Source organism: Lissotriton vulgaris, chromosome 1_2 (genome assembly GCF_964263255.1).
Source record: "Lissotriton vulgaris chromosome 1_2, aLisVul1.2, whole genome shotgun sequence".
Lineage (NCBI taxonomy): Eukaryota > Metazoa > Chordata > Amphibia > Caudata > Salamandridae > Lissotriton > Lissotriton vulgaris.
This window is the reverse complement of record NC_141686.1, coordinates 309,355,616-309,499,794: the sequence shown is the minus strand read 5'-3', so window position 1 is coordinate 309,499,794 and position 144,179 is coordinate 309,355,616. Positions and strand designations below refer to the sequence as shown.

General features: G+C 46.0%; 1 protein-coding gene across 1 annotated transcript; it reads right to left on the bottom strand.

The window, feature by feature from the left end:
* Positions 1 to 56,619: 56,619 nt before the first annotated feature.
* On the bottom strand, positions 56,620 to 142,573 carry LOC147736580 (transmembrane protein 176B-like). The gene is made up of 7 exons (XM_086953321.1): positions 142,431 to 142,573; positions 82,218 to 82,436; positions 73,511 to 73,621; positions 65,782 to 65,838; positions 63,043 to 63,342; positions 61,885 to 62,004; positions 56,620 to 56,928 (listed from the first exon to the last, which is right to left on the bottom strand). Exons 2-7 carry the CDS (start codon positions 82,425 to 82,427, stop codon positions 56,830 to 56,832), a joined length of 897 nt encoding a protein of 298 aa, XP_086809447.1. The 5' UTR covers positions 82,428 to 82,436; positions 142,431 to 142,573; the 3' UTR covers positions 56,620 to 56,829.
* Positions 142,574 to 144,179: the final 1,606 nt, after the last annotated feature.

Below are 144,179 nucleotides of genomic sequence, written 5' to 3'. Positions count from 1 at the left end.
TTTACTGGTTTTTCAAAACGCCTGACGTCCACGCCATGATTACTCAAACGGTAAAAGACTGCCTTTTCCCTCCCACTCTCTTAAATCACTCCACCCCTACATTCTCAGGAGGGAGAATGTAAGGGTGGAGTGAATACAAGACAATTGAAAATTGGCACCATACCCCAGTTGTTGGTTTTTTGAATAGAATTGAGAATTTATTTTTTAAAAAATGAGTTAAAGCAAAGTTAAAAGTTGGAATATTGAAAACAAAGGACAAATTATTGGCTAGAATCCAGACATCCAGACCCCCATCATGTCACAGGAGCAGACTCCCAAGCCAGACTCAACCACCAACTGCCTTGGCTAGAATCCAGCCACCCAGAACCCCTTCATGTAACAGGAGCAGCAGCCGAAGCCAGGCTCAACCAACAACTGCCTTGGCTAGAATCCAGCCACCCAGAACCCCTTCATGTCACAGGAGCAGCCTCCCAAGCCAGGCTCAACCAACAACTGCCTTGGCTAGAATCCAGCCACCCAGAACCCCTTTATGTCACAGGAGCAGCCTCACAAGCCATGCTCAACCAACAACTGTCTTGGCTATAATCCGGGCACCCAGAACCCCTTCATGTCACAGGAGCAGCCTCCCAAGCCAGGCTCAACCAACAACTGCCTTGGCTAGAATCCAGCCACCCAGAACCCCTTTATGTCACAGGAGCAGCCTCACAAGCCATGCTCAACTAACAACTGTCTTGGCTATAATCCGGGCACCCAGAACCCCTTCATGTCACAGGAACAGCCTCCCACGCCAGGCTCAACCAACAACTGCCTTGGCTAGAATCCAGACACGCAGACCCCCATCATGTCACAGGAGCAGCCTCCCAAGCCAGGCTCAACCACCAACTGCCTTGGCTAGTATCCAGCCGCCCAGAAACCCTTCATGTCACAGGAGCAGCCTCCCAAGCCAGGATCAACTAACAAGTGCCTTGGCTAGAATCCAACCACCCAGAACCCCATCATGTCACAGGAGTAGCCTCCCAAGCCAGGCTCAACCAACAACTGCCTTGGCTAGAATCCAGCCACCCAGAACCCCTTAATGTCACAGGAGCAGCCTCCCAAGCAAGGCTCAACCAACAACTGCCTTGGCTAGAATCCAGCAACCCAGAACCCCATCATGTCACAGGAGCAGCATCCCAAGCAAGGCTCAACCAACTACCTTGGCTAGAATCCAACCACCCAGAGCCCCATCATGTCTCAGGTGCAGCATCCCAAGCCAGGCGCAACCAACAACCTGCTTGGCGAGAATACAACCACCCAGAACCCCATCATGTCACAGGAGCAGCCTCCAAAGCCAGGCTCAACCAACAACTGCCTTGGAAAGAATCCAACCACCCAGAACCCCTTCATGTAAGTGGAGCAGCCTCCCAAGCCAGGCTCAACCAACAACTGCCTTGGAAAGAATCCAGCCACCTAGAACCCCTTCATGTCACAGGAGCAGCCGCACAAGCCATGCTCAACCAAAAACTGCCTTGGCTAGAATACAGCCATCCAGAACCCCTTCATGGCACAGGAGCTGCATCCCAAGCCATGCTCAAGCAACAACTGCCTTGGCTAGATTCCAGTCACCCATAACCCCTTCATGTCACAGGAGCAGCCTCCCAAGCCAGGCTCAACCAACAACTGCCTTGGCTAGAATCCAACCACCTAGAATCCCATCATGTCACAGGAGCAGCCTCCCAAGCCAGGCTCAACCAACAACTGCCTTGGCTAGAATCCAGCTACCTAGAACCCCTTCATGTCACAGGAGCAGCCTCCCAAGCCAGGCTCAACTAACTACTGCCTTGGCTAGAATGCAGCCACCTAGAACCCCTTCATGCCACAGGAGCAGACTCACAAGCCATGCTCAACCAACAACTGCCTTGGCTAGAATCCATCACCCCAGAACCCCTTCATGTCACAGGAGCAGCCTCCCAAGCCAGGCTCAACCAACAACTGCCTTGGCTACAATCCAGCCACCCAGACCCCCATCATGTCACAGGAGCAGCATCCAAAGCCAGGCTCAACCAACAACTGCCTTGGCTAGAATCCAACCACCTAGAACCCCATCATGTCACAGGAGCAGCATCCGAAGCCAGGCTCAACCAACAACTGCCTTGGCTTGAATCCAGCCACCTAGAACCCCTTCATGTCACAGGAGCAGCCTCCCAAGCCAGGCTCAACTAACTACTGCCTTGGCTAGAATCCAGCCACCTAGAACCCCTTCATGTCACAGGAGCAGACTCACAAGCCATGCTCAACCAACAACTGCCTTGGCTAGAATCCATCACCCCAGAACCCCTTCATGTCACAGGAGCAGCCTCCCAAGCCAGGCTCAACCAACAACTGCCTTGGCTAGAATCCAACCACCTAGAACCCCATCATGTCACAGGAGCAGCATCCGAAGCCAGGCTCAACCAACAACTGCCTTGGCTAGAATCCAGCCACCCAGACCCCCATCATGTCACAGGAGCAGCATCCCAAGCCAGGCTCAACCAACAACTGCCTTGGCTAGAATCCAGCCACCTAGAACCCCATCATGTCACAGGAGCAGCATCCGAAGCCAGGCTCAACCAACAACTGCCTTGGCTAGAATCCAGCCACCCAGAACCCCTTAATGTCACAGGAGCAGACTCACAAGCCATGCTCAACCAACAACTGCCTTGGCTAGAATCCATCACCCCAGAACCCCTTCATGTCACAGGAGCAGCCTCACAAGCCATGATCAAGCAACAACTGCCTTGGCTAGAATCCAGGCACCCAGAACCCCTTCATGTCACAGGAGCAGCCTCCAAGCAAGGCTCAACCAACAACTACCTTGGCTAGAATCCAACCACCCAGAGCCCCTTCATGTCTCAGGTGCAGCATCCCAAGCCAGTCGCAACCAACAACCGCCTTGGCGAGAATCCAACCACCCAGAACCCCATCATGCCACAGGACCAGCTTCCCAAGCCAGGCTCAACCAACAACTGCCTTGGAAAGAATCCAACCACCCAGGACCCCTTCATGTAACAGGAGCAGCCTCCCAAGCCAGGCTCAACTAACAACTGCCTTGGCTAGAATCTAGCCACCCAGAACCCCTCATGTCACAGGAGCAGCCTCACAAGCCATGCTCAACCAACAACTGCCTTGGCTAGAATCCAGCCACCCAGAACCCCTTCATGTCTCAGGAGCAGCCTCAAGCCATGCTCAAGCAACAAATTCCTTGGCTAGAATCCAGGCACCCAGAACCCCTTCATGTCAGAGGAGCAGCCTCCCAAGCCAGGCTCAACCAACAACTGCCTTGGCTAGAATCCAGCCACCCAGACCCCCATCATGTCACAGGAGGAGGATCCCAGGCCAGGCTTAACCAACAACTGCCTTGGCTAGAATCCAACCACCCAGAACCCCATCATGTCACAGGAGCAGCATCCCAAGCCAAACTCAACCAACACCTACCTTCACAAGAATCCAACCACCTAGAATGCCATCATGTCATAGGAGCAGCCTTCCATCAGCCAGGTACTGAGGTGCGTAGAGCTCACAATATCAAACAACTACACATTATAACACATCCCCTCTCTTCGCACAATTCTTCAACGCATAACCTATATCCCTTTGTCTTCTCAACATTAAGCTTTGACACCCACCCCCACCCAGAAAGACACAACATAGACTAAACCCAACAATACACTGATGAAAGACATACCAGCACACACCCCTAGAAGTACACAATATAACACACATTGACTTTGGAAGGTCCTGGTAGAGGAGAAATTGACCTATAATTACAGAGAATACGAGGGTCAGCGTTGGACCTTTTATTCCAGGGGGTGATCCATGGCCGGATTCCATAGCATTGAAACAGGCAATCTTGAGGGTATGTTATATAGTTGTGTAAGAGTTGAAGCAAGCGTAGATGGATAAAGCCCAATATAATGTGGAGGACATAGGTCTAAGGGAGACCCATCCTCAATACTGTTAAGTTTGGAGCTAACAAGATCTTCTTTGATGGGGGGTGTCATTATTTAGGATGGATACATCTTCAACACATTAGAGGGAATAGATATTGATTCACCTAATGGGCACCTTCTAGCATAAGATAGTGTTGAAGGACTGAAGGATTTCATGACCCTACCTTGGAAGTAAATAGATAGTGCCTCACAGAAAGTCTGGAAGAATTCCCAACAGGGTTGTTGAGCTTCTTGATTATGTCTCTTTAGGTTTATTCTGTGCCGCCACACTCTGTAGAATGCAATGTTAATCCAGTAAACATTTTGTTTATATTCACAAAGAGCAGAAATACAGGAGGTTTAATCCTGAGGAGAGTAAGAAGTTCTCCATTTCCATTCCAGGCATTTACAAGACTATTTTCCTTCTCTAAGTGACTGGGTGAACCAGGAGGAGGAAGGTTTGATACAAGTATGGATTTCTTCTGGGGAATTGAGGCATTGCGTGCTTTCTGGATCCAAGTACTAAAAGGGGTGTTGTTACCTCCAAGTCCTTAGTCAGGGAGGACAAAAAAAGAAGCAACAGAAGAAAATCATACAAGACCAAAGTCGAACTAATAATTCAGAAAACATCAGGAGCAGCTACAAGGAAAGCCAAAATCACATGGATCAGCTACAGAATGTACAATAAAGAGCATTTGATCCTATGTCACACTCTTGGATACTGTAATGTCTACAATCGTACAACATTTACACAACTGTGGAGCAGTTCTTGAAAAGCAGGGATCCCACAGCTCTCCGTTCTCCAACGAGAAGGGGGTGAATAGCACCTGCAAGTGAAGATTTAACGAGGTATATTCTAGGGCAGAGGTCTTCAAACTTTTTTAGGTTGAGCCCCCCAGCTGAATTTTTTAGATGTTGGCCCCCCCCACCACCTGACAGACATTTCTGGAATCTGGTACACTACATGATCGACTGCCACGCGCATATTACGGGCCATATCCGGCAAATAATGTTCAACACAATAAGAGTGTTTATTAAACTGCAGGTTTGTGAGTGGGTGTGGTGAAATGACAGAGGCGTATTACACAGCTCAAAACATAATTTTCCAAGATAAAAAGTGCGCAAATTCTTTTTACTAGGATGCTTTGTTTTACACAGGACATAGATTAATAGTAACACCACCAACATGAATGTGACGGGTGTGCCGGTGTTTAGCCACATTTAGACTATCAATCTGTGGGTGGATTTTTGCTACTGTCATCCTCAGGTTGTGCTCCACATCCAGTCTTAAACGGTACTAAGGGCTAGATGTAGGTAAATCAGATTTACTGATTCATAAATACCGAATTTTACCGATTCGGTATTCATAAAACAGTAAATCTTATGTAGGTAATTATTTGGTAACAAATACTGAATCGGTAGGATTCGGTATTTACCGATTCGGTAATTACCGAATCGGGATTTGCCATTGATTCCTATGGGCCTTGAAGCCCATAGGAATCAATGGCAAATACCAATTTGGCAATTACCGAATCGGTAAAAATACCGAATTGCCAAGGGGGACAGGGTGTCACTTTGACACCCTGTTGCACCCCTGTTCCTGGCTTGTGTGCCATGTGACACACATACATGCCCTTAGGGCATGTCTGTGTGCCACATGCAACAGGTGTACATGCACAGATGTGCATGTACACAGGAATTCGTTATTTACCATGCAATAAAATTATATGGTAAATAACAAATTTTTTGTGGCTTGTGGCACTGTTTGCAGTGCCACTTACATATAGATTTACCGATTCAGTATTTTACAGAATCGGTAAATTTACCGAATCGGTAAATTTACTGATTCTGTAAAATTTAGGCACCCTACATCTCAATCACCAAATACCAGTCGGTAACGGCCGAAATCGGCCGTTACCGACTGGTATTTGGTGACCTACATCTGGCCCTTAGTCTTTAATACCGCAAGTGCTGAGAACCCAATCTCACAAACTCCTTAATAAATAAATAAATACATTGTAAGATGTAAAGCACCATGCATAAGTGAACTAAATGGAGGATTGCTGTGATGAACCCACCATAGGGAACACATTATGGGTGTTTCATTAAGTGGAACTTAAAATATGGAACCTGACTTTGCTTATGGGGGCTTTGCATTCAAGTAGCAGTTGGTTGTCACGCAAAATGTCATATGCATGATGTATAGATCCCACACATGAGCACACATAGAATACAGAATAGCAACACATAGGCAAGGGAGTAGCCAGACAATTTAAATATCTCCCACTCTGAACCACAGCTCTTATGTCTCCAAGAAAGCTAAGTAAGTCATCACAACCCTCCCCATTTATCATGTACATGTTGTCATCTATTAATTCTTTCACCATTCATTCTGTCCTTCCATCTGTGTCCCATCCATATCCAAACGGTTCCAACCGTTTGCAAACCTCTCCATCATCTATCCTTCCATCCATCATTTCACTCATCATCTCTCCATCCACCCTTTCACTCATCCATCCATCCTTTCACTCAATGCATCCTTTCAATAATCCATCTACTCTTCCACCCATCCATCCATTCACTCATCCATCCAACCATTTACCCTTTCACCCAAGCTATACTTTCACTCATCCATCCACTCTTCCACCCATCCATCCATTCACTCATCCATCCAACCATTTACCCTTTCACCCATCCAGCCATCCTTTCACTTACTGATCCATCCACCCAGTCACTCATCCGTCCACCCATTCAACTTTTCATTAATCCTCCATCCATCCTTTCTTCCTGCTCTCCACCCTCCCTTTCACTCATGTATGCATTCTTTGACTCATCCATCTTTATGTTCTTCTTTTCACTCATCCATGTACACATTTGCCCATCCATTCTGCCCATCATTCATCCATGTTTTCACTCATCCATCTATCCATCCTCCCCTTCCCTCTCTCCATTCCCCTTTCACTTAGCCACCCATCCTTCTATCCACCCTTCACCCATCCACCCACTCATCCACTCATAAATCCATCCATTGACCACTCATCCACCCTTTCACTCTTCTATCCATCCTTTTGTCCATCTACCCGCCTCACTCACTCATCCATCCTTACATCCACCCTTTCACTCATCCATCCATCTATCTATTCATTCATTCACCCTTTCACTTATCAATACATAAATCCATCCATCATTTCTCTCATCCATCCACCCATTGACTCGTCCACCATCCACCCTTTCATTGATCCATCCACTATTTCACTGATCCATCCACCCTTTTACCCCTCCATCTACCCTTTCACCCATACATACATCTATTTACTCTCATCCATCCTTTCACTCATCCATCCTTTTACCCATACATCTATTTATTTACCCTTTCTCCAATCCATCCTTCCACTCATTCAAATGTCTATAATACACATTAAATATGAATGATAAAAAAACTCTATTTACAACATTGTGTTTAAAAATTACTCAAGGTCATGAGGGCAAGACTCTGTAGAACAGAGCTGGCTCTTTCACCCCCCCCCGCCCCACCTTCACTCCCACCCCCTTTGAAAGGCTGGGGCCCTGGGCCAGAGCCCACTTTGCCCATGCCTTAAAACTTCTCTGGAAACTTTTTCTCCTTTCTGGGAAGAGCTAACTCTCCCAGGAGAGGGTTAATTCACGGAGTTGACAGCTTCAACTGCAATGGGAAGCAAGGGGTCTCCTCTGCTAAAACCGAAAGTGTGTCTGTTTGTTTGCTTTTGTTTTTAGCAGAGGAGAGTCCTTGCCTCGCACTGCAGCTGAAGCTGTCAACTCTGTGAATTAACCCCCTCCTGGGAGAATTACCCAGACAAAAGAACGGGCACGTAGTGCCTCATCGATTTCCCCTTGCACCCCCCCTTCAGCCACACCAGAGTTCTCCAAACAAAGGTAAGATTCGAGTGTAGTGCGCGCGCCCCCCTGGGATGGTGGCGTGCCCCCCTAGGGGGGCTTGCCCCACAAATTGAAGAACTCTGCTCTAGGGAAATTCTTCATCGCCGCTGCTATAGCACCTGGACCGTACCTGGTCGGATAACCTCCTCAATGAACGCGGATATGGTTTTAAGATCTATACAATGCAGAGGGTGAAAATGTGACAAACAGATATATTTATATACTTAGTTAATCACCTCCCCAGTGAAATCGGCACAAACCGTTGGGATTTGGCAAGTGTGCAAAAGCAACAACTGGAAAGAGGAGTCGGAGCCTGAGCCCACATTAAAGAACTTGAACAGGTGGAAGAAGGTGCGGTGAGTACACTTGAGGATCACAAAGCATCCGGTGTACAACAGAAGAAACAAACTGAAGTCTGGAGAGTTCTTTGACAGCATGCAACAACACACAAGCGTTATATCAACTCCCCTTTCTTTCTACATGAACATCAACTATTCATTGTATTGCTGGATTCCACCTCCCAAGAGCAAAGGAAGGCATTGAAAGTGAATATACCCACATGTCCCACAATCAATCAATCAATCAATTAGGGATTTTTAGAGCATACTACTCACCCGAAAGGATCTCAAGGTGCTGGTGGGGGAAGGGGGAGGTTTCAGGAAGCTCCAGTCATCCAAAGAGTCATGTCTTGAGGCTCTTCCTGAACGCTTGCAGTGTGGGGCTTCGTCTGATGCTGAGGGGGAGTTCGTTCCAGGTCTTGTCCGCGATGTAGAAGAAGGATCTGCCTCCCATTCTGGCTCTGTTGATGTGGGGGATTTCGGCCAAGGCTAGTTCAGCGGAGCAGAGTTTTCTCTTGGGGGCGTAGAAGGAGATTCTTTCATTGAGGTATTGGGGTCCGGTGTTATGGAGGGCTTTGTAGGCGTGTGGGTGTAGCTTGAAGTTCAGTATTTATTTCAACAGGGAGCCAGTGGAGGTGCTGGGTGATGTGGTCTTGTCATGGGATTGTGGTAAATAAAGTTTACCTATGCAGAATTTCTATGCGGTAAAGTTCAATAAGAATAACTCAATCAAAAATGAGAGGCAGAGTCCGTGGCATCTGAGTTTATAAGGGTTTTATTCCATAAAATGGAATTGGTTCGAACCAGGCATCATGTTCCATCACCACGAAGGTTCAGGAAGGGATAGACAATGTTTTATTAACAGAGTACAATATATATAGTAAATGCATATAATGGTGATGGATACAGAAGGCGTAACAGCTGAGAGAAAAGAGATAAGAACACATGTACGTAACAGAAGGCGTGCACGAGGGCGTACACGGAGGTGTGTGCTAGAAACGTCACATGAAAGTGTCACAGGTGGGTGGATCCATAGAGGAATCTTGCAGTGTCAGCAGAAATATATGGCAGAGATGCGCGCGCAGCAGCATGACGTGTGATTGACGTGAAACTGGAGGGTGAAGGGGACTTGACATTTAGCACTATACGTGGAGACAGAAGTCTGGCGTGTCAGAACAACCTAAACCCAAATCATATCTAGTATGTTGTGTTTGAGGAACTGTATTATCTAGAAGGAAAGGTCTCTCGGGCAGAGGCTATTCTATACTGACTGCTAGTGCGTGCATATGTGACTACGTGTCTACGTGTAATGCAAGGGGCCATGGGCCTACCATGGTAACAGGAGCAATGAATTACTTGCACGGAGACAGAAAGGCCGGGCCCTTTGCTCTGCAGCTGGGGAGATGTTTTCCTAAATCACTAGACAGGAATGTATTTTCGAGGAGCGGAGCAGATAACTTGAAGGCTGAATTGTCTTGGCAGGCAAGCAGGTCGAGCCGGGCACCGCTCGCCGCACAGGGAGTAGGGTAAGGGTCATGGATGCAGATCCAGGCTGCAGCATTCAGAGGCAGAAGGCAGAAAGGGCTCGATGGCAGAAATCAGGGCCTAGCTCGCCAGAGCCAGGAAAACGTGAAAGTGCACCATGTAAAGACGGTGGCACGGCATACTTAGGACCGGAATTTTCGACCCATTCATGGTGGATCTGAAAGAGGACATGTTAACGTTGGACGCAAATGTATTTGCGTCTTCATAGCTGGTCATGGAGGGAAATTACATGTACTTGAAGCACGTACATGGAGCCGTTGGGGTCTACGTTAGGGGACACAATTGACCATAAAAATTCATATTACCTCATTCCCTCCTTGTCCCTTACGGACCCTTCATGATATATCAATCTTCATCAGTCTATCAATCTGTTCATATAACATCATTTGCTCTTCCTTTTTCTGGCGGGATTTAGAACGTGGACTTGGATGGGGAATACATGATGTGGCGCACAAGCCGCATATCGCTGGCCCACACTGTAAACATAGACAACAACTGAATACGATGAGAAGGGCTATTCCGAGGAAGGATAGGACTTTCCATCCCCAGGCTGATAACACGCTCCAGAACCAACCGGACCAAGTCCAGGTGCCTGGATTCTGGTGTATCTGACTTGCAATCTTGTGGAGACGGGTTATGGCTCTATATACTGAGGGTGCGTTTTCTGGAATGAAAACATAGCAACTCGATCCGATGACTCTACAAGCTCCGCCCCTATCGGCCAGGATGACGTCAAGAACGAGACGATTTTGAAGAACAACAATCCGCATAGCAGACTGCTCTTCTGTTAAGTTACCTAGGGCGGAAGTCGTTTCATTCACTACTGCCTCGAGGGTTCTGGTTAATTTACGTATCAGTTTACTATTCGAGACAGTGCCTAAATAGGGAAAGAAACCTTTATTGAAGTCTGTATACTGCTCCCATGCCGTTTCAGTGTAGTCGACAATCGGGAGATCTCTCTTGGGTCTAATGTGTACTAGATGGGAGTCCCTATGATAATCAGGAGGGGCTAGGAAAACAGGTGGCAGAAGGAATGCAATGTAACAAGTACCATCCCAATCTAGAGGTAAGCGTATGTATGCTGTATGACCACAAACAAAATAGGAATGACGGGAAGCTCTGAATGTAGACTTGCCTTTATCACTGAATTCGATCACAGTAGTACATTTACTATGACCTAGGTGTACTGAACCATTCTTTCTGACACATAATTCACCTTTGACTGGTAATACTGACATAGCGGGCAAGACTGGTTCGGCTTCGGACTGGACATTCAGAATCATGAGGTTGAGTGTAAAATTACCTAATCCATATACTTCGTTTTCTAGATCGGTCCCTGTCCTTTGGGGAAGACCCTCCTTGTCAGGGAAACATACTTTATGCAAAACTGTGTTCAGATCTCCCCATACCCAATTGCCCTGGTAAACTACGGAATCAGAATCTAAAGAATTCATTAAACTAAACCATGCGCCACAGGAACCATTATGTGTGAACGGGTACGGAAAGAGGGGCAGAACTCCCTTGTACTTCTGATAGGGAGGGAGTCGGCCACATATCCAACAATTGGTAGCATTGCTGGTCTGATGGGAATGATGTAACATACTGATGAATGTATTGTTGCGCAGCGCAAGTCGGTAAGATAACTCGTGCGGGGGCAATTCACTGAAAGTATGCTCGGCAGTGTCATTTGAAGAAGAATGTGCACGTGTGAAAATAGGAAAGTACATGTGTAGCAATATGCTTGCAGCAATAATCATAAGACTCAGAAAAAACATAATCAATAATGTCACAATACAGTGACTGCGGAGAGATTTACAATATTCATGTTTCTTGATCTGTTTCTGTCTATCTCTCTCTCTATTGGGGTCTAGCGGGTACATGTCAGGAACTTGTCTAACCGATTCACCTAGGGGAGGACTTAAACAATTAAACTGTCTGACTTGCTAGACCTCAACTTCATACGAAATTCTTGGGAAGGAGTTTTCTCTACCCAAGGGAGTTTAGTATCAGTCTCTAGAAGGGGGCAGGGCTGGGAGTCTGGTTTTGGCGGCAGTCCATAGTGTCTTTTTACATGACTCGAGTGGAGCCAGCCCTTGCGGCCCTCCACCTTTACTGCCGTCCTTGTTGTTAATAACACAAGCTTCGGCTCCTGCCAACGGGGCTCCAGCGGACTTCTCCTGTCGAAATTCCGTACAAGGACCAGATCTCCAGGGACGATCTCGTGTGGCTTCACCTCGGTGTTGTCGGGAAAGGCTGCAGCTACCTGTGAATGACATGATTGTAGTGCAGACATCAAGGAGGCAAGGTAATCTGTCAGCATATTACAGTCAACATATGTGATCTTACGAGGCAGAGGCGTCCCCCACATATTCGGTGGCCTGCCAAAGACCACCTCATACGGGGATAGCCCTGTTCTTGAATGTGCTATCATTCTCATGTAAAAGAGTGCAACTGGTAATGCGATAATCCAATCTACGCCCTTCTCTCTACATATTTTTGCAAGACGTATTTTCAGGGTCTGATTATGTCGCTCCACAAGACCTGCTGCCTCGGGATGTCGGACACAGTGGAACTTCCACTGATAACCTAGCAGGAGTGATACCTGCTTCATAAGCTCGGACGAGAATGGCTGACCATTATCTGAGTATACGACACGGGGCAAACCATACCTGGGGAAAAATTCACGTACCAGCTGCTTGGCAGTGGTCGGAGCAGTGTAATCTGGGACTGGATATGCTTCTGTCCAATGGGAAAGTGCACATACAACTACGAGGACATATTTGAATCCTCGACAACGTTCCATCTGGATATAATCCATCTGGAGGACTTCAAAAGGGTGATCGGGAGGATGAAATCCACCTTGCTCTACGGGAATGCCTTTACCCGGGTTGAACTGACAACAGATCATGCAAGTACGCACTTTCTGTTTTGCTGCTGCTCGTAAATGTTTATTGAACCAAAGGTTTTGAATACTGTCTAACATGGCTTTTTCTCCTAAATGTGCAGGACTATGTACTGTGTTAATGATAACTTGAACCATCGAATCGGGGAGAAACCATGTGGCTTTCTCCTTTGTCATCCATCCCTGTTCTGTCTGGATCCCTCCTAGTTCAATCCATTTCTTGATTTCGTCTGGTGTAGCATGTGTCTGTATATCAATTACATCTAGGGCGGGATCCCTAACTGTCATGCAATGTGTCGGTGTCGGAACTATTGTCTTTGTCAGGTCAGTTGCGTAAGTCTGAGTCTGAGCTGTATGTTTGGCTGTTCGATCTGCCAGGTCGTTACCCTGGGAAATGGTATCTGTAACTTTCGTATGTGCCTTGCACTTCATGATGGATATCGCTGTAGGCAGATGTATTGCGTCTAACAGAGCTTGAATGAGGGGACCGTGCTGGATCTTGGCTCCATGAGAGGTCAAGAAACCTCTCTCTCGCCAGAGGACACCGAAGTCGTGTACGACTCCAAATGCATAACGGGAATCTGTGTATATGTTAACCTTTTTATTCCTTGCTTGTATACAGGCTTGAGTCAGAGCGATGAGCTCTGCTGCTTGGGCTGACAGGGTGTCAATGCGATTTGTTTCTATGACTTCAGATTCTGTCGTTACTGCATATGCGGCCACTAACTCTCCTGTACTTGTTCTCATACATAAACCATCCACATAAAGTGTCAGGTCCGGATCTGGTAATGCAGTGTCTGTCAAGTCTTGTCTGGGTTTCGTCGTAATGGTAATGACTTCAACACAATCATGTGCCAAAGGGTCTGTCTCACTTAGTGGCAAAAGTGTAGCTGGATTCAATGTATTGCAACGTCTGATTTCTATGTGTGGCTGAAACAATGTCAATTCATAACCTGTCAGTCGTGCTATAGTCAAGCGTTGAGTCTGTGTCCTGTTTAAAAGAACTTCCACGGAATGTGGAACTTGTACTGTCAATTGGTGTCCTAACACTATGGAATCACTTTGTCTGATTGCTAGAGCTGTTGCTGCTACAGATTTCAAGCACGCAGGCAGAGCCTGGGCTACAGGATCTAATGTACTAGAAAAATAAGCACACGATTTGTGTGAACCTGCTTGATCCTGGGTGAGTACTGACAATGCAGTACCTTCGCGCTCTGTGACAAAAAGTGTAAAAGGTTTACTGTAACATGGTGTCGCTAAAACAGGTGCTTGACATATGGCTTTCTTCAGATCATCAAAAGCATGTGTATGTTCCTGAGTCCAAGGGAGGACAGTCGATGTCGCTGCCTCCTGGGTTGTCAACTGTATGAGTGGCTTTGCTAGAAATACATACTGAGGAATCCATTGTCTACAGTAAGAAGTGAGGCCTATAAAGGCCCGTACCTCCTTTTGTGTCTTGGGCTGTGACATGTTTACAATTAACTGGATACGGTCAGGTGTTAGCTGTCTCCCCCCTTTGGACAGCAAGTGCCCAAGGTATACCACTTGCTGAACACAGAATTGCAGCTTCGAAGAAGACACCTTGTGTCCCTTGTCAGCCAGGAAATACAAAACTGTCAGTGATGCTTGTTCACATTCTGGTTCACTACGGGCGGTGATCAATAGATCATCGACGTACTGAAGTAGGGCAGTGTTGTCAGGCATGTGAATACTGTCAAGTTGTCTTTTCAATGCTTGGCTATAGATGCTGAGGCTTTCTGTGAATCCTTGAGGTGCGCGTGCAAATTTGAAGCTTCTGCCATTTAAACAGAATCCGAAAAGATATTGGCTTTCCGGATCAATAGGTACACTAAAGAAGGCGTTCTTCAGATCAATTACAGTAAAGAACGTCGCCTCTGAATCAATAGCTGTCAATAATGGAGAGATGTCTGGAACCACAGGGTACTGCGGTACAATGCATTTATTCAATTCTCCTAAATCGATCACTAATCGAGAAACTGGAGGTGCATTCGGATCAGTGCGTTTAAGAATCGGAATGATAGGGGAGTTACATAGATTCGAGTCGGTTTCTACAACCACTCCTTGTGCAATGAGCTCGTCAATGATTTTCAGTAAAGCCACTACAGCATCTGGGGGTAACTTGTATTGTCGGATTCGTGGTAAAACAACACCTTGTTTCAGTGTAACTCGGTATGGTGTAATGTGCATACAACCTACATCAGTGGGGCCTTGTGCCCATAAATGTGCAGGAACATTCTGTAATCTGGAATCAATATCTCTCAACACATAGTGACTCTTAAAGTCACGCAAAAACAATCTCACTCCTTCCGGAGAACAACAAATTACAGCTCCTAGAGCTTTCAGTGTCTTGATACCTAATAAGTTTTCTGGACATGATTTCGTGAGCAATAAATCTGTAGTGTGAGACAACGGACCAACTGAAAGAGGAACTGGTTTCGATACTTCATTTACAATAGGCTTTCCTGAAAATCCAAGGGAAACATTCTGTGAGCCTGAGAGGGGTGCCCCTGGAACCTCGTCGTGACTGATTGTTGTCCTGCTTGCCCCTGTGTCAATCAAAAACTTTCTATCCTTTCCTAGTACCTGACTATGTACATAAGGACCCTACAGGAACCTCAATAAGAGGAAAGCCAACCTCCCTCTCTAGGCTGTTTCATGTGTATCGCTGGTAATCGGGATAATCAGTTTGAGCATACTGGTACATCTTCTGTGTTGCATGTTGGGTTGCGGCAATCGGTTGTGGCTGTGGTACCGCTACGGTCTGTACTGTCTGTTGTGGAGCATGCATAGGCTGTACATTCTGTGTAACGTGTTGTTGGGCCTGATCCTGTCTAGGAGGACGTGGTCTCTCTTTAGTTTTACCTGTAGATATATTGTGTTTCAGAACTGCACAATCGTTTACATAGTGACCTGGCTGTTTACAATAGTTGCATGTCCCTTTAACAGGAGCTGCCGAATTATTGGACTGTGTCATGCCCTTTTTCTGACCGTCAGCTGGAACTGACTGAGCAACGAGCATTTTCATTTTCGTGTCTTTCATACGTCTTTGTTCGTGATCATGTTCTTCCCTTATTCTGTTCTGGTGGTACTGTAACATCTGTAACATTTGGGAAGGCGTGTTTGCTTGCCATGTGCTCTCGACTTTCAATACGCGATTCTTAACGTGGGGCAGTGAATTCTCGACTAATTTGGATACAAAAAGGTGTGGGTATGACTCGCTACTTGCTTTCAGGCCACTATTAATAATGAAACATTTCTCAAATCGGGAATAAAAATCACTAGTATCCTCGTCGGGTTTCTGTTTGCAGGCTGAGATTGCATCCCAGTCCTCCATTTTAGTTGCCAACAAACGTGGCAGAACCTGTACTAACAATCCTGGTAATGCTTTAGTTTTATCCCCAAGACCCAGACCTGGGGTTCGACCTGTCTCTTCAGTTTCTAATGCAGCCCAATCGATCTTTTGGTCTCCCACCTCCCATTCTTTTTCTTTGAGTTTCTCGTAAATACCGGCAGGCAATAGTACTTTCAATATCTTCATAATGTCGGGATAGGTGTAATCACCCATGAGTAACATGTCTTTTATTTCACAGTGAAAACCTGCAGGGTCTTTATCATGACTAGGCACTATTTTCTTCATTTCTAACAATTCCATTTTAGTTATAGGCGTGTATACATACACACGTGTAAGGGTATCATCAGCATTCCTGACTGGATGTACTTCTCGTAAGGGATTTTGTCTGTCTATGTAAAACATTTTTCTTTCTGGGGGTGGAGCTGAAACAAACTGTGGATTCAGGAAGGCACTATATCTGTGTCGATGTTCTAGAATTACTTTAATTAAATCGGTACCTAGGCCTCTCCATTTATTCATGAGTAACTCTATTAATACATCAGGTAGGGGACCTGGATCAGAATGTTGGCTCTTATACAACGTAAGGAGGTGCTGTATCATGTACATACCAGCTAGTCGCTGTTCGTCTGGGGAAAGATTCAAAAATGTTTGCGCTAATGCGTCATCATTATACCTATCGGAATTGTCAGCCCATTGTACTGCTGACCTGGCTAATTCTTGTTCATCCATGGAATTGAGTACATGGTACCCCATTCGTTCTTGAAGTATTTAATCGGTAGCCTGAAATAGATGTTCAGGAGTCTTCGGATTCGACATAGCAGAGTGAAAAAGTCTCTTGCTTTCTGGACGTAACGTTTTATTAAAAGGTTTACCCTTTCCTACATATGCTATTGTTTCTGTATGTTCTGGCTCCTCCTCCTCTGAGGATTCATTCTTGTCATTATCTGCTTCATTTTCAGCTTTCTGTCTTTCATGAAATACTGTTATTTCTTTACGGATTTTTCTGTACATGGCCTCTATACTTTTCTGTCTATCATGTTTTCCGTCTGCAATATTCTGACCCCATGTAGTTAGTACCTCCATCTCATCTTTATTTACACCAGGCTGGTCTCGTTCTCTTATGAAACAGTTTATGAGGAATCTTAATATTAAACCTTGAGTGTCTACTTTCTGGTGTGCCATGGCCTCGTGAATACATTCCTGACCCTCCCCAGTCTGAACAAAATGATATATCCTGTCTAGATAATCTGCCATTCCTGGAAATAGAACTAAAAAGTTTGCAGCACGTCTTATACGTATTGAGGCTAATATCATGCAACCGTCTTGGCCTGGTATTGGATCATATCTACAGTCTGTAAGATATTCTTTAAGCTTTTCAATTGTGGCTGGTTTCGGAGTACGTTGCATTGCTAGTTCTCTGACAGTTAATCGCTGTACTGGTGGCGGGGTACGGTAACCTCCTGTAGCACCTCCTGTAGCGGAGGTGTGAGCATGAACTGGCTGTAGGGTCGGTACCTGCTGTAACTGGGTTGGGACCTGGACCGTGCCAGGCCCAAAAGGATTACCGGGAATAACAGGTAAGGGTGGAGGAAGCAGACCGGGAGGGGTAAGCTGTTGCGGACCTGGGGGCAGATGATCAGCGGGTGGTACAGATATATGTGGAACGTTGGTATATTCGGGAGCTACATCGTCTAAATAGGAAGAAAGAAAAATATCTGCTGCGGTCTTGTGACGTAATTTAGTCGGAACCAATGGAGGGGGCAGATCTTTCGGTATTTCCAGGGTCGCTTTAGGCAGGCCCTTGGCCAGGACTGGATACAATCCTGTCATAATGGCATTACTCCGTCTATCGTGTTGCTCTATTCTAACTCATTCCCCTTCTTCTAGTAGTTCTTTTTCTTTGGCTTTTTCAGAATCCTCTCTACTTTTCTCTGCTTTTCTAAGTGCTTTCTCTGTCCGTCTGTGTGATTCTTTACGCCATAGTTCAATGGCATCTTTCTGTGACTGTCTGGCTTTCTTTTTCCATAACGCTTCTTCTACTCTCATGATGCACTCGGCATCCCATGTCCCTGTAACGGGCCATTTCTGATTCTCTGCTAAATCCTTAGTGTAGTCCACCCACAAGTCGAGATATAATACGGCATCTAAGCCGTGCTTGTGGTACATAAAATATCCGGGAGTGTCCCTGGATGGGATGGGAACAGCTTCCTCTAGTATCCCTTTCCTAGTTCCTATCTGACGTAGCTTAGAAAACAGTGGCATTCTGAACCTCGATACTTAATACTTGATACTTACTCGGATTTGGACACAACTAATACAATAAACACAGTAATGAAGATCAAACAATCACTCATACCACGACATTAAAACACATTAAAACATTTCGGAACGAACAATAGCTTGATAACTTGATACTTGATATACTGCTAAACAGTACAGATACACTGCTAAAACAGTGCAGACCGGGTCTGTGTACCCAAACCCGTCTTGAACGGACACAAATTAATGCACCCGTCTAGATGCGTCCCCAGCAACGGTACTCACCGGGAAGCACGGAACGGAAGGCCTCGGAAACTCGACACTGGACTGGACCGGACTGGACTGGACTCGACTCGTGACGTAGGTACTTCGGAACTGGTGGGCCTCTGAACACCTCGGACCTTGCTCTCTCGGCTGGGCTCTGGTCGGGATCCTCCGCACTCCTCACCGCCTCGTCTGGGTGTCGATCGCAGCCTCAGTCACCTCCGTTGGCCTGAGGGAGATACAGGAAATCCTGCGGGTACGCATAGTTGTCCGTCACGGCTGTGGCAGGGGACTAGGCCTGCAACGCACCGCCGGCGCGTAAGGTGGGGGAGGGGTCCCTGTTCGGGCGCCAAATTATGTGGTATATATAAAGTTTACCTATGCGGAATTTCTATGCGGTAAAGTTCAATAAGAATAACTCAATCAAAAATGAGAGGCAGAGTCCGTGGCATCTGAGTTTATAAGGGTTTTATTTCATAAAATGGAATTGGTTCGAACCAGGCATCATGTTCCATCACCACGAAGGTTCAGGAAGGGATAGACAATGCTTTATTAACAGAGTACAATATATATAGTAAATGCATATAATGGTGATGGATACAGAAGGCGTAACAGCTGAGAGAAAAGAGATAAGAACACATGTACGTAACAGAAGGCGTGCATGAGGGCGTACACGGAGGTGTGTGCTAGAAACGTCACATGAAAGTGTCACAGGTGGGTGGATCCATAGAGGAATCTTGCAGTGTCAGCAGAAATATATGGCAGAGATGCGCGCGCAGCAGCATGACGTGTGATTGACGTGAAACTGGAGGGTGAAGGGGACTTGACATTTAGCACTATACGTGGAGACAGAAGTCTGGCGTGTCAGAACAACCTAAACCCAAATCATATCTAGTATCTTGTGTTTGAGGAACTGTATTATCTAGAAGGAAAGGTCTCTCGGGCAGAGGCTATTCTATACTGACTGCTAGTGCGTGCATATGTGACTACGTGTCTACGTGTAATGCAAGGGGCCATGGGCCTTCCATGGTAACAGGAGCAATGAATTACTTGCACGGATACAGAAAGGCCAGGCCCTTTGCTCTGCAGCTGGGGAGATGTTTTCCTAAATCACTAGACAGGAATGTATTTTCGAGGAGCGGAGCAGATAACTTGAAGGCTGAATTGTCTTGGCAGGCAAGCAGGCCGAGCCGGGCACCGCTCGCCGCACAGGGAGTAGGGTAAGGGTCATGGATGCAGATCCAGGCTGCAGCATTCAGAGGCAGAAGGCAGAAAGGGCTCGATGGCAGAAATCAGGGCCTAGCTCGCCAGAGCCAGGAAAACGTGAAAGTGCACCATGTAAAGACGGTGGCACGGCATACTTAGGACCGGAATTTTCGACCCATTCATGGTGGATCTGAAAGAGGACATGTTAACGTTGGACGCAAATGTATTTGCGTCTTCATAGCTGGTCATGGAGGGAAATTACATGTACTTGAAGCACGTACATGGAGCCGTTGGGGTCTACGTTAGGGGACACAATTGACCATAAAAAAATTCATATTACCTCAGGATGCTGAGGACAAGTCTGGCTGCGGCGTTCTGAATGGTCTGGAGTTTGTGAAGTATAGCTGTGTTGATTCTGGTGTAGAGGGTGTTCCCATAGTCCAGCCTGCTAGTCATGAGTGCGTGGGCGACCAGCTTCCTTGATTCGGGGGGATCTATTTGAATGTCTTGCGGAGTATGCGGAGGGTGTTGACGCATGTGGAAGATACAGCATTGATCTCTTGGTTCATGGTGAGGGAGGACACAGGAGTTAAGTATGATGCATAGGTTGTGGGCATGGTCTGTTGGCGTGGGAGGGTTTCTGTGGGCCAGGTATCGTCCCACATGGAGGGGGTGGATCTGAGTTTGAGGACTTCCGTTTTCTCTGAGTTGAGCTTCAGGCAGCTGCTGCTCCTCCAGGATGTGATGTCCTTCATTCCTTCCTCGAAATTTTGCCTGATGATGTCTGGTCCTTGATGAGGGAGAGGTTGAGCTTGGTGTCGTTGGCGTAGGATAATATACTGAGTCCGTATTTTCTGACGATGGTTGCGAGGGGGGCCATGTAGACATTGAAGAGTGAGGGGCTGAGTGAGGATTCTTGGGGTACTCAGCCTCTGATCTCAGTGGGTTCGGAGAGGAAGGGCAGAAGTCTTATTCTTTGAACTCGGCCAGCGAGGAAGAAGCGGATCCAGTATAAGTCAGTTCCCTGTATGCCGGCGTAGTGGAGTCTGGAGGCTATTGTGCGATGGAAGACGGTGTCGAAGGGTGCTGAGAAGTCAAGTAGGATGAGGGCTGAAGTATGGCCAATAATACATATAGCTGATGACACATCTCTTTAAAGACTACTTCTTCATGATGCAGTAGTCCGCTTCCGCTCCTATCCATGTATCATGTACATGTTCTGCTGCACTCTGACTAGGTTTGCACTGTACAAACACCACACATGTAGACATCCCTCAAATAATAAACCCTCAGACATTCCCAATAAAGAGAAAAGGTCCAAATCCACACAATACATTGTAATATACATACCACGCTGAACTCCATTTCCATCACCAAACCTGCAGACATTCTTCAAAGTGTGGCAGAAGGAAGTCAGTGAGGAAAGGGTGAACTCTGGCAGAAAGGCTGACAGAGAAACAGTGGCAAACCAGAAAACAAACATCAAATGGAGTACATACAATTCAAGTGAAAAATGCAAGAACTATTCAGAGCAAGCTGTGCAAACCAGCAACTGAAGGATGATTGACAAGGCTAAGGAAAACTGCAGCCCTCCATGGAGAGACCAATAATGGCTGCCATGAACAGTGCCTTGTTCAGAAATAGTTAATTGCCCTTTTAAACTAACAGGTACATCTGCTGCATGCGGGCTTCGCCATACAGGATCAGAGACAGACCCACCACTGGTTTCTGAATAACCCTGGGTTCTTGATGTCAAGTGTTTATGGCAGAAGATTATTATACAAGAAGACACCACCTGCTGACCCTGGCATTATGGGCAAAACTAGTGGATTCAGGTTAAAGTCACATGAGACATTCCAACCAAATAAATGTGTGTTCCAAAACAAAAAGATGTAGTGAAACAAACTCCCTCACAGAGCTCTGATTATAGAGGTTTAAGCTTGAAGTAACTACTCTGTCCTGTGCATATAAACTTACAAGACGATGGAATGCCTGCTGTTGAATGCAACAGACGTGGGTAAAAATGCAGCAGACGTAGGTGAAAAGAGATTATCCAGAAAAACCTGCATGACACCTTGGATGGTCTGATGATCAATTTCAGAGCCTTCCAATGTCAGAGGAAACTATATTTAGCACAGAACAAACATGAAGACTATTTGCTTTCTATTTGTATCAGGAAACAGTTAAAAAAAAACACCTGTTGAGGTAGTTTCTGGTATAAACAGGCTCTTGAACTGAAGTAGCACCCACCCACCTCATACCTGTCTAACTACAAGTGCTCAGCTATTCGCCACACCTATCCTTGACACACACATGCAAGATATATGCACCTGCCTCCCAGCTCTCCTCGTCTGTTTGACAGGCCCCAAGGGCCACAGCAGGGAGCATTAGTTTTGGGGCCATGGCTCCCAAAATTCCCATCAACAGAAGGTTCAGGCTATGGGAGCCTCTGTATTCACTTAGAATTATTTTGAAAATCCTGCAATATTAATGCGTTTTTGAAGCTGACTGTTAGAAACTGGGTCTCCAGTTAGCAGAGGTTTGCACCCAGTCCAAACAGAGACCAGAATCCTAATAAGGGTAAGCTAGATACACACTTTAAATTAACCTGTGCTCACCCTCTGGTAGCTTGGCGCACATGATGCAGGCTTAACTTAAGAGGCAATGTGTAAAGTATTTGTGCAACACACACACACTGCTCCACAGTCATCATGCCCTGTGCACCCCCTTTTTTTGTTTTTGCTGACTGGTACTGGTGGTAACTGAATTTGACTGACCCTGGGCTGTGCCTAATCAGGCCCAGGGACAGTGCTATGGTGAAAACACAGTGAAAACACGCACACACATTAGGGTACATGGTGTGTTAGGGTACACCTATGATTGGCATCACCTAACCTATAAGTCCCTATTGCATAATAGGACAGTGGGATTAAAACTACCTTTAACCCCTTGCGTGCTGATGAAGGTTCCCGTCCGTCATGTGTCACGGTGGGCGTGTGCTGATGACGGCCGGGAGCCCTCATGACCACGCCCGTGATCGGAATGTCCAGCACCGCAGCCGAATTCCGGCCGCGGGCAAGGGGTTAAGTCCCGAGTACATAATAGGGCTTGGCAATTTAGAGGCCAGCAGCCCTTTCTGTGCGTGCATGTGTGCACTTCTGAAGCCTGAAGTTATTTTAAGAGCAGCCCTGTGATGCCAAACTACTTTTAAATGTAAATTGTGCCCAAACAACTTTATGTATTTATTTGAAAAGTTTTATATAGCGCTTATTAGATCTGGAGGTCTCAGAGCGCTTTATATGAGGAAGAACATTGTTTCAAAACATAGTTACACAGTTAGTTGCTGGAGCGTAGTTACGTGAGTTACATGAGTTGCAAAAGCATAGCATAGGCATAAGGATAAACAAAGCAGGCAGGGGGAGAGAAATTCAGAGGAGAGAGGAAAGGAATAGGGGAGGTAGACAAAGGATGACGGAGGGAAGAGGTGTGGGAGGGGGTAGGAGACACAGCGTGGAGACGAAGAAGTAAAAGTGTCTGACATCCGGCTGGGTAGGGGATAGCTCCCAGCGGAAAAGGGATGTGTTATAACCTGTACCTTTAAGTAGTGATTCCATCAATAGAATGTCAACCATGTCACCACTCGGAACGCGTTAACTTTCAGTGTAATGAGTCGGATGAAGCGTCCAGCAGTGAACGTGGATTATCTGATAGGTGTACATTAAAGTTAACGTGAAGTTCCATGCAGTTTCCTCATTTTATTACTGGCGACAAGGCCATTTCAGGTTTTAGCTATGGGGTTTACCCTTTCTGGTCCGCACTGATCATGTAAAGCTCTTGGTACATATGTTTGCGTGCAGGAATGGCAACAGCAGTACTCCCAGAAATAAAAGGTGGATTGAAGGTCTCTGGGAGTATAATTTTACAATACAATATTTGCCTGGGCTCAGGAATGTTCCTGCAGATTTACTTTCCAGGATGCCACTTGAAAAAGACACACCATTTTTTCCTGACCATGCTGTGTCATGGGTAGGGGTGGGTGGAATTTGCATAATCGAGTTACGCAAATCTCTGCGAAATGGTAAAAAATCTCCACGAACACTCAGAAATTCTGCGAACACGTGGAATTGCTTGTACGCGTGCTTTTTTCCTGTCCGTAATTGCTGTTTGCATGCTCGGGGGGAAATATCTTGCGAACACGCATTTTGAGAACGCAAACAAGCAAATAATTTTGCGAAGTTGAGGAATGCAGAATTTGGGGCAATTTCACATTCTCCGCAGAACGCAAAATTACCCAAATTCCGCAAATTCCGTGAGCGGAACGGAATTTACCGGCCAGGCCTAGTCATGGTTTAGGGAATGTGCTCTCAACAGACAGGAATGGGAGGTTGGATTTGCTAGTGATGCCTCCAGGGAGGCACTTATGGAGTTAGTCGTTAAAGGTTGGCCTTCTCTTTCTGAAGTTCCAGTATTTCCAAACTTTTTTGGAATGTTTGTGAGGAACTTAACATTATTGATGGTGAGCTTTTCAGAGGTGACAGATTACTTTCTCCCAGCTCTCTCAGGGAAAAAAATCATTATTCTTGCACATGAGGGCTATTTGGGACATAGTTTGACTAAAAATACGGCCAGAGAATCCTACTGGTGGCCTGAAGTTGACAGGCAGGTTGAAGAGGTTGTTAGAGAGTGTACCATTTGTGCCGCTAATGATAAGACTAGAAAGTATAGCGCTTCCCCGCTTTCTCCAGTGACCATTCCTGAACGGCCTTGGTCTAAATTTGCCATTGACATTGTTGGACCCTTTGAGGTGCTTGCCCCCTCTGAAAGATTTGTTGTGGTCCTTGTTGACTATACCTCCAAGTGGACTTCTGCTGCTTGTTTGAGTTCTGTTGTTAGCAGAAACATTATTGAATTTTTGAAGGATAGTCTCACTTCTGAAGGTATACCTGATATTTTGATTTCTGACAACGTCTACATGGCTCCACTTGCCCCCATCATCAGAACCTACGGACTCAACATCGTGTCATACGCAGACGACACCCAGCTCATTCTCTCCCTATCCAACGAGCCCAACACCGCCAGACGCAACTTTCGAGAAGGCATGGAAGCCGTCCCCAAATGGATGAAAAACAGCTGCCTCCAACTAAACACCAACAAAACAGAAGTACTCATCATGGGCCCAAACCCCGACGCCTGGAGCGACACCTGGTGGCCCACCGCCCTCCGAAACCCGCCAACCCCCACAGACCACGCACGCAACCTGGGAATCATCCTGGACTCTGAGCTCAAAATGGACGCCAGATCAACTCTGTCTCATCTTCCTGCTTCCACACCCTCCACCTCCTTCGTAAGACCTTCAAATGGATCCCCCTCGAACACCGAAAGACAGTCACTCACGCCCTGGTCACCAGCAGACTCGACTACGGCAACGCACTCTACGCCGGAATAAACAAAAACCTCATTCGCAAGCTACAGAACATCCAGAACGCCGCCGCAAGACTGGTCCTCAACCTGCCAAAACACTGCCACATCTCCCAGCACCTGCGCACACTCCACTGGCTCCCCGTCGAGGCGAGAATCACCTTTAAGATGCTCACCCACGCACACAAGGCCCTCCATGGCACCGGACCAGCATACCTGAACAGCCGACTCAAATTCCACGCACCCCAAAGGACCCTACGATCAGCCCAGCTTTCCTACGCCGTGGTCCCTCGCACCAGAAAGACCAGATCGGGAGGCTGCTCCTTCTCCTTCCTCGCGGCCAAAGCATGGAACGCCCTTCCGCTCCACCTCAGACAGACAACATCGCTCCCCATCTTCGCAAGAAACCTCAAAACCTGGCTCTTCGACAGACCCCCTCCTTGATGGAATGGCGTAGCTGAGTCTGAAGAGTGTTGCCGCAGTCACTCCGCAGGTACGGGGGATCGTTGGGGAGTTGTAAGCAGAGAGGGCCACTTGCAGCTGGTCAGGCATCCCCGACTGGGTATGCCTACAGCAGAGGTCCAGTGGGGGAGGGCCCGCAGCCCGGAGCCTGAGCCTTCGCTGTTCCGACTCGCTTCCTTGTAGTTGCTGTTATCTCCAAAGGGTTCATATTGTTCGCAGTACACCCGGGGGTGTCCAGCAATGATTTTGTGGGACACTGGCAGTTTTTCGGCAGCCAGATGCAGGATATTTGACGGTCGTGGCGGAGCGCTCTGGAGATGCGTCCGCTCACGCCGCCATCTTGCGCAAAAAAAAAGATGTAAGGGGCACATGATAAACTACAATATTGTTGCATATTAGTTACCCCCAAGGACTCCCTCTATGTGTCCCAGGGGTCGGGGTCAGGTACTTATAAGGAAAACCCTAATAAAAAGGAGTTTTACATGCCCTGGGGATAGAAACATTGCACATTTCACTTCCCATGTTGTAGTAAAGTGCTTCTCACAATCGACCTTTGTGCTAGGAGCACTGTGGAGTGAGAATCTACATTATTTTTATATATTCAGTACCCCTAAAGTTTCCCTGAGGTGTTCCAGGGGTGGGGGTCCTGTAGATATAAGCAGGTGTTTAGAAAAGTAGTTTTATATGCCCTGGCGCTGGATAAATTAGATGTTTCATTTTCCCCATTTTAGATCCTAAGCCATATAGGTTAACAGTTCAGTAGTTTGTCAATCCATAACTACTACTTGGGACAAAAATATAATTCAAGTAGTTCCGAGAATGGTATTGATAAATCCAAATATATGATGCTGTTGAGTTATAAAACGTTCTTGTCTCTAAGCTGAAATTCAGCTTTCTAGTGGCCTTCCCTAATTGGTCAGAGTTGAGTGGATTAGCCAGGCTGCTTTGATGAAGGGATAAGTGGCACAGAGGGAGAAATGGCTATCTCTTGTAAGAGGACCCTGCTCCACAGGAATGCCAGTGCAGGGGGGAAGGGACGTAAAGCTTCAGCTTCAAAGGTAGAAGGGGACAGGCAGAGACAGCTAGGTTCATCTACCCCCTTTCCACTCTGGACACAGCCAGATGCCAGGCTTAAGGGAGGAATTTGCAGATGAAGGAGGGAGGAGAGTTAATGAAATGAGCCATCCTGGAGGTTGGTTTAGCTATTTTGAATGTTGGAGAAATAGTGCTGTCTGGGAGACCATTGCGCCACACTTTGGATGAGGTGGTCATGCTCTGGGGTGTTGACCTGCATCTCATTGGTCAGGAGTGCCCCCGTGACTGAACCCAGAGAACACTGAATATGTGTCTGAGAGAGGCAGAGCCTCTCAGCTCTGATGCTTGAAGCTGAGAGAAGAAGAAGGATTGCCGAGCTGGAAACTTGATTTGCACCATCAGACCCTGCATTCTAACTGACTGCGCCTGCTGCAGTAACTACAGCCCTTTGGATGTACCTTCTTTCAAGAGGAATGAAGAGTGGGCTTCCTGCAAGCTACAGGATAACAGAGCTCACCTGCTTCAACTTCACCAAGAGTCCCCTGCCTGCAGAGCATCCAGTGGACTTTTAAGGGTGTTTGCAGGTGCATTATGGGAAATGTGGTCCCAAACTTTCCAGGACAATCTTGGAGCTTCCAGACCCTTGGGTTGTGTTTTGAACCCTTTCGACCCTCAAGAAGAAGTTCCAGAAGCTTGATAAAGTTTAGAGCAACTTTGGGGGAAAAAACTCAATTAGGTGACTAAGGGCCAGATGTAGCTAAATGGCATTTACCGATTTGTAAATACCGAATTTTACAGATTCGCATTCACAAATCGGTAAATGCTATGTAGGTATTTTTACCGATTAATTTACTGAATCTGTAGAATTCGGTAATAACCGAATCGGTATTTACCGATTCGGTAATTGCCATTGATTCCTTGAGGCCCATAGGAACCAATGGCAATTACCGAACGGTAAATACCGATTCGGTAAAATTACCGAATTGACCAGGGGGACAGGGTGTCACTTTGACACCCTGTTGCACCCCTGATTCAGGCTTGTGTGCCATGTGACACACAGGGCATGTCTGTGTGTCACATGGCACAGGTGTACATGCACAGATGTGCATGTACACAGGAATTCGTTATTTACCATGCAATAGTATTACATGGTAAATAACGAATTCTTAGGGGCCTGTGGCACTGTTTGCAGTGCCACCTACATATAGATTTACCAATTCGGTAAATTTACTGAATCGGTATTTTACAGAAACTGTAAAATTTAGGCCCCCTACATCTCAATCACCAAATACCGGTCGGTAACGGCCAAAATCGGCCGTTACGACCGGTATTTGTTGACCTACATCTGGCCCTAAGTGCTAGAAAGTGGTTATTCTGTTAAAATTAATTTCTCAGGTTCCCTACATTGGATTTGTTTTTTGTTTTGGTGTCATTTTAAAGATAAAGATATTTTTATGTTTATAAATTGGTGCTGGATTTTTATAGTGTGTTGTGTCTTAATTATTTACTGAATTGTTTTTTTAAATGCCAAGCTACCCAGGGTTGAGCATAAGAATAATTTACTGAGACCTATTCTGAGCCCTAGACTGTGTTAGGGTCCTTATCGCAAGTGGTAGATTTATATTTCCACTACTAATAACCCACTTTTCAACACACCCATACACACATGTGCAAACACACACATAGTAACACAGCGAATACACCACAAAAAGACACCAAACAGGTTTAGAAAAATAGGGAATATTTATCTGAGTAACACAATACCAAACCAACAAACATGCAATCAGTAGATGTTGAGATATGAATATTTAAAGAATAAATGCAAAAACTGTGCTTAGAAGTCAATATCGCTAAAAGGTTACTGCGATCAAGGGCAGTCCGGCTACGAGACTCACGCAAGTCCCGCTGAAACAGTACCTTGGATAGAGCCAAGTGTCAACGCTAAGGGCATGATGCGTCAATCTTTTCCACGCAGTCGGGTCACTGTGTCATCATCGAGCTCCACTCAAATGCATGCAATGTGCTGCCGTTGAGCTGTGCAGAGCACCATCGTCAGTCTGCACAGGCTGTAGAACGGCTGTCAAACAGTGGAGGCATCAGAGGAAAATTAGTTACAGAACACACTCCTGATGCCCAGGACTGGATGGGTACCCCAGGCGAGGGTGGAACTCACAGATGTCAGAGCTCCGAGTCCAACAGCACCAGAAGAATTGTAGGTAGTGTGTTGTAGTGTAGTGAGGTCATGGGATTAACTGCTTAGCATTAGTTAGTATATGCTTGGCAGCCATTTTGCCGCTTTTACACGCATTACTACATGGCTTTATTCTCGTGGATAGTCTGCTGGTGCACTTTTGCATGAGAACGGTCTGCCTTTTACACATTTAGCTGTACACTGTGCTCCTCGTCCAATCAGCGTGTTCAAGGGAAAAAAACAATGTATGCTGCTGATTCACTTTGGTCAGTCCCACGCCCATAGACACAACATAGAACACAGCTGCACTACTGAAAGTCGGGTGCTTTTAATATGGCATTGCATGCATGAAAAGGCACTTGAAGAAATTCATTCCAACGAAGAAGAACTGTGCATGTCCTGAGATGTAATTCCTTGCATCTAAACTTGGAGGTATGGGGTGCCCTGGACAAAGCCCAGAGGTCTTCTATCATTATAATAAACTAGCCTATAGCACAGGAGGGTGGTAAGGCGCTGTAGTCCTGTTTACACTGTCATTATAATATGGTTTCCCCTTTTGTGTTTCATGGAATTGTAACCATGCTGATTATATATTATATATGCTGATTATATTGTTCTTGTATTTTGCTGCTAGTATTTGCACGTGTACTGCATTAGAGAGCACGTTAGTTAAAATAAACATTTTAAACTATACCGTGTCTCTGCTTACTCACATTGTGGACAAGTATGAGTGTTTGAACGAAAGAGTGTTCTAGCTTCCGCGATTCCTGAGAGGGACAGAGTGAAATGTTCTAGGATGTCTAATCATTGGTAGCCTCGCTGTAGTATGGAGAACGAATGGGAAACTATAGCTAGTCGGATTGGGGTTCTGGGCACCGAGGTGGGTTTTCTGGTACACCACTACACACCGAGGTCCTGGTTTCCTACGATAGTTCTGTGTATGTGCAGAATCCATGCAACATGGCGCACCTAACGTTTGGTCTGGTTCTTATTTACGAGGCACTCGAGTAGTACTGGTACTTGTCCACAATACCCTTGCTTCTGTTTTCCGGTAAACGGTTGTGATGTTTTTATAGGTTTTTTCAAGCTTGATATAATTAAAAGGTTTTCTTTTGGATTACTACCTTATATTGTGCTGCCACACATTAAGTTGTAGTCCTTATGGCTGTTGTCAATATTACGGCACATAGCCACGCACCGCTCCGTTGTCATAAGCACGCGTATGGAGTGCCAAAAGCATGTATCAAACCTATTTTTGTGGTTGGAGCTGATCCACCTTTCTACTTTGAGGTGTTTTATTCTTGGGTAACCTTTCCAGCAGTGAATGGAGATGATAACTTGTTCCATGTCTACACTCCCACTGCAACACCTAATGTATATCGGCCTTATAGAACTCTTGAACTTCCGATTTCAGTATGGCAACACCGTATTTGGTTTAATGGTGCCCTACCCCACACAGTGACTCCGGTCCATTTAGGCCCTTTATCAATTCCTGGGGCCACTTGGCCAGTTTTGGCTGGGTACACCCCACATACACGTTATTTGGCAGTAACAGTAGCAGAACTGCGTGTCTTGCATGCCTCCTTAATTGAGGTGCACAGGGCTCCAGTACAATACGTCTCGCGTAATCTCCAGGTGGGAGCACCTGGGATTGCTGTGCAACCAGCTGGACCTTGCCGACTGACTATTAGTCCTGTCATGGTTAATTCAGTTGTGGGCAAGCGTCCACAGATTAAGGATGATTTACCTTACTGGCTTGCTGAGAAATTTGACCAGCTGGAAGCTGTATTTCCGAATACCACCCCTGTGGCAAAACAAAGGATTTTAACTATTAGTTTACAGAAAGAATTAATACCCGAAGTAACTGATTGTGAAAATTGGGATAACGTGTTCGTGGCGATGTGTGCGAAATGTTTTGGCTCACCTTCTATGACAGTGATTAAGCGTGTTCAAGATGAGCCCAGACCGGAGGTGGCTGTGGAGTTGGGGATGAAGTTGGTTGTAGTGTTCGACGTATATGCTGATCTGATCCTTGCTAATGTCAAGGGGGATGCAGTTAACTTTCAAGTGTCTAATGCCTTGCACCTTGTCCCGGAAGATGAGAAACCCCGCGAATTACCAAAAATCATTGCATTTATAAGAACATTGGCCGCAATAGTTTGGGTGTTGAACCTTTTGCTAGAATACCAGCACAACAGTAAACACAGACGGCGCAGTCTGCTAAAGACGACCGTCCAATCTTTCCTGAGAAGAATTTGAAAAATAAAAAGCTGGGGAAGCAACAACAGAAAGAAGGGTCGCGTGCATCGTCACCAGTACCCGAGCCTTCTGAGTTCACTTATGATTTGCGCGACCGCGCGAGAATTAGGTCTCCTGACAGATTTCAAGTTCCTGATCAGCATTCTCCTCGTTCTTCACAGGAAACATCAGGCTCACAGGCTGGTGCCAGGGAATGCCAGGAGCGCAGAAGGGGTCGCGGTGCCCCGCAAGGACGTGAGCAACCTCATCAGACTGACGAAAAGGGGAAACAGGACGATTTTCCTCGTCAGTGCTCACAGTTTCAGAAAAAGAAAGTTGCTGCTTTAACAGCGATATATGCCACAGACGGTGAGGACACGGCCCTGGAACCTAACACGGACAGCAATGCTGCTAGACAGTGCAGCGGAGGTTACCATAGTGCAGCAAGCACTGCGTCCATTTCTGGAGGCGACAGCAACTGAAACGTTCCTCGCAGTTGAAATGGCTAACACCCGAGTGGCTCTTCCTGAAAGATTATATGATATAGTCCTTATGATTGAAGGTGACATACAGCGTGTAATTAAAGGGATTTTTTGGGAAAATCTGACTTCTTCTTATGACATTTTGTTGGCAGAGGCATATTGACCCCTGCCTTTTGTTCTTGCTGCTCCAAGGGGGAGGAAGTAATACTCCAGAGTTTTTCACATAGCGTCTCCAAGGAACATGCAAAGGCTTTTGAAGAACAGTGGGCTTTGGTGCTTGCATCAGCACTGTACAGTACTCAGGTTGGCTGGGATAAATATTTCATTACAAGACCGGAGGCTACCATTATGCAAATACTTTTATTTGCTGCCCAAACATGCAGCCCTTTAAAGAATACTATTACATCACAATAAATAGAACTTTAACACATAACATCTAGGAGGAGCAGGCTCCTATCTTCCTCTTTTGTTCGCTGCTCTGACACAGATAAGTACTACCTTCTAGCATACCATTTTAACTTATTTATTAATATTTTGATATATTTTAAATGTATTTTATGACTCTATGACTACTAAATATCTCTTTACCTATTTATTAACAATTACTCACAGAATCTACATTAATATTGTTTATTTAAAAGGTTTTTCTTATTAGATGTTAACATTAATATTTCCCAGTCCAATTTATGGTCGGGATTAGCCTTCTTTATTCCAGTTAACTAGGATCTCTAGAGATTAGTTCATGGTAAGTGTTCGACTATTCTGTGTCAATGTCGGAATATCTATAATATTCCCTTAAACTCTGTATGCCACAAATGAGGACCCCTAAATGATTTTCAAAGCGTACCTTCTGTTTTTAACAAAAAAAAAAAGAAATTGAGAAGAAACGCAAACGCCGACATTTATTTTTAATCCCCCGTGTCTCTTGGCAACGTAGAGACACGGGTACGCGGTACCTTAAAGTCCTGCGCATGCCCATTATGCTTCTTGAATGCCTCACGCGTCTCCTAGCAACTAGCTGGGAGACGCGGAGACGCGGTAACGAAGATCAGCCTTGCGCTTCAATGCGCGGCTGAGATTTGTTGATTGTCCTCCTGGTCTCCATGGCTACATCCCTCTAGCGAGACTGTAATGGAGACGGAGGACACGGAGCCTTTACAAAGTGCAATTTGAACGATAATAATATCTACAAAATGAATGCAACAAAAGATTTACTTCTGACAAAGGATCGCCATCTACTGGCCTTTATTAGAATCGACGCAAGAGTTTCTTTAAGATAAGTGATTAACTCACACTTATAAAGAGTCTTTTCCTGATTATTCCGAGCATACCAAGCATACTACCTTATAATTAACCCTTGAGGGGATTAGTGCGACCTTATAATTAACCCTTAAAGGGATTATTTAGACCTATAAGGGGATTATTTAGACCTATAACCTATCTGGTGTACCTTTTATTACAATAATCGTCATGGAAGACAACACCAGTGATGTTAATGTGTCCCCTAAAGAACCTTTGCCTGACAACATTAAAGACCTCTTTAGAGAAGAATTTAGATCTTCTATTAAAGAGGCTGTTGAGGCTGCTCTCGCAAAGAGAAAGAGAGTTTCGCCTACGGAGGAGAATTATTTCTCCCTATCAGATGGGGAATCCCCTTCTATATCTGCAAGGCAAAAAAAGGGAAAAGTACTCCAAAAGAAGAATCATTCTATTGAAGCATCCAAAAATGCATGCGAGTTTGGTGGCCCTCGCGCCACAAGAGTCATTGGTGCTCCTTGCAGCACAATAGATAGACCTCAATTACTTGAGGCAACGAGAAGAGGTGTCCCTAGCAGCACAATCGAAGGTGGTACCCTCTACGGGACAAATGATTTTAACGACTGTTTGGAAAGTCAATCAACAGACTATGATAACTGTGACAAATTTATTTTTGACCCTCAAGACTCTTTTGAAGATATTGACGAGGATTTAGAACAACCTTCTCTTCTACCTCAGTCAAAGGCCCATTTGGTGGGGAAATGTTTAACCCCACTACAATCCATCATACTCGTAGCACTGAATGGTGGCCTATGAATCATGTTGGGAAATACCTATCACAATGGGTTAGAAAACCCCTTGATATCAATACCCGTAATCTTTTAAGGAATGAATGCCCTCGTCCCTCTTTCGAGGACAAGATTTGTAATACACCTAAGCTTGATCCTGACCTAATCACCTTCCTGTTCAAATCTGGAAGGGATCCTAGAAAAGGAATCGCAAGATGCCTTAAACAAGCTCAGGATAAACTGCTTGATGTAATGGGACCACTTTCCAAAATTCTGGATATGACGGAAGAAGCTAAAGCTAATGACTCACCTATAGACATCGAAGTACTTCGAGGATGGTCACAACGCGCTGTTTGCCTTATCGGCAATGCTAACGCGAATCTAATTACCGAACGTAGAAAAGCTTTCTCTTGAGGATGAACCCGAAACTAGCTGATCTCTCAGCTAGTGAAGATATGTCCAACACCAAAGGGCTCTTATTTGGAGACAACTTTGTTAAAACACTCGGGAAGTATGTCTCCACCTTCAACTCTTTTGGTAGGGCACAATCAAATATGCGTAGAGTCTTTGGCACTCGACCACTTTTTGGAAGGGCTGACAGAAGTGGACAACCTGTCAGCCGCACCTCATCCCGGTCCCAGTTTTATCAAGACAACAGAGGCTATCGTCCCTATAGAGGTTTCCGTGGAAGCTCAAACTTCTATTCACCAAGAGGAAGGCGCCCAAGATCCCGTGGTGGCAGACCTCGATCATCCAATCAAGGAAACTATGGTAAGGATAACCCTTTCTATCCCCTTAAAGGTGGCAGGAAGATTGAGACAATTCGAAAAGAATTGGCTTCGAGTTACCCAAGATCCATGGGTTTTGGAAACTGTTGTGGGATTCAAAATAGAATTTTGGGAAGAACCCTTTCAGGAAAGAGCTCCCAGAGAACTCATTTTAGATGAGGAAAATTCGAAATTAATAGAGACAGAGATCTCCCAAATGTTAGAGAAAGGGGCTATTATAAAAATTCCACTTTCAGAGTTAACGAAAAGAGTTCTATCTTTCTAGTCAAAAAGAAAGAGAAGGGTTGGCGACCTGTTATAAATTTAAAAAATCTGAACAATTTTCTAATCTACAGACATTTCAAGATGGAGGGTATCCATCTTTTGAGGGACATCCTTCAGACCAAAGACGGGCTAGTGAAATTGGATCTGAAAGATGCCTATTTCACTATTCCCATGCACAAGGATTCTCACAAATATCTCCGATTTACTTGGAAAGGAACTCTCTATCTGTTCCAATGTCTTCCCTTCGGTTTATCTTCAGCCCCATGGTGCTTCACCAAGGTTCTTCGTCCGGTGGTCAGTTACCTAAGGGAAAGGGGGATTCGTCTTATAATTTATTTAGACGATATCCTCATCATGTCTCAGGACAAGACAGAAATTCTGGAACACTTAGATATCACTATGAATCTCCTTCGAGACTTGGGTTTTATCATAAATTTGGAAAAATCTATTTCAACCCCAACTCAAGAAATAGAATTCTTGGCTTTCAAAGTCAATACTATTCTATCCAACCTGATTCTTCCCACCAAAAGGTTGTCAAGATCAGGAAGCACGTCTCCTATGTCCTTTCAAAAGATATTATCCGTCTGAAAGACCTAGACAGGGTTTTGGGTCTCCTTTCATCTTCAATTCAAGCATCTCTCCGGGCCCACTTCATTACAGGGGCGTGCAGAAATTGAGAGCTCTAGGCCTGAGGAAAGGTCTCTGGTACGAAGATTCTCTTCCCCTTTCAGAAGACGCTCAAGAAGACCTGACTTGGTGGTTAAACAACCTCCAAGCTTGGAATGGAAAAGCTATATTTGGAAATGTACCAGATTTTATCCTAGAATCAGATGCGAGCAACCGTGGTTGGGGTGCTCGTCTGAACGACCTAGAAACCGGTGGGAGATGGTCCTTTTCAGAACAATCCCTGCACATAAACTCTTTAGAAATGTTGGCAGCCTTAAATGCCCTTATGAGTTTCAAAGAAGTTCTGAAGAACTCAAACACTTTAATCCGTTTGGACAATTTTTCAGCCGTCTCTTACATAAATCGTTTGGGTGGCGCGAAATCCAAAAGTCTCTCGGTTATCGCAAAGAAAATATGGTATTTCTGTTGGGAACACAAAATCACCCTCAGAGCAGATTACATTCCCGGTTCGTTAAATCTGAGAGCAGACTGGAATTCACGTTTTCTCCACGATTCCAGCGATTGGATGCTGAATCCAAGATTTTTTCATCTAATTCAGGAAGTTTGGGGCCCAATCCTGTTAGATCTATTTGCCAGCCGATTGACGAATCAAGTTCAGAAATACTTCAGCTGGAGACCAGACCTAAACGCGTCGGGAGTAGATGCCTTTCTCCAACCTTGGGAAGGGATGAAGGGCTGCTACGCCTTCCCTCCTTTCTCAATGATTCAGAGATTGTTGTGGAAAGTGAGACTCGAATCATGCAACAGAATTCTGGTGACTCCTTTTTGGAAATCCCAAGTATGGTTCCCCGGTGTAATGGAATTGGCGGTAGACTTCCTATGGTTAATCCCTTCTTGTCTGGGTCTTCTAATAGGCCCAGACGGAGAAGAATATCCTTTAGTCTTGGAGGAGAAAATGAACCTTCTTGTTTGGAGGATATCAGGGATTCAGGGAGATATTCTGAACTTTCGGGAGAAGCTAAAAGCTTACTGGAAGATTCATGGGCCCCTGGGACCAGAAAGAGATAAAGAGGAATTTGGAACAAATGGTCTGGTTGGTGCCTTGAAAGGGATTTGGATCCCGTTCAATGTCCTTTACAATATGTAGCTAATTACCTCGCTCATCTTTTTGAGTCAGGTCTTTCTTTTAGAACCATCAACTGTTACAGGTCAGCCATCTCTTCAGGTCATTGTTTGATTAATAACCTTGCTATCGGAAGTAATCCACTAATCAAAAGGGTCATGAAGAGTATTAGACTTAGGAGACCTCCTAGAGCTCGCTATGAATCTCTTTGGGATGTTAATCTTATTTTTAACATTTTCATGTCCTAGCCTGTTAATCAGTTACTTTCCCTTAAAAGAATTTCAATGAAATTAGCAACCCTATTGTGTTTAATATCCTTCAGGAGGGTGTCTGATATTAAAGCTCTTGATCTTTCCTACAGATTTTATTCTTCTGAAGGTGTTCATTTCGATATTTGGAAAAGAACGAAAACGATGTCAGAATCTATCTTCTATCCCTTCTTTCATGAATGTGAAAAATGATGTGTTGTTAATTGCATGAAGTGTTATGAAAATAAGATTTCAGTTTCTAGACCTCCTGGATGTGATCAACTCCTTTTATCTTCTGTTATACCTTTTAAGCCAGTGTCATCAGCAACTTTAGCGAGATGGATACGCCTGATTATGCATGAAGCAGGTGTAGATCTATCTAGGTTTGGTGCTTATTCTTCTAGAGGTGCAATGGCTACCAAAGTCTTTTGGGCTGGAGGTTCTCTACCCGAAATACTTAAAGCTGCAGATTGGTCTAATGCAAGTACCTTCTTGAAGTTCTACTTGAGACCGATAGAACATGTTAGCGGTGCAGCTTTGCATGGCTTTAAACATGCATAATGGTAGCCTCCGGTCTTGTAATGAAATGTCGATTCTCCAATTAACATGAAGAGAGAATCTTGATTTCATTAAAGACATACGGAGGCTAACATTATCCCACCCTCCTCTCCCTGAGAGGTTTGGGTTGATTGATGTCAAATGTTTTCTTATTATATCTGAAAATATAATTATTGTCTCTTGCCTTTTTCACTATATGGTATTTTTTTATTCCTTCTCAGATAACAATCTTAAGGAATAGTTATTTCGATGAAATTTCTTCACTGTACTCCTGTGTCATCGCAGCCCACGAGGAAGATAGGAGCCTGCTCATCCTAGTTGTTATGTGTTAAAGTTCTATTTATTGTGATGTAATAGTATACTTTAAAGGGCTGCATGTTTGGGCAGCAAATAAAAGTATTTGCATAATGTTAGCCTCCGTATGTCTTTAATGAAATCAAGATTCTCTCTTCATGTTAATTGGAGAATCGACATTCTCCCCCACATGAAATACCATTACGGTCTATGCCACAGCCACAATCCCATTATCCCCTCAGGCGGGAAGTAAAATCTCCAGTTTCTGAGATTCTAGATCAATTAGAGTATCAAGGAGTAATTGAGACATTTGTGTCACCGATGAATAACCCTCTGTTTACCGTAACCAAAAACCCGATGGGTCGTACCGCTTAGTTTTGTATTACTGACATTTGAATTCTCAATGTAGCACCTGTGCAGTTCGAATACCCATAGTTTTGCTTTACTGGACAGTATTGTTCATAAAAAATATAAAACTACCCTTGACATTTCCAATGGCTTTTTCAGTCAAAACCTGTCACCTGAAAGCAGTCAATGGACTGCTTTTACCGCCCGCGGAAAACAGAAACAATCTCGGCGTTTGGCCATGGGCTATAAGACCACCCCAGGTGTATTCGCCGCTCATGTTGTCTCTTTGTTAGATGGCATAGACCCTGATGTGTACTCGTACGTTGATGATATTTATCTCACAGACGACGAATTATGGCTGCATCTTTGTCGAGTTGACCGCAACATCATTTTGTTTGCAGACTACGGCTATAAGTTAAACTTTGCAAAATCACACATTGCAGAGTACACAGTGTTGTTCTTGGGATATGAGCTCAATAATAAAGGAGGAGGCTTGGCGCCTCACTTCTAGGAGAAATGCTCACATTTATGACCTCCTACATCCCTTAAAAACCTACAGTCTTTGCTGGGATTTTTTTTGTATTAAAGTCATTTTTATTGAGAAAACACAAGAATAAAGGAAAATACATACATAAAATAAAGGAAGATAGGAAAGAAAAGAAATTAAATACAATAATAATCGAACTGAATCAAATAATACAGACATCTTAATCATAGCATAAGTGCGAACATGCTCAAGTGCCTATTGATTGCAGCCAACAGCATTCACCGCATATAAATACCATGAGTGACCATATAAATAAGCAGTGTGGTGTCATACAAAAGAATCAGATAAACATTATAGCCTATACCTTCATATTGATGGGAGTACAGAGTAGTTACAAATATTATACAATATGTTAAATTCATGGAGGATCGAATGAGAATGATGAGGCATCTAGGGATTTCCAGAGTTTCCAGTGAGACTTGCGCCATGGAGAGGTATGAAGCGCCAGATTGTCCGCACCTCTTAGGAAGGACAGCCATTCTTGCCAAATTCTAAAGGACACATCTTTAGCATTTTTTCATTTGCACAATATAACCTTAAATGCTAGGGTGAGCAAGAGGTCCATCAAGTGTGGATCATTAGCATTGACCAGTGCTGGGATTTTAAACTTCGGTCAAAACTATATTCCCAAGTATGCCCAGCGTATCAAACCATTGTATGCTTTGAAACAACCTACACTTTCTAAAGCCTGCTGGCTTCAGGAACATTCAGCTATACTGCAATCTTTACAGTCTGATCTTCTTGAATCTAAATACTTGTTGACACGTGATAACCACACTAACCTGGTGATATGTATTGTGCCAGGCGCAGTGAGTTTCACATACTTGATGTTTAATGAAGGCGACACAGTGCCTATTGCTTACAAGTCACATTTGTACACTTCAGCTGAACTGTGGTTTTCCACTGTTGAGAAGATCTTGACAGCTGTCCAGATGGCGATCCTGAAGCAACTCCCACTGGCACAGGGGAAGCGCATTTTGGTTGTGACACCATATCCTGCTCTAGAAGCAGTGACAAAGGCAATGTCACCTTCATCTTTGACTCATCCCTGCAAACACAGGCGTTTTTACAGTACGAATTTGTTCATCCTTCTCCTCTGTCAATGAGTCCATTGGAGGAGTACTATTGTATTATTTACACTGACAATTCAGCGCAACCGGCAACAAGGTCAAAGCATTCCTATTCAGCAGCAGGAACAATTGTGGCAGGTCTCATATTGAACGGAGAGTTCAAGTCAAGTGTTGTACACAATCAGGCACTAGGAGACTGTAGTGCCCAATTAGCTGAGCTGCGCGCCCTGGTGCTCGCACTGGAGTCTGAGGTCCGATTGTGACTACTCTCATTGTAAGTGGTTCTTACTACGGTGCTCAGTCTTTCAATGACAACTTACTCTTTTGGTCTCAAAATGGCTACAGTTATTCTAAAGGCAGAGCAATTAAGCATAAGATGCTTTGGGTTTGAGTCAGAGATCGTAAAGAACATCTGCATCTCACACATCTAATTCATAATCTTGGCCACCAGCGCGTCGGAGTGCACGCGGTTGGCAATAGATTGGCTGATGAAGCAGCTAAATTGTCAGTAGCCACGTTTTCAGTTGCAGTGGTTACAAGATCCATGAATAAGATTGATAAGGAAATCTTGGCAGCAATTGCTGCTACATAGAAGGCTAGCAATTACTCGCAGGGCTTCCCTTCAAGATACTCTTATCACTTAAGTCCCGATAAAGTTCCTTATGTGAGGATTCATGACATTGGTGACAGGTTGATTCCAAACGCTGACGTCAGACTTTCACTGATAACAGCCGCACACGAAGGCTTGGCTTCCGCCCATGCTGTAGTGTCTGCGACTGTTTCTATCTTACAACAGCGTTATTGGTGGTGTGGTTTATATAAACAAACCTGTAATTATATGCTTTCGTGTGACATTTGCCAACAGATTAAACCATCTATGTTAACACGTCCACCACAATCAACGTTGTGTATACATAATGGACCTTTTGGATGTGTTTATTTGGATCACTGCTGTCCATTGTCTTCAGATACTACCTATAAGTTAATCTCAGTTGCAGTTGATTCATGCACACATTTTTTATGAGTGTGGCCACAACGTAGTGCTGACGCTCGAACTGTTATTTTTGCATGTGGCACTTTCCATTCAGACCAGGGTCCAGCATTCGCCTCTAAGGTGCATAAGGAGGCCATGAGGTTTTGGGAGTGCAGGTCAAATTTTCATCTCCTTACAGGCCTGAGGGTAATTCAGTTGTGGATCAAATGAACCGTGACTTACAGCAACCCTTGACAACTAGGGTCTTAGGCAGGAACTGGTTTGCCCATTTGTATAGCGTACAGCGCGCACTAAATAATCCCCCTAGAAGATCTCTGGGTAGGGGGACCAGTATGAAATGCTCTTTGGCATGAAAATGTTTGTACCACACCTTGATGGTCTAGACATGGCGGCGGCTGTCTCAACCTTTGATGTAGATAATCATTCTGCTATATTACGGAAACTACAAAAGACCGCGGCAGTCTTGCAAAGGAACATTTACCATCTGCCACAGATGCAGCAGTGCAGATTCCGGTAGTTGGCTGGCTACCCAGTCGGAGACCTGGTCTGAGAGAAGGTGAAGAACAAAAAAGAGTTTGGCCCCTCTTATCATGCACCTGTCCCAGTGCTTGGCGTAAAGGGAACTCGTACAGTCATCTTACCACCACTTCCTGGTTGGAAAGACAACAGAAACGTCTCTGTGGACAATGTCAAGTTACAACATCTGGCCGATCCTGAATAGTATAACACCAGCGGCTTCTTGTCCAGCAATTTCCAGGAATCCAGTGTTGGGCGCTTCTGACGCCACTCAGCGTAACACTGCCATAGAGATGGACTTTGTCATTAACCCTTTGCTAAACCTCCCTACTTCCAGTCCTAATGAAGAAACAGAGTATGCTTATCCCACTACCGAGTCATTGCCTGGTTTGCAACCGGATACCCTTATCCAGTCACGTTTCTCTTTTGACTCTAACTCTACATTATCATTGACCCCTACCAAATTCTCTATTTTTTTTGTCCTGGTTTAACCCCTTTAGTGCTGCGTCGGCCGTTGGACATTGCAAGCACTACCTCCGTAGTGCTGCGCACGTCCAACGGCCGAGACGGCCCCACCCGTTTCTTAGAACGTTCAGCGTTCGACGCAAGAAACGGATTAAACAGACTTATTTGGTTCTGCCTTGGACATACATCAGGATGGTCCTCTTTGTAATTTTTCTATTTATGTCAATTGGATTTGTGACATTATTTTTCCTTCTTATTAATGGTCACTCCATACCTGAACGCTCTGCTGTGAAACTGGTCGATGGAACTTTGGCCCCGCATTCGTCTTCTCACATCATGAAAAGGAACCTGACTTTTGTCAACATCTCCGCCTGGCCAGCTGCGGGTGGCATAGTTTGGGATGCAGTGGAGTTCCAAATTCATGGCCCTGCAGTGATAATTAACGTACCAAATGTACTTCGTGTTTCCATGGGTGATGTAGTGAAACACAATATACGGTCTTATGATTGGGATTTACAAGCCATACAATTTTTGTTTTCAGATTTGACATATTATGCTGCATTTGATGCTGAAGATTTGTATTTGAGTACTGCAAATTATGCTGATTTGTTTTGCTACCAGCATTATGGCCATCATTACCTGCATAAAGCACAAGAAATGTTTTTAATTACACACAGAGGGAACATTGCCCGGCTCCATTGGAAGGTAGCTCAAAAATGTTTTTGAACAAATTTACATATTTTACAGATTTTGATAAATCCAAACAGGAATCATTTTATTTTAGATTAACTGTTTTGTCCAATCCTAAAGTGATGCTGACCCACACCAAATTAGTGTATTCCCAATCCTTTATTAATGAATTGTCAGTGGGTGGCTATGATCTGTGGTAGGCCACAGTAGATCTTAAATCTGTGTGGGGTTCTAGGGCCCGATGTAGGTGCCCTAATACCGGTCGGAAACGGCCGAATTCGGCCGTTTCCGACCGGTATTACGGTTTTCAGATGTAGGGCATGCATTTACAGAATCGGTATTTTACCGATTCTGTATTTACCGATTCTGTAAAATTACCGAATCGGTAAATACAGACTCAGTAAAATACCGATTCTGTAAATGCAGATGTAGCTGGCACATGTCAGAGTGCCACAGGGCTTTAAGAATCGGTATTTTACCACCCAATCCAATTGGGTGGTAAAATACTGAATACAGGTGTGCATGCACATCTGTGCATTCTCAACTGTGCAATGTGACACACAGACATGCCCTTAGGGCATGTTTGTGTGCCACATGGCACACAAGTCTGGAATTGGGGTGCAAGAGGGTGTCAAAGTGACACCCCCTGCACCCTTGCAAAAATCGGTATTTACCGAATCGGTAAATACCAATTAGGTAATGACCATTGATTCCTATGGGCTGCAATGCCCATAGGAATCAATGGGCTTTACCGATTTGGTATTTACAGAATCGGTAAATACCGAATCTTAACGATTTGGTATTTACCGAATCTGAAATACCTACATTTCCCCCCTTCTAATTTACCACTTCTTAAATAGCGAATCGGTATGATGCGGTATTTTAGAAGTGGTAAATTAGAATTACCTACATCGGGCCCCTAGATCCTGGCAGATGCGGAGCACTGAAGCTTTACATCGGTCGTGCCTCATCCTGACTCAAATTTTATTTTTGAATGATTTAGTCTATCAGTCTACATGTTTTGCATCGGCTACTTCAAAGCAAATGAATACCCCTGCCATTCCTGCTCTTGCTAGATATCTGAACTGGGCCAATCATACCGAATTTTCCATTGACAACTTGCAATCTTTGTTTCAAAATGTTACTTTTACTATTTCTGCTTTAGACCCCCTAGGTTAGTTGGTTTGATAGACCAGCTCAGTTGCTTGCCAACTCCGTTTCCATGACAAGGCCCCTGCCACTTCTCAACCTTGGAGCAAAAACTGCTAAAACTAGCGTAAGAGACAAGTCTTGCGCCCCTTCACACATATGCACTATGGTTGTGAATATCGTGTTTTAGCCACTCCACCCCCGAACTACAAGTGCGAATCTCACCCTAATGGTACCACCAATACCATTACACTGTAGCCGCCTATAGCCTGTACCCTCTCCGCTATAGTGTCGGCAATCAGATGTATATAATGCAATACATTTAAGTGACTCTCTTCTTCCCTTGTATGTTTTGTCCTTGTCTATATATGTTACATGTACAGGTGTTTTGAGAAGGGAATCCCCCTCTCACACATAGAAAAACACCTTAGGGCGTGTATACACATAGTCTGAATTACACACCCACTAGTTTAATCACATACACATTTTTTAATATGGGTCCTGAAGAAAGCCAGCATATTCATAAGGCACTGGCTGAAACATGTTGCCCCACCACTGGATGTGGGAGGTCGTAACTCACCTCTAACATCCAACAGCCTTATTTTTAACCGCTGACGGTGGCCCAGGTATTAAAGTTTAATTTACCTTTGGGTACTGGGACCCCCGCCAAGCCGTATTAAATCACCTTCATAACACTCTTCACTGCACACTCAGCGACATACCTGTTCCGCTGTAATCAGGCGTCGAAGCACACCCGGGACACGCTAGGTGTCACTGGGTGGGCCCGATGATGAAGCATGCCACCAACTAGGTTGGTGGGTGAGGGCTTCATGAGCACACTTACCAGGTGTTCCGACCCCCTGACGAAAACATACTTGAGTCCTTTACTTTTGTTAACTTTGTAATACATAAGCTAGTCTCCTTTTGATTAAACCAATGTGACACACAGACATGCCCTTAGGGCATGTCTGTGTGCCACATGGCACACAAGTCCGGAATTGGGGTGCAAGAGGGTGTCAAAGTGACACCCCCTGCACCCTTGCAAAATTCGGTATTTACCGAATTGGTAAATACCGATTCGGTAATGACGATTGATTCCTATGGGCTGCAATGCCCATAGGAATCAATGGGCTTTACCGATTCGGTATTTACAGAATCGGTAAATACCGAATCTTAACAATTTGGTATTTACCGAATCTGAAATACCTACATTTCCCCCCTTCTAATTTACCACTTCTTAAATAGCGAATCGGTATGATGCGGTATTTTAGAAGTGGTAAATTAGAATTACCTACATCGGGCCCCTAGATCCTGGCAGATGCGGAGCACTGAAGCTTTACATCGGTCGTGCCTCATTCCGACTCAAATTTTATTTTTGAATGATTTAGTCTATCAGTCTACATGTTTTGCATCGGCTACTTCAAAGCAAATGAATACCCCTGCCATTCCTGCTCTTGCTAGATATCTGAACTGGGCCAATCATACTGATTATTCCATTGACAACTTGCAATCTTTGTTTCAAAATGTTACTTTTACTATTTCTGCTTTAGACCCCCTAGGTTAGTTGGTTTGATAGACCAGCTCAGTTGCTTGCCAACTCCGTTTCCATGACAAGGCCTCTGGATATACACAGGATAGGCCTGACACACTTTTTTCTCACTCCCATTCGGTTACCAACTACTCTGTTGGAAAATGATGTCAAAAATGGTTAAAACACTCAACACTGTTGTCAGTAAAACAATATTTGTCATTATTATCAGGTGGCGTTGATTTGACAGATTTTATAGAAGGGCCTGCTGGTGCTAGATCAAAACAATTTATTTATGCAGCCTAAAATGAAATATGGAAGCTGTCTCAAATTGAGGTTGCTTCCCGTTTAAGGGCGATAGACCTGGCTAATTTAGAAAAAGTCCGTGCTGTCATTGATAATAGTATTAACACACTTTCTTCCCGCATTTACACTTTGAACAGTATTGTTTCATCTGTTGTTGGTATTGTACAAGATGATGTGTCTGTTTTGTATCATGGACAGAATCAATTGCGTTCAGTAATGCAGTTTGCATGGACATTACAAACTCTTAGGATGGGGAAAGTTCCTTGGGATTATTTGAACACGTCATCTTTATTTTTGCCGTTTAACTTAACAGACGAACAGCGTTTTATGTCCATGAAAGATGCTACATACATGCTTTTACATATTGAAAAACTAGAACCTTTGCCTTTTTCTGTGGCCAAAACGGACGTTGCTGTCTGGCTCATCCATGGGGTAATAACCTTACCATTTCCTTTGTTTAAATTTAGCTCCTGCATGAAGCATTACCCCCTAGTTTACCTAACTGGGGAATCATGCGATTCAACCATAGGTCATTCTCTGGTTTACAAAAATATACAGTTGCAAGGAGCCAATAACCTTACAGGCCCGAATCTCGCATGCATACTGAAAGGTATTCCAGTGCCAGTTATTACACCGACTTTCACTCTTCTTGCAAACGGTAGTTATCTGCTGTTGAATGATGAGAAATGCTGCGGTATGCTTACCAGCATCCGTTACATTGTGACAGTCTCGCAACATGTGAAAAAACAACAATGCCCCTGAGTTATACACATGCAGTAATAGATTGGTATCAATGTAAGTATTGGTAGGACAAAAGTGGAAGTAATATAGGACAAATCTAAACAGTTCGTGGTTCTCCGAGAATAAGTATTGAGAAGCGAAAACACATCGATGGATAAACAGTCTGTTCTTAGTGTAGTCACTTCTGTTTATTGTTCCAGATTAACAGCCAACACGTGTTTCATCGCAGGGAACATACTGTGAATCTTCAGGGCTTGATTCGAAAACCTTTCGGATTAAAGACATTCCATCCGGACGTCTAATCCTAAATCCTTTAGTGCTTAGTGAGTTAAGAGGAAAGAGCCGGTCAGTGTGTAGATTCTGTTGCGTCACCTTGTTAAGCAACACGATAGGGGTGAAAATTCAGTGTCGAAGGAAAACCCAGTCCGGGCGTTGTAAGGAATCTTGCGTTCGGTATACCAAAGTTCAATGTTAGGTCTGTACCGGATCTCGATTGAGCACGAGTAGTGTGACAACCGGGAGGGGAAGAAACAGTTCGCTGTTGGCTTGTGCGCCGTGTGGAGCGAAGAGGCAGTTCACCTAGTCTGTGGAGTTCCCCCTCTTGAGTTTTCCCGGCGCCGCGTATCTGTGGCGGCCACAGATGTTGCTTAACAAGGTGACGCAACAGAATCTACACACTGACCGGCTCTTTCCTCTTAACTCACTAAGCACTAAGGGCCAGATGTAGGAGCCTTAATACCGGTCGGAAACGGCCGATTTTGGCCATTTCCGACCGGTATTTGGCTTTTGAGATGTAGGGGGCATTTTATTTACAGAATCGGTATATTTACCGATTCGGTAAATATACAGAATCGGTAAAATACCGAATCGGTAAATTTACCGATTCTGCAAACCAAGATGGAGGTGGCACTGTAATCAGTGCCACAGCCCCTTACCGATTCGTTATTTACCATGGAATACTATTCCATGGTAAATAACGAATTCCAGTGTACATGCACATCTGTGCATGTACACCTGTGCCATGTGGCACACAGACATGCCCTAAGGGCATGTCTGTGTGTCAAATGGCACACAAGCCAGAAACAGGGGTGCAACAGGGTGTCAAAGTGACACCCTGTCACCCTTGCAAAATCTGTAATTTTACCGATTCTGTAATGACAGAATCGGTATTTGCCATTGATTCCTATGGGCTTCAAGGCCCAATGGAATCAATGGCAAATACTGATTCTGTCATTACAGAATCGGTAATTACCGAATCATACAGATTCGGTATTTTTACCGATTATTTTACCTACATAGCAATTACTGAATAGTGAATACCGAATCTGTAAAATTCGGTATTTACCATTCGGTAAATTGCTATTACATACATCTAGGCCTAAAGGATTTAGGATTAGACGTCCGGATGGAATGTCTTTAATCCAAAAGGTTTTCGAATCAAGCCCTGAAGATTCGCAGTATGTTCCCTGCGATGAAACACGTGTTGGCTGTTAATCTGGAACAATAAACAGAAGTGACTACACTAAGAACAGACTGTTTATCCATCGATGTGTTTTCGCTTCTCAATACTTATTCTCGGAGAACCACGAACTGTTTAGATTTGTCCTATATTACTTCCACTTTTGTCTTACCAATACTTACATTGATACCAATCTATTACTGCATGTGTTTAGCGCAGGGGCATTGTTGGTTTTTCTAAAGTGTGTGGACCAGCTTGCTAGTCCACTTTGGAGCGGTTGCGAGGTATTACCGCTCGCCTCATTGCCTACACTGACTACTTTTCTAGATATATCACTTCACGGCCACCCAGGTAGTGCGCCTAGCAATTCTGGAATGCTAAAAGACCTCCCAGTCTCGCAACATGTGGTTTGCTGTAACAATGTACTGTTTCTGCCCCCACATGGGAGACTCGATAACTCGGTCTGGCCTTCCATTCCAACCTTGAGGGCAGACTTCGATAATTTGAGCAGAATTAAAGCATTGTTATCCCAAAAAGAAGTTTCTCTCACATCTGCACGTGAAACATTCATGCTTCATGTGGCCAATACCCGATCAGAGGTGCAAGCCCTTCTTAATAATTACCTCCCACTGTATTTCGGTGCTTTAATTCATACAATTTTCAATGCCGCTCTTACTACCAGCTTGGCCCATTTTTTTTTCAAGTTGTGGGCTCTGGCCTTGTGACTTCTTTCCAAACTATATTTGGTGTGATAGCAGCATTTATTCATTCTATTGTTTCCAGCGTAATTTGCCTGCTGCACAATGGCTGCTCTTCCTATGGCCCTACACACACAGCCAAGACCGGCTGAAGATGCTTTGTAAAAGTATGCTTGAATGCTATGGTACTCTGCCCCTGGCCACACTCAGCGTGGCTTACGGATTGTCCTTTCGTTTTACATACTACACTTGCGTGCAACCTGTCTTGGAATATCAATTTGAATGGGAATTGGAGCTTTCCCTCTTCAATACGGTGTCTCCTGCACTACATTTTGATCTGCTGATGAGCCCCTTAGTGTCCCATGAGCAAGAGTGTTCCGGTGTTGGGATTATGGCCTGCGCAGCTGCGCTTGGAGTTTTGGCACAGTGGGATATCTGTGCAGCGGTACAGGATTTCCTACAACAAAATTACATCAAGTATCACACAAGTTGTCCTCAGATTATGCAGGAGGCACCACTTATTGAGGAACATGTTTGTTCTTTTGTTTTGCTTGAGTGGATGGCGTCTCTTTTCCTGACGATAACAATACCTTTCTCTTGGAGGCTGTTGCATCTTACTGCTCATACGCTTTGATGGATTAACCTGGCTGGCACCGATCATCTGCATGATTTTCTTGTTTCTTTTCTCTCTTTCCTCTTTTGTTGATATTTTGTATATATCAACCTAGTTGAAAGACAGAAGCTTTATTTCTCCCAAAATTGCTATGCTGGATTTTAAATTAACTTTCTCTGCAGGAGTCTCCAATCACTTAAAGATCGATGCTCTAACTTCTTGCTCAAACTTCTTGAACTCTGGGTCCGATTCACAGAATGAATTTAAGATTCAATCCTAAACTTACTACTATTTTGGTATTCACAGAATGCACTTACTACTTTTGGTATTCACAGAATGCACTTACTTCTTTTGGCATTCACAGAATGAACTTACTACTTTTGGTATTCACAGAAGTTAGGATTTTATCTTAAGGTTGTATTAAGTCTGTCTTAAGTTTGTCTTAAGACAAACTTAAGACAAAATCCTAACTTCTGTGAATACCAAAAGTAGTAAGTTCATTCTGTGAATGCCAAAAGTAGTAAGTGCATTCTGTGAATACCAAAATAGTAGTAAGTTTAGGATTGAGTCTTAAATTCATTCTGTGAATAGGGCCCTCTGTGTTCACCATAAACCTCTGTCTGATGGCCTGACCAGGGGAGGGTGTAGTGAGGTCATGGGATTAACTGCAGACTTTTCTAAGTTAGCATTAGTTAGTTAGTTTTGCCGCTTTTGAACGCGTAACTATATGGCTTTATTCTTCTGGATAGTATGCTGGTTCAAATCAAATCAAATCAAAATATCTTTATTCGGGTTCCATATGTGAAAACCATAAAAGTACATAAAAACACAATAAATATTAAAAATCATTATTCATTCATTGTAGAAAAATTATTTAAAACTATTACACATCATTACAGGTTCGTACGGTGCCTAATGCATAATTTTAGATATTGTGCCACAGATTTTGTCATCAAAGAATTTTCCAGAAGTTGCAGGGCTAAATAGGCAGGGCGACATCTACGGATGTTCATAACTTTTAGTAGTGGTAATATCCACCTCCTGCGTAGTTCCATATAAAATTTACAAAAAAATGTGACATGTATTGTAGACTGTGGGGACATAGAGTCACACGGACACACTGCAGTGTTATGAGTCCAAACATTCTGAATGGGAAATAGAACCAAAAAATGATATATGTTAAGCCTGAAACGAGTGAGGAGTAACTTTTCATATTGCGACAAATGGTACTGTAAATAAGGTTGGATAGTTGGGACCAGCTGTATCATTAAGCATTGTTGTACTGAGGGTTTACCTATTTCACACAGCATTCGGAGTTCAGATAAATGTGACAGACAAAGTGTTTTTAGATCTTTTTTTGAAATGTCTGTTACAGATGGTGGGTCTTCAAAGAAACTCGGACGGCCGATGTCAGTGAAAAAAGATTTTACATATGCCAACCATTTTATCTTATTCATATGGTCTAGTTTCATGCAGTCCTCTATTATTGTTCTTGTAAGGTGGCATTCTTCTCTGGCCCAAATTCTACGCCATAGCATGATAGGCTGAATCTTAATGATGTCCGATATATAGTGTACTCCGAGTTCAAGGTGACAACCAAATGTGGTGGTGCTTTTGGGAACAGCCAATAAAAACTTTAGGAAGGAGTTTTCGATTTTTTGGAGTTGCTCTACATTAGTTGTACCCCAGACTCCTGCTCCAAAAGTGGCTGTGCTGATAGATTTTGCATTGTATATCTTAATCATTTTGTTGGGTGGTCTTTTTCCCAAACGAAGTGAAAATGCTTTTAAAGCGCCGACTGTTCTTATGAGAGCTAACTTTCTGGAATTAATTGCCTCTCTCCAATTAAACGCCTCATCAATAGTTATACCAAGATAAGGATAGATGTTAGTTCTTTCAAGAGGCAGGTTGTCCACAAAGATTTTTTTCTCTTTGTTCCCTCTGTTGCCAATGTGCATTACATAAGTTTTCCTTATGTTCACTTTTAGATCGAGACTGGTCATAAAGGTACAGTAATTATTTAGGGCCCTCTGAAGCTGGACAGGTGTTCTTGCCAGTATTACCGCGTCGTCGGCGTATAGTAACGCTGGAATCTGTCGACGACCGGCTTCCGGCAGATCTTTAACGCCCTTAAGCAGTGCAGCCTCTAAACCATTCGTATAAAGTGTAAATAGGAAAGGGGCCAGCACGCACCCTTGTCTGACCCCTTTCTGAATTGGAAAGCTGTTAGTTAGTTGTCCTGCTATTCCATATCTGACCTTTCCCGTAGCGCCAGAGTATAGCTCACGGAGGATATCTACTATAGGTGGTTCTATCCCCATTTGTAGCATTATTGTCCAGAGCTTCGAGTGTCCCACACAGTCGAAGGCTGCTGTAAGATCGACATACACCATGTGTAGGCACGATTTCTTCGCTGTTACATATTTTCCTACAAGTAATGTTAAATTTAGGACTTGATCCACGGTGCTTAGCCCGGCTCTGAAGCCGTATTGGAGGTCTGAGAGTACCCCTTGCTCTTTTGACCACTCCTGAAGTCGATTTAGAAGTATACGCCCTAGCATCTTTCCAGTTGAATCCAAGAGGGATATGGGGCGGTAGCAGGTTGGACTGTCTCTGTTGCCTTTTTTAAAAATGGGGACCAGGATCGAGGTTGACCAAGAGTCAGGAAGGCCAGTGTCTTTTGCTGCGTTTAACACTTTAGTCAGAAGGGGAGCCCATAGTTCAGGTAGAATTTTGTAGAGGTCCATAGGAATAGAGTCTGGTCCCGGTGCTTTGCCATTTTTTGCAGATTTTATAGCATTAGTTGTTTCTTTGAGTGTGAATTGTATCTCTATCGGGTATTGCACCAACGGGAGAGGATCTTGAGAAGTTAAGTCTTCGGGCTCAATCTCCCCAAAAACCCCTGAGAAGTGCTGTACCCAGTCTTCTGCAGTTATAGCAACATCCAAAGAGGGGCCAGCATTATTATCAGTTAAAAAAGGAGTTTTAACTGTTTCCCAGAAGGATGTGCTGTCTTTTAGGGTACTGCTTTTTAGGAGTTGTTTCCAGAGGTTTACTTGTAACTCCTTTTTCCTTTGTTTAATTGCCTGTGCGTAAGTTTTCCTTAATTCGGTTACCTCTGCTCTGTTTCTTGGTTGTTTTGTTAAGGCTTTCTTTAAATTTGAGTATGCTTTTGTGCATTTTGTGTTAAACCACCCATTTTTCGAAGTATTATTTTTTTTGATGGGTCTGGTTAATTCTTGACTTATTGTATTTGCTATTGCATAGTAGCTACTCATGATCTCTGCTGAGTTTGAGGAAGGGTCTAGACATTTGTCAATTTCATTCTTACATGTTTTAATTATTTTCACCTTATTAAGTTCTTGATCTAAATTGCCCCATCTGAGGGTATACCCGTTTTTTCTGTTCAGTGTTAGTACTTCTTGGTGTAGCAAGCCGGGCTGAGTCTTTCCTGAGTTCTTTTGAGAATCTAGTTCTTGAAATATTATTCTGAGTGGAAAATGGTCGCTAAGTGCATTACTCTCCACTTCAAATGATTTTATGCGATTAGCTTTACTGCTAGATATCAGAATATAGTCAATTACCGATTCACAGCCTCTGCCATGAAAGGTAGGAGAAAACCGAGAAATGGGCGTTTTTAACATATTTGCAAACCCTATGTCTAGTTCAGCCATTGTGGCCTGCATATTGGTGCCTTCGGGGGTGTGAGAGAAGTGAGGTGTCGGGTTTTCATATTCGTCTGTAATCCCGCAAATGTGGGCGTCACTATTTTTACATAAGTGAAGATTGAAATCACCTCCCCAAATTATTGTATGTGGAGTTCTGGCATATTTTATCTTTAATTCATTAATCTCCTCTATAATTTCTTTTAAAGCTTTGGACTGCTCGATTATAGTCATGTTGTTATAGAAGTTTATCAGAATATAAACCTCTTGATTAGATCCTTTAATGCTAATAATCTGGTAATTCTGGTGGAGTGTAACAGGAGTTACTTCACGATGGTTGATTTTCGCATGAGAACTGCCTGTCTTTGACACATTTAGCTGAACACTGTGCTCCTCGCTGCACAGGGTGTTCAAGGTTGAAAAACAATGTATGCTGTTGATTGACTTTGGTCAGTTCCACGGCCATAGACACAACTTAGAACACAGCTGCACTACTGAAAGTCGGGTGTTTTTAAAATGGCATTGCATGCATGAAAAGGCACTTGGAGAAATTCATTCCAACGAAGAAGAGCTGTGCTTGTCCTGAGATGTAATTCCTTGCATCTAAACTTGGAGCTAATAGTACGGGGAGGGTGTTAAGGCGCTGTAGTCCTGTTTCCACTGCCATTATAATAAGGTTACCTCTTTTGTGCTTTAAGGAATTGTAACCATGCAGATTATATTGTTTTTATGCATTTTGCTGCTAGTATTGGCACATGTACTGCACTATAGAGCACGTTAGTTAAAATAAACATTTTAAACTACACTGAGTCTTTGCTTACTCATGTTGTGGACAAGTATGAGTGTTAGAACGAAAGAGTGATCTCACTCACGCGATTCCTGATAGGGACGGAGTGACATGTTCTAGGATGTCTAACCCTTGGTAGCTTTGCTGTAGTACAGAGAATGAATGAGACACTATAGCTAGTCGGATTGGGGTTCTGGGCACCGAGGTGGGTTTTCTGGTACACCACTACACACCGAGGTCGTGGTTTCCTGCTCATAGTTCTGTGTATGTGCAAAATCCCTGCAACAGTAGACTGTTGTGTCCCTGAGACTTCAGAATTCAGAATGTAAGCCCTTGGAGTCACTCTGGGTTCATCTGAGATGGATCAATCCTTGTCCTCAGGAGGGCAGCTTAGCAAAGCAGTGAAGCAGTTCCTCAGAACAGTCAGTCCAGGCAAAGGGGCATTCCTTACAGCACTGCAGCCTTTACTTCAGCAGAGCTCCCTCCAGTTCAGTAGTGTACTGATTTGGTAGAGTCTGAGCTCAGTACTTATAGCCAAACGTGCCTTTGAAGTGAGGGGTGACTTCAAACCAGCTGCTTTTAGTCCCCTTTCATCTCAGCCCTGTCTGCTAGGCTATCCGTAGGTGCTAATCAGTCCTTTGTGTGGGGACAGGACACAGCCTGTTCAGATGTAAGTGTGAGCTCATTTTACCCCTTCCTGCCCAAGAAGACTATCAGAATGCAGATGAGTCCTCTGTCACACCCACCAGCCCAGACGTGTATTGGAGACAAGCTGTAGGCACATGGAGCAAAGTTAAAAGCAGAAAAAATGTCCACTTTCTAAGTTGGCAGGGTATGTCCAGACGTGGCTCCATTGCTCACTTACAAACAAAATAGGTGATGGACAGAATGTGGATCTGATTTGCATATCGCCATTGTCTAACCCAGGGTGGTGTGGAGTGCAAAAAAACGATGGATTTGGACCCAGATCTTTGGACTGGGGTGAATGTGTGACATTGATCCACATTCGGTCCATCACCTGTTTTGTTTGCAAATCCCTTGCTCGCTTAGCTACTGGATTCAAGGTAGCCTGGCTGAAAGAGGGGTGTTACCCTGAAACTGGTCCCAGGAAGCTTGGCAGTTCAGGCTGGACTGTTCCCATGAGGCACAGGGTCAAGGCTGATTTACATGTAGCTTTGTCTGAACTGAGGTGGCAAAGTGAGCTAAAGAAGGATGATGGATTCAACCCAGATCTGTGACTGGGGATGAGTGTCTGAAAAGTTTCAGCGCTCCGTCTATTATCTCCTTGTGTTTGCTTTGTTCGCCCTAATTTGGCAGGGTATGGCCATACGTGGGTCCCTTGCTCACTTTGCCACTGGATTCAAAGGAGCCTGGCTGAAGAGGGGTTTTACCCCGAAACTGGTCCCAGGATGTTTATTTCCAGTCCAGGGAAGACATGGCTTGGAAGTTCGAGCTGGACTGAGGCACAGTGTCAAGGGTGGTTTGCATATAGCTTTGTCCGAACTGGGGTGGCGAGTGAGCTAAAGAACGATGATGATTCAACTAAGATCTGTGGGGTGAGTGTCTGAAAAGTTTCAGTGCTCTGTCCATTATCTCCTTGTGTTCACTTTCTAAAAGTGGCATTTCAAACTAAGTAATGTCAAATCTAACTTTTCCACTAAATAGGATTAATCATTACTGTTCCAAAAATAAGAAACATGATTTAGCTACTCCTTTCTAATTAGGAATAAAAGCTTAAAAGTGATGAATGAATTTCCAATGCAAGCTTGAATGCATGATTTTTGCTGTTCGTCACTTCCTGGACATGTAAAATTTAAAAGTACATGTCCTGACTTTTAATTACACAGTACCCTGCTCTTAGGGCTACCTACGGCCTTCCTTAGGGGTGACCTATGTGTAATAATAAATGGAGAGTTTAAGGTTTGCCAAGTGGTTTTAAATGTCAAGTCGAAGTGGCAGTAATTTACACACACAGGTCCTCCAATGGCAGATCTGAGACAGGTTTGAAAGTCTGCTTGTGTTGATAACACAACCAGGGCTGCAGGCTCATTAGCTGCATTTAGATTACAGGCTGTGGGTATATGGTATACCACTTTACAAGGGACTTATATGTAAACTAAATATGCCAATCAGGTATATAGCAATGTCACCATGTTTAGGGGATAAGCACATGCACTTTAGCACTGTTTAGCAGTGGTAAAACTCTCAGAGTCCTAAGGCCAACAAAAAGATGAAACAAAAATTGGAGGTAAGCAGGCAAAAGGAGGAGTGAAGACCACCGTAAGATTGACTGGTCTAAAACAGATAATGTATTTTGATGTGCATTTTCTTATTATAGCCAGGGCCACTGGAGCTTTGCAGTTGGGGAGGACTAAATTATGGAAAAGACTAAATTATACAGCATAGTGGGACACGTTGTGAGACATAATTGCTTCATTATGTTGGGTATTTTACACATAGTAACACTGTCTGGGCAAATGTTTGACCTGATTAGTACCAGTTTAACAACCACATACATAATAAACAATTGAAAGAGGGAAAATCAACCTCTACGAAGGGCCTTCAAATGCACAGGAACACTTGTCACCAAATACACCCTGTGCAACCTAAGATGCACTCAAAGCAACCTAACATGCACCCTATGCAACCTAATACGCTCCAACAGGCACCCTGTGCAACTTAACATACACTCTATGCACCCTAACATACATCTCAAGCAACCTAAGATACACTCTGAGCAACCTAACATACAACCTGAGCAACCTAACATACACCAACATGCACCCTGTGCAGTGTAACATACACCCTGTGCAACTTAAAGTGCTATCTGTGCAACTTAACATAAACCAACATACACCCTGTGCAACTTGACATACACCCTGTGCAACCTAACTTACACCAGCATACACTCTGTTCAATTTAACATATACCCTGCACAACCTAACATAAACCCTGCACAACCTAACATACACCCTGCACAACCTGACACACCGTGCGCGACCTAACATACACCAACATACACCCTGTGCAGTTTAATACACCTTGTGCAACATAACATACACCAACATACAACCTGTGCAGTATAACATGCACCATGGTCTACATAACATACACCAACATACACCCTCTGAAACTTAACATACACCCTGCACAACCTAAAAGACACCCTGTGCAACCTAACAGTCACCCTATGCAACCTAACATACAGCAGCATAGCCTACACCCTGTGATAATTAACATACACCCTGTGTAACTTAACACACACCCTGTGGTGCTTAACACACACCAAAATACACCCTGTGAAACCTAACATACTTCCTGTACAATGTAACATGCACCCTATGCTACCTAACATTCACTGATATACACCTTGTGCAACCTAACATACACCCTGTGCAAACTAACATACACCCTGTGCAACCTAACATGCACAGTGTGCAACCTAACATAGACCATGTGCAACTTAATATACACCCTGTGCAACAAATGACTAACTACAGCATACAAACACAAAACACACATTTGTGGAAGTCATGGTCTTTATTACATGGAAAATATGCAGAATCCTACGTAAAGGTGTATCTATCAGCACCACCATCCTCACCAAATCTATTTTCAATTCTATTTATTATTATTTTTTGCTGCAGGCAAAAAGAAGCACGAAAGAAGAGAACTGAGGAATCTGGTCCATTTGTCTCTTGTATGGACACTTGGTGACCCTGGAGAAGCCTCTACACAGTTTCTACCTTCGGATGGTTCTCAGGACTCTGCAGGGGATTGGAGGCGAGCAACTGTTCCTTGTCGTTGACAACTTTGACCACATCTTCTTCCTAAAACAAGAGGGATTAGAAGAAGACTCCATTAGATAAGTTTTGTAATTGCAGATTTTTGTTAGGCACTGGAGGGACTGAAGTGGAAGCTCAGAAGATGTTGGAGGTCCACAAGACGCATCAATCGATGGCCACAGTGCCCGAACCAAAAGCGATAAGCTCGCCACATATCAGCTTAGGACACAAAGGCTTTAAGAGACCACGTAGAGTTTATAGAAGGCGAGGTTAATAAGATCGTTCGTAGGGCAATACACTACGGATGAGGGTGCCCCTCCGAAGACATATCGTGGGCAGAGTTGAGTAAGAGCATTTGGGAGAAGGGGAAGACACAGGGGATTATTATCAAGAACTGCGTTAAAATTATCGCCGCTGTAGCTGCAGGAAACTGCCGCTAAAGCGGCGATAAGGGACTTAATAATATGCCCTTGTAAATTCCCATAGAAGGCCAGGTTCTGGGGTGAACCTGGGCTTCTATGGGAATTCACAAGGGCATAATATTAAGCCCCTTATCGCCGCTTTAGCGGCAGTTGCCTGCAGCTACAGCAGCGATAATTTTAACACAGTTCTTGATAATATGCCCCCATAGTAACTTGGTGCAGTGTGTTGTGTTGAGTGTGGGGCATCTATGGTGTAAAAAGCCTGAATCATCTATAGGATGAGCTAGTCAAAGCTGCAGCCAGGCTTGGACTCAATGGCTGACTCCGACCCTTGGCACATGTCCCATGAGACTGGTACTCACAAACGGTGCCAAGCCCAAGACTCTAGGAAAGGCACTTCCCTCAGGCGTGCTGGTTCAGAAAGAGAAAAACTGATAAATGAAGGACAGCTGGCAGTTACGTATATACGGCCATGCAGTAACCTGAAAGGCAGCTTTTCTGCTACAGCCTTTTCCATTGAAAGTGGAGTTTGAACATAGAACACGTGAGTGAAACCATGTCTACCACCCGCAGCCCACATGAACTTCTCCTGTGGTCCACTGAAGCCTTGTAACCAGAGAGGAAACTGTGGGGATGCCCATGAGCTCTGTTTCATGGCAAATGTTTCTATGGGTGAAGGCCCATCCTTAAATTGTGAAATCAGGAAAAGCCAATAATTTGAATATAAAAACCACTCTTCCTTTACACTTCACTTTGTAGTAGGAACCAGTGGCGGCTCCTCCGCTAGGGCGGAGGCGTGTCGCCCCACTGCTTTTCAGGAGTGTAAAAAAAGGAAAAATAAAATGATAACACAATGTTATCATCATTTTATTTTTACCTGCCGAGGCAGTTTTGTGGGGCACGGCTGGGCTGGGCTGGGCGGGGCTGGGCGGGGCTGGGCTGGGCTGGGCTGGGCAGGGCTGGGCGGGGCTGGGCTGGGCAGGGCTGGGCAGGGCTGGGCAGGGCTGGGCTGGGCAGGGCTGGGCTGGGCTGGGCTGGGCAGGGCTGGGCTGGGCTGGGCTGGGCTGGGCTGGGCTGGGCTGGGCAGGGCTGGGCTGGGCGGGGCTGGGCTGGGCTGGGCTGGGCGGGGCTGGGCTGGGCGGGGCTGGGCTGGGCTGGGCTGGGCGGGGCTGGGCTGGGCTGGGCTGGGCGGGGCTGGGCTGGGCTGGGCGGGGCTGGGCTAAACTGGGCTGGGCGGGGCTGGGCTGGGCTGGGCTGGGCTGGGCGGGGCTGGGCTGGGCGGGGCTGGGCGGGGCTGGGCGGGGCTGGGCTAGACTGGGCTGGGCGGGGCTGGGCTGGGCTGGGCTGGGCTGGGCTGCTCACAGAACAGGCGGAGAAGTGGTGGGTACTCTCTAGGTGCACATGACAGTTTGGCCGGCGATCTTGGGCCAACCAAGCAGTCATGCGCACTTAGCATCTTCTCCACTCAGCTGTAATGTACAGCCTGGGTGGAGAACATGCACAGACTCGCAGTCCCTGTCTGTTTGCCAAACCACTGCACTCGGATCAATCACAACGCTGCTGTCAGTGTGACAGCAGCGTCGTGATTGGATTACGGGAGGCTATGTGCTTCCTGATTACTTTCCAGGAAAGTGTATTTATTTTCCTTCCCATCCTCCCCCTCTACCCCCTTCCCTGTGCTACTAGTACGAACACCAATTTAGATGCATCTTTAAACCCATGCTGTTTGCTGGATTACCTTGTGTGGACCAACATATGCACTGTTTTTGATTTTGCCTCTTTTAAAACAAAACTCATATGAACTTTTTGAATGAAAGACTTCTAATGATTTAACAGGATTTATATGTTTTAGAAGCAAACGCAGAGTACTAATTTATTCAGCTCATGAAACAAACACAAACTATTGGTCCATCTAAGTGATAGACGCAAAATGTGGCACCAGGAATCCTATCTCAAATCCCACCTCTTTGTGTGATTCAGAGTCAATCAATCAATTAGAGTTTGTAAAGCGTGGCTACTTCTCCGTGCAGGTCTCAAGGCGCTGTGGGGGAAGGGGTGCAGCCGATCAGACTAAGTGCTGAGTTTATCTGAAGAGCCAGGTCTTAAGGTCCTTCCAGAATTGGGTCAGTAGGGGTGATTTCCTGAGGTCGATGGGCAGGGTGTTCCATGTCTTTGTGGTGAGCTAGGAGAAGGACCTTTCTCTGGTTCAGGTTTTGCAGGTTTGTTGGTCGGTAGCCAGGGAAAGGCTGGGCAGAGCGGAGGGGTCTGTTGGGTACGTGGAATGTGAGACAGTGATTCAGGTATGCAGGTCTGGGGAGGGTGAGGAGTTTAAGGTTATTCTTCTGTCGACTGGGAGCCAAGGGGGATTGCGGATGTGTCGAGTGATCTTGCTGCGGGGAGGGGGATGTTGAGGACAAGTCACTAGTCTTGCTGTGGCATTCTGGACAATCTGAAGTCTTTGGAGGAGTTACTGGGTGGAGTTGGCATTGAGTGTGTTGCCGTAGTCGAGTCTGCTGCTGATGAGGGCATGGGTGACTGTCTCCCTGGATTTGATGGGGATCCATCTGAAGGTCTTTTGAAGCAGGCGGAGTGTGTTGAATCTGGCCGAGAAGACAGTGTTTATTTGGCGGTCCAGCATGAGCAAGGAGTCCAGTATGATGCCGAGGTTTCATGCGTGGTTCATGGGGATAGGGAAACTTCCTAGAACAGAGGCCACCAAGAGTCGTTCCAAGCAGAGGGGGAAGCTCCCAGGATGAAGTCTTCTGTCTTGTCCAAGTTGAGCTTTAGGCAGCTGTCCTCCATCCAGGTGGCAACAGCTTTCGATCATTTGAGAAAGTTGTTCCTGGCAACAGTAGATCCTTTGGTGAGGGAGAGGATCAGCTGGGTGTCGTCAGCATAGGAAACGATGTTGAGCCAGTGGTTCCTGACGATGGCTGCGAGGGGGGCCATGTAGATGTTGCAGAGGGTGGGGCTGATTGAGGAACCCTGGAGTACTCCCCAGAGGATCTCTGTCAGTCTCAAGAGGTACGGTGGGAGTCTACCCCATTGTGTTTTGCCAGTGAGGAAGAAGAAGATCCAGTTGAGGGCCTTGTCTTGGATGCCAACGTCGTGGAGTCTTATGGCTAGGGTACGGTGGGAGACTGTGTGGAAGGCTGCTGACCGGCCAAGTAGGACGAGAGCCACGGTTTTGCCCTGGTCAAGGAGGGAGCAGATGTCGTCGTAACGGTGCAGAGGGCATTGTCGGTGCTGTGATTGCTTCAGAATCCAGATTGGGAGATTTCCAGGACTTGGTTGTTTTCGATAAAGTCGACAAGCTCAGGGTTGATGGCTTTTTCGATGACTTTGGCTTGAAAGGGGAGGAGGGAGATGGGCCGGAAGTTCTTGAGGTCCGTCGAGTCAGTGGAGGGTTTCTTCAGGAGGGGGTTGATCTCAGCATCTTTTCAGTCATCGGAGAAGGTGGCTGTCTTGAGGGAGCAGCTGATGGTTCGGCATAGCTCGGGTGCTAGGGCGGAGGTGGCTCTGTGGAAGCAGCGGTGTAGGCAGAGATTCGGAGGTACTCCGGAGTGGATGCTTTTCATGGTCTTTATGGTGTCATCCATGGTGAGTGGGACCCAGCTGTGCAGAGTCGGTCAGGGGGGTCGGCATCGGCTGTGGTGCTTACTGGCATGGTGGGGTGGTCCTGGGTGTCGAAGTTGTTTTAGATAGTCCTAATATTGTGGTAGAAGAAGGTGCAGAGTCCGTCACTTCACTGCACTGCATCTCATTTCCTCTCAGTGTCGAGTTCATTTGAGAACAGCTTCAAGCAATTTAGTTTGAATGTAATACCAAAAGCTCACTTGTATAAGGTTTAAAAGATGATGTCGCTACGCATAATAACAATTTGTGCCATTCACACAGCAAGTGGCAGACTGCTTTGTCTCTTTGTCAGTATGTGCTGCAAGATTCTTGACTATTTCAGGTTTTGAAACTATTACTTTTAATAATGGTCATTCAATGCGTTGATGTACTAAACTTAAAGACGAAGGTGAAGGAAACCGTTTTGGAATTATAAAGTGTTTGATATTGTTATGTGACATTTGCTGCACAATTTAGATGCTAAATAATCGATGGCTTGGCTTCTACTTTGCCTGCGAGAGGCCAAACAAGACATTTGACTTGGCTCCCCTAGGAGTCTGGTGGCTTTCCCAACGCTATTATTATCAGATTGATGGAAACACTGAAATACAGAGGGCCCTCACATAGTAAGTGTTAGATTCTCAAAAGTTTTGATTGCAAAACAGGTTTTCTAAACATCCTGGAAAATCTGGAACAACAATAACATAATATTCATGTTGTCCAACAGACGCAGTTCCTACTCGAAAATGGAAACCACACAACAATGCCATTTGGTGTTGGCTAGCGGAAACATATTTAGAGGAAGGGAGACACCTGTGGTCATATACCTGGAGTTCATCCCAACAACAGCTGCGGGTCTCAGTGCGATTATTCACAACACCACAGAACACATCCTCACATACCCCGCCACCTCATTCAGAAGAAGCAGTCAGGACAGGCAGGCACCACAAGCCCTGGTATGTACCTGTTGTGAGACCAGGTTACAGCAGAGGGTCTTACAGCTGTAGCCCATGGACCACAGGGCAATGCAGATGGCCAGGGAGGTGACCACCAGCAGCAAGATCCTGATGGCAGTGAGCACACTCTGCAGAGGAGAGAAGAAACAACACTGAGATGCATCCTCACTCATCGACACCCTCCTTTCCAAGAACCAGGGCCCTGAAAGTAAACAAGAGCCCATTTCAAATCAAGTTATGGGGCTATCTGAAGCCAGCACATGTGAGGTTTGTCTGCATGGTTGTTTTGCTGTCCGATACTCTAGGGTGTAGGTTCTTTACCCCCAACAATAACCCTCCCACTGGGGATGAGCTGTCCTGCCTGGTCCTGAAGTGTTCCTTTCTGAGTCTTCATATTAAATGAACTGTTTTACAATTTACTGGTACGGTTGAAGATAAACCCCTCAACCTAAGATTTGGTCTCCCAACAATACAATTTCTTTGATGTCAGAAACACCTCTTGTTCCTGTCGCTTTCACCCTTTCAATCGCAATATCTGTCCCAGTCGTCTTTACTGTCTGCCACCATCTCCTCCACTCGGCCACCTTTTCTGCCAACAAATCTCTTGTCTTTCTTTGTCATTTCCCTGTCCCCACACGGTCCTGCTCAATCTCTGCCATTCTCTTTTCATCTACTATGCCCTGGTCACTTTGTTTTCTCCTATATCGGTCTATATAGTTATGTATGCATGCATGTATGTATATGGTATTTTTATAGCACAAACCTATCCAAACGTCAGAGGAGCTTTAAGGTGTATTTACAATGCCACATAGAAGCAGAGGAGGACTTCCTGAGTGAAAGAGAAGGGACGTGAGTGAGTAAGTAGGAAATGATGTCTGTATAGTTCAGACATGGATAGGTACAGCAGTTCCCTGAATATCCCGTGCGTTGATACTGGAGCGGCATAGGCAGCGGAGGAGGGCAGACTCATGTCGATGAGCATTGATAGTTATGGCTCAGTCTCCAGGAATGAATAAGTGGTGTGCAGCCCTTTTCCCAGTGTCAATGGCATGCATATTTGTTCTTCAAGGGTGCAAGTGCTCCTCACATGCCAGTCACTATGTGGGTGTGTGTAGGCAGACCGGTGGGTTCCTAGTCCCAGCCAATCAGGGTGAGTCTCTACTTACCAATAATTTGGAAAAGGCAGCCATGCATTCCTCCATCTTCTGGTCTCCGGATGGTGGGCGAGTGGAACCGTAGTAGCCATTATAACCATTATAACTATCATTACCATAATAAGGATAGTAACGATTATAACCATTAAAACCATTATAACCATTATAACCATTGTAACCATTGCTCGCTCGATCACAAAGGTAAGAGGGGGTCCAAAAGTACTGGGTCCGCCTGAAGTCATTGGCGATGATCACAATCCCTGCAATGGCCACAGCGAGGCTCGCCAGGTTCATCAGCCACGCGACAGACACCTGTAGGACAAATATACCAAATCATCATAAGCACCACATGCAAGGGGCTCGCACCCCAAGGTGGACTCACAAACACACATAACAGGTGGGTTTAAACCCGCATTCTCAGCATCCGGTTCTGTACTTTGATCAGGGCTTCGCCTTACGGGCCAATGAGCATAGGAAAGACTTCACTTGTATCAACAAAAAGGCAAACACCTTTTGAGGAACTCCTGATTAATCAAAAACAGTTTCTATGTAAGACTTTCAGGGATATTGATTTCTAAAAGGAGAAACAAGTCATCACTGATTATACAGTGGCCTCGGAATGCTGCACCAAGGGAAGGACAGATCTCCTAGTGTCAGAAACTCTTGCAGAGGGACTGCACAGCATGATCGGGAGAGGGATGGTGGATCACACCATGGAGCCTGGCCAATCACCTATGACATGAAGGATGGGTTATGAGATGCTATGAAGCTCTCAATGGCTGTTGAAGCAGAGGACTTGGGGTGAGGAACACAATAGAGTAGCGGCGGGTCATCAGACCTAAAGAGCGACGTGAGCCGAGGTGGCCGGGGGTGGGTTCAATCAAACCTCAAGAAAGGAGGTCTGCGGGATCGAACAGGCGAGTGCAGTGCTACCAAATAACAAGCTTGGAATTAGAAGGTTGTAGAAATCAGAAGCAGCTGGTTCTAAGGTGGGACGAGAAAGACTGTGCCCAAGAATGAAACTGCCAGCACCACATCTCCATGCCATGCCAGCACCACGTCTCCATGCCATTCCAGCACCATGCCTTAGTGCCATGCCAGCACCATGTCTCCATGCCATTCCTGCACCATGTCTTCATGCCATGCCAGTACCACATCTTCATGCCATGCCAGCACCATGTCTCCATGCCATTCCAGCAGCACGTCTCCATGCCATGACAGTACCACCTCCCCATACCATGCAAGCACCATGTCTCCATGCCATGCCAGCAGCACGTCTCCATGCAATGCCAGTACCATGTCTTCATGCCATGCCAGTACCATGTCTCCATACCATGCCAGTACCATGTCTCCATGCCAGTACCATGTCTCTATGCCATTCCAGCACCACATCTCCATGCCATGCCAGCACCACGTCTTCATACCATGCCAGCAACATGTCTTCATGCCAAGGGCAAGCACCACATCGTCATGCCTTGCCAGCACCATGTCTCCATGCCACACCAGCACCACCTCTCAATGCCATGACAGAACCACCTCCCCATGCCATGCAAGCACCACGTCTCCATGCCACACCAGCACCACATCTCCATGCCATGCCAGCACCACATCTCCATGCCATAACAGCACCATGACTTTATGGCATGCCAGCACCACGTCTCCATGCCACCGCAGCACCATGTCTCCATGCCATACCAGCACCACATCTCCATGCCATGCCAGCACCACATCTCCATGCCATAACAGCACCATGACTTTATGGCATGCCAGCACCACGTCTCCATGCCACCCCAGCACCACGTCTCCATGCCATGCCAGCACCACATCTCCATGCAAGCAACACGTCATGCCAGCACCATGTCTCCAACACATGCCAGCATGCCATCTCCACGCCATGCCAGCACCACATCTCCATGCCATGCCAGCACCACATCTCCATGCCATAACAGCACCATGACTTTATGGCATGCCAGCACCACGTCTCCATGCCACCGCAGCACCATGTCTCCATGCCATGCCAGCACCACATCTCCATGTCATGCCAGCACCACATCTCTATGCCATGCAAGCAACAAGTCATGCCAGCACCATGTCTCCAACACATGCCATCTCCACACCATGCCAGCACCACATCTCCATGCCATGCCAGCACCATGACTTCATGCCATGCCAGCACCATGTCTCCATGCCATGACAGTACCATGAATCCATGCCATGCCATCACCGTCTCCATGCCATGACAGTACCACCTCCCCATACCATGCAAGCACCATGTCTCCATACCATGCCAGCACCACGTCTCCATGCCATGACAGCACCATGACTTCATGGCATGCCAGCATCACGTCTCCATGCCACCGCAGCACCACATCTCCATGCCAGCACCACATCTCCATGCCATGCCAGCAACACGTCATGCCAGCACCATGTCTCCATCTCATGCCAGCATGCCATCTCCACGCCAAGCCAGCACCACATCTCCATGCCATGCAAGCACCTCATCTCCATGCCACACCAGCACCATGTCTCCATGCCACGTAAGCACCACGTCTCCATGCCATGCCAGCACCGTCTTCATGCCATGACAGTGCCGTGACTTCATGCCATGCCAGCACCGTCTCCATGCCACACCAGCACCATGACTTCATGCCATGCCTGCACCATGTCTCAATGCAGTGTGTCCATTGCAAGACCACTCACTTAAGATAGTTCACAAGTGCAACTGGTTGGTGGAAGTGCTGAAACACTTACCCAGCTGGGGCTGCCACGCTTTTCTGCAATGATGGAGACTGCTCCAGCCAGGATGAACTGGGGAAGGAAAAGATAACGAACTCAGGCATGATCAAAGAGATACTTCTGGCGAAGATAGGAATTCCACATATCAGGAAATGCAGTTATGTCATATGTTTTACTACATTGCATAAATGTGAGTATATAACTAAATTCCTTAATAAATAAGAAGTAGTTCAAAAAACAATAAGGCGATACGCTTCCTGTACTAGACCGGTACCATGGAAAATCTTCCAGACTTTGTCGAAGACATGAGCTGGTGCTGCTGGCAGAGAGTTAAACTAGGACTGTCAGTCATGTTTAAAGATAAAGTTTTACCTTAAAAGGCTCTCTACAGTTACAATCCAAAACTAAAAAATTTTAGGTAATTGATCCGCCAAAAACATTTAACATTATTTAGGTCTAACACAGAAGACTCACGAGAGCCCTAGGGTCTTCATTAATGTTAATAGGAACAGGGGTTTGATTAAGATGCGGTTCACTCAGTCCACCAATATTCACTCCATATATATATCCATTTGGTTCAAACCGGGCCAGCCCCAAAGATTGCAACCCCGCATTCCACACATCCTTTAAGGGTTACACCCTCAGTCTGTATCAATGACCAACAAGTGTTCGGCTAGGAGGTGTCAGTGGTGCGAGTGTCCTATGCTAAACCTGCTGTGCCTTTCTGGACAGCAGAAGTGTGTGTGCACCCCCTTGTTCCTGTGTATACAGCACGGTGACCATGTGGTCTGTGTAGATTAGGACCATCTGGCGGAGAAGGTTCCTTCTGATCGACTTCTGTGAGCTCAAAGGGTCTGATGTTCTCTCCGACTAGCCTTGTGGTTTTTCCGCCACTGAACTGGACAGTTATGTGATGAGACTACAGAAGGTGTTCAACCTTATCCAGTACAGTTCATCATCAGAGCATTTACTTGCTTGATAAGGGAAGCAGGCCGCCCTTGCCCCTCAACCTATGCTATCCAGTGACTGGTGGCAGTTAATACAGTAGGGACACGGGCCTCTTTTGTTGTAACCCTGATGCTTACTGCCTAAAGAGCCCTGTAAGAGCCATGTCTGGGGTTCCGTGTCTGCGTCTTACTTTTATGAAAGTTGTGTGTGTGGTGTACTGGTGACAGTACCTGGTGGGGTCCATGTGGAAGCCAGGTGCATGCTACCTTTAGAGATGGTGACCCTGGAGGGTGTGGCTAGCCACCTAAGATGGCGGACATGGTTTGGTGAGGCTCCGGACCCTAGGAGAAATAATCCTGTGTCATCACCAGCACGGACTGCTCTTGCGGCTTCAAACGCTGTCCTGCGGCCATTGGGTATACATGATGCCAGCCTGCTGAATTTGACCGGATCGAAACGGCGGCTCGGTCGATGAGCCATGACTGCCAGAGCAGCGGACCTGCGGCCTACCTATATCAGCACTGGTGATGTGATGCATCGTGTCTCCCGCTAGCTCTGGCGGCCCTGACCCCCGCGTCCCATGCTGTGCCTGGAGGAGGTCCTCGGCTGGCAGCTGGGGTTCTTCGGGCCTGATGACTCGGCTGGCAGCTGGGGTTCTTCGGGCCTGATGACTTGGAGCGGAGGTGCCTGACTACCGCGAGGGACATCCGGCGGCTCCAGCGGTGAGGGCTGCGGACTTCTGCTGACGTGGGCACCTGGGCCAGCCCCTGAGCTTCAATAGCGCCCTCGGCCTGTGCCGCTGTGTGACACACTGAGGGGTGCACACCGCTGCAGCTTTCTGACGCTACTGCCCCACGCCTGGCGGGTGGGGCTGCTGAGGCCTGCCACGGAGCCACCGCAGCGATATTTCAAGACCTGGGCCGACGGTCCCTCCCCCCGGCCTAGAGCGGTGCTCTGGACGGCTGCCTAGACTCATACAGTGGAGGCCTACCTATTCCCGAGACCAGTGGTGCCGCAGCGGAGTGGCCCCTGCCTGCCTCCAATGGCGCAGTCCACCAGGCGGCCATGGCTGGGCCCTGAGCCTTAAAAGCTGAGGCTTGTGGACCCTGGAGTGCCAGCGCATCATGAAGGGGTTGTGACAGAAGATCGCAGGAGTCAGAGAGAGACCCACAGATGCAGACCCCTGTGGTGTTTGGATGGCGCTAGGCCCACATACTCTGATGGAGGAATATAGAATACACGGACACAGTTGGTTAGGGTAGATAACTGGCCCAGGGTACGTGCGCTCGGCCCCTTTTATTGTCAGGGTCATCTGACTGATGATGCCTGTGGTGGGGGGGGTGTTCAGTGTGTGTTACAACATGCTGAACTCTAGAAAGTATCAAGCCGGATACTACATCCCTCCCAAACTTTAATGAAGGTCCAAACCAATGGAGTCCGAACCTGTGGGAGAGAATGCAATTTGCAAACAAAACCATAACACAATAATGACGACTCCAACGTAGTCTCTTTCGCTGATGGTCAACCACTGACGATGGTGTCCTTGCCTCCAGGGCCACTAGTTCTCCTTGGCACGATGTCAGGGTGCTCTGTGGATGCAGTCTTTTCTAGGATTTTCAGACATGCAACCTGGAGGTGGGATCTACAGTCTCTCTCTTTCTGTTCCACATCCAGTGAAAGTGCAGATGGAATGATGGTGGAGCCGTTATGTGTTATTTCCACTGTACAGTCCTGGGTGAAGTACTTTCTCCAACTGGTGATAACTTCCAACAGAATTTGCAGTTCCAAGTTATCCCTCTCACGGATATCCCTCTCTCGTGGGTATCTCCTCTCACTGGACGACCGGGAGGCCCTTTGCTGCCAGGCTTTGACTGGACCAGTGGGCTGCCGCCTTGTCGCTCCAAACGCATTGGAGGAGTCGCTATGGGTCCCTTCTCCGTGTCTAAAGCTCCACCTGAAAAGGGTGTCGTTGGCACTTGTTCCTTTGCATGCCACCTTTGTTCTCCCAGGATTTCCAGAGCGAGCTTCAACAGTCCATCTCTTGTGTTGGGAACCGCTGCCACCAGTATCCCAGAGGCCTCTGCCCATTTGATTTCCGCGGTCATGTGTCCATTCCATTCCAGAGGTGGTTGTTGCCAATGGACCGGCTTACTCGCCTCTGTCGTCACCTGGTGATCTTGGGATTCGCAAGTAGAGGTGCACTTCCAGTGATACTGATGTCTTCCAGGCACCGTGTTCCGATGTTCTTGCACATTTGCACTTTCTTCTTCAGGTGTTCCCCTTCTGGTGTGTGTATGTGTTGATCTGTCACGCACACCTCTTTACTTTTCTCCTCACCTTTTCATCTTTCGCCATGGCATCTTGCCACTCAAGTTCTGTCTTCGCTTTCTTTCATTCGCGATGCGGTCTGATCTACTCTCATGCCTGTTCGCTCTAACCAGGCTTCTCTGTGTAGCGTGCACTCCGCACGTTTCCCCCTGTTCTTATCCAAAGATTAGGACACTGTTTTCACTTCGCTCGTGACTGGACCTGTCGTCGCGACCTTCTCTTGCTTGATTACTTCTGACTTTTAGTTGATGCTGCAGACTTCGTTTCAGTCTCTTCCTGGTCCTCTTCGTGGACATCTCCTCTGTCGTTCTCTTCACAGTTGTCTTCTCAGTTCTTCTTGTCGGACATCGTTGTCAGATCTTTTCGCTCGCTGACTTCTTGCAGGTCAGCTTCCTCCTTGCGACCAAACTGGCAGGGCGGCTTCTTCCTCCTTGAGACCAAACTGGCAGGTCGGCTTCTTCCTCCTTGCAACCAACTGGGTGGTCGGCTTCTTCTTCCTTGCGACCAAGTGGGTGGTCAGCTTCTTCTTCCTTGCAACCAACTGGGTGGTTGGCGTCTTCCTCCTTGCGACCAGTGGGGTGGTCGGCTTCTGGTGGTCTGCGCAACCACTCCTCCTTCTCATCGCAGTCCATTGCTTTGGTGCGCTTCTGACTGCGCTCTGCTGCCCCTTCAGTGACTTGCTGCTTTGTGCGGTTATCTTGTGGTCTTGTCAGTCTCTCTTCAGCTGTGCTGAGTTCCTGTACTCCTGGCACGTTCCTGCACATTGTCTTTTCAACTTAGACGCTCGTCAGGGTTCTCTTGACACCATGAGCTTGCTCTCTTTCTCTTTTCCTCTCCTGGAGGGAGTTAGTTGGGTCTCCTCTGGCACTAGCCTCAGGCAGGCTGCAGTAGACTGTTTCCTTGTTGTAGACCTGAGCTTTCACTCCACTGTTACCTTGTGCTGCTCCTCTTTCCCCTGGCACTTTGGCTGCAGCAGCTACCCCAGTGCTGCACTACAACACACAGGCGGAACTGCTGAAAACCAAGACAGACTTTTACCAAATGGCACAGTACCCGCATGTCATAGGGTATATTGATGGGACACACATTCCAATCTGCCCACCTGCAGCCACTGAGTATATCTATAGAAACCAAAAATCCACCCACTCCATAAATGTGCAGGTAATCTGCGACACAGCCAACATAATCACCAACATTGTTGCCAAATTTCCAGGGAGCAACCACGACTCATACACTTTCCAGAACAGTGGGATCTACACACGCCTGTCTGCAGGAGATTTTGGAGAAGGTTACCTGCTAAGTAAATCACTGTGACACATCCTGATGAAAACTACAGATGAATGTGTTGGTGTTTGTGAAAAAAAAAAAGACTGGAGTGGTACGCGCGCGCGCGCAACAGCAAAAGCAGGCTGGCGAGTGGTGTGCGATGTGCGCGCACCATGAAGAGAGAGGAAAGCCATATGGCACCTCTCCTCATCATTGTGTGCGTAACCACACGCAGTATGCCAGCCAAAAGCGTGCAGTCGAACTTTTAAAAGCCTGTTTACTAAATGTCTCGCCGAGCAGCGCATGTGCTGGCCCAGGCAAGACCTAAAAAACTACGGGCGGTTTGGCTCAAATATGCATTACTATTCCCAGCCCGATTAAAAATGATACAATGCCGAAAAACCTACTTTTTTGACAGCCCAAAGGATGCGAAGGAATGGCAGAAAGTGTTGAACCTTGAATCGAGCCAAGGTGGGTCGTCCGGCTCTGTGCGTCACAGCCCTGCCAGATCTCAGGGCTGTGGCCCTCACCGTGCCACCAAGGGCCCGCACACGTCCGCCACCAATGGTCATACACATGAACAGATGATGAGTAGCAGGACTAGGGCACTTGCAATAGCTAATTCCTTTCGCAATGACAACCTTCAGATCGTGTCCGACTCGTCACAGGACAGCACCATTCAATCGGACTCCGAACATAGTACCACTCTGTTCCCCGTTCGGTGACACCTCAGACTGTCGGTGATCTGGCGGATGCATAACAAGGCGAGCCTGTTCACTTTCCTCACCGATGCAACTGGGCCACACAAGCTATGTGGCGGAACTACCGAACCTACCTGTACCCTTTCCTTTTCCCTACCTAATTTGCGTTAAACTGAACTTACCATGTACCACTAGTTACATCATTTATATGCCATATGTGTATCTAATGCCCAAACTGCCTGAGTGTCTCCCAGTTCAGACTTTCTGGACTTGTCAATATCATGTTTTATGCAGTGGGTATGCCTAAGGCGACCAGTCATACTAGACGAAAATGCTCAAATGTATCCCCCCCCCCCACGGGTCCTGTTGAGCTACCAGAACCTTGGTAACCACACAAGCAGCATTATGAACGGTGGCGGCGACCCCCCACCCCACGAAGCGACCGCACTGTTCCATGTTGTTTGTACGTTTTTGTTATTTGTTTGGCCCAGCACTGTTTTTAATAGCTGAGCCTAGTATTATTAGTTTGAAGGGGAAGGGGACTCCTGGCCTGCAATAGTTAATGGGCTCCGAGTTAGGGGGAGCACAGCTTTCATTCTTGAATCATGCCTGACCACTCCACCATTTTAGGTTCATATATCTTGCTGACCTGGAACGTGCGGGGCTTGGTGCGTGCATAAACGACACCGAGTTCATGCCCACCTCCTTAAGCGCAAAAAGTTTTTCTTCAGGAGTTGCACCTTACTGAATCGGAAGCCTTGAAGGTTCGAAAGAAATGGAGAGGCGAAATCTTCCCTACTAACTACTCGGTTTTTGCACGAGGGGCGGCCATATGGGTTTGCCACGTGTCGCCTTTACAGAATTGGATCTACGCATAGACGGACAGGGTAGGTTTAAATTGCTGAGGGGAACCCTCGATGGCCTACCAGTGGTTTTGGGTACCATTTATGCCCCGAACGTGGATCAGGACAAGTTTTTTACTCTCCTAGGCATTGCCCTGACTGGGTGGGATACATATCCCTGGATATTGGGAAGGGACTGTAACACTGTTTTGGACGTGGACTTAGATAGGTCCCATCTCCTACTGCATGGCACTGGCGACAATGGTCCGAGACAACTGTAGCTGCACTGACTGATAAAGCATGGGAGAGTATTCTAGAACACCCCAAGTGTGTATCCCGCAATGCCACATTTAAGTTTATACAATGCATGGTGTTACACAGATCCTACTTAACCCCAGACGCACATCACTTGCCACGATGCAGGTCCGAAGAGGCAGGCTTTACCCCCATGCTATGGGCTTGCTCTGATCAGCCTGACTACTGGGGGGATCTGAACTGCACTTTGGGAGGTCACATTTATCACTCACGGACAATATACTGGAGTGTTTGCTGTGTCTCCGCAGGCGCACAAGAGCTTTGAAAGTTCAACTGCACTCCCTCGACATTGCCCTTATGTTAGCCATACGAGAGATCACAATGAGATGGAAATCCCCTAGATGCCGTACTCTATTTGCATGGCAGGAGGAGGTGGTACGGTGCCAATGGTGCGGCACTTAGACACAAAGAGGCTCGCGGACCACGTAAACACCCCATCTCAATGGAGTGGTACCTTATGCTGGAACGTTTTAAAACACTAGATCTTCACCCCACGCAAATCACTCCTCCCCCATAATGTATCCAGTTGTATGCGGTCCTCGATCCCAAGGGCTGGTGTAGGTCATATTCCCATTTCAACTGCTCACTAGGAGTGACCCGCAGCTAGTGGTATATACACACACAGGGCTCGATTCATAAAATGAACTTAAGACTCTATCCTAGACTTACTACTATTTTGGTATTCACAGAATGCACTTACTACTTTTGGCATTCACAGAATTAACTTACTACTTTTGGTATTCACAGAAGTTAGGATTTTGTCTTACGTCTGTCTTAAGTCTGTCTGTCTAGATACTTATTTAATCATAAATGGCGCTGTGCAGGATGCCGTTTGCAATTATTTCACAGTGCAGCCAAGTACACAGTGCCATCAGCTACGCTACGCTACTACGTGTAGTTCAAAGTATACTACGTGAAGCTACGTGTAGTGCTGCTTCGCAAACTACGCCCAGGGTTCATTTACACCGCCTTCCTAATCAGTCCCTACAGACACTCCAGCTCTCAGTTGTCTCTCTGCATATGAGATTCTCGCCTCCCTGCTCTCTTGTTCTGCAAGTTTTTCTGACCTTACCAAGACGCCTGTGTCCACTTTTCTCTCTGAGCTCTAGTTCAGGGTGAGGCTGACCTCTCTCAGTGAGGGGGTGCTCTAGCTCAGAGTGAAAACAGGGGGAAGGATGCTTTAACCTATAAACTGCCAGCTAGATCCCATGGCCATGTAAAGCAGACTCTTAGGTTCCCTTGAAGTGTTTGATAACGTCCACTCCAAGTTCCTCCTCTTCAATAATCTTGTTTCACAAGTCTTGTCCACCCCCTTTTATAGCCCCGCCCTCAGCATCTACTCACCGGGACCCCAGTCCAGAACCCGCTCCCGGTGGAGAACACAGGCCCATATTGAATGAAGCAGGACATCACTGCATAGAAGACGCAAAACAGGCCAATCATAATCTGTACAGCCTGCAAGCAAAGACAAAAAGAGGTCAAAACCCCTCCACGCCCTCTGTACAGCCTGTAAACAAAGACACTGAGGGGTTAATGATAGCACCCACTCCTTACTAACACCCCTCCACACCCTCTTTACAGCCTGTAAACAAAGACACTGAGCGGTTAATGATAGCACCCACTCCTTACTAACACCCCTCCACACCCTCTGTACAGCCTGTAAACAAAGACACTAAGAGGTTAATGATAGCACCCACTCCTTACTAACACCCCGCCATACCCTCTGTACAGCCAGTAAACAAAGACACTGAGAGGTTAATGATAGCACCCACTCCTTACTAACACCCCTCCATACCCTCTGTACAGCCAGTAAACAAAGACACTGAGAGGTTAATGATAGCACCCACTCCTTACTAACACCCCTCCACTCCCTCTGTGCAGCCTGCAGACAAAGACACAGAGAGGTAATGATAGCATCCGCTCCTTACTAACACCCCTCCACCCCTCTGTGCAGCCTGCAGACAAAGACACAGAGAGGTAATGATAGCACCCACTCCTTACTAACACCCCTCCACTCCCTCTGTGCAGCCTGCAGACAAAGACACAGAGAGGTAATGATAGCACCCACTCCTTACTAACACCCTTCCACGCCCTCTGTACAGCCTGCAAACAAAGACACTGATGTTAACCATAGCATTCACTCCTTACTAACACCCCTCCACTCCCTCTGTGCAGCCTGCAGACAAAGACACAGAGAGGTAATGATAGCATCCGCTCCTTACTAACACCCCTCCACGCCCTCTGTACAGCCTGCAAACAAAGACACTGATGTTAACCATAGCATTCACTCCTTACTAACACCTCTGTTAGTCCTCTATACAGCCTGCAGACAAATACACACATTTTAATCACAGCACCCTTCTCCTTACACCCTTCTCGTCTCATACCCAGCACAGCCTTTAAACAAAGATACTGAGTTAACCATAGTATCTGTTCCTTACAAACACCCCTCCACACCCTGTGTAGGGGCTGCAAACACAGATACTGAAGTTAACCATATCATCCTTTCCTTACTAACACCCCTCCACTCCCTCTGTACAGCCTGCGAACAAGGACACTGAGGTTAACTATAGCATCCACTCATTACTAACACCCCTCCACACCCTCCGTACAGCCAGTAAACAAAGACACTGAGAGGTTAACGATGGCATCAACTCCTTACAAAGACGCCTCCATGTCCTCTGTGTCCTCTGTACAGTCTTTAAACAAAGACACAGAGGTTAACCATGGCATTCGTTCCTTACAATCACCCCTCCACGCCCTCTGTGCGGCCTGTAAACAAAGACACTGAGAGGTTAACTATGGAATCCACTCCTTACAATCACCCCTCCATGCCCTCTGTGTGGCCTGTAAATAAAGACACTGAGAGGTTAACTATGGAGTCCACTCCTTACAATCACACCTCCAAGCACTCCGTACAGCCTGTAAACAAAGACACTGAGAGGTTAACTATAGCATCCACTCCTTACAAAGACACCTCCACGTCCTCTGTACAGCCTTTAAACAAAGACACAGAGGCAAACCATAGCATTCGTTCCTTACAATCACCCCTCCACGCCCTCTGTGCGGCCTGTAAACAAAGACACTGAGAGGTTAATGATAGCATCTACTCCTTACTAACACCCCTCCACACCCTCTGTACAGCCTGTAAACAAAGACACCGAGAGGTTAACTATAGCATCCAGTCCTCACTAACACCCCTCAACGCCCTCTGTACGGCCTGCAGACAAAGACACAGCAACCGCTACTTATACTGTTTCCTCTCCGTAACCTGTACCCTGTATTTCAGCTTGAGAGCATTTATACCAGATCTGGAAAGGGGCGATGGGCGGGTGTCGCTGGTGGCAATGGGTGTCGTTGTCATGTTGGAGGCTGTTGCCAGTTGGAAGGTTATAGGTTTGACCTAGGCAACCATTGCTAGGGTAAGGTTGGTCAGGTGGCCGTCCACAGCCATGCGAAGTGCAGTGTGTTTTCAACTTTCGAAGGAGACCTCCTGTAATAGTCTTCGGAAGAGCGGTAGATGGAACTGGGACTGGGATCCCGGAGTCATCGATATGATGAGGCAGTGCGATTACGCAGTCATCCGAGGAAGGTTGGCTTGAGTTGTTTGAGTTCTGGTGCGTATCTGTGGTATCATTACAGAAACTTGAACAAGGCGTAGCAGTCTTCCATAAGGGGGGGTAGCTGAGATGTACGTAGAGGGGAGGGAGGTTTGCATCTCATTTGAGGAAAAACGCTGTATTGCAGGTTCATTTTTCTTGAGCGGTCTCAAGTGGGTGCCATCTTGGAGAGAGGCAGGCCGGTGTTGAGATCCCTGCGCTAGAGACAGTTGATCACAGGCAAAAAGGGGGCCACTCACTGGTGTCCGAGTAAGAGGCTCACGGCAAGAGAGAGGTCCCAAGCAGCAATAAAAGACCTGTTGGTTGGACATGTTATGTCGAGGTCTTTTCCTGGACGTGTCTCCCCGACGGCCATAATGGAGTCAGGTAGGCCGATGTTGTGGGAAGTGCGCTTCCAGGAGATTCCAGCCTGAAAACCGAGAACTTCTGAGTTTTCCTTCTGTGGTTTGAGACCGGCTAGTGGCTGGTCCACTCAAACCTGCAATTGAGGTCCGGGTCTTTCAAGTGGCGCCTTGAAGCGCCATAATAACGGGGCATCATCCCACCCAATGGCAACGCTCTCACCTTGGCATGCTGCGCACTTCCAGCACAGGGGGCCATATGGGTAGGCGTTGAAGCAAGGTTCAGAGCAGCACTGTCTCGCTTAGTTATGTGCCTCTTGTGAGGACTGTATTGTGAAGTGAGGGGAAGCCACTCTGAAATTCAGGTTCAGTGATGGGGGGGGGGGCATGGGGCGCTGATCTAAAGAGTAATGTACGGCAGCTTGTCTAGATGGACCACCATTGTCGAGTCAGGCGGGAGAGCCATAGATCCTGTATTAGGCATCAGATTGTCCTCATGGGCCACCATTTTGTGGTCAGACATAGGACCACAAGTCCTCCAGTACTCTGCTACCATCACCGAAGTTATATGCTTGAAAGGAAGGTGGGGGGGGGGGGCAAACACCAGCTTAGGCCGTCCATTGGTGAGGCACGTCTTCCGCAGGCCTGAACACCTGAGTGGGATAAGCACAGACCACACTTCACTCACTGGAGTGTCAGCTGCTTTATCTCCTTCCAGCTACATGGGCCCCTGGGGCCAGAAGTCGGCGGCCGCAGCCCCTCAGTCCAGAGGTGTCTGGCCGTCCAGCGGATGCTGCTCTCAGCCTTGGTGCCACGGTCCTTACCTCCCGACTCGGGAGCACATCTCCTCTGTCTCTCATCAGTGGAGTATTGGGGGGCCACCTGAAGCACCCACCAGCCACTGGAAAAGATAGGCAGAGATTACAATCAGGAGTCTTTCCTCATTTTAGGGCCCCTGCTACTTCCCAGATCAGCCATCTTGGAGTTCCAATGCAACGCGGCCATCTTCCTGTCAGACCTCTGCAGCTGACATTACCAGAGCTCCTGTAAAACTCGGTATTTGTAAAACGCAAACTAATCACCCATAAGGGTCACAAGACCCTGGGGTTCATCAGCGAGATTAAGTGGCCATTGCCTTGAGTGAAATGAAATGAAATGAAATTTAATTTGTAAAGCGCATGGCTGCCCTAGAGCGTCCCAGCGCTAACCCAACAGAAAACAGAGAGAAACTCAGAGAGGAGCCGTTACTTAGAGGATCTTGGGAAAAAGAAAAGTTTTAAGAGACTTTCGGAATTTAAGGTAGCAGGGTTCGGTCCGAATGTGCCTAGGGAGAGTGTTCCAATTTTTTGCCGCATTTACAGTGAAACGGCGTCCCGCCGTGCGAGTCTTCCTCACTCTTGGGACTATGGCAAGATTAACCCAATCCGACCAGAGGGCCCGGGGGGATTTATAAGGGCGGATCAGGCTCCTAAGAGCCGGGGGGCCTTTGCCCTGGAGCGTCTTGTGGGCGATGCATAATGATTTGAAGACAATTCTTTCGCAAACTGGCAGCCAGTGGAGAGCTCTCAACGCTGGTTTGGCCGACGATCGTCTTGGAGCCCCAAAGAGCATCCTTGCTGCTGCGTTCTGCACCCGTTGCAGGATATTAATGGTGGCTTCCGGAGCCGCCAAGAATAGGGCGTTGCTATAGTCCAGTCTGGATAAGATTAATCCCTGGATCAGTAGTTTCCAGGACTGGAAAGGCAGGAGGGGAAGAACTTTCCACACAGCCCGAAGCAGGCCAAAGCAGACGCCAGCGACTTTCTGAGCATGCGTCCTGAAGGCTAGTTCGGGCTCAAACCACACCCCCAAGCTTTTGATTTTTTCTTTAGGCGAGGGCGGCTCACCCATACAGGGAGGCCAAGAAGCTTTAGGGAGAGATGTTAATTGGTGGCCCAGGAGCATGATCTCAGTTTTTGCTCCATTAAGTTTGAGCTTCGAGCCAGTCATCCAGGAGAATATTCCGGAAAGGCAGGCTGAAAGATTATCCAGACATCCATCTTGTTGAGTTAGCGAGACGACTAATTCTGTGTCGTCTGCGTAGGTGACTGATTTAATCCTGAAGGGGGCCACCACCTCCTCCAGTGGGGCCATATAAACGTTAAACAAGGTAGGGCTCAAAGAGAAGCCCTGAGGAACTCCAAACTGGAGGGGGGTTGATTTGGACATAACACCATTTTCCCAGATCTTAAACGATCGCTGATTCAGAAAAGATTCAAGCCATCTCAGGGCCAATCATGTTATGCCCAATCTGGCGAGACAGTGGACTAATATTTCATGGTTCACCGTATCGAACGCTGCACTCAGATCCAGGAGGATCATGACTGCGGATCCTCCTGAATCTAAGATGCACCTTGCCTTCTCTGCCACCACTATAAGGGCTGTGTCAGTGCCCTGTCCCGGGCGGAAACCTGTTTGGGAGTCGCTCAGCAGCCCATTGCATTCTAAGAACCCTGAGAGCTGCTGATTGACAATTTTTTCTGCAATTTTGCCCAGACCAGGTAACAAAGAGATCGGGCGAAAATTGGTCAGGTCAGAGGTATCAAGCCCCGTTTTTTTAGGAGCGTTTTAACTCTGGCCTGTTTCCAGCTGGGTGGCACCACCCCGCAGGTGAATGAGGAGTTTAGCAGCTCTGTGGCTAGGGGGGCAATAGTGTCTGCAATCTGTTTAAGGATGTACACATGAGTCACATGATACTGAGCTGATCTGCCTCCTGCGCTAGGGATTGAACCATGAGCTCTGCGCTCCGAAGTCAGCGGCCTTGGCCGCTGCGCCACACCTCTATAAAAGAAGGGAAAAACAGCTACATACATCTCTATCAAGCTTAAAATAGGGTTCCCCTCTGGTCCAAAGGAAAACCAGGCTTTGCTGATGTACATTTTTCACTCAGTTCCTGCAATGACAGATATGTCGATAAAAAAAAAACAAAGGGGATGATGGACGGAGCGTTGACAATACAAACACTCACCCCCAGTCAACTGATCTGGGTTAAATCCATCAACGTTCTTTAGCTCACTCCGCCACCTCAGTTCAGACATGGCCATATGAAAATCAGTATGACCCTGTGCCTCATGGGAACAGTCCAGCCCGAACTGCCAAACCATGTCTTCCCTGGACCGGAATCAATCTTCCCAGGACCGGTTTCTGGCATTACAGCCGTCTTCCGGGGTTGCTTGAATCCAGTGGCAAAGTGAGCAAGGGACTCACGTCTGAGCACACCCTGCCAACTTAGGGCGAACAAAGAAAAAACAAAGGGGATGATGGACTGAGCGTTGACAATACAAACACTCACCCCCAGTCAACTGATCTGGGTTTAATCCATCACCGTTCTTTAGCTCACTCCGCCACCCCAGTTCAGACATGGCCATATGCAAATCAGTCTGACTCTGTGCCTCATGGGAACAGTCCAGCCCGAACTGCCAAGCCATGTCTTCCCTGGACCTGAATCAAGCTTCCCAGGACCGGTTTCTGGCATTACAGCCGTCTTCAGCCGGGCTTGCTTGAATCCAGTGGCAAAGTGAGCAAGGGACGCACGTCTGAGCATACCCTGCCAACTTAGGGCGAACAAAGAAAAACCAAAGGGGATGATGGACGGAGCGTTGACAATACAAGCACTCACCCCCAGTCAACTGATCTGGGTTTAATCCATATATGTCGATTAGCCCAAACGAATCAATCCAGTCAGATGCCTGCCCAGTTCCAACAAGCCATGCCTCTGTTAGACTGAACACCTTCATCTTGGACTGACAATGCTTTTTACACTTCTTGACCACCTGGTATTTCATGTACCAGGTTGTAAGTTCAAAATGCTGCAGGTGATACACACTGCAAGACCTATCTTTCAAAGAATTCCTGAACTTCTTCTGGTCACCAATGGAGAACAACACATGGAATTTGTTGCTCGTGTTTAGACCCAAAATTTAATTTTCTGAATATCTTGAAGCAGCACAACTATGGTTTTCCATCTCCTTTGACATTGTTTAATTGACCAAATAGATAATTTGGCTGTCAAGCGTGCTTCAGACCTTTGCTAGGGAGGGAAGGCAAGATTCAGCGAAGCCAGCCAGAAACAAAATGTGTAACTGTGACATCTTCAGCTGTTTCCTAAGATTAAGATAGTTAGTGAGGTTTCAAGGGAAAGGATGCCATGATCTACAGTGTTTAGCAGCTGAGAATGAAAGGGAGTGGCCACAAGGCATTTTTTTTTATCTCTGGTGCATGCAAGAGTTTAGCTGTAACTTCGCTCCATGGTGCATCTCATAAATTACTTTGGTACCTCTTATCTTTTGAGTTCCACCACACGTGCACTCCACAGTTCAGGGTACCAGATCTTTAGGCTGCTTCCTGGGCCAAACCCAGATGCTCTTGTGTGGACTCCATTTGGCTGCTATAGGTGATGCTTTTGTGCCTTCCTTGGGTTGGAACTTCTATAGCTCTTGGGTAGAACCCATAATCTCAAAACTCTTTGCTGCATCCTGGTCTTCACCGCTCCGCTCTTGTATTTACTCCACAGGCTCCTACATTTCTGTGTTTGGCATCACCAGTGGTTCTCTTGCTTCTCGCCACTCTTGGGTGGACCCGTTAGATGACCGCACTTGTCGCTATGCATTCTTTGACAGCATCCAACAGTCAGTGAGGGTCACCCGTTTTCTCACTTTTACCCCAATCCTTTTGAGTACTTTCCATTACAGCACTAAACTTGCTTAGCTGCCGCCTTATATTTCACATGTGCTCTGACAAGTGGACTTTAGACTTTTATTGCTGCATTTTGGGGTCACATCGTGCTCCTTCCGGTTACACAACTGAAACAGAGTGAATTCCTTCCATCAGTTTGTCCAATGGTTTTCTGCTTCTTGGATTGCAAACCTGAGCTGCACATACTTATTCTGGGAAAATCCTGTAATTATAATACTGAATTAGATTGTATTCCCACCAGACTAGGGCTGACCACAGTGATAATTTACGCAGCTTTACTTCAGTTATTAATTCCAGAACTGACATAATAACCGTTTCTCAATAGTCTCAAAGTAGTCTTAATATTTGCTTCGGAGGGCTGCCTCATTTTTATGGTCAAACTGCTCTTTTTTAGAAGGGTTTAATTCAATCTTCATTCAGTTATTTGTCACTGCCATTGATGACTTTAACCCTTCAGGTAGTTGCAAACTATTATTACACCTTTGTGTTGATCTTGTCCTTGAGTGATACCCTCAACACCATAGGTGGGTCCTAATATTATCATACTATCCTGGTCAGGTCTCTTAGCAACAGACCTGAGCGAGTGTTACCTGCCACCTCCTGCCCACCTTGAACAAGAAGCAAATGAAGACTATTATGTAGCTGCACCCCTCTTAAACTGGCCATAAATGGACACCCACTACTTTTTTCCACTAACCTGGTTTCACACTCAACCAACACTCCCCCATAGACAAGCTCTTCCTTCCCTCATTCCATAACCATAAGAACCACTCTTTCTCACAATGACCCTACTATTGGGATGGCCACCTTCGCCCAAGTCTGCAATGGTCCTTGGACCTCGCAAATACACCCAACCTTTAGAAAACAAAGGAACCCACAAACTGTTCCTCAGGTCACTTTCTTCATTCACCCCACTCTCTGGCCATGTACATGTAACACAATGCAATCAATCGTATCCTTTCTCAACTCTCTGAACCACTCTGTTCCCATTTTCTCTACCACAAGCCAAAACAATTGCTTTTCAACCCTCTGATCCTCCTTATACACCTTATCTTCTGAATCCGTCTTCCATGCCCATAGTCTCACCTTTAAAACAACTCCCCCACATCCACATCTCTTTCATCAAAGCCCTCCTTGTACCCTGTTGCTTTTTCCAGAGCATCCCAGTGCTACTCGTTCCCTCCACCCCCTATGAGAGGAAAGACTTACGCCAGCCAACTATTTGTTCCAGCACGGATAAGCATCAAGTCTACGACTTATCTTCGCAGACAATCTAAGCATGCCAGTTTACATCCCACCCTGTATCATGCCAGTCAGCAGTTGAGAGCACATGCCCGACATAATTTACTCACGCACCCCCAAGACCTTCTGCTCCCCTCTGATGGAGGTGGCAGGGGTCTTGCCAGCATCCTGAGAGTGGGTCTTATGCCCCTTCCATGATCCCTTGGCAGACTGCAGCAGGGTAGCCAGGACCGAGGGCTGGTTAATATTGATGTTAATGACAGTCGACTTGGAGGAATCGCTCGCCACTTCGATTCCATTGACGTGGAGGATATTGGAAGACATGGTGCCTGTCTGGAAGGAGAAGAGAGAAATCAGGGAAGCCTGCAGTGCGTACCCTAAAATACAAACCAAACAATGGGCACATTCTCCATCTGATCAGAAGACCAAGCCAACATCCCCCATTTGGCTGGAGAATGTCACTTGACACGTCTTCTGCTTAAAATTGCCTCCACTACAACAACATTAAATGTGGACATTGTAATTTCTCACGTTTTTCTTTTAAATCTATCCAAACTTTTTCCTCAAACACTGTCATATATGAGTTGGTTAATATCCAAAATGTACTTTCAATTTGTAAAAGCCATCAACTTTAAGAGACTTCTCTACACAAGATGTGTGTTGAATGACAATGCTAGTTTACGTTCCCATCAACTCCACTGCATGTAATACAAATCTTCATAGCCACTGTTCATTTACTATCTAAGACGGTGCTCCAGCTCTTAGTGCTTCCTCATTAAAAAAAAAAAAACAACAAATGATATATAGGCAGGCAGGTCGTGACTTCACGAGGTGGCTGGGTTCATTGTAGTCAGCCGATGACCTTGCCGGGCTGTGCCACGGAGGTTGGAATGTATGCGGGGACTCGAGGAGGCCGGAGGAAATAATTTACACAGAAGACAGTGCGCCCTGTTCTCCAACACACCATTTCCACAAGGATTTCATTTTTTCAAGTATCCCCTCATACCATCAGCCTAGAAAAGATGCATTCTGGGAGCTGTAGGACTTACTGGAATGCAGCCGGTAAATGAGCACATGATAAGGGAGGTGTGTCCTTAACAAGGGAGGGCTGCAAACTGATTTTAAAATGGAGGCGTGGGGCTGTTTTCAGTGTGGCGGCGGCATCTGAGGAAGACGTGACTGTTGAAATGCATTATGCCCTATTCCGATTTTCCAATTAAAGGCCTTCTCTTGTGAAAACCCTGTGAGGCCCCTCCCTTCTGCTTTGCTGGAGGTTCCTATATATATATATATATATATATATATATATATATATATATATATATATATATATATATATATATATATGTCCGAAAGGGTTCCCCCACTGATAACTCCAGGGAAAACACAAAAGACTCGCACTCCAGGGTCCGTGTAAGAAACGTTTATTGGCGACGCGTTTCGACCAGGCGGTCTTCTTCGTTAGCCAACCAAGTAAACATAACAATCACCTATATATATATCGTTGCTCAGTTCCACGCCAATACAGGTACAAGAAAAGCACTCACGGGGCTAACTGCAAATCTTCTGGGTTTATTTCATTTCATATGCGAAGAGCATGAAAAAAAGACGCGTTTCGGCGATGCCTTAGTCTTGTGTTTCTCAAATTATGCACCAGCAAAAGCAGACATTTTAAGGCTTACGGTGTTAAAGGTCACATGATTAACATTGTCATTGTAATCATAAGAGGACTGACCAAATATTGTTACCGCGGCCATCTTAGAATCATACAATTGTAACTTTATCAATTCACCACGATAATAACAAATAGTTTTCATTATGCAGTGCCCCTTCCCTGTATAATATCAAAGAGGGGATCTGCATCTTAACCATCAGCCCAACTAGCATTAAACCCCTTTGGACTGGTTATACGACATTTTGATTATGAAAACAAACAATTTCTTTGTCTTGTTACTACGCCATGTATCGGCTTAATCAACTAACATTCGCTATTTGAGGTTCATTGGGCCGTGTATCGGCAAGTCCTCCCTTATTTATACATTCAAATTTAATCTGTGAAAGCCCCAATTATATACTGTTAACAGATGTCAATAATCATAAATCAATAATCCAGCTAAAGAATAATACAGTTAACAAATAAACACTAGGACTCTAGTCTCCCAAATGAACTGTCATTTCTTCGATCATATTCAATCCATGAGGGGTCTTTGTTCCTAGGTCTATAATGTATCAGGACTCTAGTCTATGGAGTTTCCTGACTTTTTCTCCTCCCCTTATGCTTAGTGAGACATGATCCAAACCCTACTAACGCAATAGCTACCTATTGCTAATATGTTTCTCAACAAAATGCCCAGCCATGGGGTAATTCACATCCCCCTTTGCAATAGCCCTCCTATGTTCTAAAATTCTAATTTTTACAGAATGGATGGTTCTGCCTATGTAGTGCAGGCCACATGGGCATTGAAGGCAATATACCACATAACTGGTATGGCAAGTTGTTATTTTCTTCGGTTTGGATGCACCGCTGCGTTTAAATGGCACCTGTCTTTCAAGTGCTCTGTCGAAAAAGGTGCGGTTGGAGCAAGGATCAACTGAGAACTTTGGCATCTGAGTGCATGGCCAAACCTCATCCAGGGCAGGAGATCCATTTTTTATGCCAGGAACGTATGAACTCATTGCGGCCCGTGTTCAAAGGAATTACGGAGGAAATATGCAAACTACAGGCGCAGGCGGAGGTACAAGGCGAGGAGGAGGCGCATCCTCCAAAATAAGAGGCAGGGGACAGTGGAAAGCCAAGAACCAGTAGTTACGACAACTGATGAAACTACTATCATCAATCTGACCCCTACTATACTTACCAAGGAGGAGGAAAATATCTTGAAACTCGGTCTCTCCTATGCCCCGCAAACCAATATGAACTATACTGACACAAGAATGGATGTGTATAAAGCCGTACGCAAACTAAATCTCCGGAAATTTCATCTAATGAAAAGAAAAAATTTGACAGAGGCAACAGCACCGGTGATCACAGACAATATTACTGCATAAGGAAGGCCTACGCCCAGTGGCATCGTTGAATTATGGACAACCGCAGGAATGGACTCTCAGGTTGTGGCAGTTGGAAATGAAAGTGACAGGAGGAGTCAGGATATTCCGAAGCAAATTTCACCAACTACTCCCTTCAAACCAACATCTACCTTCAGTCCCACAATGCTAAGGGATTCCATCGATATCTTTAATGAAAATGTCATCTCTCAGATCAAAGAACTACACAAGCGAAACAGCCAAAGAAAACCCAGGTTTAACATGAGGAACAAGCAATACGAGTCACTCATCCACAAATTGAGTAAAGACATGAAAACCATAGTACGGGGCAGTGACAAAGGTGGAAACATCGTTTTGATGACAAGGTCAATGTATGACAAAGAAGCCTATTCCCAACTCAACAATAGGGACCACTATGAACGATGTACTATGGCAACGATAAAAGAAATGCAAGCAGAATACCACAAAAAACTGTCCACAAGGATATGGAGAAACGCATTTTGCAGCACCTGAGGGCAATTTTTAATCAGGACAATACCTACCCGGTGGCTCGCCACTTTAAGGAGGCCCATCAGAGCAATAACAAGGAACTAACATTCTTTGTTATTGATGCTGTTCCAGCAAGTAGGCGAGGAGGCAACAGGGAGGTTGCGCTCCGTGGATTGGAAACAAAGTACATATTCTGCCTAGATTCGAAGGCCCCGGGTGGTCTTAATGTCACCGAGGATTTGTACACTGTATTAGGATAAATATCTGATCCAATGCCCATATCCACATTATAATTCCTGTTGGATAACTGATAGTTACTGTGAATTCCTGTACATATATGAAGTTGTTTTTTTCTATGATTTTTAGATGGTTTTATCATTTGGAAGTTATGGTTTTAATCATCTTATGTACTATTTATTATCTTAGGATGTTTTAAGCAACAATATCAAGCTTTTATAATTGTGGAATACAAGTATTTGCATTTTTAGGTCGATTAGGATGTGCAAAAAACAGTGGTGTGGAGGGTCGAGGGGAATGTTTAACGACCTGTCTACTCGCTCCCCATATTCAGTACAAAATACACAGGAGAGTAGATCAAGTCTGGAAGTAGTGTGTGTCTGGACATGCGACTGTGAAACAAAAGGATATAGTTGCAGATGAAACAAAAGACTGATGAGTCACAGAGGTTTGAATAAATCCCATCAGACCACCCAGTTGGTGGAATATCATCATATGGGAGTTGATAATTATTCAAAACCTCTCCCGACCATATTAGTGTCAGGATAACATAGAAAGTCTATGTGAATCGTTCCTCAACTTAATAGTATTAATAAAGTGCAGTGCTCAAATTATCGTGGTGACTAAAATTGATTACTTAGACTCAGAAAATTTTCAAATAGAGATCTAGGTATCAAAAGTTTAAAAACACGCCGAGTAGTTGCAAAGGGATACTACCCTAATGGCGCTAAGTAAGATGGTCGACATGTTTCAGCCTGTAGGGGAACTACCTCGGCTTTCTTCAGGACCTTTCATACAAAGATGCTACTACAACTGACATTGCTTGAATGTGAGGAACAGTAAGGAAATTGCGCTCATGAGAAGTCACATATCTACCAGGAACTTTGCTCTCCAATGTTCGCTGGAGGAAGGGAGACAAGACTTCTTCCTATCAAGAGATAAAAGACAATACAACAAAATAGGATAAAGTCACCTGCATGTATCCAAATGAATACACAAACACAGCACAGAACAACACACCTGCGTGAACAGTTTATATTCCGCATTACTGAAACAAAAAGCATAATAGCTACATCAGACAGAGGCATTTCCTCATAGTGATACTCACCCAGCTTTGTGTGGGTGATGACCTCACCTCACCCGGCAACCGCTCGGGAGAATGAGGCCCCGCTCTGTAGCGTAGAAAAAGGGCATAATAAGTGCACATCATCTTTTATGCCCAGCCAAAAGTGCTCTACACAAAAAAAACCAACAATCGTGTGATAGAAACCCAAGTATCAGACCACAAAGTTATCTACACAGAGGTTAGCGATGTAACAATTAGAAGCTCCAAATACCAAAAGGTTTAGAGATATAACAGGTTCGCCACACGGGCACTACTAGATGCCTCTAGATTGTCACCTATCAAGCACAGTGAAGATACTCTACACATAACACAAGGTTTCAGATGTAATTGTGATATTAGTTTCAGACCAATAGTCTTTAGACATGTTATAGGCAATATTGGTGGAGAGCCCTATTGGTCTAGATTAGCCCATCATTTGCAATATACGTCAAATGCCCCTTGATAGGAAGCATGGTTATAAGAGTGTGAAGGCAATATGTGCCGGTACCAATTGCAATAACTGCCAAGTGAGGACACAGTTGGTGCAGCAAGCAAGTGCTGCTTCTTACCTGTCCGTCGGTACCTCTTGTGTTGACCGAGCGGAAGTGGAGGTGTTTCACACTCCGCCCGCCCTCCTTATGTAGGAGGACAATGACGGGTTGATTAGTCACATGGGGACTAATTACGCGCCCAAACACCCACATGGCGGGACGCAGTTCTACAGGATCTGTTAGACAATCCCCCAAAGCAAGACGTGTCTCGCGGAGGGCACCGGAAAAGCACCGCTGCGACGAGTCCAGGGACCGATGAGTACTGCTGCGCATGAGCAAAGCGGGAGCCGCTATTCTCCAGAGAATGCGCACTAGACGTAGGGACGCAGTACCATGACTGCCTACAAAGCCCCCGTCCTTCTAAGAGCCCGCACTGTCCCGAGGGTGACAGAACTCGAGCGCCAAACGGGGCAGTGTTGGTACATACATAACAAAAGAGACCTATCTGTAGGTCTCCAAAAGGCATACACAATGTATACGCATGCCTAACTCAGAAACACTGTGGAATTTTAGTTTGCGATCTGAACATCATCTGCGCCAGCTTGTCACCTATGTACTACACGCACGGCAGCCATTTTAGATATCATGGTCTCCCTGTCCACGATCGATCGCCAGCGCGCCCCTCTGACCCAGCAAGCATCCTCCGCGCACCCTGGCTCCCCCTCCCTCCTCCTTATGAGCATGACCCTTCTGCATGACCCTGTCCTTGGGAGTCACGCCAGCGCCTGACCAACACCTCCTCTCCTCCCATGAATGCCCCTCTGTTGATAAACCTCCCCTCTGCGCTGGATTGTCCACGCAGCATGAATACCACTCCATTGATGGCCCCTCACCCCGTGTCCGACTGTCCACACAGGTCCGAGGCCATTGCCTAAGCCGAGAGATATCATTTACTGCCCTTATTGTATGAGGTCGCTCTCCTTCAAAGGACCCTCTATTGATCCAGGCCTCCCCACCCCCTGTGACATGATCAGGCGCACACATCCTAAGACTCGACGAAACACTCAGCTGCGCGATGACCCTCTCTCTTATCAGCAGGTTGAGGACCTCCATTGTGAAGGTATATGGGGGTGGGATTAACACGAGGATTACGGGGATGTCTTTTTTCTTGCCTTACAAAGTTGTGATTGTAATAAAGGAAGGTCACATGCCATAAACCAGTGTATAAGAGGCCAGGCCTCCGAGAGGCTGTTAGAGCACCTCGAGACGATACCTTGTTGTCTGATCTGATGTGTTCTGCTCCGTCGGAATAAACTTCTGTTTCCTGCCTTCTGGTCTCCGGCGCCTGCCTCATTGCTTGGTAAATTTGAATGGTACAAGGGCGGTTAGCGCCGGGCAAAACTTGAGAAAGGTCCTAGCCCTACCTTTTTCTACAATTGGCGTCCCAAAGCGTGGGGCCCATCAGCGACACGTGGATCCAGTGGGAGAGGTCCCGATGACAGAGTGAACGACTGCAACGATCGGGAAGAGCTCATGTCCGATAGACCCTCGTCTGACAGCCGATCATCCGACCTTCACTAGTTCTGAACAGACCTCTCTCGAGTGATCTACGGTCCTGACTGGGAACCATCAGGAGTGCCGCGAACATCACGAAGGAGAGAGGACGATCGGGCGCTGGATCCAGAGGACAGGAAACCGTCCATGCGGTCCGGGTAAGGTCGTGTAAACACGACGAATTGAGGAAAATTGTTTGTTTGGATAATACTAGTATTACGCTTTGTTGAAACCTCTGGAGATTCGCTGTCTGCAAACGGGGAAAAACAAACAGGCTCTCTCTTTGCAAACAGTGAAGGATAGGTAACGCAGACTTTTGTCCCCATTGTAATCCGTCGTACCTATCTTCCTCCCCCACTGTTTCCCGAACTGTCGTTCGTGGATTATTGTCTGGAGATTCTTTTTCTGCAAACAGGGAAGAACAAGGTCTCTCTTTGCAGGTAGAGAAAGAGTGGGTAACGATAACTTTTCGTGCCCACTTATTCTCCCCACTGAATTGTTTGATTGGCCGATTATTCGGTATTGGTTCGGTTGAGGTATTCACCGCCGGCAAACAACGGAGAATAGAAATATTCTGTCTAGTCTTTGCCCGCCGTGATAAGATAGGTAGTGCAGACTTTTTGTCCCCGGTGTAAACCGTCATGCCTATCTTCTCCCCACTGGTTGGTAGCCTGTTTAGCCCGGACCGCTTATTAGAGATGAACCATCCAGCTCCACTGGAGGGCACCCCTAATAAGGACATGTTCACTAAGTATGGACTAGTCGCTATAGCTTACACTAGACTATGGCATAAATACACGAAAAAGAACCCTGAAAGTCAGTGGCCACTGATAGGTTCCTTTAGTGAAAATAAAATAAAAACATTAGAAATAGCGCTCCAGAAGAATAAGACCACGCCCACTATGCTCGACAGTATCGGCATGTGGCGCAAAGAAACGGAACAACGAAAGAAAAGAGAAGAAGCAAAAATAGGGAAAGAATTACGAAAGGCAGCCCACCTAGCCGCAAAGCAACTAGAAGAGGAAATAAAAGAAAGAAAAGAAGCTACACAAAACCAAGAATCAGGGTCGACAGGCCAATGTCCTGTTAGGACCCCCTCTGCGCTCTACCCTGAACTACCCTCCAAACAACGGGCAAACGATGAGCTATTGCTAGGTCCACCGATCATCTACATGCCCCCTCCATATGCTCCCAGCCAACAAAACCTGCAAGCCCCGAGTGTGAGTGAAAGTGACCCTAGTGCTAGTGCACCGGCCCTCACGGCCTCCGCACCAGCCACATTAACAACTTCGTCAGACGACCCCGAGGCTAGCAAACAATCATCAGCCAGGTTAAGTAGGTTAAGCAAAGATGAGCGGGATGGGATCAACGAAATAGCAAAGACATTGGTAGAATGAAGGGAGAGCGAAGAATACACAATGAGCGTATATAATTCACATGCCGACAGCCATAGACGGCATTTTATTTTGCGGTTCAGCTACCACACCCTGAACGCGTATGAAGATAGGTATCAGAGTAAGGGTCCCGCTAAACTAACAACACTGTATAGGAAGATTGATGTTGGAGATTGGACTGAACGTGAGGCGACGGAGCTCTTCATGCAAATGCTTGAGGTCTTCCGCCACCTCGCGGAACAGAAACCAGAAGCCAAGGTTACGGTCCCTGAAACAACCTCGGCAGAGGTAGCCAATACTATGATGCCTATCAGAGAAGCGGCTCCTTACTGGATCCCGCCACGGGGCCAGGGAACGAGCGATGATGTTAATAGTGAAAATGCAAAGGGGAGGGTTGTGTACAATTGGGTTTACCAACCATGGGACCGACAAGACATCCTAACCTTTAAGCAAACCTTGCCCGACTTAAGAAAGAACCCGACGGCATTTTATACCGAATTAGGCACAGCCTTGGGTTCGACAATAATGACTTTAGCAGATATTGACTTGTTCTTTGGGTTATGCCTGCCAGCTGATGTGTGGAAGCAAATCCGGAAGGTCGACCACACGGATCTGTTTGGACATACCTGGGACCAACTCGGTAAACTAGATAGACAGCGAGAGCCGGGGAGTAAACCAGTGAAGGACATACTGGAACTCCCAGACAAACTGGTCCAGAAGTTAAAAACCCTGGTCCCGGAAAGAAAAGTAGACTGGTCGATAGTCACGGCCTGTCGACAGAAACCCCAGGAGGATGTGTCAGAATACTTCTCCCGATTCGAGACCGTGTTCTCCGACTACAGTGGCCAAGACATGACCACCGCAACCGGACAGCACCTGTTTGTGCAAAATTACGTAAAGGGACTAACACAGGAGGTCTCCCAAAAACTGCAGACGAGTGAGAGTAGTTGGGGGGCCTCCAAACCCGCAGCTATCCTTCAGATGGCTCAGTATTACGAGCACCAAAAGAATGAGAATGATAGGGCGTCCGAGAAAAAGAAGAAAGATTTAAAGGAAAGGGTAATGATAGCCCAGATACAAGGTATAGCGTTAGGACGGGAACACCAAAGGGGGAACGACCAATCAACCACCCCCAGAGATCTACCCCCTAAAGATCACACCCCAGCACCCCACACTGGACGTAGAGACGTTAGCAATGACCAATGCGCCTTCTGCAAAGGGCTCGGCCATTGGAAATTCCAGTGTCCAGTTCTGCTAGAAATGAATAGAAATAGGGATTCCAGGGATGTGGCGGGTGGTCCGAGGAATAGAGTACAGGGACGAGGGAGCCCCAACGACACCAATAATGACAGATCAGGAAGACTGAACACATTTGACCGTCCCCGACAGAACCAATATCAGCTATCTGAAGGTGAACATGCCCCCGACTTTGCATAGGACTGCCAGGGGCAAGGGAGGGATCCAGTCGAGCTCTGTGTTGACCAGCAAGGTCCTTATGTCACCGCTAAGGTCTTGGGTACAGAGTCTCCATTCTTGGTAGACACTGGGGCGACACGTAGTGTGTTATCAAAATGACTGATTCCAAGGGCACCCTTGTCTGGCTCACACATAACGTCGATAGGTTTCGATGGGACGCCCTCCACTAACCCCCTGTCCGTACCTGTTACCTTTGACCTAGAAAACAACACTACTGACGCGACATTTCTACTCTCCTCCAACTCCCCTGACGCCATTATGGGCATTGACTTACTGAAACATTTTCGAGCTACCATTAGGTGTTCCCCAGATGGAATACGAGTCATCCTGTACGACAACCCAGACATGCCCAGATCCCGTCCCCCACGACACATGTGCTCCATAACTGACGCTGACCTGTCCCTGCTTGACACCCTGCCTTCGTACCTGTGGGCCAAAAATGACTCTGATGTGGGGCGAATGATGATTGATCCTATTCACATAACTGTACGACAGGACGCTATGCTCCCGAAACTCCCGCAGTATCGGATATCGCCAGAGGGTGAGAAGGCACTGGTAGCGATCATTCAGTCTCTAGTAGATGCAGGAGTGGTTGAAGAGGTGGTTAGCAACGTCTGCAACAGCCCAATCCTACCTATTGTTAAGAAGCAAGGTGAAGGAGATGAGAAAGCGTACCGCTTCATCATCGACTTGCGAGAGATTAACAAAGTGGTTGTACCCCAATATCCTGTGGTCTCTGATATCACCACCATTCTGACCCTCATCCCGTCCACTGCCACCACCTTTACTGTTATCGACCTTAAGAACGCGTTTTTCTCTATCCCCATCCATCCAGACAGCCGTTACCTCTTCGGCTTCACTTTAAAATCCCGTTCGTACCGATTTTGTAGAGCTCCCCAGGGGTACACTGAAAGTCCCAGCATTTATAGCCAGGCCCTCAAAAGACAGCTGGATGCCTTCCAGCTACCAGAGGGAGTGGTGTTGATCCAATATGTCGATGATATCCTTTTGGCGGCTGACACCACCCCGCTTGCAACGACAGCCACCGTCCAACTCCTACACTTTCTTGCAGAGAATGGCCATAAAGTCTCCAAAAAGAAGTTACAGTTCTGTCAGCCACAGGTGACTTACCTAGGCCATCTTCTGTCCAAAGAAGGGAGGAAACTTACACCCGACCGAATCCAAACCATCCTAGATACCCCCATCCCGAAAACGCAAAAGCAGGTCCGCTCTTTGGTTGGCCTAACCTCTTTTTGCAGACAGTGGTTGCCTAATTACAGCCCCATTGTGAAACCATTACTCGCCCTACTGACCAAAGATGTCCCCTCCCCGCTTCCTTGGACCGCTGAGTGTCAAGCCTCCTTTAAAGAATTACGGGATGCACTCTGCTCAGCGCCCGTCCTCGGAACGCCGGATTACTCCAAACCCTTCTCCCTCTTCACCCACGAAAGGGAGGGATGCGCATTGTCTGTCCTGACTCAATCAATTGGTCCTAAGCAGCGCCCTTGTGCCTACTTCTCCGCCACTCTTGATCCTGTAGCCAGAGCTTTGCCTGCCTGCCTTCGAGCAGTAGCCGCCGCTGCTGTCTCTATCCGTCAGAGCGAGGGAATTGTACTTTCCAACACTCTCACAGTGCTAGTACCCCATGCAGTTGACACCCTCTTGAACCAGACCAAAACCCAGCACCTGACTAGCGCACGACTGACAGGGTATGAACTGACGCTACTTGCACCCCACATCACACTAAAGAGATGCACGACTTTGAATCCTGCCACATTGTTACCCCTGCCTGAAAATGACCCCGGCATTCCTCCCATCCACGACTGTGTGACCCTCACGGACGAACAAACTAGGAGTAGGGTTGACCTCCGAGACACTGCTTTCCCTGACCCCGATGGAGAGCTATGGGTAGACGGCTCTTGCATCAAACTCCCAGATGGCACCACCTCAGCTGCCTATGCAGTAACGACAGCCCGAACAGTAGTTGAGACAGCTTGCATCACACAACGATCTGCCCAAGCAGCAGAGCTGATAGCCCTCACCCGAGCATGCATCATAGCCGCAGGGACCACCACGAACGTATACACGGACAGCCAGTATGCCTTCGGAGTGGTCCACCATTTTGGGCTCCTGTGGAGAGAGAGGGGATTCCTGACGTCCCACGGCACCCCGATCCTCCACGGAGATCTAGTCTCCGCTCTGATTGAAGCAGTCCTCCTCCCCAAACGATTAGCGGTGATCAAATGTCAGGCACACAAAAAGGTGACAGACTTAGTTGGACAAGGGAATGCATTGGCCGACATCACTGCACGAACCACAGCCGAGAATAGGACGGTGACACGCATGTACGTGACCAGGTCACAAGCAGAAACATGGAGTGACACAAGGATAATGATCAGAGACATACAATCGGCCAGCACCCCTCACGAGCTGACTAAGTGGGCAGGGGTGGGTTTGAAGGATGAGGAAGGCTGTTGGCGAACGAAGGATGCAAGCAAATGGATGCTGCCCGACTCATATCTGATTCCCATACTGACCATGGCTCACTCCCCCGCACACATAGGATCTGCACCCATGATCGAACTCATTTCCAAAGTCTGGCATAACGACAAAATCCCTGACTCAGCCAGACGCCTAGTTCAGCAGTGCCTTATCTGTCTGCAACACAACCCCGGGAAAGGAACTGTAGTGCCCCGGGGAGGGTTTGGGACCCCCAATCACCCCTTTGAGGTCCTTCAGATGGATTACATCCAACTAGAGAGATGCCAAAACCTGAAGTATGTACTAGTCATCGTATGTGCCTTCAGCAAATGGGTAGAAGCCTATCCAACCCGTGACAACACTGCCATGACTACTGCCAAAGTACTACTGAAGGAATTCTTCCCTCGCTATGGCCTTTGCCGAATTTTATGGAGCGACAATGGCCCCCACTTCATAGCTGAGGTTATCCAACTAATCCTGAAGGGGTTGGGGGTGAAGCAACGATTCCATGCGGTCTTCCACCCCCAATCCGCTGGTCTAGTGGAACGCCACAATGCCACACTAAAGCTGAAACTGGCAAAAATAGTGGCCACCACTGGACTTAACTGGCCGGATGCCCTCCCACTGGCTTTGTTATCAATGCGCTCCACTCCCACCAAGCACCATTTGACCCCCTACGAGGTCGTGTTCGGGCGGCCAATGAATCTCTGGACTGCTCCCAAACCGACCTCCATTCATGACGTCCCAGACGTCCTACTATCTGATTATTTGTGCAAGTTAACTAAAACGTTGTCTGTCATTCATCAACAGGTGCAGCAGGCCATCCCCGATGCTTCCAGGGGCCCCGGTCACGACATCCAACCGGGAGATTTCGTATTGATACGAAATTTCCAGCGAACCAAGAGTCTGGAACCTCGGTGGACGGGCCCCTGGCAAGTGCTGATCACCACCCGAACGGCACTCCGAGTGGAGGGGAAGAAGCACTGGCTGCACGCGCATCATTGCCGGAAGGTCTCTGCAAACCTGGCCACGACAGAAAACGTCAGCACCCAAGAAGAGCTCCTGAGCAAAGACCGACCGATATTGGACTGTTATCCAGATACTGAGGCACTCGAACTTGCAAAATTCTCTGATCCTACTGTGCCATCCAGAGAAGGGTATTTCCTGCGTCGAAAGGAGGGAGTCTCGGCTAAGTAGGCCACGGACTAAGTTAAAATCTCAGAACGGTGACCTACACACAATCAAGGGTTGCCGGGAGAGAAGCTAAACGAAGTCTGTGGTTCTGCCCACTACCGAGCCCCTTGAAGGTGATGGAAGCGCCAAATAAGAAGATGATGGAAGCACCAGATAAGAAGATGATGGAAGCAACGGGAAATACCCAGTATAGAAATCCAAAGACTGACAACCTGCACAAATCAAAGACAATTGCACTCTTCATTGCCTTCCTCTTCTGCCTCCTCCTCATGACCTCCTTCTGGATTCTGGAGGAGAGCACACCGGCTCATGAGACATTGCTACCTACTGCACAGCCAACACCCCTGAAAGAGCATCACCTAATCTCTCTGTCGCCTCAGCTCCGAGAAAGGCGCAGGGAATTCTGGAACAATTCCTTCGTGCAACTGCTGCACCAACACAACCTTGCTGCAAATGCTACGAACTGTTGGATCTGCGGGTTGCTCCCGCATGCCACTGGACACTCCATCCCCTTCATCCCTTCACCCTTCTCAGTTCACGGCTCTTGCCTCGCCTGGTTGATCCTCATGCAAGAAAGCCACAGGGACAACGCCACCTCCAGCCGGACAGTGTCACACTTCTACTCTGGGTTCTGGCTGAACAAAACAGGAAAGACCCCAGCTGCCCTGTGTCCTGCGCTCGCAGGCGCCACCTTCATCAAAGACATTCCAGCCAAAGAACGAGTCGAAGTACAGGTGCTCCACAATCCAGCCAGGACCACCTTCACTCATCTGCAAAAACAAACTACCGCCACTCTAACTGTGGCCCTGTCTGTCATCAATGTCACAGGTCTCGTGTGTCTCGAAGGCCAGGGAACGCAACTGGTGGGTTACAGCGCCTGCCGAATCACCAGAACATTGGACTCAGCTGAACCCCCTTCTTTTGTTGCTTCTCCAAACATGTACTTTGTGTGTGGCACCAAGGCTTACACCTGGCTCCCGAGAGGTTGGAAGGGCACCTGTTACATTGCCTTCGTTCTTCCACCCACATATGTAGCCCCTGCCAACCACCACCGGCAGAGGCGTGCGGACGACCTTGGGCAAGCCGACTCCACTGGAGCACAGTTCCTGGATGCAGCAAAGGGACTTGTTCCTCTGTGGGGCCCAATGGCAAACAGCCGTGCTATCCGACACCTGACCCAGGCAGTAGAAACAACGATCAACATCACGGCTGGTATCCTCGCCAACAACACTGCGGAACTTCAGGCGGTCCGCCTTGTGACCCTTCAAAATCGACTCGTCCTAGACGTGGTCCTAGCTGACCGAGGAGGAGCATGCCGCATCATCGGATCCAGCTGCTGCACCTACGTGCCTGACAACTCGCCTTCAGTCTACAAAGCCATTGAACACCTCCACAGACTGTCCTCAGAGGTTCACCAAGAACAGGAAGGATGGTCGCTTGGGAGCTGGTTTTGGGACACTTTGAAAAATTGGGGTTGGAAGTTGTTTTCCTTCGTGCTGGTACCTGTTGTGATATTATGTGGGTGTTGCTTAGGTATCCAATGTCTGCCACCTTTGCTCGGCCTTGCTTCTAACTGTATGTGCCCAAAGACTTTGGACTTCCGAAATGAGCACATGAGCCCCCTCTATGAAGTAGAAATACGTGGCCTTATGGGGATAAATTCAAACTGACAAGTTGGCGAGACATGTTAAAAGGGAGGACAGTGGAATTTTAGTTTGCGATCTGAACATCATCTGCGCCAGCTTGTCACCTATGTACTACACGCACGGCAGCCATTTTAGATATCATGGTCTCCCTGTCCACGATCGATCGCCAGCGCGCCCCTCTGACCCAGCAAGCATCCTCCGCGCACCCTGGCTCCCCCTCCCTCCTCCTTATGAGCATGACCCTTCTGCATGACCCTGTCCTTGGGAGTCACGCCAGCGCCTGACCAACACCTCCTCTCCTCCCATGAATGCCCCTCTGTTGATAAACCTCCCCTCTGCGCTGGATTGTCCACGCAGCATGAATACCACTCCATTGATGGCCCCTCACCCCGTGTCCGACTGTCCACACAGGTCCGAGGCCATTGCCTAAGCCGAGAGATATAATTTACTGCCCTTATTGTATGAGGTCGCTCTCCTTCAAAGGACCCTCTATTGATCCAGGCCTCCCCACCCCCTGTGACATGATCAGGCGCACACATCCTAAGACTCGACGAAACACTCAGCTGCGCGATGACCCTCTCTCTTATCAGCAGGTTGAGGACCTCCATTGTGAAGGTATATGGGGGTGGGATTAACACGAGGATTACGGGGATGTCTTTTTTCTTGCCTTACAAAGTTGTGATTGTAATAAAGGAAGGTCACATGCCATAAACCAGTGTATAAGAGGCCAGGCCTCCGAGAGGCTGTTAGAGCACCTCGAGACGATACCTTGTTGTCTGATCTGATGTGTTCTGCTCTGTCGGAATAAACTTCTGTTTCCTGCCTTCTGGTCTCCGGCGCCTGCCTCATTGCTTGGTAAATTTGAATGGTACAAGGGCGGTTAGCGCCGGGCAAAACTTGAGAAAGGTCCTAGCCCTACCTTTTTCTACAACACTGCCCCTTAGATGCAAATGCATCAGAAGGCAAACACACTGCTAGTGGGAAAGAAAACATCAGCATGACCATGCCTTTTCCCAAAGCTGTAAGTATCGCAATTGATGTTTGTAAAAACACTCGGTGAGGCTTGTATAGTTTACGGTGTGTTAGAATTAGGTTCACAAGAGGATTAGAGGGTATAATTTACGGTGTGTTAGAATTAGGTTCACAAGAGGATTAGAGGGCCAAGAAAGGTTGGAACAGGTCAGTATAGGGTAACTATCACAATAGAGTTGGGTGAGCTGCAAGTGTATACAAAGGTGCGTATAAATAACAAAATAACCCGCAGCAAGAAGCTGCTCAGAATACTCAAAAAACAGTGGTGTGGAGGGTCGAGGGGAATGTTTAACGACCTGTCTACTCGCTCCCCATATTCAGTACAAAATACACAAGAGAGTAGATCAAGTCTGGAAGTAGTGTGTGTCTGGACATGCGACTGTGAAACAAAAGGATATAGTTGCAGATGAAACAAAAGACTGATGAGTCACAGAGGTTTGAATAAATCCCATCAGACCACCCAGTTGGTGGAATATCATCATATGGGAGTTGATATTTATTCAAAACCTCTCCCGACCATATTAGTGTCAGGATAACATAGAAAGTCTATGTGAATCGTTCCTCAACTTAATAGTATTAATAAAGTGCAGTGCTCAAATTATCGTGGTGACTAAAATTGATTACTTAGACTCAGAAAATTTTCAAATAGAGATTTAGGTATCAAAAGTTTAAAAACACGCCGAGTAGTTGCAAATGGATACTACCCTAATGGCGCTAAGTAAGATGATCGGCATGTTTCAGCCTGTAGGGGAACTACCCCGGCTTTCTTCAGGACCTTTCATACAAAGATGCTACTACAACTGACATTGCTTGAATGTGAGGAACAGTAAGGATATTGCGCTCATGAGAAGTCACATATCTACCAGGAACTTTGCTCTCCAATGTTCGCTGGAGGAAGGGAGACAAGACTTCTTCCTATCAAGAGATAAAAGACAATACAACAAAACAGGATAAAGTCACCTGCATGTATCCAAATGAATACACAAACACAGCACAGAACAACACACCTGCGTGAACAGTTTATATTCCGCATTACTGAAACAAAAAGCATAATAGCTACATCACACAGAGGCATTTCCTCATAGTGATACTCACCCAGCTTTGTGTGGGTGATGACCTCACCTCACCCGGCATCCGCTCGGGAGAATGAGGCCCCGCTCTGTAGTGTAGAAAAAGGGCATAATAAGTGCACATCATCTTTTATGCCCAGCCAAAAGTGCTCTACACAAAAATACCCAACAATCGTGTGATAGAAACCCAAGTATCAGACCACAAAGTTATCTACACAGAGGTTAGCGATGAAACAATTAGAAGCTCCAAATACCAAACGGTTTAGAGATATAACAGGTTCGCCACTATGGTACTACTAGATGCCTCAAGATTGTCACCTATCAAGCACAGTGAAGATACTCTACACATAACACAAGGTTTAAGATGTAATTGTGATATTAGTTCCAGACCAATAGTCTTTAGACATGTTATAGGCAATATTGGTGGAGAGCCCTATTGGTCTAGATTAGCCCATCATTTGCAATATACGTCAAATGCCCCTTGATAGGAAGCATGGTTATAAGAGTGTGAAGGCAATATGTGCCGGTACCAATTGCAATAACTGCCAAGTGAGGACACGGGTGGTGCAGCAAGCGAGTGCTGCTTCTTACCTGTCCGTCGGTACCTCTTGTGTTGACCGAGCGGAAGTGGAGGTGTTTCACACTCCGCCCGCCCTCCTTATGTAGGAGGACAATGACGGGTTGATTAGTCACATGGGGACTAATTAGGCGCCCAAACACCCACATGGCGGGACGCAGTTCTACAGGATCTGTTACACAATCCCCCAAAGCAAGACGTGTCTCGCGGAGGGCACCGGAAAAGCACCGCTGCGACGAGTCCAGGGACCGATGAGTACTGCTGCGATGGGTAGGATGTGACCCAGAATATCTTGATACCTCTGGAACTTTGGCACGTTTGCACTTTATTTACATTATACTTGAATCTGATATATTCTAATGAATATATTTTCTAAGTGGACCCCACCAATATAATGAACTCTGTCGAAAATCTTACATTTGGCAATAACAAGTGATTACCGGCTCAGCCCTCAACTGGCTTGCGAGCTTCCTTTCAGACCATACTTTGCAAGTTTTCTCCTCCTCATCAACCTCTCAAATTTATAAATCTGTTTACGGTGTCCCCCAGGGCTCCATTCTGAGCCCCCTACTTTTTAATTTATATGATAGATCTTCGGCGACTATTGCGGAGAAAGGTGGGCTCACCATTTATTCATATGCCGATGATACTCAGATCATCTACTCTCTCTCGATAGGGCTTAGTAACATCGCCGCGTGGATGCACGAAAACAAACTAAAATTGAACGGGGGGAAAACAGAGCTCCTTTTGTTTGGCCATAATACTACCTTATGGGGGCCTCACCATTGGCCAACGCAAATGGGCACCATCCCTGTTCCTTCTAGAACAGCACGAAATCTTGGCATCATTTTGATGACCAGTTATCCATGAAGCATCACATGGTTAACACCTCCTCTACCTGCATCACTATCATCAAGTGGTTTAGGAAGATAATTTGGATGCTTCCGCAGGAGACACGGAAAACCGTAGTGCAGGCCTTAATTACCTCTAGACTGGACTACGGCAACATTCTTCTCCTGGGGGCATGCAAAGAGGTTACTCGCAAATTACAGACAGTCCAGAATATGGCGGTCCAGCTGCTCTGTAAACTTCCTAACAAATCCTCGACTTCTAATTCTCTATGTAACCTGCACTGGCTCCGTATTGAGAACCGCACGAAATTGAAGGCCCTCTGTTTTATGCACCGAATTAATGCTGGTCGGGCCCCACCTTATCTTAGCACCTTAGTTCACCAGTACTGTCCACCTCGCACTCTTTGTTCATCCAATCAACATAGGTTCCAGGTTCCCAGGGTCAAAAGATCGAGAATGGGTGGCCGCTTATTCTCTTGCCTGGCCCCCTCCCTTTGGAACTCTCTTCCCTTATCTTTGCGCACTGAATCTTGTTATCTTAAGTTTCGCAGAGAGGTTAAAACCTGGCTATTTAACCAATAACTGTCTCCCCGTACTCTTTTAGCTGGCTCTCTCCCCTAATCTGGTCCCTACCGCCGGGAAACCTTCGAGTAGCTGTGCGCTCTATAAACTTAAATGTAATAATAATAATAATAATTGATATACAGACTAAGCTTATGGACGTGACTGGGCTCAGTCCGTCCACCCTATGTAGATATGTATCAATTCCTGCTGTTTACTAGATCTATTTTAAACATTTTCAATGTTATTTGCACTATTCAATCACTTAGCACATTTGGGCACTTTTTGCACTCCCTTTTGTATGCACAGCTGCAGGGATCTGCAGCGGGTATTTGATATTGTATGAAGAAATTATGATTTTTGGGGATTCATCCCGATATTTTGCAACTGAGCAGACACATACCCATATATTCCAAGTAAACTATATATATAGATAGCACTGGACATTTGATTACATGGTACATAACGAAATTCATGCTGGTTATGTATGCAGTGGCGGTTTTTGCACATTAATGTGAATGATTTTAACATACATAATTAGCCACTTTCAAGTATCTAAATTTTCCACGGGCTCGTTGGAACTACTGATGGATACAAAGTCATGCAACACATATACATGAAGTGATCAACCAATAATGCAAGGCAAACAAATGTGATTATGTTCTGTACCACTGAGAAATGTAACTAAACACCTACGTTGAAACTCAAATGTTATAATATTAATCGATGTTATGCCAGTGCCATGTTGTCTGCTTTCTATGCCTATGTGAGTACAACTAACTATAACGGGGGAATTTCAATGGTTTTGTAAGAGTAAAATGTCCAGCTAACTATAACTGGTGTGAAACCTATGTTTTTTTCAGTGAATTTCAAAGGTTTTTTAAATGCTAATTTTAAAATGTATCAATTATTATATGTATTTGTTATTATACAAATGTTCTATATTTTTTACAATATTCAAATTTTAAATTTAATTTATGTATTATTAATTACAATTTTTTTATTTTTTTTAATAATTCTGGCCTTTTTTTGGTGGTTTTTAAAGGTGCACGCACGTTGCTCGCACACATGCGCGCACGCTGCACGCACTCAGCAAAAATTTGTTCATTCCAAAAAGTAATTTCTGTAAATGTAATGTACATAATAACCCAAGACATTCTGTGACATAACTATAAAAATAGTATTTTTGACTTTAAAGAACCGTATATTAGCTTTAAAAGCATTTACGCAAACCGGGTAAAACGTCATTCATAAGCGACTTGTGCGCGCCCGGTCGCGCTGCGTGCGAGCTCCGTCTTTTCTCCGTGCGTGCGTAAAGTCATGTGACTTGAAAACAACACTTTTGATTGGTTCATAGTAGTTTCTTTTCTAAATCTTCAAACACCCCACCCACTTCCCTCACAAGCTGTTTCCCTTTCCAGGGAGGAACATCTACACGGAATTGTTTGTGCTTTTCACCTTCTGAAAATAGCAGAACAGCAGCAGCCACTGCACTCTTCCTCTGATTCAAATGTGGAGTTTGTTCCTGAACAGCCACCTCCAAAGAAAACCAAGGAATCTTTCATTTGGAAGTTTTTCACATATCCAGAGGGGCAGAAGAAGGTTAATGCCTCTAAGATAACTTGCAAAATATGTGATACCACCCTTTCCAGAGGTGATGCAAGCAAACATTATTCCTTTGGAATAGCGAGCATGACTTGCCACGTGCAAAAACGTCATCCTAATAATTATGCACCAGAATCTACCCAACATATGAGGGACAACCCTGCAGCTGCTCCCCCCAGCACCTCTTCATCTGGACCAGGCGCAACATCATCATCAGCTGGCCCTGACATCCGGCCAGAATTTGGAGACCTGAAGATAAATTGTAAATATTGCAATGAACTATTGTGCTATGGGGAACAAAGCATCGATTTGATTGTTCAATAGCAGAGGCAACATAGATGCTCCCGTCACTAATTGAGGTAAAAGAGTAAGGGAAGGGCAGTAAAGAAACTTGAGTGAGGGAGGGGGAGTGAGAGAAGGGGAGCGGGGGAGGGAGACAGGGAAGGGTAGTAAGGGACGGAGAGGGGGGTAGAGTAGGGTAAGGGGAGTGAAGGTAAAGGAAGTGGAGTGACGGTGAGGGAAGGGGTATGAGGATGAGAAAAAGGGGGTAAGGGAAAGTGAGGGACTGGGAGTGAGGGTGAGAGTAGGGGAGTGAGGGGAAGAAGGGAGTTAGGGAAGGGACGTAAGGGACGGAGAGGGGGAGGTAGAGCAGGGTAAGGGGAGTGAAGGTAAGGGAAGTTGAGTGATGGTGAGGGTAGGGGTATGAGTATGAGAAAAAGGGGGTAAGGGAAAGTGCGGGAATGGAAGTGAGGGTGAGAGAAGGGGAGTGAGGGGAAGGAGGGAGTTAGGAAAAGGGAGTAAGGGAAGGGGAGTAAGGTATGGAGTGAGGGAAGGTGAGGTAGGGGTATGAGTATAAGAAAAAGGGGGTAAGGGAAAGTGAGGGAATGGAAGTGAGGGTGAGAGAAGGGGAGTGAGGGGAAGGAGGGAGTTAGGAAAAGGGAGTAAGGGAAGGGGAGTAAGGGATGGAGGGAGGAAAGGAGAGCGAGGGGTAGTGAGGGAAAGGGAGTGAGAAAGGGAAAGGGAGTGAGACACACACAGGAGGAGGTGGAGTGGGGAAAAAGGAGTGAGGATGAGTGAAGGGCAGTGACAGTTCGCAAAGGAGTATGAGGGTGAGGGAAAGGGAATGAGGGAGAAGGAAGACAATTAAAAGAGAGGGAAGGTGAGTGAGGGAGAGAGGAGGAGTGGTAGAAAGAGAGAGGAAAACAGATTAAGGGTGAGAGAGAGAGGGAGAGAGTGAAAGAGAGGGAGAGTGAGGGGCTGAGAGGGAGGGAGGCAGTTAGAGTGAGACAGAGGGAGACAGGGAGAGAGAGGAAATGGGACTAAGATAAAGGAGGAGTGATAGAAACAGAAAGGGAAAGACAGGAAGTGTGAGGGAGAGAGAGGAAAAGACTAAGAGAGAAAAAGAGAGGGAGAGCGAGGAACTGAGAGGGAATGTGGCGGTTAGACTGAGTGAGACAGAGGAAGAGATGGAGGGAGAAATGGAGTGAAGGGGAGTGAGGGAGTAAAGGAAGAGGAGTAAGCAAAACAGAGTGAGGGAAGGGGACTGACGGATGGAGTGAGGGAAAGAGAGTGAGGGGGAGTGAGGGAATGGGAGCAGGAGAAAGGGAATGGAAGTGAGGCACAGAGAGGAGAACATGAAGTGGGAGATGAGGAGTAAGATTGAGTGAAGGGCAGTGACAATGAGGGAAGGGATATGAGGGTGAGGGTAAGGGAGTGAGGGAAAGAGAAGCATATTAAGAGAGAGGAAAAAGGAGTGAGTGAGAGAGAAGGATTTATGGAAAGAGAGAGGAAAGAAAAGGAAGAGTGGTGGAGAGAGAAGGAGACAGTGAGAGAGAGAAAGAGAGGGAGTGTGAGGGACTGTGGGGGAGTGAGGCAGTTATAGTGACTGAGACAGAGGAGGAGACTTAGAGACGGATGGAGAAAGGGGAGTGAGGGAGGGAATAAAGGAAGGGTAGTGAGCAAAAGGAGTGAGGGAGTGAGAGAAGGGGAGTGAGTGAAGGTGAGTGAGGGATGGTGTGAAGGAAAGAGAGTGAGGGGGGAGTGAGAAGACAGTGAGGGATAGAGCAAGACAAGGGTAGTGATGGAGGAAGAAAGGAAAGAGAAGTGAGGGACAGAGAGAGGGAAAGAGGGAGCAGGAGAAGGTGAGTGAGGGTGAGGGAAGGGTACTGATGGTGAGAGAAGGAGTGTAAATGTGAATGAAGGGGAGTAAGGAGAGTGAGGGAAGTGGAGTAAGATGAGAAAAGGAAGGGGAGTAAGGGAGAGAGTAAAGAAAGGGAAAGAGGGAAAGAGAAGTAAGAGAGTGATGAAGAAGTATTTTTTGTCATACTTACCTTATAAGTAATGACAAGTTAATAATACATTTTTTATAAATATCGTATCTGTGGAAGAGAAAAAAAAATTGAGTTACAATATATATTTCACAATACAAAATAATTTATACAATATGTTATGTATCTTATTTTGCTGTTCTCAGAATATATTGAATTTCACTGAAAACAGTGAGTTCAATAGTACTCATCATATAACAGCGGGCAAAAAAAAAGACAATCAATAAGATTGTCTTTAAAAAACCCATTCAACATTTTCATTAATAATGTAAAAATTGAGGAAGAGCCAAGCTATCGACCGAGATGGCCGCATAGACGCTCGGCTCCGTGAGCCCTCTCACCCCGCGCATACATCCTGGCAACTATCCTGAGCCGTAACGGCATATTTAAGTAGGCGAAGGAAAACTTTCACTGACCGTTTGCTCCTGAGGCTTCTACGTGTGGCAGACCCTAAGAAATGTCCCCGACTGTTTTGCGGCCCTCACGGAGCTGGGACCGGGGTGTCGAGTGAGAAGAGGGCGACCACTGCGCCCTTGGCCTGGTCGCCCCCACACCCCCCGCCTGCTCCTCCTACCTGCTGCCTGTGCCACGATCTGCACGACGCCCCAGCTGCCGCAGGACCGCCGCTGAGCCGCCCCAGCCGCCGCAGGGCCGTCGCAGAGCCGCCCCAGCCACCGCAGGGCCGCCGCCGAGCCCCCAGGTTTTTCCCGCCGGATTACTGCGAGACCCCGCCCCCCCACCCGCCGATTGGTTCCCGCGCTCCCCGCCTCCCCACACACCCTCCCTTCCGGCTCCCCTCTTATGACGCCCCCAGAGCGACCGCGCAGCGGAGGCGCGCAGCGGGAGCACCGATTGAGCGCCGAAGGTGCGCCAAAGGTAAGCCCGTCTACGCCCATCCGCGCCTAGACCGCGCCCAGCGCCAGGACCGCCGGCCCCCGCAGACCCCAGCCCACCAGCGGGACCTACGACGCCGCCACCCTCAACGCACTCAACTCCGGCCGAATCCCGGGTTGCTACCGAGCCACCCCGAGACGCACCCACGGACCCTTCTGCTGCCGCGCCTGCAAGTTCACCTGCATCAGGACCTGCACTACACCAGCACCCACCAAGCCGAACAACAACAGCAACCACCTGAAGTGCATCCTCCTCAACACCCGCTCCGTCCACAGACACACCATCGAACTCTGGAACCTCCTCGACACCACAGCTCCTGACGTCGCCTTCCTCACGGAAACCTGGATGAACGACTCCTCAGCGCCCGACATCGCCATCGCCATCCCAGAGGGCTACAAGATCACCCGAAGAGACCGCGACAACCACACTGGAGGAGGCATCGCCATCATCTACAGGGACACCATCCGCATCAAGACCAACACCGACGACACCCTGACAACCGCCGAACACCTGCACTTCCAGATCCACACGGACCCCAAAACCACCCTCAGAGGCACCCTGATCTACCGACCCCCGGGACCACGCACACAATTCAGCGAGGACATCGCCGACTTCATCATCCCGCATGCCCTCCCCTCCGCCGCCTACATCCTCCTGGGGGACATCAACTTCCACCTGGAGAACAACAACGACCGCAACACCATCACCCTGCTCGACAACCTCGCCACCCTCGGTCTCAAGCAGCTGGTGTCCACCCCCACCCACCTCACCGGTCACACACTCGACGCAGTCTTCTCATCCTGCAAAGACATCGTCTTCAGTCACGCCACCGGACTCCACTGGACGGACCACTGCTGCGTCCACTTCACCTTCAAAAGAACGACGATCCACCACCACCAGCAACAGGTTGCTCGAAGAAGCTGGAACAAGATCACAGCCGACCAGCTCGCCGCTTCCCTGAGCCAGCACCCTCCCGCCAGCTCAGCGAACCCCAGCCAGGCCGCCGACAACCTCACGAAGTGGATCAGCAACTGCGCGGACGAACTCGCCCCACTGAGGACCCCGCCCAGCAGACCCGGCAGCAAGAAGGCCCCATGGTTCACCGACGAACTCAAGAGCTCCAAGAAGAACTGCCGAGCCCTCGAGAAAGCCTGGAGAAAGGAACCAACACCGGACAACATAACCACCCTCAAGCTTGCCACCCGGAAGCACCACAAACTGATCCGCGCCACCAAGAAAACTGCATTCAAGGACAGGCTGGACAACAACGCACACAACTGCAAGGAACTCTTCAACATCGTGAAAGAGCTCTCCAACCCCAACGCCGGCAACAACGACATCACCCCATCGCAAGACCTCTGCAACTCCCTCGCCTCCTACTTCCACAACAAGATCGCGGACATACACAACAGCTTCAGCACTCAACTGACGCACGCCACAACCGAACCACCGCCCCCCACCACCACCCTCCGCGCCTGGACTCCGATCAGCACCGAAGACACCGTCCGCATGATGAACTCCATCCACTCCGGATCTCCAACTGACCCCTGCCCTCACCACGTCTTCAACAAGGCCGACGCTGTCATCGCACCCCACCTGCGGGACATCATCAACACCTCCTTCGACACCTCCACCTTCCCGGAGAGCTGGAAGCATGCCGAACTCAGCGCCCTACTCAAGGAACCTACAGCGGACCCCACCGAACTCAAGAATTACCGCCCCATCTCGCTCCTCCCGTTTCCAGCCAAAGTCATCGAGAAGACCGTCAACAAGCAGCTGGCCGCCTTCCTTGAGACGAACGGATCCCTCGACCCCTCACAGTCTGGCTTCCGAGCCAACCACAGCACCGAGACCGCCCTCATCGCGGCCACCGATGACATCCGAGCCCTGATGGACAAAGGAGAAACAGCGGCCCTCATCCTCCTAGACCTCTCCGCGGCCTTCGACACTGTCTGCCACCGCACCCTAGTGCAGCGCCTCAGCAACGTCAGAATCCAGGAGAGGGCACTGGAGTGGATCATCTCCTTCCTCAACGGAAGAACACAGAGAGTCCGACTACCACGGTACAAGTCAGGGGCCACCGAAGTCATCTGCGGCGTCCCTCAAGGATCCTCGCTGAGCCCCACCCTCTTCAACGTTTACATGACCCCCCTCGCGGCCATCGCACGCCAGCACAACCTCAACATCATCTCCTACGCTGACGACACCCAGCTGATCTTCTCCCTGACCAACGACCCCGCCGCCGCCAGAGCCAACCTTCACGAAGGGATGAAACACGTAGCGGAGTGGATGACGACCAGCCGCCTGAAACTGAACTCAGACAAGACGGAGGTCCTCATCCTGGGCTCCTCACCCTCCGCCTGGGACGACTCCTGGTGGCCCCCCGCCCTGGGCACCGCACCCAAACTGACAGACCACGCACGGAGCCTGGGCGTCATCCTGGACTCCTCCCTTTCCATGACCAGACAAGTCAACGCCGTCTCCTCGTCGTGCTTCAACATCCTGCGCATGTTACGGAAGATCTTCCGGTGGATCCCCACCGAGACCAGGAAGACGGTCACCCAGGCCCTCGTCACCAGCCGACTGGACTACGGCAACGCCCTCTACGCCGGAACCACCGCCAAGCTCCAGAAGAGACTCCAGCGGATCTAGAACACCTCAGCCAGACTCATCCTCGACATCCCACGACAAAGCCACATTTCCGGACATCTGAGAGACCTGCACTGGCTCCCCGTCAACAGAAGAATCACCTTCCGTCTCCTCACCCACGCACACAAAGCCCTACACGATCAAGGCCCGAGCTACCTCAACAACCGCATCAACTTCTACGCTCCCAAACGCCATCTCCGATCAGCCAGTCACGCCCTCGCCGCTGTCCCCCGCATCCAAAGAACGACAACAGGAGGAAGGTCCTTCTCCTACCTGGCCGCCAAGACCTGGAACTCCCTCCCGACCAGACCTGCGCCTGACCCAAGACCACCTCTCCTTCAGGAAGAAGCTCAAGACCTGGCTGTTCGAGCAGCAGCAGCACCCCCTCCCCCCCCCCCCAAGCGCCTTGAGACCCTCCGGGTAAGTAGTGCGCTCTATAAATGTCTTGATTGATTGATTGAAGAGCAGCCGGCCGCGACTGCGACAACAGCGTCTATTGGTGGAGGTGAAGAGTCGGCCGGAGGGCGCCGGAGATTTGATGGGCTGATGGCGACAGTGACGACCCAGTCCTTCTAGCGGAGTGCCTCGTGGGGATGCGTGGCAAAGCAGGGTCCAGGGGAGTGCATGATACTTGGCCCCCTTTCCAGTTTTGTGTCCGGGCATAACTAATGACTTCCCCCGGAATCGGCAGGCGGCTCCCGGGGAGCGGCAGAGATTTTGTTTAGCCCTTTGGTGACTCTTCTCTGGGAAGCCTGCCTTGACTTTCTGGGTCCTCGCTGTGAATCCTGTTGCGCCCTGGTGTGGGGCCCGGTCCCGAGGTGAGGTGAAAAAGGAAAAGCCGGATCAGCTAAGACGGCGGCTGGCACCCTCTTACACAGACCACATCCGGATAGAAAAGCTGCCGTGCGGGAGAGTTCAGGGGACCGGCGGCACGAGAAAGAGCCCACGTCCAAAGATATATTGGCTGCTCTAACGACCCTGCATGCGACCCTGATCCGTAATGCCCGGGACCTGGGAAGAAGGATGGTCGCCATTGTTGTCCCGCCGTTCCACACGGGCACAGTTAGATCTCAAGGAAGTGCCGACGTGTCCGCCTCCATGTCAGTGAAGAGTGCTCCAGCTAGGCCTAGGTTCGTGGAGACGCTGGAAGACCTGGCTCATGAGATCGCCTTGGACAGATCTGTAGTACATGTGAGTGACTCGTCGGGGCACATATCTAATCGGCGGCTGGGGAAACAACGCCGATCTATGTCTTGGGCTGCCCCGGCGATGTCTCAGTGCTTGCCGGATGGTGTGACTCTCTCTCCTTGGATGGTGAGACTGTGCTCGGACTTGAGGATGTTTTCGGGGTCGATACCGACACTGACGGATTTCCGCCATACATATTCGGCTGGGTTTTGGTTGCTGAAGTCCCATGGAGTAATAACACGGCCTGGTCCGCCCGGATCACTTGGACCCTCCACGCCGCTCTGTATGCCGATTGATAAGTGGACGTATGTTGGTACTACTGCTAGAGAAGGCCAAGGGTGATACCGTCTATGATCCAGTGGACTTATTGTTGGCTGACGGTGATTTGGGGTACACTCGGCGGGGATTTTATTGACGGTGCAGTCGGTGATTAATGTTTTCCGTGGCTATTCTGATCTTGCTTTTAGGATGTTTACTGGGCATGGGGGTGGGGGGGCGGGTGGCAAGATCGAGGCCCCTTCTCCACTTTTTTCTTCTTTTTTTCTTCTTTTCTTCTTTCTCCTCTTTTTCTATATTTCGGGTCTCTTATTTAGGGCGACAGGCACGCTGCTGGGGGGGGGGGGTAGGCAGTGGCCTTCTGCAGGGGTGAAGGGTGGGGGGTAGGGGGATGGGGTTTGTTAATTTGTCCATTATTTGTTTCTATGGCCCTTTTGTCTTTCTTCCTTTTTAGTGTTGTCGTTTTTCATGTTTCCTACAGTATGTTTCGTTTTGAGGGGTGGGGTGCAGCGTTGCTACGGAACGGGTTTGTGTTTACATTTATCCTGACTCGTATACCTTACCCCCCATACTTCAATTGTATTTGCACTATTTGCGGATTTCCTGATTCATGCTTGTTATTGTAGGACCATGTATGACTGTATGGCATTGATTCTTAGTTTTTTCTTTATTGCAAAATGAACCTTCATGAATCCTGAATTTCGGCCAGTACGCTTGAATACAAGTCATATCCTGGACACTTGTTCGACCCTGGTTTTCGAGCTGCTATAATTTCCCACATTGATTTGCCGTACTTGCGACTTGACTAGCGGCCGGCCGGGGTGGTTGTAGGCCCATGCTTGTATTTGCTTGAAGTAATAATAAAGGTTCCCCAAAAATTTTATAAAAAAAAAACATGTAAAAATTTGAAAAAAACATATCTTAAATGTTTTCTTTGAACAGCAATTTCTTACGTAAATATGGGACATCTCCAACAATCACAAAGTAACAAAACATTATTACTACTTTTTATACACTCTAAATAAAGTTATGTACAAACATATGCTAGCAACATTTGCCCGAAATAGTCATTTTTTGTTTCAGATACTTTTACTCATGGCCAAATAGTATGTGTGAAATCCTTAGTTTGGAAGTTACTTAATAGTACTCTTAAGCATCCGTTTCCCAACCTTCTGAATCAAAAGCACCAACATCTTTTGTACTGTCTAACAATGGTTATACCTCCACCCAATGCTATTTATCATGTACATGGAACCTTAAACAACTAGCATGCTATCAGAATCTCAACATCATCTGGTAAGCCGATGACACTCTGCTCATCCTTTATCGTAGCAAGGAGCTGTATACCATTAAAAGAAACCTCTACAAGGGAATACAAAATGTCACCAACTTTTACAACAACTACAACAAATCTAAAACACCTCTGCCTCACTGATGATCAACATCTCCTGTGATAGCCACATCACCCACTATCTGATACACTTACACTACCTCTACGTCAACTACAAGAACTTTTTGAACCTGATCACCCTCACTCACCAAGTACGTTTCAACACCAGACTACCCTTTCTTAACAGCAGTAATTTTCCTAGGCCAATTATTTCTCCTAAAATTTAGGTTATAAAAACACTAGGTAAGAATTTGGTAAGTCATAAGGCAAATGTTGTTTAAAAATCAATTGAGTATCATTACAATGTGTCCAGCCTTTTGTACATTTTAAATAAGCTGTGTGATGTTCTGATGTTGTAGAAGGACCATCATGGAAAATAATTGCTACAGTTACAAAAGTTCTTCCTGATATTGATAGTTGGGAAACCACAATTTTTTTTATTAAAGTTGTCAGTTTTCTTCCATCAGGTCTGCATCGTTGCAGCATTAAAATTACATACTGTCCATATCTTTGTATACATAATGTTGATAACATTTGTGAGTTACATTGGGAACAGACCATGTTTTGATTTGCTTCTCTAACTAGATTATTAAAAGACACTGATTTGCAGTCTGGTAAAGTCAAATATATAAATCTTTCAGTGTCTATTTTAGTACTGCTTGAAAACAAACAATTGTCACAGTCATGTTGTCATTTATAACAAAGGCCAAAAAGACTTTCAATATCTATATCTTCATCTTGCAATACAACAAGCATATACATTTGAAATTCCTGACCATCTTGCTGAATATTCTGTGAAAATTGATTTAAATCAGAACATATGTCTAAAACATTTCGAATATCAGAAACACTTTCTATTTTAGTGTTATCACTACTACATTTCTCAAACACAGAATTCAACAAACAACAAAAAATTTTGTCCCGATTTTCAACAATTTGTTGTTGTAAAGTATAAAGAAAAAAAACAACACTAACCACTACATTAGCATAGCAGTTGACACCAGAACTGTTTTCAAACTGAAAACCAACAACCTCTTCAATAGTATCCTTTTTCTTTTAGCTTGCTATCACTGGTTCATCTAGTTTATTTCCTTTCTCTACAACCTTGCTACAATTTTTCTCATATCTTCTTTATCGAACTACCACATGCTTTTCAAATAAAGGATATTGAGGTAAATTGGGAGCATGTTCTCTTTTTAACCTATTATACTCTTTTACACAATTTACATCTGCACTAATCTTTGTCTCATCAAAATCAATCAAGTATAATCCAGATAAAGTTCTGACTCAAGATAAAGCAACATATGCCATACCCTCTGTAAACACAGTACTTCCAATATTCACCAAAGCACTATCTACACTTAAACGTTGAGATTTATGAATAGTCACCGCATATGCCAAACAAACAGGAAACTTTTCGGCTGACATATAAATATTTTACAAGCAAAAATTGAGCTGAACAATGACTCAATTGTTGTACTTCTTCAATTTCATCAAATTTGATTTTTAAAAATTCAATGTCATCTCTATTTGGGTAATTCACAAAATCAACAAAATTACCCATTGCTCCATTTACTAAACCTCTTTCCACATGTAAATTACGTCGTTAAATTATCCGACAATTTATACATGCATATAGATTCTTTTCTAAACCAGCAGTTTTAGATATTGATTTCTCTAAAGAATCCAATTGGACTTCAACTTTTCTGACAAAATAATAGTAGCTCCTTCATGCTCTATTCTCTCAATAGCTTCCAGTTTTATAATTTCTTGATTTTCTAACTTTGAAATGTTTTCATTGAATATTGAACATTCTTGCAGGGTTGGCATCAAGCATATCACTGATTTCCTTTCTGCAATTTTTCTATATATATTCTCTGGAACAATATTTTTGTTTGGAAACAAATTTGAAAGTTCTCGTGCCTGTAAAGCTTCTTTACCATGTTCACTCACTTTTCCAATTCTTATATCTTGTATGTATGTATGTATTGGCATACTTGTATAGCGCAATGACTGTCACCCAACGGGTATCCTGGCTCTTAGACTTCAGTAATCCATACAACGATGTTTCCAGCTACTGCAATGCTTACACTATCCTACTAAAAAGATGTGTTTTTAAAGCTTTCTTAAAGGAAGGGAGGTCTCCCATACTTCTCAAGGATATCGGTAGAGAGTTCCACAGTCTAGCTGCGGTAAACCTGAAAGAGCGACCTCCCATCCGAGTCCTCACAATCTTGGGAACTACTACCAAGCAAGCTGAGGCCGAGCGGAGAGATCTAGACAGGGTATACCAGGAGAACAAATCCTGCAATGGAGACGGACCTGACCATGTAGGGCCCTGAACACCAAACAGAGGGCTTTAAAGTCAATCCGCTGAAGAACTGGCAACCAGTAAAGATCCGTGAGTGCCAAAGAGGAAGAGTCAGAATGCCGGTGCGAGAGGGCCAATTTGGCAGCAAAATTCTGTACTCGGTGCAATTTTCCCACCAAGGTGACAGGCGCCCCCAAAAGTAGTGCGTTACAGTAGTCCAACCTACTTAAGATGATGCTACGCACCACATCTGGCCTAGCCCGCACGGGAAGAAGAGGTAGAATCTTCCGCAGCGTGCGTAGTAGTGCCATACAGGTGGCCACCGTTTTATTCACGGACACATCCAGCTGAAGGTTGGAACCGAACATCACCCCCAGGTTCCGAACGGAGTCAGCCGGGAGAATAGTGCCCTGAAAAAAGGAAGGCCAAAAATCCTGATGAAGCGGCCCAGGGGTGCGGTCCTTTGAGCAGTGCAACACCTCGGTTTTGGAGCTATTAAATTGCAAGGAATTGTGACTCAACCAATCCGCCGTAGTTGTCATGCAACGGTGAAAGATCTCTTGTGACACAGCCTCTTTTCCCGCAAACGAGAAGATAAGTTGGGTGTCGTCAGCGTAGTTGGTAACTGCTATGCCAAAGGATTTTATCAACTTAACCAGGGGGCGGAGGTAAAGATTAAATAAAATAGGGTTGAAGGCCGACCCCTGGGGCACGCCCTGCCCAACCCTTCTGATGTTGGATTTGAAGGGTGGCAAGGCCACCACCTGGTGTCTGTTACCAAGGTAGGATACTAGCCAATCCAGGGCCAAGCCAGACACCCCCACTTTCTCCAATCTCCTGATCAAGATTGTATGGCTGACCGTGTCGTACGCGGCCGACATGTCGAGCAGCACTAAAAAGGCTGCTCGACCTTGGTCGACACGCGTCCGAAGATCGTCCAAGACAGTCACCAATGCGGACTCCGTCCCATGGGCTGGTCTAAAACCGAATTGAGCCACGTCCAGGCAGGCATTGGTCTCTAAGAAGCTGGATAGATGTTTGTGGCCAATTTCTCCAGAATTTTAATTGGAAACGGAAGTAACGAAATCGGCCTGTAATTTTGCTGGACAGGTGGGATCCAGTGTTTCCTTCTTCAGGAGCGGGGAGACCACCGCCAGCTTCCAGCACTCCGGGACCCTTGCCGAGCTGAAAGACTGACAGCATATGACAAAAAGTGTCGGAAAGAGCTCCTCACTGAACAGTTTCCAGAATTTATGAGGAAGTGGATTGAGGGGGGAGCTTGAGTACACCATTAGCCAGTGTACAGAAATCCTCAAAGGACGGTAGGGGGAAACTGTTCAACCGGGTTAGCCTAGCATCCCTCTCCGTAATAGGTGTTGAAGTGGAGCTAGGCAGAGATTGAAGGTCTGAGCCAGGCGATGTAACAAGATTGCTCAAGATGGTAGCAATCTTGTCCTCAAAGGCCTGTGCCAAAGCGTCGCACAAGAGTTGAGAAGCGGGGATTTAGCTCTTCAAGAATACTTTTATAATCAGCATCCTTTTCCTGTCGCATATTTGTATTAAGTTCTGTATATTCGAAATTTGACCAAATATTAACATTTCCAATGCTTCCCAGGTACTTTCTGGTGTCTTCATGTGTAACTGTTTTAAATACTCGTTGTCCTTTCACAGGAGTTAGTTGTAGTAGATCTCTTAAAACTATGACATGTTTGCCTCCAAATAACACATCATAGTCTGTTTTAAGGATTTGTTGCATTCTTAAGTACACAAAGGCAAGCATTAAATTTGATACCATGCTTACCTCATCAATAATGAGAAGTTTCATTTTTTTCAAGACTCTAGAAACTTCACAACAAGCTTGTGGTATTCTTATTTATTTTCATGCTCTACTGGCAGCATCAATAAACGATGTAAAGTAATCCATTTAATGTTATGTGCTGCCAACCCAGTTGGAGCAGTAACAACACAAGAGAGTGACGACTCAGCTCTTTTCTATAGATAAGTTGCAATTCCTTTAATTAGAAAACTTTTTCCAGTTCCTGCTTCTCCACTCACGTACAGTCGGACAGGTTTAAATTACGTACATCAGAACTCTTTTTTCTCATGATATAAACCATGCTCAATCTGTTCTGTCACTTGATCATATATTTGTTTTTGCTCAACATTTAGTTGTTTTCCCAATTCTTCTAAGTTTATTACATCCTCTTGAGCTTGTTGCATTGCTCTTTCCACCTCATCCATGGCAGTTCCTGCTTCATTTTGGACAATTGGTTCTCCTAGTGGATCATGACTCTACGAAGCAGAACTTTGACTGTCTTGAGAACTGTCTTTAGCAATCTCTGCTGCAATTGTAGATTCTTGCTGTATTTCGTCGTTCAACATTTTCAGATAATTAGTAAAAACAGGACATTCTATAGTATTTTTAGTTGCGTTGAATGAATCTTCATAACTGTGAAAATCTCCAAGTAGTTCCAGTTCCGTACGCCATGGCTTAAAGAGTTGCAAAAGAGCTAAATAGTAAAATTCCCTTTTGTCAGGAGTTTCGCAACTCAGTTTTCGGTGATTAATCAAATGTCCTTTTCTTTATTTCAGTAAACATCCTTCAGATCCAATCACAGCATATACTCCTTTATTGATATCTTCTGTAATATTCCTCTTAAAAGTAAAACTTTGCAGTACTTCATAGAGACAAACGTTCTCAAGATGATTACTTCTATTTGGATAGTATGTATCCAACATATTTGTCTTCAAAATATCTGCACTGTCTGGTTCTCTCTCTGCTAAATACTCAATTTCTAGTACAGATTTCAAAACTTGGTTTGGTGTTCTTGCAAGACCTAAACTCACCCAAATGATTGTTCTAGATTTGGAGTATAGACTGCAGATGATAAGCGATCTGAACATTCATATGCTCTGATTTCTCGATGAGACAACATCTTCAAACTGTAGCTGTACAATTTCTTACTTAGGCTCTTTTCATGAGAAATTTCTTCTCACATTTCCTTTAGTTCCTTCTTTTCAGATTTAGTAATGTAAGACGTTACATATTGAGCCACAGCAATGGAGTTGTCTGCAACATATTGAATATCCAGGTTAGCATTCCACATGCACAAAATGACTGGGTTATAGTCATTTATGTATTTTGACTCTTCATTTCTTCTTAAATTGTAGGTATTTTTCGGTGATTTTCTTGTGACAGTATGTTGCAAAGATGACATAAAATTGTTCACTCTTTCTTGATATTACTGGACGTGGAAATCCAAAACGAAATTTTGTGTAGAACTTATCCTTAGATTTGTACTTTCGACAACAGTATTTTCCACAACGATGGGTTTGAAACCGTAAGACTTGATGTCTTAAATTCTTTTGTTCTGTACTTTTTGGTAAAGCACATGTAGAATATTGTTCAATAAAATGCATCACTGTGTCATCTGAATCTGTTCCAAATTTGGGGGCATCTTTGATCCATAGCAGCATATGTATGTGAGGAGCACCTCTTGCTTGATACTCCTTTCTCCAAAAGAAATCCAGAACCTCTCCAAGAGGAGGATTTTTTTGTTTGTGATAAAAGACATCATAGCTTCAAATATATAATTGAAATACCTGAATACCTTAACTGGACCAAAAGAGCACAGTTCTCCAGGTGTCTTGTATTCTATATTTTCTATGTTTGCATTTGGCTCTCGAAGAAATTGAAGTAAATCTTCCCAAGCGTACTCAGCACAGCTTAGAGTAAGGAACCATGTAGGAGTTCCTAAGTTTCTTAGCATACATTTCAATTCCCCATGACGACGGTACCAATACTCATTAGTACCATGCTGACATGCCATGAGATTAATTAGCTGAGATTTCAAAACAGTATCTTTCTGTTGGACTTTATCCATAAAGTCCTTTGCTGAAACATTTTGCAGATGTACTCCACTTTTTAGTATATGGTTCACTGCATAAGAAAGTCCAGACAAGTCACTCTCAAACAGAAGATGAAACAAATATGGAATACATTGGCGAAACCTTGGACCTTCTGCATATAATCTTGATGTCCGGTATTCAGATGCAGGAATCTGCATAGGTCGTTCATCATATCGCCCACCTTTGCCTGTTAGAAATAACTGAGGGAGCTTTCAAGCTTTCTTCCCATACACTAATGGGACTTCCTTTCGCTTCTTTAATTTGGAATAACTCAATAGTATTCCCCATCACTTCTTTAGAGTGCAGTGGAAGCACACTATAATGTTCATAAATGTCTTCAGTTCTGGACACATCCACTTTTTCAATGTGTCCAGTTGACAAATCACCGTCCTCTTCTACAGTTGTTTCCTCTTCTCCTTCAAATACATTTTTATAGTATTGATTATTTTTTACCAAATACAATGTTGCATTTTTCACTTTCCTAACATCCACTAATTCTTACCAGATTTTCTTACTCTTCGTAGGAACGCCATTAACTAGAATGACTCTTCCACATTTTCTACACCAATTGTTTCAATATTTCTTTAAATCTAGAGGCAAATATACAACTCTTCCATTTAATCCTCTCTGTAAATATGAAGGAGGCAATTTCCCTGTCTTAGGCTCCATACGAACAATAGCCCGAAATGGATGCACACATTGAATAAGAATAGACTCATAAGTATTTAAATCCATCAGTTCAGAAGGAATATTTACCAACTCAAGATTATTATGTACAGCTCTAGCATGCATTTTGTTTTAATTTAATTTATTATAAAAATATTTACAAATACGTTGATCTGAACCCAAATCAAAACAATTCTCTACCAACAAATAGGTTGCAGATTCCTTACACTGATTAATATTCTCCTTTTCACTTTTTAAATATAGATCAACTAACCTGGTCTGATTTTTATAATGAATTCGTCTACAACAAATGCAAGAAAAGTTTGGCCTTTCACCTGAAATGACCTTAAACCTTGTAATTTCTTGCTCAAAATATTCTGTACTAAAATTCTGTACACATTTCCTTCTATTATTTTATCAGTTTCTGCACTGTCTTCTTGAGGACCAAAGTAACTAAACTCATTTTCTTCACAAATGTTGATTACATCTAATACAGATCCATACAAAAGAGCACTATTTAACTTTTTTAACATTAGTGCTGGACTTTTTGCATAATAAAACCTTCTCACTAATTTCCTCATTTCAGTATGATGTACTGCTAAAATCCTGAAATGGTAAAAAACACTCTGACATACTTTTTCAGAAAGACAAGCCAGAGAATGACCTTGCAACCCCATTTTTTTCTCTCACTCTGCAAGTGTCTAATTCTTTCAACATCTTAATCTTTTGTTTAACACTTTTCTTCTTTTCTTAGTATACTTATGTAAGAAATTGCGAGAAAAAAAAATTAATTGAATCCTGTCGTACACTATAAATACTACTACAATTCCAAGTGTACACTGGAGCCTTAGGACGTCTCCCTAAAACTTAATCAGCTAACACCACTTTTTCATTTCTATGGATAATTTTCTCTTTTTCAATCGGACAACCATTTTTAACCTCATAAGCTCGACCACTGGTCTCAACTGCATGGAACAAATCATTACTCTGAAGGTAACTCTCTTCATTAAAAAACGGCTCACAACTTGAACTATGTTTCCATTCTCCAGAAAAAACATTACAAAAATGTGTTCTATTAATTAGTCTTTTCCACTTACTTTTGGCCTTCATAACATTGATTGGCTTATCTAGTGTTCGAATTCTATTGATTAATAAAATAAACAACTTCTTTTTTAATTCAAAAGCCTTCTCAACAATACTTTGAATATGTTTCTTTTTCTTATAAAAAACTGTTTCTCTTTTACAATTCTTTATATTTTTTAATAAATGTAAAACAACTCTGTTATAAAACATTCCTTGCGAATTTCAACAAACTGATTTTTTCGTCTTTTACTATACACAATTTTTCTACCACATAGTTTTCCATCATTTTTCTTTTTTGTCTGGTTTTTCTTTGTAGTTACAGATAATTTATTTTTTTTGCAGATTCTCCACACTTTTTTTAGTTTGTGTTATTTTCCTTATAAAATCCTTTGTTGTATTACCAGGAGCTTTCTTCTTTTTTTCCACACATTGTTGTTTAGATAAATCTGGTACTTGTTTTTTCTTGGAAAAGTAAGCCTGTTTATATGTTTTTCACTCTTTGAAGGCATGATGGTTTTTCTTTCTGTAGATAATTAAAATCTGTTGTGAAGAAAAAAACATGTTACATTTTTTTTTTACAATTACAGACCACTACTAGCATACTACATAGCAATTAAAAGCACTATATGTTGTAAAGTGTGGTTCACTCCATAAGTAAGTTTAAGACACAGCAGCAGTGTTCGGGCAGTGTAGGAGATCTTGCAGGGAGTGATGTTTCAGGGTTTAGGGCAGTGCAGTGGTGTTTCAACATTATATGGGCATTTGCTGATGATGATGTTTCTGGGTTTAGAAAGGTTTGGAATCCCTGACTTTTAGAGTAGCAGATTGAAAATAACTGACTGAGTACTTATGAATGTGGTCTAGCTTGAGGGGGATAGTTATCTATATCATAATGCCAAAAACGAGAATGCACACTAGGTAGGGTAAGTTACTGAACCACGACTTAATTAACTTGAATTAAAAAACACAATTGAATATAACGGGCAGACAATTTTTATGGAGTTAAAAAAATGATCATGGAATTTATTATTTACCTCCCAGATGGGTTACAATCTAACACATTATCACAAATTGAATAAAAAACCACCTGAGGTGGTAATACAATAAAATATCTCAAACATGTCAAAGTTAAAAACAGTCGACGCAGCGTTTCGGTGCTTTATTTCTCTTGACACCTTCTTCAGGACCTTAAGACATTTGACTCCATTATTTCTGTATTTTAAAATTGATGCTTTTCAAATGATTTCCACAAGGATTGCAAGCTGCTCAGGTGTTTCAATTCCCTTGAGCTCTTATTCTAAAAATGCGATCCTATGTATTCACGGAAGAGCCACCGTCAATGAAGGGGGAACTTCTTATGGTTTTAAACCTATTATGAAGTTAGCCGGGTCTTTCGTGAATGTGCTCAGTTTACGCGGTTCTTGAACTTTCTCCAAGTTTTTTCTTTATGAGCGAACAGCGGATCTTGTTTTAAAATTACGGCCTCCCTGCTCCTCCGTGAAATCGTCTTCCAGGAAATTAGGGTTTAGAACAGTGCAGTAGTGTTCAAGCAGTTTACCAGGATTTGCTACAGATGGTATTTTTGGGTTTAGAACAGTGCAGTGGTGTTAGGGCAGTGTAGGGGATCATGCTGGGACTGGTATTTCTGAGTTTTGAGCAGTGTAGTTATGTTTGGGCAGTGTGTAGTATTATGCAAGGTCTAGGAGTATAAAGCACTGCATGTCCTAAAGCCTAACTCACTCCATGAGTACATGTATTCCCATGTCCGAAAACACATGCACTGATCAAGTGATTCTGTCACAATATTCCCAAAAACACACTGACTCACATTGGGATTATAGACAAATAAAAATATCCCTTGCAATGCACTGAAATGATTACTACATGCTACAGAGAGAGTTGCTATGGCATTTCTACAGCACACTCAGGATCTTTATTACACAGCATTGAGACTATTTGGGAATAAAGAGGCGTGACACACATACTGCATAGGACTTTCTAGAACTACATGTCCTAAAGCCTGACATCAGTACTTACTTGTAGGTACAAAAAACACTCAATGAACACAACGGCTCTTTTTAGAGCCAACCAACATCTAAACACTCAAACTTGTTATTTCACTGTATTTTTTGTCTTTTTTGCCGACATACGCGCACCGTGCGCGTACCGGTGCGAGCACCGTGCGCGTACCACGCGATTTTCTTTTTTTTAAATTTTTTGGGGGGCCTTCGGGGTCCTTCAGGGACCCCCTGAGAAGGCCTAGGGGGTCAGGGAGTCTCTACCCTGCCCCCTTTTCACGTTCCCCACTTTTGTTTTTGGCTCTCTTCTGCCTCGGAGACACAAAATGGCGGCCAACACTTCCTGGTTTTGACCGATTGGAATATTGACAGATGTCTAACAGCAATTCAGAATTCCGCTCGTGCACACCCAATACGCGCACTGTACGTGCATGGTGCTCGCACGGTGCCCGCAGGGTGCGCGCAGAGTGCGCGCTCCTAGATATATATATATTTTTCTTTTGATTTTCTCAGGAACTACTTGTTACGACCCACGGAGGTGGAACATAGTGAACACTGCCTAGAAACATGTGTTCTGGAAAAGACTACATTTCCCATGAGCCCCGGGGGAGAGCGACGCGTCTGGCTATGACGTAGGTTCCAGGAAGCCTCAAGACGGAGAGAGCCTCACGTCGACTCGCCGTTTATTCTGGTTCCGGATAGCTGACGGGGTATAATGAGCTTCGCCTGGCTGGCTGTTTTCCATTCTGCCCTCTGTTGAAGCCCCTACCTTAACTCACACTGGTTGTGCTGTTGTATTCTACACTTTGATGGCCAGGCAAAGCCAACCCTATCCTACCCTCCAGCTTCTCCACCCTCCCGTTCCTGCCCTGCTGTTCCTGTTATCCCTCGCTTGATCCCCACTGTGAGTCTGTTATAGTCAGACCCAGAGGTTATCGAGAGGTGGAACCCTTTTGGCATCGTACCATCCTGAGGACACTGGGACCTGACAGAATAAACGGCCCAAGAATTTAGTCCTCCCGGTGGTGCGATATCATGACCACTCTCGAAGACCTAATGGCCGCATTGGCCATAGTGCAGACTGAGTTGCAGGCTTCCAGGACCGAAACTGCAGCATTACAAGCACAGGTGGATAGGTTGAGTAGAAACCCTTTCAATGCAGGCACCCAGCCCACTTCCTCCGTGGTAGTGGAAGTCCCCGCCCCGATACCATTGGCCGCTCCAGAACGGTTCCATGGGGATAGTGATAAGGTGCAGGTTTTTCTCACGCAGGTCCTACTACACTTTTCATGCAAACCTAAGGTCTTTAACACTAACCATGCAAGGGTGGCCTTTCTCATATCTTATTTGGGTGGGGATGCGGCTCAATGGGCAGTACCACTAGTTAAGCGAGACGATCCTTTGTTAAGGGATTGGGAGGCCTTCAAATCAGATTTCGAGAAAACATTTAACCGCAGGTCGGCCACCTTGTCTGCAGATAGGGACCTGTTGGGGTTAAGGCAAGGAAATAGGGATCTGATAACTTATCTTAATGATTTTCGGAGGTTAATTACTGAAACGGACTGGCCAGAAAGTAAGCGCTTAGCCATCTTTTATAATGGATTGACTGGCGAGATGAAAGACGCCTTGGCTCCTATAGACCCCCAACCCAGTACTTGCGAGGATATGATTAGCTTGGTGCTGAGGTTGGATCATCGCATCAGTGATAGAAGGGGAGAATCTCGGCGAAAGGACAAGACTAGGTCTAGTTATGAGTACTCCAGAACAGCGGAAGCAACGTCCACTGCAAAACCCGAGCCCATGGAAATAGGAGCTGTTAGATCCCCTCTGACGGCAGAGGAAAGAGAATATCGAAGAAAAAGGGGATTGTGTTTATACTGTGGCAGGAAGGGGCACTTCATACGAGAATGCCCAACGAGGACAAAAAACCGGTATGAAAGTCGGAAGGTGTCTGTTTTGTCTTCTGACCAGGAGGCGGGAAACGAGAAGGCTTGAAGAGGAGTGAAGGGTGCCCTTCAAGTACGTTGTATATCCCTTCATTGGATAGACACAGCACAAAAGAAGCTATACATTTCTATGTGGATATAGGAGTGGACATACGGGAGAAAAGGATATGGATCAAAGCAATGTTAGACTCGGGGGCGACTGGTTGTTTTATGGACCAGGACACAGCCAGTAGTCTAGGTCTGGAACTGCAAGAGAAAGAAATCCCTGAAGCAGTGTTTGCGGTAGATGGTAGGAAGTTGAATTCCGGACCTATTCGGTTACAAACCAAGGATCTCTGTATGACCATGGGTGTGGAACATCAGGAGAGGTTGTTCTTCAACATTATTCACGCACCGCAGTATGGGGTGATTCTTGGACTCCCATGGCTGAGAAAACACAATCCTGCAGTAGATTGGGAAAATCAGGTTCTGCATTTCTCATCGGAGTTCTGCCAGAGGAATTGTTATCCGATAACACCAAGTCCAGCTATAGGTTTGGCTAGCATCCATCATATAGAGACGGCAGTTGAACAGGATGTGGAACTCCCGGCTGTTTATCAAGATTTGGCAGAGGTCTTTAGTGAGGCAAAAGCGGAAACTCTACCACCCCACAGACCGTATGATTGCCAAATAGATTTGGTTCCTGGAGCTAAAATACCAGCAGGACGTGTGTATGCTCTGACGGAACCAGAGACTCTGCATCTCCGGGCATATTTGGATAAACTGTTAGAGCTCGGATTCATCAGAGAATCTAAGTCTCCGGCCGCCTCTCCGTTATTCTTCATCCCGAAGGCCAACGGTGATCTTAGAGCCTGTGCAGACTACAGAGCATTGAACGCTATTACGGTAAAGAATAAATATCCACTTCCATTAATCACTGTATTATTAGAGCAGGTGAAGGATGCAGTGATATTCACACGGCTAGATCTAAAGGGAGCTTACCACTTAGTCCGAATGAGGACCGGGGATGAGTGGAAGACAGCCATAAAGACACGTTTTGGGCTATACGAATATTTGGTGATGCCCTTTGGGCTGTGTAACGCGCCGGCAGCCTTCCAGTTCTTTTTGGATGACGTTCTGAAGGAGTACTTGGATCGCTTCGTCATTGTATATATAGACGACATCTTGATTTACTCCTCCAACACCAAACAACACACGGGTCATGTGAAGGCTGTCTTACGCACGTTATTGGAGCATCGACTATACTGTAAGCTCAGTAAGTGTGAGTTTAACGCTACCTCAGTGGAATTCTTAGGGGTCATGCTCACACCACAGGGCCAGGAGATGTCCGAAAGGAAGATATTGGCAGTCAAAGAGTGGCCTAGACCCAAAACCGTAAGAGACATCCAGTGCTTCATTGGGTTTGCGAATTTCTATCGCAGGTTCATCGAAAACTTCTCTGCTATGGCCTGCCCTATGACGAGGTTATTGAAGAAGAAGGTGGCCTTTGTTTGGACAGAAGAAACCCAAAGAAGTTTCGATGAGCTGAAGAAAGCCTTTGTTTCGGCACCAGTACTGATGCATGCAGACCCTAGCAATCCTTTTATAGTGGAAGCCGATGCTTCGGATGTAGCTGTAGGAGCGGTGTTATCACAGCGTCATCCTGACACGGGCCAGTTGCATCCAGTGGCATATTTATCTCGTACGCTAAATCAGGCTGAACAAAACTATGTAATAGCCGAGAAGGAACTACTGGCGATAAGAACAGCATTTTTGGAATGGAGGCATCATCTCATGGGTGCGAGACATGCGGTAACTGTTTATACGGACCATCGTAACTTACAGTACATGGCTGCAGCGCGCCACTTGACGCCTAGACAGATGCGGTGGATGATGCATTTCGCAGAATACGATTTCATCGTGACCTACAGGCCGGGAAAAGACAATCGAAAGGCTGATGCATTATCGCGCCAGTATAACAAATTGGATTCTGCAGACAGAAAGGAAGAGGCCATTATCAACCCTGAGAAGGTTATAGGTGTCACTTGTACTCAGATGTTTCTACGCAGTGTAGTCAGAAATGTACAGAGAGAGGAATGGAAGAAATGGTTACAAGCTCATAAAGAGTGGACAATGGTGCAGGGTCTACCCATGCGAAAGAAACAATTGTTAGTACCCATCCAGGCCCTACGGAAGCAAGTGTTTCAGTGGTGTCACAATGCACCTTGTGCAGGACATAATGGCAACAGCAAGACGCTTGAGCGGATACAAAGACAATTCTGGTGGCCAAACATCAAAAAAGATGTGACGAATTGGGTGGCGGAGTGTCCGGTTTGCAGCCAGATGAAAACGTTGCATACAAAACAGTCAGGGTTATTACAGCCGCTCCCCACGCCTGATGTTCCATGGGAATGCATCTCTATGGATTTTGTGGTAGGCATGCCAGTAGATCAGGGGTGTACCGCCATCCTAGTAGTAGAGGATTATTTGACCAAAATGGCGCATTTTATTGCTTGCAAGAAAGTACCGTCTGCTAGTGTGTTGGCGCTTCTAATCCTCCAAAACATAGTGCGGTTACATGGGTTACCTAGAGTGATTATATCTGACAGGGGCAGTCAGTTTACCGCCAGATTCTGGAAGACGTGGTGTAAGGCTCTAGGTATAACATCCAGTACATCCACGAGCTTCCATCCTCAAACAGATGGGCAGACAGAAAGGGCAAATCAGACCTTGAAACAATATTTGAGATGCTATGTGGATGTCACTAATGAGGTTTGGGTGGGACAGTTATGGTTGGCTGAAATTGCTTATAACAGCGCTGTTCATGGGTCCACAAAACATGCCCCTTTCTACTGCACATATGGTTTTCATCCTAATTTCACTCCGTTCCGTCACCCAGCTCCCGCGTCCCCTGTCCCCGAGGTCCAGGAAAGGGTGCAGAATCTCCAGGAGATCTGGCTGAAGGTTAAGGGGCACCTAGCACAAGCCAAGGCAAAATACAAAACCTATGTAGACAAACACAGACAGATCAGTCCAGTGTATAAAAAAGGGGACTATGTATGGTTATCCACAAAGAACATACGATTCAAGAAGTACAGTATATTCAATCCTAAATACATAGGTCCTTACAAGGTTGTCAAACTGGTGAATCCTGTGGTGGTGAAATTGGCTTTGCCTTCATCCTTGCGCATACATCCAGCATTTCATGTATCACTAGTCAAGCCCACGAGGGGGGGTAAGAAGATCAGGCCTTCTCCTGTTGAGGTTAATGGCGAGGAAGAGCATGAAGTGAGGGGTATTGTGGATTCCAAGATTTATCGCACCAGATTGTGGTATTTAGTAGCTTGGAAGGGGTATGGAAATGAAGAGAATTTGTGGGAGCCTGCATCTGGGGTTCACGCTCCCAAGTATGTTAGGATGTTCCACAATCGTTTCCCTCACAAGCCATGTCTCTGTCAGTGTTCTTCTGGGGAGGGATGTACTGTTACGACCCACGGAGGTGGAACATAGTGAACACTGCCTAGAAACATGTGTTCTGGAAAAGACTACATTTCCCATGAGCCCCGGGGGAGAGCGACGCGTCTGGCTATGACGTAGGTTCCAGGAAGCCTCAAGACGGAGAGAGCCTCACATCGACTCGCCGTTTATTCTGGTTCCGGATAGCTGACGGGGTATAATGAGCTTCGCCTGGCTGGCTGTTTTCCATTCTGCCCTCTGTTGAAGCCCCTACCTTAACTCACACTGGTTGTGCTGTTGTATTCTACACTTTGATGGCCAGGCAAAGCCAACCCTATCCTACCCTCCAGCTTCTCCGCCCTCCCGTTCCTGCCCTGCTGTTCCTGTTATCCCTCGCTTGATCCCCACTGTGAGTCTGTTATAGTCAGACCCAGACGTTATCGAGAGGTGGAACCCTTTTGGCATCGTACCATCCTGAGGACACTGGGACCTGACACTACTGGAGGGATTTACACCATTTAAGCAGAAGCGTGATCTGCAAATCAGACTCTACGATTTTGCCAAATTTCTTGTAATTCCGTTCAGCAGTTCGGGCTGTAGCCATATCTAATCGTCCTATGGAAAATAACATGGGGGAAACACGTTTTGGGACCCACTTTTTTCTCAGCCCCCACTTGACAAATCCTCCTTAAACTTTCAGGGAAGGAGCGGAGTAGAGCGGGCCATCTTCTTTGAGAAATTCGCGAAGATTCATCAAACGGCGCCAAATTTATTCCCAATAGAATGTTGCGGATTTCCTATGGAAACTTGGTCCTAACTATAACTACTTACTGGCGACCGCCAGTAGGTAATATGGGCCCGATTCACAGGATGAACTTAAGACTCAATCCTAAACTTACTACTATTTTGGTATTCACAGAATGCACTTACTACTTTTGGTATTCACAGAGTTAGGATTTTGTCTTAAGACAAACTTAAGACAGACTTAAGACAAACTTAAGACAACTTAAGACAAACTTAAGACAAACTTAAGACATACTTAAGACAGACTTAAGACAGACTTAAGACAGACTTAAGACAGACTTAAGACAAACTTAAGACAAAATCCTAACTTCTGTGAATACCAAAAGTAGTAAGTGCATTCTGTGAATACCAAAATAGTAGTAAATTTAGGATTGAGTCTTAAGTTCATTCTGTGAATACCAAAATAGTAGTAAGTTTAGGATTGAGTCTAATGTTCATTCTGTGAATCGGGCCCTATATATATATATATATGTGAATATATATATATATATATTTTATATATTTTATATATATATATATGTCCAAGAAAAACTGCTTTGATAAGCAAAAACACGCACTCGGAAAGGTGCAGCTAGTAAGGGTTTATTCACGAGGTAACGTTACCTCGTGAATAAACCCTTACTAGCTGCACCTTTCCGAGTGCGTGTTTTTGCTTATCAAAGCAGTTTTTCTTGGACATTGTCAATACTCGGCGGTGGGATTGGCCGAGCGCAACACGCCACCTGACCATGGGATATGGAGTCCGGAGTCTACTTGCTGTGCTGTGCGAGCGCGCGAGCTAGGAGACAGACGGTGTACAGGATATATATATATATATACACACACATCAAATCAAAATAGATTACCATTTAGGAGAACCCACGCAGTAGGTAGAAACATTTTGTTTTTAATCAGGAAGCTGCAACACACTGGGTCGAAGTCACTTCCAAAAATCACACAGCCTGACATGTTTCATGCTTCGTCCACCATTTCTTCACAGGTATAGTCCTTTACACGTGACGCACCTCAGCCTTACTGATATATTCACACCAGCTGCCTCAGTTGGCGTTGGCTCTGACTGAGCCTTCTGGTTCTTGTAGTGCCGTCCGTAAAACTAAAGTGAGCTGCTGTACACATGTAACGTTTTTAAGACAATAAAAACCACAGTGGGCCTGAAAAAGAGTCCCGCTCTCACCATGTTGCACATAAATCTTCCCAAAAACGTCCTCACTGCCCTTCGTGTTGCCCTTCATGTGACTGCAGCAAGGTCCCTCTGTTTCTGTGGGCTCCCCTAAATGGGAATCTCCGAGTTTCGACACCAATGACTTTACCCTTGACTTCATCTATGTTTACTTTTGTATTTAACATGCCGGTAATGGCAGAAAGGTAAAAGTGTGATCAAGGCACAATTGGTGTCGAAACGCGTAGCGTGAACTAAGAATAAAGAAATTCTGCAGTAAATTCCTGAGTGCGCGTCATGCATACAAGCAAACTGTGGATTAATTGAAAATTTCGGCTAGGAGGTCCGCCGAAATTGCGCGCCATCTGACGTAGGGAGAAAGGATCCCGGAAGGAACCTTCCTGGTTTACACACATATATATATATATATATATATATATATATATATATATATATATATATATATATATATATATATATATATATATATGAAAAACAAGGGTGTCCCCATGGAGGCATCACACGTGGCACAGTTACCGCACACCACCCCTGGCAGCAGCAATCACAGCGAGCACTCGCTTCCTCCGTCTTGCAATATGCCAAACGCGTTTCAAGCCGTAAGCCCTTTGTCAATGGCATGCAATCAGCACAGTGAGGCACTGAAATAGATTAGGAACATTTATTAGTTGATGAAGTCAACGCCCATGTGGGCGTGTGCAGGCACAGCATTCTGGTAAATGAAGTCCACATGCCTTAAACTCATATTTCCTGTATGACCAAGTGGATTCAGAGGCTCACTGGATGGTTTTGTTATTGTATCCACGTTCGATAAATCTGTCACACATCACTTGTTTCTCTCTTTCAAAGAAAACGGCAGGCAACAGCATACTCAGGGCCAATAGCTCGCACCCCCGCAAGTTGATACACAGTATCCCCTATGGGGAACTGTTGAGGGCCAAGAGGAACTGTAGTACCACAGAATCCCTTGAAAGAGAGAAACAAGTGATGTGTGACAGATTTATCGAACGTGGATACAATAGCAAAACCATCCAGTATGCATGTGAAAGAGTTGAAAAGATTGCTAGGACTTATCTGCTCTATCCTACCAAAGAACCAGAGAGTAGCAAGAACGTCAGGTTCATTACTACTTATTGTGGTCAAGCTAACGAGATAAGAGACATATTCAATAAGCACTGGCATGTCTTGTTGAATGATCAACATCTCAAATCTGACCTGGCTAGTAATCCTCAGATTACATTTAGAAAGAGCAGATCTTTAAAAGATGAACTCAGCCACAATCATGTCACACTTATCAGGAATGTCACTGCCCCAACCAGAACTGGCTACAAGTGTTGTAGAAAGTGCAAAGCTTGCAGGGGAAGTGTTAATTGTGACAAACTGGTGGTTCCTACCACAGGAAAGGAATTCCGTATAAGAAAATACCTGACTTGTGATACCACTTATTGTGTCTACATCTTGATATGTCCATGCAATAAATGGTATGTTGGTAGTAGCAAACATACAGCCAAGAAGAGAATCTTGGAACACCTACGAGCCATCAGAAGCAAAACCAAAACATACCCTGTTGCTCGCCACTTCCAGACACACCACTTTAGTGATGAAACCAAACTCTGCATGGTGGTGATTGACAAGATAGATCTGGGAGTGAGAGGGGGTAACTGTGAACTTTCCCGGAGGAAACTTGAATCGACCTATATCATTGATTTCGATTGTACTATACCCGGTGGCCTCAATGTTAATGAAGAGCTTGCAATACATCTGCAGTAAAATTTTAAGTGGCATTGTAGCTTGTCAGTACTGTCTTTCAGTAATTTTAAATTCTCCTTTTCTTTCAGACATTTAGAACGTGTTTTTCAGAGTAGGTTTATTGTGAAGAACTAACCTTTGAAGAGACACTGGACCTATGGTCAATACCTAGCCCACTGGGGCAAGAACTTTATGTCATTGACTCCTTTTACTATGCCCACTGGGGCAAGGAAAACGTTTTGGGTGTTTGAGGTCCTGATTTGCCCACTGGGGCACTATGTTTTTGTTCTGCAATCCTTTCAGGAAATCACCATTGGTGGATTTTATATTTCTAAAATGTGTGTATTTTTAATCGCCCACTTGGGCGGTATGTTTGGTTTGCATTGAATAGTGAATTAACTTTACTGGGTATGTTTACATATGCTCTTCATAATTCCTCTTTTATGTGCCATAATGCTATTATACAGGCTTTACTGACACACTAAGATGGCCGACACACTTACTATCATGTTGGTTGAACCTGCAAAACAGTCCTTTCTCTATGTTTTTCTCACTTGTTAGTGGATTTAAATGGATTTGTTTGCGGCGAGACGGTAAGCGTGATCAAGGCTTAACCGCCGAAACGCGTTGTTGTTGCCAATAAACCTTATTATTTCTGCACAGAAAAAGTGTCCGGGCTATCAATTCATACAGAACTGATTCTTGAAAATATATATATATATATATATATATATATATATATATATATTCTGCTATTTCAAAATCAATAAGGAAATGTTTTTGCTTTTATGATGACATAACGCTCTGTTGCAGATTTAATGAAATTTTAATGGCCAATTAATTTGGGGTTTTTAATATCTGTGTGTATATATATTAATGTTGAATTTTAGGTATCATGATGAGGTATTTATTGGATTAATTGGTTTTATGAATTTCATCTAACACTGAAAAGTTTTATTAGTTTAACTAGGTTCTTAGTTTTACTAATGTTTTTCTCTGACAGGGGCGTAATGAATTCTCCAATTATAAACCTAATTATCGTGACCTGTATTTTTCAAATATGATTGTTGCATTTCAGATTCTAGAAACATTGCTTAAGATCTGCTCAAATATTTTCAAAAAATCACTTAGAGTTTTGGACAACGTGGTTTGCTGCTTTGCTTTATATTCGCATCCGCCTATTTGATTTTAACTTGAAATTTTGGACAAGTATTGGAATTATTTTCTGTACTTAGTCATCACATTTGGGTGTACCTTACTGTTGGCTCTTTTTCTCCCCCGAAGACATCTAAAAAATATGAGAAAGATACTTGCTGCTATTATTGTCAATATGGGCACTAGCCCCGGATTCGACCACGGTAATAACGAACGCAAATAATATTGTGTGATATTTATTTAGCACTTTATTTGTAAAGTCTGTTCTCTATCTCTATGGATTGTTGGGAGTGATTTTAATATAGCCATGTGGTATTTAAGGGCGTGGGTTCTCTAAGCATGTCATGTGATCAAGGCCGGGGCAACCTGGTTGAAACGCGTCATGTTGGAGGAAAATAAAATTGCACTTTAAGAATTTACGTTTTGTTTCGGTCCGTTCCTGGTTTCAAAGCGTCGGGTGGAGTTTTGCTCTACTTCGTGCTTTCCAAGGACTTGGTTGTCATATATACACACATATATATATATATATATTGCGCTCGTCGATTCCTAGCTGGTCCCCAGGATTGAAAAACAGCACTCGGGAGGTTCCTTGTCACAGAGTTAGTTTATTTTCAGAAGCTACACCACAGACGCGTTTCGGCGATCTGCCTTCTTCAGTGTGTGTGTCCACACGCACAACCCAGGTACATATATATAAACATCTGATTCGTGTAAGGGTGACATCACAATAGTGAGCATAGACAGAGGACTGATCCCTCCCATCAACTGCGTGCTCCATTTTGTAGTGGTTAACATAGGCCATGTATACAAAACTCACAACACTATGCAGTGTAACATTATGCAACCTACAGATAGGTACAGACGCTATAGTGGAAGGTATAATTAATCACCGTGCAAGAAATGCACATAACATACAGCCAATACATATATGTATCAAACGATGTAGGTTCACCTTGGGAATGCCAGTTGTTGTTCTGTCCCAGGAAAAAACCAACGAATCCCAAATTGCTGGCAAGAGGTACTTTATTCAAGTGAAGGTCACAGCAGCGCTAACAGACATATATATATATATATATATATATATATATATATATATATATATATATATATATATATATCCAACAAGGTTGCCTGTTGATAAGAGAGCCCACACGAGTGCTTAAGTTCCAGCAACCATCTTTATTCAAGGAAGGCACAGGAAACAGCATAGTGCTTCGCATCATTAAAAAGTCCAAATTCAGCCCGACGCGTTTCGTGTCAGCAGCACTTCCTCATGGGCTTATGGGCTTTCAGGTAAGGACACAGGCAGTTTACTTCCACACTCCTCAAATATCCTGACACCCCGCCCCACAGGGGGCGTGGCCACCCGCGTGGCCTTCTGGTAGTCAAAGTCTTTTTGTTTTTGGCTCAAGTGAATTGTCGTGTCCTGCTGATAATATGAAAGCAAATTTCCTCCAAGTGGAGTTGCTGAATGCACTTCTGTTGTTTCAGGCGCCTCATTACACCTTCAATAGCTCAGCGCTCGATCCTTCTCTGCTACGTGATTAGCGCGGCAGCAGATCTCCACACAGGTGAAGCGGGGCTCATCCCGCGGCTCCGGCACTGCCGCAATTACATCCAACAAGGTTGCCTGTTGATAAGAGAGCCCACACGAGTGCTTAAGTTCCAGCGACCATCTTTATTCAAGGAAGGCACAGGAAACAGCATAGTGCTTCGCATCATTAAAAAGTCCAAATTCAGCCCGACGCGTTTCGTGTCAGCAGCACTTCCTCATGGGCTTATGGGCTTTCAGGTAAGGACACAGGCAGTTTACTTCCACACTCCTCAAATATCCTGACACCCCGCCCCACAGGGGGCGTGGCCACCCGCGTGGCCTTCTGGTAGTCAAAGTCTTTTTGTTTTTGGCTCAAGTGAATTGTCGTGTCCTGCTGATAATATGAAAACAAATTTCCTCCAAGTGGAGTTGCTGAATGCACTTCTGTTGTTTCAGGCGCCTCATTACACCTTCAATAGCTCAGCGCTCGATCCTTCTCTGCTACGTGATTAGCGCGGCAGCAGGTCTTCACACAGGTGAAGCGGGGCTCATCCCGCGGCTCAGGCACTGCCGCAATTACATCCAACAAGGTTGCCTGTTGATAAGAGAGCCCACACGAGTGCTTAAGTTCCAGCAACCATCTTTATTCAAGGAAGGCACAGGAAACAGCATAGTGCTTCGCATCATTAAAAAGTCCAAATTCAGCCCGACGCGTTTCGTGTCAGCAGCACTTCCTCATGGGCTTATGGGCTTTCAGGTAAGGACACAGGCAGTTTACTTCCACACTCCTCAAATATCCTGACACCCCGCCCCACAGGGGGCGTGGCCACCCGCGTGGCCTTCTGGTAGTCAAAGTCTTTTTGTTTTTGGCTCAAGTGAATTGTCGTGTCCTGCTGATAATATGAAAACAAATTTCCTCCAAGTGGAGTTGCTGAATGCACTGACTTTGACTACCAGAAGGCCACGCGGGTGGCCACGCCCCCTGTGGGGCGGGTGTCAGGATATTTGAGGAGTGTGGAAGTAAACTGCCTGTGTCCTTACCTGAAAGCCCATAAGCCCATGAGGAAGTGCTGCTGACACGAAACGCGTCGGGCTGAATTTGGACTTTTTAATGATGCGAAGCACTATGCTGTTTCCTGTGCCTTCCTTGAATAAAGATGGTCGCTGGAACTTAAGCACTCGTGTGGGCTCTCTTATCAACAGGCAACCTTGTTGGATGTAATTGCGGCAGTGCCTGAGCCGCGGGATGAGCCCCGCTTCACCTGTGTGAAGACCTGCTGCCGCGCTAATCACGTAGCAGAGAAGGATCGAGCGCTGAGCTAATGAAGGTGTAATGAGGCGCCTGAAACAACAGAAGTGCATTCAGCAACTCCACTTGGAGGAAATTTGTTTTCATATTATCAGCAGGACACGACAATTCACTTGAGCCAAAAACAAAAAGACTTTGACTACCAGAAGGCCACGCGGGTGGCCACGCCCCCTGTGGGGCGGGGTGTCAGGATATTTGAGGAGTGTGGAAGTAAACTGCCTGTGTCCTTACCTGAAAGCCCATAAGCCCATGAGGAAGTGCTGCTGACACGAAACGCGTCGGGCTGAATTTGGACTTTTTAATGATGCGAAGCACTATGCTGTTTCCTGTGCCTTCCTTGAATAAAGATGGTCGCTGGAACTTAAGCACTCGTGTGGGCTCTCTTATCAACAGGCAACCTTGTTGGATATATATATATATATATATATATATATATATATATATATATATATATATACCTGCTTGATATTTGCTCTGAATCCCCCTTGTGGCCTCTGACCTTTTCTTGGAAAGGATTCTCGAGTCATAATTCCTGTGCTCGCCAGATGCACAGTACAGATGGCCCTGCAGTGACAAGAGACCCGGGACTAAAATGGCACCCCATTGCTTGCAGCGACCTTTCAAGACCGAGGAATCGGTATTCCCGGAGTCCGCCTGGAACTTCAAGAAAACGTGAATGGACTGAGGTACTTTATGTCCAAGGGGCGCCCAGTCTCGTATTTGACTACCCCCACTCATTGTTTGTCTTGAGGCAACAGGCTACTGCGGATATGCAAGGGGACCCGGGGCAGACACCTTTGTTTCAGCTGGCCCGTAACCCACCAGACTAACCTGCAGATTGCGCCCGTCCTATGATGTTACTCACTCCCCCATGCCATCAACCCGACTTTGCCAACATAGTGCTTGCTGGGACTCGAAGTTCGCTTCACCTTTCACGAACTTCTGCTGATGTGCTGATTGCTTGAGGGAGGGGAAAATCCAGGTGCTTTCAAGTATTTAACACAGGAGGAGCTAATTTGGGTAGTGTTCTTTACAGCGAAGGGCGCCGAAGAAAGCTACCACGCCGAAATGCATCTGCCGCCGCTGGGGTTTGATGGAATAAAGCTGTGATTTGCTCTGAACCCCCCTTGTGGCCTCTGACCTTTTCTTGGAAAGGATTCTCCAGATATATATATATATCTATATACATATACATATACACACACTTACTTTTTTTTTTTAACGGGCCCGACGTGAAATAAATAAAAAATAGAAAAAGGTGTTCAGACTTAGGCTCCTCCAGAACTTGCCAATGAGAACAACCAAGAGGGACAGCAAGGATGCAAGGCTTTTACAAGGAAGAGATGGACTCTGCGCACGAGAGGTCACTGTGGAGTAATCCACCATTCCCCATTCAGTCACTCTCTCATCACATTCCCTTACTCTAGGAGAACATGGCAAGCAGTGTGCTACATGAGGAAGAGTGAGTATTCTGAACGGCAAAGCACCTCTTCCGCTCCAGAGCCTAGTATCCCATTATGAGCCTGCACGCAGTCTTTGGTCCTCGCAGACCGGGCTGTTAAAAGTCCCAAGAATATTCAAAGCTCGTATGGGAGGTAGATCCTTCAGATACCTTGCTCCCAAGCGCTGGAATAATCTTCCGCTGGAACTTCGGCTTGAACCTTCCGAAGTCCAGTTCAGGAAAAAACTTAAAACGCACCTTTTCAGCAGATAGCTTGTGTGGGAGGAGGGGGGACAGCCACTCCACTTGTCATAGAGCGGGGACACGCCAGTGGCGTAACCAGGCGCTTAATAAATGTCCATTAATAATAATAATAATAATAATATTAATAATACACATTTTTATAGTTTGGGTTACAATGGCCGCTTTGTCTAGTTCTTCGGACCACTTTATTTTGCTGGTAATTTTTCCTTCAGTTTGCAATCAGCCTGTGTGGTGAGCAACCACTGCCCGAAAGAGGGGCCTCATTCAGTGCATGCATGAACTAGAAATACAAACATTAAGAAAGTTTCAAAGGGGCAGCTGTTCAGAAAAACACCACCTGCTCTAGGAGTAGTTCTTGCCACTATACAAGTTTGGGCCTGCAACTCCCAAAATGCTTCGGGCTCTTGAGTGAAAGTTGCTTGTGGCAGAGGGGGGGGGAGAGGAAAGAAAAGAGCAGAAAAGTAGCCCTATGCCAACATAGCTGCTGTCAGGTACCCCGAGATGGACCGATACTGGCTACACCCAGTGGACATCAATATAAAGATATGAAACAAGCACACTCACTAGCCAACTTGCAGAGACCAGCAAACACCCAGATCAAGGATAACTTTGGAATCAAAAACCCTATCAAGAAATGTTGCCAGAACCGACCAAGGATGTCACAATATAAGAAACCGCTTGACTGCTACACAACATGCACACATACATGTGAAATTGTCCACTGTATTAAGAAAACTGTCTGAAGCTGAACACCAGCAAGAACAAAATACTGATCTTCAGGAACAGCCCTTCACCATGGGACTCCACCTCTTGGCCAAGACAGCTAGAACACACCCCCATCGCCACGCCAAGACCCTTGGGGGTTGACAGCAAACTCCAAAAGACTGCTCAAGTCAATGCTGTCACTGTCTCATGCTTCCATACCCTGAAGATGCTGAGAAAGATTTCTAACCTCTTAAGCGCTGCCGACGGCCAACGGTCGTCACGAGCGCTACCTCCCCAGTGCTGCGCACGACCATTGGACGTCCATTCAGCACTAGTTCCAATGGACAGCGCAGCACTGGGGAGGGATATTTGCGCCGCAGCTAAGGTGCTAAATGTCTCCCAATCAGCACCCGATAAACGTTGTTCAGGCCTTCATCACAACGAAGCGTTATTATGGAAATACCTTCAACAAAATAAAATGTAAATAAATAAATAAGACTTAGTAGAAAGCTACAGACCATTAAGAACTTTACAGCCACAATCACCCAATCACCGTCAACCTCCCACGCCACGCCACACTCACATCACACCACACCTGAAGAAGCTCCACTGGCTCCCCATTCACAAACAAGCACAATTATTCAAACTCCTCACCCACACTTTCAAGGCACTACATAACATTGGTCCAGCATACCTTAACCCTTTCGCTGCGGCGGCTATTCCGCCGCAGCGCTAACGGGGTGGGGCGGCCGCGCGGCGGCCGCATGCTGGTGATAGAACCGCTCCGTCACCAGCCGCGGTTCAGCTGTGCTGGTGACGGAGCGGTTCCGTCATGATCCGCCCCGCTCAAAACAACTGCCGCGCAGGCGCGAAAATAGGCGCGGCGGCCGGGCCGGGACGGAACCGCTCCGTCATCAACACAGCCCAACCGTAGCTTATGACGGAGCGGTTCCGTCATCAGCAGGGGAGGGGTTAACAATTACATTCATTTTCAAAAACCTTCCCGACACCTCCACTCATCCGGACTCCTCCTTGCACACATACCATGAATACAGAAAGCCAGATGCGGCAGTTCAGCCTTCTCCTGCATCGCTCCTAAAGCTTGGAATGAACTGCTGCTACACACACATACAAGTCTGTTCCTTACTTTTTAAATTCTGAAATAAGTTGAAGACCTGGCTTTTTGAGTAGTCCCACCAGGCCCTAGGTGTGGCTAGACTCACACCTGCTCAGTGCCAGGAGACCCTCCTGGATAATAGTGCACTCTACAAATTGGCATAACAGAGCAGGTGCCCCACAGAGCCATGGAACGCAACACATAGCCAGCCCTCGCTAGGAACCTCAGAATAATCACTGTCAGCAAACTGGACATGTCCACGCAAGTCAACACCATTCTGCATACAGCTTCCAAGCCCAGAAGGAAGATTTTTAAATATCTCCCAGGCAACACTAGTGACCAGTGAAATACATGCAGGGGCCAGGGTGACCCGTGAAATACACGCACGGGCCAGGGTGACCAGTGAAATACATGCACGGGCCAGGGTGACCAGTGAAATACATGCACGGGCCAGGGTGACCAGTGAAATACATGCACGGGCCAGGGTGACCAGTCAATAGCGCGGTCTGTACAACAAGCGAAGGCTTCCAAACCGCATGCACTTCTTAAACAAGCAGGGGAGAACCCAGCAACGAAAATGCTGTCTTTACAGCAAAGCAAATGTGTCAAAGAACATACACATGTAAAGAGAAACATCTGCAGGCTAACAAAAGGCATATTTGATGACCCATCACCCAGCCTCATAGGACAACTTCAATATGCCTCGACCTTGATGGAAGACCACCCGACGACGGGCAAACCGTGAACAACACATACATGCTGACCGCAGAAGGGGCCTGACCCCTTCTCTGTACAGTACTTAATTCTTGAGGAATTGATAACATGAGGTCTACTCACCCAGTCTATAACTAGACCGAAAAACAAAACATTTCCACAAATGTGAGCTATAAATTAAAGGCTCCTATAGATGGCAGTGGGTTCAAGTTCTGAGTTCCAAAACTGGAAAAGCAAAAGGGGGGAGGGGGGATTTGCTTCTTCCCGCCCTCCAGAACTGAACACTTGGACACCTCATTATCAGCGGTTTCTATCCTGTTTGTCATTCAAGTCATTTGTTCTCAAAATGTTGCACTTTAGAAGTATTACAACTTCCAAAGAAGTGTCATGGCTCTTTCACAACCTTAGTTGTGGAATACTAGGACTTCAAACTGGGAAAAGTTACTTGAAGTTGGGACCGCAGCTGAGCGCAGGGGGATAGGGGCGTAAACAAATCAACAAAACTAACTATATATTCATTCAAAGCGAATATATTGACAAAGGAGATGCAAAAAATGCAAAAACGGGTGTGTACTTTGAAAGTGAAAATGTATTTAGAAAATTCTGTTTATGAATAAGGGTACACAATTCAACTCACATAAATATAAAAATGACTGAGATACATTATTTTCACTACAATTATTGTCTCATAAACACTTGTGTGGTCAACCCATTTCAAATATCTTTAGATAAGGAGAACATCATCCATACTAATATATTAAAGAGAGAGCCCAAACCTTTGTGGCGGGTAATCTCAGGAACCACAGCACCAATCACAACACCCAATACAGCGTTGGAAAGGGCAGTTGCAGCAGAAGGACATAGGCTATGCAGACGCCCACCATATACATTTAAAAGGTAAAAGAACCGTGCCAGCAAAGTAGTCCCTTGTGGGCGTGTCTGCGTTGTGCTGTGGGCGTGTGCTGGGGACGTGATAAACGCTGGGGGCGTGTGGTACGTTCCGTCCTTCATGCCATGTCTCATATCGTGTGCTAATCCCACCCTGCTCCCTTTAAATACCCCTGCACCCCATAATCATAACCCACCCTTACTCCTTAAAATACCCCAACACCCTTAAACACTAACCCATCTTAACCCTATAAATATACCCTGTACCCCAAAACCCAAACCTATCCCTAAACCCTAAAATACCCCTGTACCCCAAACCTAGCCTTGAACCCTATGAATACCCCTGTACCTCAAAACCCAAACCTAGTGCTGAACCCTATAAATACCCCTGTACCTCAAAACCCAAACCTACCCCTGAACCCTAAAAATACCCCTGTACCCCAAAACTCAAACCTAGCCCTGAACCCTAAAATTACCACTGTACACCAAAACCCAAACCTACCACTGAACCCTAAAATACCCCTGTACCCCAAAACCCAAACCTAGCCCTGAACCCTTAAAATACCCCTGTACCTCAAAACCCAAACCTACCCCTGAACCCTAAAAAATGACCCTGTACCCTAAAACCCAAACCTAGCCCTGAACCCTAAAAATACTCCTGTTCCCCAAATCCCAAACCTAGCCCTGAACCCTTAAAATACCCCTGTACCCCAAAACCCAAACCTTACCCCTTAACCCTAAAAATACCCCTATACCCCAAACCCCAAACCTAGCCCTGAACCCTAAAAATACCCCTGTACCCCAAAACCCATACCTATCCCTAAACCCTAAAACTACCCCTGTACCCCATAACCCAAAACTATATCTGAACCCTTAAAATACCCAAACACCCCAAAACATATACCTCAGTACCCCAAAACATATACCCCTATACCCATACTTACCTTATCCAAACATTACAAAAAAAACTTGCTTTTACCATTCATGCATTTACAACGAATTTCGTTGTAAATGTATGAGTGGTAAAAGCATATAAAATCTAATGCCATGCGTTATAATGGCATTGCGGAGTCATGGTACTTTCGTAATGAAAGTATGCGGAGTGATGGTATGCGGAAAGAAAGTTGCGGAATAATGGGTGTTTACCTTCCCACGGTAAGTACATTGGTGGCACTGCAGCCCACATCTCCAGCAATATACTCATATTTTTTCACCACCCATTTGAAAAATGCACAGGTCTCTCTCATTGATGGCCAGCACCGACATACACTTTTGGACACACCTCCCGCCACAAGTTCTAGAATTGCGAACTTTAGAGCTGGGGAGCTACGTTCGAATCTCGGCATCAGCTCAACATCCTGTGATTCCAAGCAAATCGCTTTGTCTCCCCGTGCCTACCACAAATGAATGTGTTCTTCTGTAATGTAAATTGTGCTCATGCCATGTTGTCGAGTTTGCGCTATATAATATTGCAAGGAAAAATAAAGTAGGGAAACTCGAGTTCACACACTACTGAGTGCGCACTCTTAAGTGCATCAGCAGTGCACAGTGAATCGGAGCGTTTCACAGGCCTGTCACAGATAAGAAATGCTATCATAACGAAATCCTACAAAACAATATACTACTGGCCGGAAGCAATTTATACCCGGACAACGTCGGGACGGGCTGCTAGTTTAATATATGATGAACATTTCCAGAAAAATCATTTATACATAAAAATGGGTAGAATGTCGACGTTTCGGTCTTGTCTTGGGCTAACGTCCATGAGACCATCTTCAGGGCAAAATTGTCTTATGTGGGCTGAAGACCCTGGGTCAATGAATGAATGTAATCTGATTTATACTTCATCAAATTAATGACCCAAAAGAATGGAGCACAAAATGGCCATCAAAAATCTTAATAACTATGATGACGGCATTTCCAAATGCTTACGTTCGCCACACGTTTCCCATAAAGAACAGTGCGAGGAACCCCCTTTGGAATCCTACAGGTGGTGTCAGAACAGGAACAAAATCGATTGTATCGACGATGAATCCGCCACTTCCTATGTTATTGGCGTTTGCATAGCGCACAGGCTGCCATTTCAGTGGGTTTTTGGCGCCTACGGGTGTCCATTGCAGATGACATATTCAGGGTCTTCTGCACACCGTGTCACGTGCTGCACAGTGGGTTTTTGAGGCCATGCTTATCATGTTAAAAGTAAAGTCCCCAGAGGACTCCATTCCATCAAAGAGTCCAAGCCTGGTTTTCATTGAATAACCTTGTGCATTCTGGGAATTGTAGTCCTGGCTCATGCACCTGTAAACAATGAACTGCAGAAGAGAAGCAGAGGTCTGGAGCAGCACGTCCTGAGAGGGTAACAGGGAGCCATCAAATAACCCTAGGTAAAAAGTCCCTGGAAGCAACGTGCCTAAAGCCAAAAAGCCACAACTGCTCTAAAACGTGACGCACAGAATATGTTTAAAACGAAGGGAGGTTGTGAGATGTCAGCAGCCGCGCAGAACAGACTCCCCCCTCCCACCCCCTCTGTGAAGAAGACACAACCGTATACCTCGGCTCTCACTGCTCACCTGTGCGCCCTCCTCAGAGTGATGGGGAGGGTCTCTTGCTGGATCCTGGCTGTGACGTCACTCCTCTCAGGCCAGGACAGGTGCGTCTCTCCTCCCAGGACAGGTACCGTCTCTCCCTCCTGCTCCCCCTGCCTTCCCTTTATGCAGGAGGAGGGCCCCCAGGTTGCAGTGAGGGCCTTGGAGGGGGCGGGGCCGCCAGGTGGAGGGAGGGTGCCGGTAACGCCCCTCTGTACCTCGGCTCCCAGACCTGGAACGTGTTCACTTGCCACCCCGTGTGATGTAACCGGTGCTCATGTAAAGCGCTGCAAAGCCCGAGGGTCGAGTGCGCGCTACATACACTTAAATAAGAGCTGTCATTTCTACATACAACTTCCAAAACTGAAATAAGAGCGGTCATTTCTTCTGCGGGGCGTGGACGAGAGAGGGAGGAGGGGTTTATATTTTGGAAACAAGTCTTTTCCGCATCCATGTTCCTATCTCCGTTTTTTAAGACAAAAATATAATTATGACAGGAGAGCGTGGGGCTCCGCTTCTGGGGGGTGCAGCAGTGCTCTGGTTGGGCTGGGGGTAAATGTAAAGTGAGGGAAACCCACCCACATTTGCAGGGGCCAGGGTTTCCAAGGACCCCAGGGGGCAGGTTTCTTCCAGCTATAAGGGACTTTTTGCCAGCCTGGGTTGGAAACAGCAACGTCCAAGGGCCTCTCTCTGGTCAAATGCCCCCCTCTGCAGGTCAAGGAGAGCAGTGCAAGGGTCACTATGTATGTTGTATTTATTTATTCATGTGTTTTGCTATAGCGCGGACTTTACCCGAGGGTGTCAGAGCGCTTCACAACAGTAACGTTACTTGAGGAGAAAATTACAAGTGGGCATGTTGCAAAAGCAAACGTTACGTTACATGGGGATAAAGTGACAATTGCGCATGAAACAAAAGCGAACAAGATACAAGAAGAGGTAGCAAACGATATGTGACAAGAGGAAAAAGTGACAAGTGTGCATGTTACATAAACGTACAAGATAAAAGTGGAGGTATAATACTGCAATAAGTGTCAGTCACTCAAAACACAAGAACAGACTAGGAAGGCCCTGCTATAGGCATGGAGTACAGAATTTCCTATAGTGAAAGAACTTAGTGAAACTAAGTGCAATTTATAGTCAAACTGGAGCTTCCAGAAAACAAAGAGAGGCCCCAAGACCCCCCCGACGTCCCCTCCAAAGAAGATGGCACCCCCAAAAGTGTAAGACTCTTTATCTCCTTGACCTGAAGCCCCCAAGACTGCCACTCCCCCTGACCCCTCCCAAAAAGATGCCCCCCCCAAAAGTGTATGACTCTTTATCTCCTTGCCCTGGTGCCCGCAAGACTGCCACTCCCCCTGACCCCTACCAAGAAGATGCCCCCCCCCCAAAGTGTAAGACTCTTTATCTCCTTGACCTGAACCCCCCAAGACTGCCACTCCCCCTGACCCCTCCCAAGAAGATGGCCCCCCAAAGTGTAAGACTCTTTATCTCCTTGACCTGAAGCCCCCAAGACTGCCACTCCCCCTGACCCCTCCCAAGAAGATGCCCCCCCAAAGTGTAAGACTCTTTATCTCCTTGACCTGAACCCCCCAAGACTGCCACTCCCCCTGACCCCTCCCAAGAAGATGCCCCCCCAAAGTGTAAGACTCTTTATCTCCTTGACCTGAAGCCCCCAAGACTGCCACTCCCCCTGACCCCTCCCAAGAAGATGCCCCCCCAAAGTGTAAGACTCTT

Coding starts and splice junctions, on each gene's coding strand:
- LOC147736580 (XM_086953321.1), bottom strand. CDS start 82,427: ATGTCTTCCAATATCCTCCACGTCAATGGAATCGAAGTGGCGAGCGAT. Junction 65,839..73,510: donor GGTTCTGGACTGGGGTCCCG/GTGAGTAGATGC, acceptor TTCCTTCCCCAG/TTCATCCTGGCTGGAGCAGT. Junction 56,929..61,884: donor GTAACCTGGTCTCACAACAG/GTACATACCAGG, acceptor CTCTTGTTTTAG/GAAGAAGATGTGGTCAAAGT.